This window comes from Bos javanicus, chromosome 8 (assembly GCF_032452875.1).
Source record: "Bos javanicus breed banteng chromosome 8, ARS-OSU_banteng_1.0, whole genome shotgun sequence".
Classification (NCBI taxonomy): Eukaryota; Metazoa; Chordata; class Mammalia; order Artiodactyla; family Bovidae; genus Bos; species Bos javanicus.
In genome coordinates this window covers 86,301,049-86,445,227 of record NC_083875.1, presented here as the reverse complement: position 1 = coordinate 86,445,227, position 144,179 = coordinate 86,301,049, and the positions used below count along the sequence as shown (strand labels likewise).

The window sequence follows — 144,179 nt, the reverse complement described above, 5'->3', positions numbered from 1 at the left end:
CACTCACCTAGAACCAGACATTTAACTTCTATGCAGAGTTTATCATGCAAACTGCTGGGCTGGATGAACCACAAGGTGAAATCAAGATTGTCAGGAGAAATATAAATAACCTCAGATATGCAGATGACACCACCCTTATGGCAGAAAGCGAAGAAGAGCTAAAGAGCCTCTTGATGAAAGTGAAAGAGGAAAGTGAATAAGTTGTCTTTAAAGCTCAACATTCAGAAAACTAAGATCATGGCATCTGGTCCCATCACTTCATGGCAAATAGATGGGGACACAATGGAGACAGTGAGAGACTTTATTTTCCTGGGCTCCACAATCACTGCAGATGGTGACTGCAGCCATGAAATTAAAAGATGTTTGCTCCTTGGAAGAAAAGTTATAACCAACCTAGACATCATATTAAAAAGCAGAGACAATACTTTACCAACAAAGGTCTGTATAGTCAAGGGTATGGTTTTTCCTGTGGTCATGTATGGATGTGAGAGTTGGACCATAAAGGCTGAGCGTTGAAGAATTGATGCTTTTGAACTGTGGTGTTGGAGAAGACTCTTGAGAGTCCCTTGGACTGCAAGGAGATCCAACCAGTCAATCCTAAAGGAAATCAGTCCTGAATATTCATTGGAAGGACTGATGCTGACTTCAAAGAGCTGACTCATTGGAAAAGACCCTGATGCTGGGAAAGATTGAAGGCAGGAGGAGAAGGGGACAAAAGAGGGCAAGATGGTTGGATGGCCTCATGAACTCAATGGACATGAGTTTGAGCAAGCTCTGGGAGATGGTGAAGGACAGGGAACCCTGGTGTGCTGCAGTACATAGAGTTGCAAAGTCAGATACAACTGAGCAACTGAATGACAATAACAACAAGTTTATTTGGTATGTTTAATTACATTGGAAGCACTGTCAAATGAGTAATGATAAGCTTTAGGTTGTATTATATGAAGGTTACTAATATAGATGTTGTAGAAATTATATAAAATTCTTAAAACTCAGATATGTCCTGGTATAATATTATCAATCACAATTCTAATAATTATTTTAAAAGGCAAAAGTTTTATTTTGAAGAAAAACATGAGTAAGAATCTAGTTATGATTTTAAAATATTGTATGTCACAGAAATAACCAAATTTCCTTGTCATTTGAATTAAAAGATATTTAACCATGCCATTTTAAGTATTTTGTCATTTATAGACAGTTTTACTGTCTTACTCTGATGCTTTCTCAAAAATGCTTCATCTTCACGAAGATTTACAGAAAGGATTTTTCTGAGAAATGCAGATTTCCCAATAACTTTCAAATCATACACTTAATTGAATAAGGAATTAACAAATAAAAATCCCCTACAGTAGGACTTCCCTGGTGGCTCAGGTGGTAACGAACCTGCCTGCAATGCAGGAGACCCAGGTTCCATCTGTGTGTGGGGAGGATATCCTGGAGAAGGAAATGGCTACCCACTCCAGTATTCTTGCCTGAAAAATTCCACAGACAGAGGAGCCCAGTGGGCTATTATCCATGGAGTGGCAAAGAGTTGGACATGGTTGAGCACCACACAAGTAAGTATCCTGTTTGCAGATTTCCCAGCAACCTTACCAGCTGACTGAAGCAGGCACAAGAATCTTAGGATATTTGGGGGACCTCAAGAAGAGAAGAATTCACCCAAATATATAGGTATTACAGGGAAACCTGATGGCAAGTCCTTGATATGGCTTCATGACTTTGTGGCCTCCATAGGCAAATAAAAATTTAACTTGGAATTCCATGTGAAAAATTCCAGCAAAGCAAATTTTAAAAAGCCTTTATGGTCAATCATCATTTTTTTTGGACATATTTAAATATTCAGGCCAGGTTTAATGAAACTAAGCTTGTTTCAAAAACTAGTCTTTATTCAGATATCTTTGTTAGAAATGAAGGTGATATTAGAGAAAAATGTTTTTCAGTAGAACTTTAATACACAGTTATAGATATTAGATTCTAGTTCTGTTAGTTATCTTCAAGGTTTTGCTTTTCCACTTATTAGCTGAACTGGATCCTGAATTCTAGTTTCCTCAAAAGTTTTACTATAACATTCAAACTAATGTTTCAATATTTCTCCCACTTTTGACTTGAAATCACTGAGAACTAAAACTTCCCTTTTCCTAAATCTCTGTAAACTGAAAATGAATAACTCGATATAAATTTAAGAGAGATGACCACAATAGCCCATGTTTAGACAATCTTTGTGCTTATTGCTATGTAAGCCAACAGAGAAGTTACCTAAACACCCAAAGACATCCTCAGAGACATTCCAAACTGCAAAAGATGCTTCAGACCTGACACTGAGGAATCTGGACTGGCAGCACTCAGGACTGAAGACAGTGGGTTTACAACGTGCTCCAATCATTAAGCATTGTTTTTCTTTCATCTCCATAGAAATGCCTCTTATAAAATACCTGACTGCCCATGCCCTATAGACCTAACTTTGAGAGCCCACCTGCATCTCCGCTTCCTGAAATAAGTAACTAAACTGATCTGTTATCAGGACTAAGAGACTGATTCAAAGAGATATAAAACAATCTATCAATTTAACTTCTGGACCGTGAAACTTCAAGTTTCAAAAATGGGACTGCAAAGGAGCAAAATTTACCCCCTCCAAAATGTTTCTTTGGCATGCAGATGATTTTGAGCTGAAAAAAGTCAAAGCCCAAAAGACTCAGAAAGAACCTTTGACCTTCCTCCTAACTGCTTAAAGACTGTAGATAAAAGAGCAGTTACCATAGATAACTATGGTATGAACTGGGCATGTAGCAGGAACCTAGAAAAGTGCTTGTTAGAATTCCTCTCTGTCCCACTCTGCATGACCCAGCAGACATTTATTTATCAAACATTTGCTTTTCCATATCCATGTAAATTGCTTTCCTCCTCTTTGAAGTCCCAAACCACTACCCACAACATCCTATTTTGTCTCCAGCCAAAGATGATATGTAAGGTGAGGGTTTCTGCCATTTTGCTGAGTTACCCAGTTTTCCTGGGTCTCTACAATGTACACATTGTTATTAAATTTTTGCGTGATTTTCTCCTGTTAATCTGTTCAATGTCAATTTAATTCTTAGACTAGCCAGAAGCATCTACAAGGTTGAAGGAAAAATTTCTTCCTGGACAGAGTGAACCTGCAAAACCCTAAGCACCCCAACCTTGGACCCTAACAAAGGCAGAGCCCCAGATTCTCTCCAAGTTCTCTTTTTCTCTCCCCCTCTCCCACCCCATGGCTTTACAGTATGGCCCTGAAGCATGCTGTGGACTCTCCAAAACCTGTGAGTAATAATCTTGTTCTTTAAAGTTCTCTGATGGTTTCTGCTGAAGTGCATACTGCAGTCATAATAAGATTCACAAGGGCTGGACCAGGGACGTTGGCTCAGTTCAAGAAAATGCCTGTGGAGGCTGCCACAGTAATACAGGCCCTGGGCAAATGTCTCAGGCATTGTTAACCAACAGTATCTCTATCAGTAGGCTGAGACTAACACAACATACACATACAAGTATAATTTTTAGTAATGTTAAACATTTTTTGTTTATTTTGCTGGGTACCAGGTGGTTTATTTCAGGCTGAAGCATCATGTCTTTCTTCAGTTCTAGAACAATTTTTTTTTTTACTATTTCTATTTCATTTATGTGATTTTTTTTAAAAATTATTTATGGGAGAAATTATTTGCAAACTACATAACTGGTAAGAAATTAACATTCAGAATAAAGAACCTCTACAACTGAACAACAACAAAAAACAAGCTACTGAGTCAAAAAAAGGACAAGAGATTTGAGCTGACATTTCACCAAAGAAGATATACAAATAGTCACTTAGCACATAAAAGAATTCTTAATGGTATTGAATTACACACTTAAAAGTGGATAAAATTGTAAAATTTGTTATGTATGCATGTTGTGCCACAGTTAAGAACTGCTTTTTCTTTATATGTATATATTTATATTTTATATAAATTAACTTTTTCTTCAAATTTCCAATTTTTGTCCTTTTAAGCTTCATTTTGGTAAACTTCCTGGTGTCAACTTTCTAATCCACTTTATTTATTTTTAGTTGTTCTTATTCAGCGCATCTGATCATTGATTTAAAATCTAATTTCAGTGATCATTTTTAATTTCTAGAAATGCTAATTGTTTAAAATTCTAGATGTGGAATTCATTCCACATCTATTTGTTGAGCATTTACTTCCTAAGGCACTGGAGCATAGAAATGCACAAAATACTCACATCCCTGCCCTCCTGGAGCTTACACTCTAACTAATAGATAATAAACAGATAACATGGCTTAGTGTTATGAACTGCTATGAAGAAAAGGAAAGTATGTACAGAAAGAAAGAATTACAGAGAGTGCACAGGGAAGGCTCTCTGAAGAGATTTTGTTTGGACAGAACTCTTAATAAAGACATGAAATGTATGAATCTTTGGTGAAAGAGTGATCTAGGTAGAGGAAAGACCAAGTGATGAGATGTTTTGGGAATTCAAGCAACACCAAAGATGTGAGGTAATTGTATGGTAACGGTCAGTTCAGTTAATTCAGTTGCTCAGTCATGTCTGACTCTTTGCAACCCCATGGACTGCAGTACGCCAGGCTTCCCTGTTCATCACCAACTCTCAGAGCCTACTCAAACTCATGTCCATTGCGTCAGTGATGCCATCCAACCATCTCATCTTCTGTAGTCCCCTTCTCCTCCCACCTTCAATCTTTCCCAGCATCAGGGTCTTTTCCAGTGAGTCAGTTCTTCGCATCAGGTGGCCAAAGTATTGGAGTTTCAGCTTCAGCATCAGTCCTTCCAATGAATATTTAGTACTGATTTCCTCTAGGATGGGCTGGTTGGATCTCCTTGCAGTCCAAGGGACTGTCAAGAGTCTTATCCAACACCACAGTTTAAAAGCATTAATTCTTCAACTCTCAGCTTTCTGAGAGTTGAACTCACATCCATACAGGACTACCATGGCAGAAAGCAAAGGAGAACTAAAGAGCTTCTTGATAAAAGTGAAAGAGAAGAGTGAAAAAGTTGTCTTAAAACTCAACATTCAGAAAGATAAGGGAAGTTCCTGCAAAACTCCTGACTTAGATGCAGTTGGTAAAGTTGGATGAGGTGAGAAGCCATTATTCCAGAGACATCATCTGAAGGTAGAGCTGATAGGATTTGCTTTGGGGGGTTGGGAGAGAAAGGAGGGTCAGGATGCTCCAAGGTCTTTATCCTGAATCAATGAGTAAATGGCAGTACCATTTCCTGAGATGGTAAAGATAAGGTGAGCAAGTTGGAAAGCACATGGTAGATATATATGTGGAGATGTCCTGAAGACATGTGGATGTTTGGATCTGAATTTCAGAGGCGAGATCAGGAATAGAAATGAAAACAAATGTAGATACAGAAGAAAAGAGGTATAAAGGCTATGCCTTAAAGCACTCCTTTCTGGGTGTATTAACTGCATTTACTTTAAAATTGTCTTCTGTTTTCTCCATTATCATATTTCCTCAGATATTACTTCTATTTGATCATATTAGGTATTAGTACATTTGAAAAATATTTCTAAACTTAAAATTTCTTTCTAAAATTTTAATTTTTTCCTACCTTGGACTGCTGCCACTCAGAGATTGAATAAAATGAATATTAATATAGTGAGAGACTTTACTGTAGCCTCTGAAAAGACTTTTTAACTAAAGCCCAGTAAAATCCCATTTACTTTATGTATCAGGATTTCCCTAACTTTTCAGTATGAATGGCCATCCAAGATTCACCACAAAGTTGAAAAAACCTTTAACATGAAAGAAAAACACTAAAACAAGGAATAAAAAGGACTTGACCCAAATGACTTTTTAGCTGTGACAAATGTACCGTACAAGTGTAAGCTGTTTAATAATAGGGGAACTGGTTGTGAGTTATGTATGCCTTTTACTACCTTCACGTTTTTTTTCTGTAAATCTAAAACTATTGTAAAATTACAAAGCTTATTTAATAAAAGAACTTGGGGGAACACAGTTATTATGAAATGAAGAAGGAAAAAATATATTTTTAGGGAAAAAAAGAAGAATATAATGCAACCACAAGGCAAGAGCCATATGTCATAAAAATGAACATCTAGCTAATAAGGAAGAACTCTTCAGAATTAAAGCATGGAAGCAGAAATGAAAGAATGTACTAAAAGTCTTGAAAGATAAAGTTGAAGCAATGTTCCAGAAAGCAAAACAAAAGCGCAGAGATTTTTAAAATTAGGGACAAAAGACAGAGAGATGAGAGAATAAGTTTAGGAATGGAAAGATTTAAAAACTTGAGTTCCAGAAAGGTAGTGCATGAGAAAAGGTAGAGAGGAAGCAAGCTAAGACATAATATAAGAAAATTCCCCAAAGGACATGAGTTTTCCAGACTGAAAAACTTCCTCAAGTGCCCAACCCGCTGAATACTAGAAGTCCCACAACTACTTATACTTTGTAAAGGTTAAGAAAAATGAGAATATAGAAAGCTCCTAAATCTCCTAAAAGAGGAGATAAAACAGTCACACAAAAAGGATCAAGTGTAAAATGGCATCAGGCTTCTCATTAATATTATTAGAAACTAGACAGTGGAGCAGGGCCTTCAGACTTCTGAAGGAAATGATTTCCAACAAAGGATTCTATCATTAACTGTCTATAATGAATAGAAGTAGAATGAAGATACACAGTGTGTATAAATTAGGATCACCTAGGTGATGCTGCAGTAACAACCATCCGCCAAATCTTTGTGGCTTATTAAAACCAGTTTATTTCTTATGTATGCTACATGGAACAACAGACTGGTTCCAAATCAGGAAAGGAGTACCTTAAGGCTGTATATAGTGGCCCTGCTTATTTGATTCATATGCAGAGTACATCATGAGAAATGCTGGGCTGGATGAAGCACAAGCAGGAATCAAGATTGCCGGGAGAAATATCAATAACCTCAGATATGCAGATGACACCACCCTTATGGCAGAAAGTGAAGAGGAACTAAAGAGCCTCCTGATGAAAGTGAAAGAGGAAAGTGAAAAAGTTGTCTTAAAGCTCAACATTCAGAAAACTAAGATCATGGCATCCAGTCCCATCACTTCATGGCAAATAGATGGGGAAACAACGGGAACAGTGAGAGACTTTATTTTGAGGGGCTCCAAAATCACTGCAGATGGTGATTACAGCCATGAAATTAAAAGACACTTGCTCCTTGGAAGAAAAGCTATGACCAACATAGACAGCATATTAAAAAGCAGAGACATTACTTTATCAACAAACGTCCATCTAGTCAAAGCTATGGTTTTTTGAGTAGTCATGTATGGATGTGAGAGTTGGACTATAAAGAAAGCTGAGCACTGAAGAATTGGTGCTTTTGAACTGTGGTGTTGAAGAAGACTCTTGAGAGTCCCTTGGACTGTAAGGAGATCCAACCAGTCAACCCTAAAGGAAATCAGTCCTGAGTATTCATTGGAAGGACTGATGCTGAAGCTGAAACTCCAATACTTTGGCCACCTGATGCGAAGAAGTGACTCATTAGAAAAGACCCTGATGCTGGGAAAGATTGAAGGTGCAAGGAGAAGTGAACGACAGAGGATGAGATGGTTGGATGGCATCACCAACTCAATGGCCATGAGTTTGAGTAGGCTCCAGGAGTTGGTGATGGACAGGGAAGCCTGCAGTGCTGTAGTCCATGGGGTCACAAAGAGTCGGACACACTGAGTGACTGAACTGAACCGAACTGAACTGATGCTACCTCCCTTCATAAATTTGAGATTAGAGGAGATTCTGCAATGTCTCTCTTCTTCATGTTCCAGGCCAACACAAAAGCCACCATCCTGGACATCACCTGAACTTGTGTCACTGCCAGGATCACACTAGCAATTAGTGTTCTGGCATTAGGTGACATGCCCTTTTTATTCATATGGCAAGAAGGTGTGTTGTTAGCCCATGTTTGGAAAACAGAGCCAGAAATATTGGTGAGTAGCACTAATGCCTGGCAAACAAGTTCTTAATAACTGATATACTTTGGTACTCTTTCTCAGGAAACTCCTGAGTGATATGCCACACCCAAATGAGTAAGCAGAACAAGAAAGCAGATGGCATGGGGCACCTCAGGGAGAAAACAAGGGAAGAAAATTCCAAGATGACAGCTGTGGGCAGGGCTAAGTGTGACTAGGCCAAATTGGATTAAAATGATGAAGGGCAGAAGGAATGGACCAAAGTAGGTCCAACATCAAGGAAAGAAAAAAAAACTGAAAAAAGAAAAATGTTGTAGAGATGAATCACTGTTTGGCTTGACAGTGAACAGTGTATAAAGTCATTTTGTAATAGAAACACTATGAATGAACTTCATTGAAAAATGGAAAGATTGGAGTTGGTGAAATGTGTATGAGAGAGAATATAAGACACATTACCTGGAGGTAAGGTAAGCTCTTAACAAACAACAGCAAAATGAAAACATCATAGCAGAATAGCATGAATAAATAGCAGAACAGTATGCTGTTTAAAACCAGAAAGCAATTTTTAGAAATAACTTTGTCTTTTGGAAATGGGAATCTGGGGTGAGGAAGGGTGAACCAGGACTGATTTTTTTAAAAAATAAATCTTGTTCTTTTATCTGAATTCTCAAGATATAATGTACATGCTACTGCTGATGCTGCTAAGTCACTTCAGTCGTGTCCAACTCTGTGCGACCCCATACATGGCAGCCCACTAGACTCCTCTGTCCCTGGGATTCTCCAGGCAAGAATACTGGAGTGGGTTGCCATTTCCTTCTCCAATGCATGAAAGTGAAAAGTGAAGTGCAGTTGCTCAGTCGTGCCCGACTCTTAGCGACCCCATGGACTGCAGCCCACCAGGCTCCTCCGTCCATGGAATTTTCCAGGCAAGAGTACTGGAGTGAGGTGCCATTGCCTTCTCCGATAATATACATAAGCATGTATATATAAGTATAGAAGATTATCTGGAGAGGGAATGGCAACCCACTCCAGTATTCTTACCTTGGAAATCCCATGGACAGAGGAGCCTGGTGGGCTACAGTCCATTGGGTCGGAAAGAGTTGAACACAACCAAACAACTGAGCACACACATACACACACGTATATATGAATATGTACTAAATTGGAAAAAGCAAAAAAGTTGTATCCTTAACTGTCCTTTACAATATTTTACCTAACATTTAGCATTATGTGTCAGTTGGTGTTTTTGGTAATTTCTGTGAAATGCACAGTGGAATATCTTATTTTGGGATGTAGAAAGATTGCTGTTTGTATCTAAAATCAAATAGATTTGTTGGCATAATGAAATTAACTCTGAAAATTCCTTAAATCTCATCATTCAAATAATTTGTGAGAAATTTAAAAAGTGAAGTTCAGGTCATCCCTGAATAGCTCTCGTCCTGTAACTCAATAAAGCCATTGAGGACTCTGATTTTTCTGAGACCCGTGTTCCACTATCCAGAGCAGAAATTCTTTGTAAGACCAGTATCAAGGTAATTTTAAGACCAGTATTCCTCACTGGTTATAAGACAGCAGCTGATGGTAATCAGTTCTGCATGATTCCACATTCACATCCAGGCAAAGAAAGACTGGCTTCCTGAGGTTCTTTTTTCTTACGGGCAAGGAACCAACTTTTTCAGAGATCCTGAGAGCTCTGCTTGGCCCACACTGGCTTGGATCTGCCCACTCTTGAATCACTAAGTGTAAAGGAGCAAAGAGGTGATTCACTGGTACACAGTGGGAAGAACAGAATGGATATTGGAGTCAATCACAGTCCCTTTCACTGGTCTCCTCATTTTATCTTCTTTTTCATCAATCTATTCAATATAGTAGCTATCTGACTATGCCACTTATCACTTAAAATACATAAACAGTATGGAAACTAGTCTTCAAAGATTACCTTCCTATTGAATTACACCTCCTGGTATTCACATCTTGAATCTGAGCTGGCTTTGCAATTTGACTTTGACCAATGATTCCATGTAACATCTGAAGGTGGGTCATAAAGAGCTTTACTTTTTCAGCCTAAACCTCTAGGAACAGTCTTTTTTGAGAATACTCCCTGTAGGAAACCACTCTACTGTGAGTTTTTTAAGACCAGTATTCCTCACTGGTTATAAGACAGCAGCTGATGGTCATCAGTTCTGCATGATTCCATGTTCATATCCAGGCAAAGAAAGACTGGTTTCCTGAGGTTTTTTTCTTAAGAGCAGGGAAACAACTTTGATTCCATGATGCTGAAGCCACATGTAGAGGTCATGGATGCTAAAGGTTCCGTGATGGTAAAGCCACATATAGAGGCATGATGGTTGACAGCCCCAGTTGAGCTCCCAGGCAACAGCACACCATTGAACCACTTGGGGCAGCTGGCCCAGCTGAGCCTTCACATGACTGCAAGTCCCAGCTTCTAAACTTATGCAACCTCCTCTAAGGCCGCAAGTGATAACAGCCCAGCTGGGCACAATCAACCTACAAACTGTGAGATAATAATAAATTGGTGCTTTTTGCCGTTAAGTTCTGAGGTGATTGATGACTTAACAACTGATCACTGAAACAAATGCCTTCCCAAACATATCAGTTTTGGTTGCATTTGGCTGTAAGTAAGAGGACCGACCAACAGTGACTTAAACGATGGCCTTAAATGATCCTACATATCATAAAGCCTGGGGGAGGCAGTTCCAGGATTTGCTCAGAGGCTCAGCAAAGTCAAAGACCCAGATGCTACTTTTCCATTCGGCCATCTTCAGCCTGGTGGCTTTGTGTTGTTAAGATTGTTATGGGTTCCAGATGACCAGTGTCACCCTGTCACATAGAGTCAGGACAAGAGGGGCAAGGTGAAAAGGACATCTTCTCTTGACCTCTGAAGTTTTGCTTGAAAATCTGATTTTTCCCAGTGACCCTCCAGCATTCTTCCATTTTTTTCTTTATTGATTAGAACTGGTCACTTGCCAGCTCCTCACTGGTCACTGGGAAAGGAGGCATAGAATTAGCCAACCAATTATAACAAATATTTTGAACCTTGGACCTGGGCCTACCTTCACTGAGATCAAGGGGTCTCTCCCCATTGCCTCAATAAAATGGGGTTCTCTTTTTAGGAAATAAGGTATAGAATTGGATGTGCCATGGTACCTGCCACATCATTACATAAAGCCCAGTCCTCAACCATCCTTTGTTCTGTGCCCTATTCCCCACTAACCTTTTCCTTCTTCTTGTCCATATATCTTGGCAGGATGTAGCTAGAATGCTGTCTTCTCCCAGCAAGACATATATCCTTCAGATCTCAGCTCAAACACTACTTTCTCAGGGAGTTCCCCCCTCCCCCAGTTATATGGTCTCTACTTCTTTTTTATTTTTTCTTTTTAGAACTCTGCACTTCTTGATTCCTTGTAATAAAACCTAAGTATGTAGTTGTGTATGTTTGAATTAATGCCTGCCTTCTCCATTGACTAAAGAGCTGTGAAAATATTTTTGTCCCTGTTTTCCCAAGAATCTAGTGGATATTCAACACATAATTAAGAAATATGTGAAAGACTGTGTTTTACTCCCTCACCTGCACCCATACCTCCCTACACTGTTATTGTATAAACACTGAGTCATTTAAAAAATTATTCTGGATCCTAAATCCTGTAAAGCTTCAACAGGGTGATCTTAGATTGTCCCAATGGTAAGTTCCATTTTACTTAAACAAGAGTTTATTTTATGCTTGGTGAAATTATTGTTTCAGTTCAGGATACTATAAATAAACAATTCTTAATGTCATAGAATCCTATTTATCTTTCAAGTCTTAGATAACTATTACACATTTTTCTAAAAGTCCAGATTAACATAATTAGGAGAGTCCTCTTAAAGAAGGATAAATTAATTTTTTAGAAACTAATGTATTTTATCACGTACTCAACCTAAGCATCCTGAGATGACCCTGTAACTTGAGTTTCTTAGGGAACAGAATCTTAGAGGAAGTCTTCAAGGGTAGATGATTTGGTAGTGGACAGTCTTCTGTGCCAATAGTCTACAGAGATACATGTGAAAAAACAGTATTTCCATACTGTATTTTAAAGGAGAAACCCTGTTTTAAGCTATTGTCTGTGCTTATGAATTTCCCTCCTATATATACCAACTCTTTAACCTTGGGTTGCTTAACTTCTCTGTGCCCTAGTTTCCCCAGTTGTGAAATGGGATGAGACTGTTGTGAGGATTAGGTGAGTTAGCATGTGTAAAGTGCTTTGAACAGTGGGCTGGCCTGTGGTAACTGCCGTGCAACTGGGTTATTACTCCAGTGTCTAGCATAGTGGCAGGATCTCACTGCGGAGCCACCAAAAGCATACGTTTTCAAAGTTTGACCCAAGCTCTACCACTTAACCAGCTCTAGGACCCTTGGTAAATCATTTATTCTCTTTAAACCTCTGTATTCTCATCTGTGTAATAGGAAGAATATCTAGCTTATGAGATACAGGTTAAGTTAAATTAAATCAAGTTGTGGCTGCAAGTACCTGGTAGACAATACTGCTCTATTTGATGTCTCAGCCACCAAGAAGCCATCATACCTGCGTAACAGGCCAGAGTGCCTAGGACTGCAGGGCACAAAGGGAATTAAGAAACCATTAAGCTCAAGTTTGATCATTTTTCAGAGGGAAAAAAATCCAGGCCGGAAGGAGAGGAGATAAAGTGACTTGTTCAAAGTCATCCAGGTAGTTAGAGACAGAGACCTGTTGTAAAAGAAAAACAATTGTGCACCTCTCTGTTTTATGATGACATACTTTTGTTTTATTATATTTACATTGGGTTAATTTGTAATCACCTTCTTTTCTAGGAGTTGCAAATATCATTACTTCCTGTAGTCCAGCTGTTACCCATCAAGGTAAGAGAAGCAGGGATAAGTTAGTTGCATACGCTGGGACCCCTTAACCCTTCACTGTCTTTTAGGAGACCTGTTACAGACAGGTCTTCTGAATAGGTGGAGTCGATGGATTAAAGCTAGTCTGGGGAACCCTGGGGCAGAGGCTGTCCTGGTTCGGAGGCCAGTGTAAGGGCCCAGGGTCAAGAGTTAAATTCTATCTCTGTTCCCTATAATGAGCAAAACATAAACATTTTTTCAAATGACTGTATTAGTTTTTAATGAGAATCAGCCTTCTCTTGGGCTTCCCAGGTGGCCCCAGTGGTAAAGAATCGTTTGCTAAAGCAGGAGATGTAAGAGGTGCCAGTTTGATTCCTGGGTCAGGAAGATCCCCTAGAGAAAGGAATGGCAATCCACTCCAGTATTCTTGCCTGGAAAATCCCATGGACAGAGGACCCTGGTGGGCTACAGTCCATGGGATCACAAAGAGTCAGACATGACTGAGCACCCCTGTACACACACACACACACATGTAAGGTCTTATCTTAATGGGTGATCTTTAATACTACCACTATGTACCTCTCAAAGGTCATATCAGATAAATATCCGGAAGGCAGAAAGTGATCCTATTGGCCTAATTTCTTGAAGGTTCATTGAGCCAAATGGGAGAGCCCTGAGTGGCCCCTCAGTGACTCCTGAGTGAGCTTGCTGTGTCTGAACTGGAAGCAGCTCCAGCACCCATTGCAGGGCAGTGTGTGGAGCTGCCAGGAGTGAACACTGGGCCAGACATGCATCTGGGCCATCAGGGGAGACTCACCCCAGCAGCAGTTGTGGGATTTTCATCTCTCAGACAGACAGTTGCTCAGCGTATTTGTCCCTGTGTCAGGCACCAAGGGTGACCCAGTGCCAACCTAGAATTAGCCCAGATCTATGCTGGCTTCTACTGATGAACTTTTGTCCACTTCCTCTGAAGAATAGAATTTTACCCACTTAAAAGTGGTTTGGGAGAGAATGGATACAAGTATATGTGTGGCTGAATCCCTTCACTGTTCACCTGAAACTACCACAACATTGTTAATAGGTATGTGCTGTGCTATGCTTGGTCACTCAGTCGTGTCTGACTCTTTGCGACCCCATGGGCTGTAGCTTGCCAGGCTCCTCTATGGGGATTCTCCAGGCCAGAATACTGGAGTGGGTTGTCATGCCCTCCTCCAGGGGATCTTCCCAACCCAGGGATCAAAGCCAGGTCTCCCGCATTGCAGGCAGATTCTTTACCATCTGAGCCACCAGGGAAGCCAAAGAATAGTTGAGTGGGTAGCCTAGCCCTTTTCCAGGGGATCTTTGTGACTCAGGAATCAAACTGGGGACCTCTGCATTGCAGGCGACTTCTTGACCAGCTGAGCTACCAGAGAAGCCCCATTAATAGGCTATATCCCAATACAAAATAAAAAGTTTAAAGCTTGGGGAAAAAAGGAAAAAATAAAAGAAAGTGTTTATTCTTTCACAGGAAACAAAATTTAACCAAAAACCTATTTCCAGAACAAAACAAAATAGAACATCAGTTCAGTCGCTCGGTCGTGTTCAACTCTGTGACCCAATGAATCTCAGCACGCCAGGCCTCCCTGTACATCACCAACTCCTGGAGTTTACTCAAACTCATGTCCATTGAGTCAGTGATGCCATCCAGCCATCTCATCCTCTGTTGTCCCCTTCTCCTCCTGCCCCCAATCCCTCCCAGCATCAGGGTCTTTTCCAATGAGTCAACTCTTCGCATGAGGTGGCCAAAGTATTGGAGATTCAGCTTTAGCATAATTCCTCCCAATGAACACCCAGGACTGATCTCCCTTATAATGGAGTGGTTGGATCTCCTTGCAGTCCAAGGCACTCTCAAGAGTCTTCTCCAACACCACAGTTCAAAAGCATCAATTCTTCAGTGCTAGGGTTTCTTTACAGTCCAACTCTCACATCCATACATGACCACAGGAAAAACCATAGCCTTGACTAGACGGACCTTTGTTGGCAAAGTAATGTCTCTACTTATTAATATGCTATCTAGGTTGGTCATAACTTTCCTTCCAAGGAGTAAGCGTCTTTTAATTTCATGGCTGCAGTCACCATCTGTAGTGATTTTGGAGCCCCCCCGAAAATAAAATCTGACACTGTTTCCACTGTTTCCCCACTCTATTTGCCATGAAGTGATGGGACCAGATGCCATGATCTTCGTTTTCTGGATGTTGAGCTTTAGGCCAACTTTTTCACTCTCCTCTTTCACTTTCATCAAGAGGCTTTTGAGTTCCTCTTCACTTTCTGCCATAAGGGTGGTGTCATCTGCATATCTGAGGTTATTGATATTTCTCCCGGCAATCTTGATTCCTGCTTGTGCTTCTTCCAGCCCAGCGTTTCCATGATGTACTCTGCATATAAGTTAAATAAAGCAGGGTGACAATATACAGCCTTGACGTACTCCTTTCCCTATTTGGAACCAGTCTGTTGTTCCATGTCCAGTTCTAACTGTTGCTTCCTGACCTGCATATAGGTTTCTCAAGAGGCAGGTCAGGTGGTCTAGTATTCCCATCCCTTTCAGAATTTTCCACAGTTTATTGTGATCCACACAGTCAAAGGCTTTGGCATAGTCAATAAGGCAGAAATAAATGTTTTTCTGGAACTCTCTTGCTTTTTCAATGATCCAGAGGACGTTGGCAATTTGATCTCTGGTTCCTCTGCCTTTTCTAAAACCAGCTTGAACATCTGGAAGTTCGTGGTTCACGTGTTGCTAAAGCCTGGCTTGGAGAATTTTGAGCATTACTTTACTAGCGTGTGAGATGAGTGCAATTGTGCAGTAGTTTGAGCATTCTTTGGCATTGCCTTTCTTTGGGATTGGAATGAAAACTGACCTTTTCCAGTCCTGTGGCCACTGCTGAGGTTTACAAATTTGCTGGCATATTGAGTGCAGCACTTCCACAGCATCATCTTCCAGGATTTGAAATAGCTCAACTGGAATGCCATAACCTCCACTAGCTTTGTTCGTAGCAATGCTTTCTAAGGCCCACTGGACTTCACATTCCAAGATGTCTGGCTCTAGGTGAGTGATCACACCATCGTGATTATCTGGATCATGAAGATCTTTTTTGTACAGTTCTTCTGTGTATTCTTGCCATCTCTTCTTAATATCTTCTGCTTCTGTTAGGTCCATGCCATTTCTGTCCTTTATCGAGCCCATCTTTGCATGAAATGTTCCCTTGGTATCTCTAATTTTCTTGAAGAGATCTCTAGTCTTTCCCATTCTGTTGTTTTCCTCTATTTCTTTGCATTGATCGCTGAGGAAGGCTTTTTTATCTCTCCTTGCTATTCTTTGGAACTCTGCATTCAGATGCTTATATCTTTCCTTTTCTCCTTTGCTTTTCACTTCTCTTCTTTTCACAGCTATTTGTAAGGCTTCCTCAGACAGCCATTTTGCTTTTTTCCATTTGTTTTCCATGGGGATGGTCTTGATCCCTGTCTTCTGTATAATGTCACGAACCTCCATCTAGCAAATCTAATTTACTAGGGAAGAAAAAAAGAGTGAAGAGTTCATGTGAGGTCTGAGGAGTCAAATTTAACATAGAAGCTGCTTGTAGGAAACTTGAAAATGAATATGAACCATAAAATGAATATGCTCAAGAGAAAAAACCCTGTTGATAGTATTTGTTGCACTCTGGTGTTGTGTCTTTGTGTTGGGTGGTGGGAAGTGTGTTGTTTAGAGAGAAGTCCCAGGAACACTGCACTTCTCAGCTCTGCTGCTCATAAAAACAGAACCCTGAGCTTAAAACCACCAGGGGCCTTGGGCTTGGACAAAAGGAAGTTCTATTTTAGATGCAAACTATGGTGACTACAACCATGAAATGAAAAGACGCTTACTCCTTGGAAGGAAAGTTATGACCAACCTAGATAGCATATTGAAAAGCAGAGACATTACTTTGCCAACAAAGGTCCGTCTAGTCAAGGCTATGGTTTTTCCACTGGTCATGTATGGATGCGAGAGTTGGACTGTGAAGAAAGCTGAGCGTTGAAGAATTGATACTTTTGAACTGTGTTGTTGGAGAAGACTCTTGAGAGTGCCTTGGACTGCAAGGAGATCCAACCAGTCCATTCTAAAGGAGATCAGCTCTGGGTGTTCATTGGAAGAAATGATGCTAAAGCTGAAACTCCAGTACTTTGGCCACCTCATGTGAAGAGTTGACTCATTGGAAAAGACTCTGATGCTGGGAGGAATTGGGGGCAGGAGGAGAAGGGGACGACAGAGGATGAGATGGCTGGATGCCATCACCAACTCGATGGATGTGAGTTTGCGTGAACTCCGGGAGTTGGTGATGGACAGGGAGGCCTGGTACGTTGTGATTCATGGGATTGCAAAGAGTCGGACACGACTGAGCAACTGAACTGAACTGAACTTATTATATCTAGGATGGATAAACAACAAGATCCTACTTTTAGCACAGGGAATGGGTTGACCAGAAAAGTTCGTCTGAGTTTTCTATGTTACAGGAAAATCCGAACAAACTTTTTGGCCAACCCAGTATAGTTACTGTCCTATGATAAACTATAATGGAAAAGAATATGAAAAATAATATTTATATGTATAACTGAGTCACTTTGCTGTACAGCAGAAATTAAAGTTTGGGGGGAAAAGGAAGTTTACCCAACACTGTAAATCAACAAAATTTGTAAAAATGTTTTTAAAAAGAAGAGGCTATTTTGCAAGTGAGGCTTCTGACCTTTTAAGATCTATGCTTAGTGTTGGGGAGATAAAGAGGGTGCAGGGTGGTTAGGAGGATGAGTTAAGCCCCACATACACCCTTCCTAGCTGTGTGCCTCATTTCCTTATCTGTCAAGCTGGGATGATGGTGGAAATCATTTCCATGGGTGACTGTGGAATAATAACTGGACAGAACAAGACAGAACATGCTAAGTGCTCAGAACTGTGCCTGGCACATAACCTAAATTCACTTAGACCCTGTTTTTGAGTACCTGTCATGTTTTAGACTTAGTGCTGGGAGCTTACCTCCAAACTCCTCATAGCAACCTCAACATAGTAACAGTAGAGAAGAGCTTATTGTATAGAGTTTCAGACAAGAGAAGAATTGTGAGCTTGTGTTGATCAGGGAAAATATTCCTGGAGTAGGAAGACTTAAGCTGGGCCACTTAAGGAGAAAGAGAATGAACTGAGGGGTTGAGTAGGCAGTTGGTGATGAGGTTTTCAGGAAATGGGAACATCACGGGCAGCGGCACAGGGGCAGGGATAGGGCACTTCCCACCCAGCACAGTTAGAGACATTCCTTGATGACAGGAAAGAAGAGAAGTCAGAGCTACTCAGATCCCACCAGGTAGTCACAGGATGCACAAGCATCCTCTCTTCCAGTTCTACTGGTTGAGATGGATGACTTGCATTTGTCATTCAGGAAGCATCTTTTCACATGCATTTAGTTTCAGTGACTCACAATCATGTACAACCAATCCTTATCAGTTTTATACATTAGAGTCATATATGTACATTACCTATATATTTATGTCTGCACACTCCTGCATATATACATGCATTTGTGTGTATGTGTGTGTGTATACATGTATATATCTATACACTACTTTGCATTATTTTGAATACCCCCAGGGTAGTGAGATAAGCAGTATAGTTTCTTTTTTTCTCTCCCTTCCTCACTTCTCCTTTCTTCTGTTTTTCATCTATTACATTCTTTTATTAGATGAAGACTTGGAACCAAGTAATCATATCAGTCCTCTCTATTAGACAGTCAAGGATCCCTAGGCTGTGAATCCAGCTTGGGTTCCATGTGTGATGCATTCATGGAATAAAAAAAGATTTAAGTTTGATTCTTTGGGAGGGCTGCAGGCACATGTCTGAGAACTGGAATGGGGGCAGGAAGTGACAGTCCACAGAATGGGGGAATGACTGTAGTCCAAGCCCAGTTGAATGGATCTGGTCTCCTGTCTTAGCTTTCACACTCTCAGCACATTAAAACGAATCCCTCTGCTTTCTTAGTTTTCTTATCTGTACCATGGGAATAGTAATTTCCTCTTAGATTGTCATGAAGATAAGATGATTTCATAAATATGAAGCATCTAGCATAGTAATAGACAGTAATAACTGACATTTGCTATCATCATTGGGGAAGTTCCAGTTTCAGTGGGGACAAAGGGCAGGGACCCTTTACCAGGAAGTTGAAGTCTGCATTCAGAGGCAATGTAGAGGGCGACGAGATGACTCGCCAGGATTCCCAGCTGAGATGGACCAAACACATATACCTATAGCTTCATCTGGGTCATCTAGGGTGAAAAAAGCATTCATATGTACCCTAAACAAAAATATAATCAGGGCATAAGGCAAAAAGACTCTCCAAGCCATACTTATGATTTCACCTCCTTTCTTCCTCCCACGTCAACCACCAAAGTGAAAGGAAGGAGTTAGAGAATTGACACAATTCATCTTGGCACAGTGAACAAGGGTGACCTATTGGTGACTGACCTCCCTTCTGTTCAGTTCAGTTCAGTCACTCAGTCGTGTCCTACTCTGTGACTCCGTGGACTGCAGCACGCCAGGCTTCCCTGTCCATCACCAGCTCCTGAAGCTTGCTCAAACTCATGTCCATCAAAGTCAGTGATGCCCTCCAACCATCTCATCCTCTGTCGTCCCCTTCTCCTCCTGCCTTCAATCTTTCCCAGCATAGGGTCTTTTCCAGTGAGTCAGTTCTTTGCATCAGGTGGCCAAAGTATTGGAGTTTCAGCTTCAACATCAGTCCTTCCAATGAATACTCAGGACTGATTTCCTTTAGGATGGACTGGTTGGATCTCCTTGCAGTCCAAGGGACTCTCAAGAGTCTTCTACAACACCTTTTCCAACAATACTCCCTTCTGTACTTGTTACTTATTCAGTTGATGTCCTCAGGTGAGTCATTCGGCCTTTCCTGACCTCAGTTTCCTGATATGTATGCAAAAGGGTTTGACAAGGTGCTTACTATGATTGCTGGGATCATTGGAAATAATAAGTAAACACATTTATGATAAGAATAGAGGAGAGTTTTATTCTACTCAAACTGGGGATAATAGCTCAGAAGACATCTTCTCAAATTGCTCTGAGCAAATCCTCCAGGGAAACGTAGTTTTCAGGACAGTTTTATATTTTGTCAGAACAAAACATCAGGCATGATGGGGGTATATTTCTTCAAGGTTTCAAAAAAGGCTGGCACATGCACAGTGAGTCAGTATGACCTCAGCGTCTGGGAAGGGAGAGCCCATCATGAGCTGCCATTGGTCCAAGTGCTAGGGACTCAGAGAGGAGCTCACAAAGGTGGTGAAATCAGGGCAGTGCCAAGTGGAGGCCAACAGGGGTGCTAAACTCCTTAGAGTCCCTATTCTCCTCACTTCTCATCATTACTTGATTTGAAAGTCAGCTTGTTCTCCACCTTGTACAAAGTGCCCTCCAAATGCACAGTCCAGGACCTCCTCGGTGGAACCACGAAACCCTTCCTTCACCCAAATTCTGGACCAAGTTAGGTTTAGTTAGATTCTTAAGATGAAATCCTACTTTGCTTTTTGTCTGCAACCTCAAGCTCTCAAACTGAGTTTGTTTGTTTTTTAATGTCACAGACTGGAGATCATTAATAACCACTCTTTCTTTATTTTAAACATGGAAGAGTTTAGGTGTGTGGTAATGCTAGTCCTGAGCCCAGAGTGCATCTTGTTTTGGTGGAAAATGGTGACAGAGCCAAGGAAAGTAGGCATGTTCTGTATCTTCTTGAAAATCTTGATTAAAATTAAGTGCCAGGTTTCTGGAGTCAAGCATTCAGGATCCACAAGAAGTAGGACAAGTTTGACAACATGTTGATCTCCTTTGCTGGATTTCTCTTAGCTGGATTTCTCAATGATAGGCTTGCACAATAGCATATCAGAGGTTTACCAGGCTACCCACTTTAATGCTGTGTTCCTTTTTATTTCTGTGATTAAATGTGGATTTAAGTCCTAAAACTGTATTTTGATGAAGAGTAAGTAGGTTTCCCAATGAGTTATAAAATCCCAAGGGAATGAGCAGGTGGTTAGAAATTTATTAACATATCTAAAATACGTCTTCACTCTCTATAAGGAAAACCAGCAATGTAATCACCATACAGATAACAGCAGAACACTGTTGTTCATGTCTTTGCTACTTGTGGTTGTTTTTGTTTGTTTTTTCAAGGAATATGCTATTTTTTAGAGTAGTTTTAGGTTCACAGCAAAACTGAGCAGAAAGTACAGAAATTTCACATTTACTCTCTGTTCATACAAGGCACAGTCTACTCCACTGTAAAAATCAATTATTAACACCCACCACCAGATAGGTATGTTTGTTGCAATTGATGAACCTACATGGATGCATCATTATCACACAAAGCCAACAGGATATATTAGAGTTCATTTTTGATGTAGATTCTGTGGGTTTTGATGAATTTATAATAACATGTATACAGCATTATAGTATCATATAGAATAGCTTTACTGCTCTAAAAGTCTCTTGTGCTCGAAACTGTTCATCCATTGCTCTTTTCTAAACTTGGGCAGTTCCAGTTCATTTGCTCAGTCATGTCTGACTCTTTGTGATCCCATGAACTGCAGCACGCCAGGCTTCCCTGTCCATCACCAACTCCCAGAGTCCACCCAAACCCATGTCCATTGAGTCGGTGATGCCATCCAACCATCTCATCCTTTGTTGTCCCCTTCTCCCCCTGCCCTCAATCTTTCCCAGCATCAGGGTCTTTTCAAATGAGTCAGCTCTTTGCATCAAGTGGCCAAAGTATTGGAGTTTCAGCTCCATAGTCTTGCATTTCCAGAATGTCATAAAGTTGGAATCGTAGGGTTTGTGGCCTTTTCAGATTGCCTCCTTTCATTCAGTGTTATGCATTTAGGGTTCCTCAACATCTTTTCATAGCTTCATAGGTCATTTACCTTTAGTGCTGAATAATATTCCATTATCTGGAAGTATCACAGTTTATTAATCTGTTCTCCTTCTTGAGGATGTCTTGATTGCTTCCAAGTTTTGGCAATTATGAATGATGGCCTTAGAAAGCATCACTATGAACAAAGCTAGTGGAGGCGATGGAATTCCAGTTGAGCTATTTCAAATCCTGAAAGATGATGCTATGAAAGTGCTGCACTCAATATGCCAGCAAATTTGGAAAACTCAGCAATGGCCACAGGACTGGAAAAGGTCAGTTTTCATTTCAATCCCAAAGAAAGGCAATGCCAAAGAATGCTCAAACTACTGCACAATTGCACTCATCTCATACGCTAGTAAAGTAATGCTCAAAATTCTCCAAGCCAGGCTTCAGCAATACGTGAACTGTGAAATTCCAGATGTTCAAGCTGGTTTTAGAAAAGGCAGAGGAACCAGAGATCAAATTGCCAACATCCTCTGGATCATCGAAAAAGCAAGAGAGTTCCAGAAAAACATTTATTTCTGCTTTATTGATTATGCCAAAGCCTTTGACTGTGTGGATCACATAAACTGTGGAAAATTCTGGAAGAGATGCGAATACCAGACCACCTGACCTGCCTCTTGAGAAACCTATATGCAGGTCAGGAAGCAACAGTTAGAACTGGACATGGAACAACAAACTTGTTCCAAATAGGGAAAGGAGTACGTCAAAGCTGCATATTGTCACCCTGTTTATTTAACTTATATGCAGAGTACATCATGGAAATGCTGGGCTGGATGAAGCTCAAGCTGGAATCAAGATTGCTGGGAGAAATGTCAATAACCTCAGATATGCAGATGACACCACCCTTATGGCAGAAAGTGTAGAGGAACTAAAGAGCCTCTTGATGAAAGTGAAAGAGGAGAGTGAAAAAGTTGGCTTCAAGCTCAACATTCAGAAAACTAAGATCTTGGCATCTGGTCCCATCACTTTATGGCAAATAAATGGGGAAACAGTGGAAACAGTGTCAGACTTTATTTTTTGGGGCTCCAAATTCACTGCAGATGGTGACTTCAGCCATGAAATTAAAAGATGCTTACTCCTTGGAAGAAAAGCTACGACCAACCTAGATAGGATATTAAAAAGCAGAGAGATTACTTTACCAACAAAGGTCCTTGTTGTCAAGGCTATAGTTTTCCCAGTAGTCATATATGAATGTGAGAGTTGGACTACAAAGAAAGCTGAGCACCAAAGAATTGATGCTTTTGAACTGTGGTGTTGGAGAAGACTCTTGAGAGTCCCTTGGACTGCAAGGAGATCCAACCAGTCCATCCTAAAGGAAATAAGTCCTGAGTGTTCATTGGAAGGACTGATGTTGAAGTTGAAACTCCAATACTTTGGCCACTTGATGTGAAGAAGTGACTCATTAGAAAAGACCCTGATGCTGGGAAAGATTGAAGGTGCGAGGAGAAGTGGACGACAGAGGATGAGATGGTTGGATGGCATTACTGACTCGATGGACATGAGTTTGAGTAAACTCTGGGAGTTGGTGATGGATAGGGAGACCTGGCATGCTGCAGTCCATTGGGTCGCAGAGAGTCGGACACAACTGAGAGGCTGAACTGAACTGAGATGATATGTGGTAGGAAAAAGCTAAGGTCTGTCTAAAGGGGAATGATTGTGAGTGATGCTGTAGCAGAGGCTGTTTGTACCTCCCCCCCACTCCACAACACCCCGCACTTACCATTTCTCCGCCAGTGCCTGTGGGACTTCATCTGGTTTGCTTTGCCTGTTTTCAGGGCAGGCCAGAAGTGCCACGGAAGGAGCTGATTTGGCAACATGCCCTTTACCAACTTCCTTCTCTCTCTTGCCCACTTCCCCACTGCGATCAGGGGTTTATAGGGGTCATCTCCTAAATCAGCCACTTGAACCCTCATTCTGAGATGCACTCACATCTCAGGGTCTTCCTTGCAGGGATCTTCAATAAGACAGATGCATACTAGAATCTCACTTGGTTGCTAAAATATCCCCCCTCCACACACACTCAACATGGATATAACTTTAAAATTAAGTACTAGATGATAAAAGTAGGACATAAAACAAACTTTTAAAGCACATGCCATTTGTATAAACAAAAAAAATCTTACAAATAAAACTAGAAAACAGGATATACTTTTTGAGACTACATATATAACCAACTGCAAAGAGTCGGACATGACTGAGCAACTTCACTTTCACTTTTCACTTTCATGCGTTGGAGAAGGAAATGGCAACCCACTCCAGTGTTCTTGCCTGGAGAATTCCAGGGATGGGGGAACCCGGTGGGCTGCCGTCTATGGGGTCGCACAGAGTCGGACACAACTGAAGCGACTTAGCAGCAGCAGTAGCAGCATATAACCAAAGACTTATACTAAACACGTTATAGAAAGAAACAGGAGTAAGCTATCAGGAATGAAATGTAAACACCATGCTGTGAACTGAAATTTACATTTATATATATATTTATTTCTATAAATATATGTTTTATATAGGGCTTCCTGGTGGTACAGTGGTAAAGAATCCACATGCCAATGAGGAGACACAAGAGACACAGGTTCGATCCCTGGGTCGGGAAGATCTCCTGGAGAAGAAAATGGCAATCCACTCCAATATTCTTGCCTGGAAAATTCCAGGGACAGAGGAGCCTAGCGGGCTACAGTCCATGGGATCACAAAGAGTTGGACACAACTGAGCTACACACACACACGTTTTATATAATACATATATTTATTTTTTGTATTAATATGCACTTATATACCATATTAATATAAAATATAAATATATATATTATATAAAACGTGTGTGTGTGTAGCTCAGTTGTGCATTTATATACCATATTGGAGAAGGAAATGGCAACCCACTCCAGTACTTCTTGCCTTGAAAATCCCATGGACGGAGGAGCTTGGTGCAGGCTACTATTCATGTGGTCGCAAAGAGTCGGGCACGACTGAGCGACTTCACTTCACTTCACTTCACTTATATACCATATTATATTTATATGGGCTACAAACTATTGTACATTTATATATAGTATATAATATACATGTATTTGTGGCTTCATTGATAGCTCAGTTGGTAAAGAATCCGCCTGCAATGCAGGAGATTCCGGTTCAATTCCTGGGTTGGGAAGATCCGCTAGAGAAGGGATAGGCTACCCACTCCAGTATTCTTGGATTTCCCTTGTTGGCTCAGCTGGTAAAGAATCTGCCTGCAATGCAGGAGACCCTGGTTCAATTCCTAGGTTGGGAAGATCCCCTGGACAAGGGAAAGGCTACCCACTCTAGTATTCTGGCCTGGAGAATTCCAGGGACTGTATAGTCCATGGGGTCGCAGAGTCAGACATGACTGAGTGACTTTCACTTTCATAAATTTATTCATATAAAACATATTTTATATAAGTTATGGATTTGTATATTATATACATTTGCATTTATGTATATTATGTATTTCCACATAAATAAACTTTTAATTTTTCAAGGGCTAAAGAAAAGATAAAAAGGGAAACATATATCCTTTTTCTTATTTCATGGTCTTTTTGATGATCAGCCTACTCTGCTGCTCTGACCCTTAATGCCCATGTCTCAGACACATATTCCAAACATGCAGCTTGGCACACAGCATAATTGCTTTAGTTCTGACTTAGGAGCCTGAGGGCTTCCCTGGTGGCTTGGATGGTAAAGAATCTGCCTGCAATGCAGGAGGCCCAGCTTTGGTCCCTGGGTCAGGAAGATCCCCTGGAGAAGGGAATGGCTACCCACTCCAGTATTCTTGCCTGGAGAATTCCATGGACAGAAGAGCCTGGCGGGCTACAATTCATGGGGTCACAAAAGAGTCAGACACAACTGAGCGACTTGCACTTTCACTTTGGGAGCCTGTGGGTGTGTTGTTTCACCATCCCTCTTCCTTGGCTCCTTGGATCTGCTTTACATGGCAGCTCACACTAACACTTTAGGGCTCCAGGGATCTAGTCCTCCAGCTCATCCTGCCATGTTATGCATGGCAAAATTGGGGTTCTGGTCTCCCCCATGTTGCCAACTCTGGGCAAACGCAGTGTGGGGGGAGACTGAAAGGTTGTTGTTGAATCACGCGAATACACCGGGATTCTTGGCCCCCGGGGGAGAAGAATTCAATCCGGGGCCAGAGACGAGGCTTGATCGCTCAGAGCTTTTGTGTAATAAAGTTTTATTTTTATTAAAGTATAAAGGAGATAGAGTAAGCTTCTGACATAGGCATCAGAAGGGGGTAGAAAGAGTACCCGCCTGCTAGTCTTCAGCTGGATGTTATATAGTCACTAGTAGTCTGTTAATAAAAGAAAGGAATGTCTTAAAATTCAGAATGGCACCAGGCCCCTCACCCATAAGATGCATTTTGGGATAATCTTAGCACCAAATGGTTTATCCTGGGCCATAAAATGATTAACTTGAATCTTGAAGAAGGGCAGACTACTATACAAATAGTTTCATTTACATAGATTAGGGGAACAATATCCATACTGGTTTGTCAAGTAGGTTCTGGGCCAAGAGGCGGAACCGACTTGGAGACAGAGTTTGGGGTAAAGGCATAGTACATTAGCATAGCTTAAGATGAACATTTCCATAAGAAAAAGGCATTGGTTATCTCTCCGCGAAACCAGGTGTCATTATGGCAACACTGTATTTTAAGAGAAACCTCCCTTTAAATTTGTATAGAGAAGGAAAAAATATTGCTAGTTTGTTTCCTCCTGCCGCTTAAGAGAGATAAAAATGTCTGACACTTGCAGGCTATTTCCTTCATTTGGAGACCCCTGGCCTTCCTGCCTGTTACCCTCTCAAGACTATGGATGCAGTTTCCCGAGTTGCCTGTGTAAGTTCAAGTCCTGATTCCATCTCTTTCTAGTTGAACAGATGTGGTGAGCTAATTAACCCTGTGTCCCTTAGAAGAACTGGGGAGTCTGTATGTTCTACTACCCAGGGTAGCTGTGGGGATAGAACAAAACTAGCCTTGTAAAGTGTTTTCCTGGTGCATGATACATGCTCAATAATACTCACCTCTTAGCCCAGGGCTTCTGAGATGTTCGCAGTGCTCTAGCCAATGCTTGGCCTGGACCCTGATCTGTTCTTGTCCTAACAAAGGTTTGCCTCAGTTTCTGTTATGCACTCTGTAAGGAAAGGCTGAAAATGCTAACAGTGCCATAAACCGGTTAGGCCAGTGGGTACAGAACATTCTTTCGTCCATTTTGGCTTCAGTTTGAAAAATCACAGTGGAAGTCCCAGGTTTTGTTTTGTTTTGTTTTGTTTTGTTTTGTTTTCAGGTTCCTAATGTTTAAAATGGAGAATTAAGGATCTACCTTCTTCACAGAGTGACTGTGAGGTCCAAGCAAAATCATCCACATGCAAGCACACAGAAGACTACACTCCAGAGTGCATACTTCTGAGCTCTGAAGGCTTGAGCAGTCCCATCACCCACACACCTATTTTCAGCAACTCAGCTACTCCCCTGCCCCTTTTTTATTATGGTAAAATACACATTATATAATTTTTGCCATCTCAGCCATTTTTGAAGTGTTCCGTAGTCCAAAACTCTTTTCATCTTGCAAAATCAAAACTCTGTACCTACTAAACAATAAGTCCTCATTCCTCCTTTCTCTCAGGCCCCCAGGAACCCCAAACTACTTTCTGTTTTTGTGAATTTGACTGCTCTAGATACTTCATGAGTGGAATCACACAGAATTTGTCTTTCTGTGGCTGGCTTATTTCACTTAGAATAATGTCCTCTAGGTTCATCTATGTTGGAGCCTGTGTCAATACTTCCTTTTTAAGGCTGAAGAATTCCATTGTATGCATACACCGTGTTTTGTTTATCCATTCATCTTTCAGTGATCACAGTCGTGTTTCTTTCATGTTCTGTTTTCTTTGTGATTACCATGGTGATTACATTTAAAACCCTCACATTAAATCGCTCTAATTTGAATTTGCCTGTGTGCCTGCCAAGTCGCTTCAGTTGTGTCCAACTCTTTGTGACTCTGTGGACCTTAGCCCACCAGGCTCCTCTGTCTATAGTATTCTCCAAGAAGACTGGAGTAGGTTGCCGTGCCCTCCTCCAGGGGATCTTCTCCACTCAGGGATCAAATGGTTCTTTACCATTTGCACCACCCAGGAAGGCTTAATTTGAATTTATGTCAGCTTTAATTCAATAGCATAAAATAACTCTGCTCCTTTACAGCTCTGTCCCCACTATTTTCAGTTACTAATGTGAAAAAAAATGTGTTAAAATACTTGTGATGTAAGATTTACCATCTTGACTACTTTTAAGTGTACAGTGAAGTGGTATTAAATCACCTTCACACTGATGTGTAACCACCACATCATCCATTCCCACAAATCTTACAAATCTGAAACTCTGTGCCTACTAAATAACAGCTCCCTCTTTTCCCTTCCCTCTAGCCCCTGCCAACCGCTATTCTACTTTCTCCATGATTTTGGCAACTTTTAAGTACTTCATATGGGCTTCCCTGGTAGCTCAGCAGTAAAGAATCCACCTGCCAATGCAGGAGACCCAGACTGGGATTTTCATAAATCCCAGTTGTCTGCTATTACTTTTGTCGCCTGTGCCTTTGGATCCCTAGGTCAGGAAGATCCCCTGGAGAAGGCAATGGCAACCCACTCCGGTATTCTTGCGTGGGAAATCCCATGGACAGAGGAGCCTGGTGGGCTGCAGTCCATGGGGTTGCATAAGAGTTGGACCTGACTTTAGTGACTAAATAACAACAAGTACCTTATATAGGTGGGATCCTATGTTTATTTTTTTGTGACTGGCTTATTTTACTTAGCATAATATCCTTAACGCTCATCCATGTTGTAGCATATTGCAGAAGTTCCTTCCTTTTTAAGGCTGAAAAATATTTCACTGCATGTAAATACCACATTTTGCTTATCCATTCATTGGTAATGGACATTTGAATTTCTTCCATATTTTAGCTATTGTGAATGGTGCTGCTGTGTACATGGATGTAAAAATATTCCTTTGAGACTCTGCTTTCATTTCTTTTGGGTATATACCCAAATGTGATACTACCAGATCATATGCTAATTCTATTTTTCATTTTTTGAAGTACCCCCATAGTGTTTTCCTCAGTAACTTTCCCATTTGGCCCTCCCAGCAACACCGCCGTTCAGTTCAGTTGCTCAGTCGTGTCCAACTCTTTGCAACCCCATAAATCGCAGCACACCAGGCCTCCATGTCCATCACCAACTCCCAGAATTCACCCAGACTCACGTCCATCGAGTCAGTGATGCCATCCAGCCATCTCATCCTCTGTCGTCCCCTTCTCCTCCTGCCCCCAATCCCTCCCAACATCAGAGTCTTTTCCAATGAGTCAACTCTTCGCATGAGGTGGCCAAAGTACTGGAGTTTCAGCTTTAGCATCATTCCTTCCAAAGAAATCCCAGGGCTGATCTCCTTCAGAATGGACTGGTTGGATCTCCTTGCAGTCCAAGGCACTCTCAAGAGTCTTCTCCAATACCACAGTTCAAAGCATCAATTCTTTGGCGCTCAGCTTTCTTCACAGTCCAACTCTCACATCCATACATGACCACAGGAAAAACGATAGCCTTGACTAGATGGACCTTTGTTGGCAAAGTAATGTCTCTGCTTTTCAATATGCTATCTAGGTTGATCATAACTTTTCTTCCAAGGAGTAAGCGTCTTTTAATTTCATGGCTGCAGTCACCATCTGCAGTGATTTTGGAGCCCCAAAAAATAAAGTCTGACACTGTTTCCACTGTTTCCCCATCTATTTGCCATGAAGTGATGGGACCAGATGCCATGATCTTCGTTTTCTGAATGTTGAGTTTTAAGCCAACTTTTTCACTCTCCTCTTTCACCTTCATCAAGAGGCTTTTTAGTTCCTCTTCACTTTCTGCCATAAGGGTGGTGTCATCTGCATATCTGAGGTGATTGATATTTCTCCCGGCAATCTTGATTCCAGCTTGTGCTTCTTCCAGCCCAGCATTTCTCATGATGTACTCTGCACATAAGTTAAATAAGCAGGGTGACAATATACAGCCTTGATGTACTCCTTTTCCTATTTGGAACCAGTCTGTTGTTCCATGTCCAGTTCTAACTGTTGCTTCCTCACCTGCATACAGGTTTCTCAAGAGGCAGGTCAGGTGGTCTGGTATTCCCATCTCTTTCAGAATTTTCCACAGTTTATTGTGATCCACACAGTCAAAGGCTTTGGCATAGTCAATAAAGCAGAAATAAATTTTTTTTTAGAACTCTCTTGCTTTTTCGATGATCCAACGGATATTGGCAATTTGATCTCTGGTTCCTCTGACTTTTCTAAAACCAGCTTGAACATCTGGAAGTTCATGGTTCACGTATTGCTGAAGCCTGGCTTGGAGAATTTTGAGCATTACTTTACTAGCGTGTGAGATGAGTGCAATTGTATGGTAGTTTGAGCATTTTTTGGCATTGCCTTTCTTTGGGATTGGAATAAAAATTGACCTTTTCCAGTCCTGTGGCCACTGCTGAGGTTTACAAATGTGCTGGCATATTGAGTGTAGCACTGTCACAGCATCGTCTTTCAGGATTTGAAATAGCTCAACTGGAATTCCATCACCTCCACTAGCTTTGTTCGTAGTGATGCTTCCTAAGGCCCACTTGACTTCACATTCCAGGATGTCTGGCTCCAGGTGAGTGATCACATCATCGTGATTATCTGGGTCGTGAAGATCTTTTTTGTACAGTTCTTCTGTGTATTATTGCCACCTCTTCTTAATATCTTCTGCTTCTGTTAGGTCCATACCATTTCTGTCCTTTTTTGAGCCCATCTTTGCATGAAATGTTCCCTTGGTAGCTCTAATTTTCTTGAAGAGATCTCTGCTCTTTCCCATTCTGTTGTTTTCCTCTATTTCTTTGCATTGATCACTGAGGAAGGCTTTCTTATCTCTCCTTGCTATTCTTTGGAATTCTGCATTCAGATGCTTATATCTTTCCTTTTCTCCTTTGCTTTTCGTTTCTCTTCTTTTCACAGCTATTTGTAAGGTCTCCCCAGACAGCCATTTTCCTTTTTTGCATTTCTTTTCCATGGGGATGGTCTTGATCCCTGTCTCCTGTACAGTGTCACGAACCTCAGTCCATAGTTCATCAGGCACTCTATGTATCAGATCTGCTGTAATTTGTCTACTTCACCACGAAAACGTTGTCATTGTTGTTTTAGAATGTAGCCATGTTAATGAGTGTGGGGTGGCATCTCATTGCAGTTTTTATTTGCGTTTCCTGAATGATTAGTGAAACTGATCACCTTTTCAGATGCTGATTGACCTTTTGTATAGTTTTTTTTCAGAGATATACCTGTTAAAGTCCTTTGCCCATTTTTAAAGCACATTGTTTGTTTTTAGTTGTTGAGTTTTAGGAGTTATAGATGTATTCTGGATAATTATCCCTTATCAGATATATAATTTGCAAATAATTTTTCTGAATCTGTAGGCTGACTTTTTACTCTGTGAATAGTGTCTCTTGATATACAAATAAAAATAATTTAACATTTTCATAAATCCCAGTTGTCTGTTATTAACTTTTGTTGCCTGTGCCTTTGGTGTCATATCCAAGAAATCATTGACAAATATAACATTGTGAAGATTTTATTCTGTATATTTTTTCAGAGTTTCATTGTTTTGGGTCTTATATTAAATGTTTGATCCATTTGGAGCTAATTTTTATATATGGTGTTGAGTAAGGATCCAACTTTCCAACTTTATTCTTTTGCACATGGATATCCAGTTTTCCCAGGACTTTTAGTTGAAAAGACTTTTCTTTATTGAATGATTGGCACCATGGTCAAAAATCATTTGGCCAAATATAGAAGAGCTTATTTCTGGATCGTTATTCTGTTACACTGACCTGTGTGTCTGTGTTTATCCCTGTGACACACTGTTTGATTACCACGGCTTTGTCGTAAGTATTGAAATTAGGACATGTGAGTTCTCTAGTTTTGTTGTTGTTTTCAATATTGTTTTTGGTTATTTGGGCTCTGTTGAAACTCAATATGAATTTTAGGGTGAGTTTATCTAATTCTACAAACAATATCTTTGGGATTTAAATAGGGATTGCATTGAATTTGGGGAATACTGACATTTTAAAAATATTAAGTCTTCTAATCCATGAACATGGAATGTGTTTCCATTTATTTTTGTCATCTTCATTTCTATTAGCAATATTTTGCAGTTTTTCTCATATAAGTTTTTCACTTCCTTGGTGAAGATAGTTCCTAAGTATTTAATACTTTTTGATGTCAGTATAAATTTGCCTTTGTAATTTCCTTTTCATATTATTCCTTATTTGTATGTAGAGATGCAGTTAATTTTGTGTGTTGTCTTTGTATCACTTTATTGAATTCATTTATTCTAACAGCTTTTTGGGAGAATCTTTAGGATTTTCTACATAAGATCATATCATCTGCAAACAGAGATAATTTTAATTTTCCCATTCCAATTTAGATGTTTTTTCCTTCTTTTTCTTGTCTATTTGCTCTAGCTAGAACTTCTAGTACTCTGTTGAATAGAAGTGGTGAAAGGGGGTGTCTTTGTCTTGTTTCTGATCTTGGAGAGAAAGCTTTCAGTCTTTAACCACATGTTTGCTGTGAGTTTTTCATATGTGGCTTTTATCATGTGGAGGTAGTTTCCTTATTTTGTTGAAGGTTATTTATCACAAAAGAATGTTCAATTACTTCCAAATAAATTTTCTGCATCAAATTAAATGATCATGTTTTTTCCTTCATTTTGTAATGTGACATATTACATTGATTTTCACATTTTGAGCCATCCTTGTGTGAGTGAAGTGAAGTTGCTCAGTCGTGTCTGACTCTTTGCGACCCCATGGACTGTAGCCTACCAGGCTTCTCCGTCCATGGGATTTTCCAGGTGAGAGTACCAGAGTGGGTTGCCTTTTCCTTCTCCAGGGGATCTTCCCGACCCAAGAATCGAACCGAGGTCTCCCGCATTGCGGGCAGACGCTTTACCCTCTGAACCACCAGGGAAGCCCTGAGCCATCCTTGTATTCCAAGGATAAATTTTGCCTGGTTAAGGTGTATAATCCATTTAGTGTGCTGCTGAATTGTGTTTGGTAGTATTTTGTTGATGATTTTGCATCAAGTTTCATAAGGGATATTGATCTATAGTTTTCTCTTCTGGTAGTATGCTTGTCTTGCTTTTGTGTCAAAGTTATGTTGTCCTCATAGAATGAGTTAGGAGCTGTTCCCTCCTCTTTAATATTCTGATAAATTTGAGAAGGATTGGTATTAGTGCTTTCTTAAATGTTTGGCAGAATTCACAGTGGAGCCGTAAGATCCAGGGCTTTTATTTATTGGGAGATTTTTGATGCAGTCTCCTTACTAGTTACAGGTCTAATCTATTTCTATTACTTTGTGATTCAGTCTTGGTAGATTTTGTGTTTCTAGGAATTTTTATTTTAGGTTATTTAGTATTTTGGGGTATAATCATTCACAATACAATCTTTTTTATTTCTATAGAATTGGTAGTGATGTCTATACTTTCACTTCTGATTTTAGTAATTTGAGTTTTTTCTCTTTTTTAGTGGCCCATCTAGTTAGATCTTGCCAATTTTGTTGCTCTTGTCAAAGAATCAACTTTTGGTTTTATTAATTTTCTCCATTGTTTATATGTACTGTATTTCATTTATCTCACCTAATCTTTATTATTTCCTTCCTTCTGTTAGCTTTAATTTTAGCTTGTTCTGTTGATCTTAGATCTTTCTTGTTTTTTAATGTAAGAACTTATAGCTATACATTTCCCCCTTAATACCACTTTTGTTGGGAACTATAAGTTTAAGTATGTTATGTTTCTGTTTTCATCTACCTCTAATTATTTTTGAATATCCCTTGTGATTTCTTATTTTATCCACTGATTGTTTAAAAGATTGTTGTTTAATTTCCACAGTTTTGTGAATTTTCCAACTTTGTTATTGATTTCTAACTTCATCCTTTTGCATTAGTCTCTAAATGTATAGAAAACAAAAAGTAAAGTTACAAACCAATGTTACAATAATACTAGCTTTTATATTTGTCCTTGTATTTTATATTTATTCATACAGCTTTGTGTTATGGTCTTTGTCCTTTCATTTTACCTCACAGGACTCCCTTGACCATTTCTTGCAGGGCAGGTCCTGTGGTCACAAACTTGCTAAGCTTTACTTTCTCTGGGAAGGTCTTGATTTTCACCTCGTTTATGAAGAACACTGTGCTTGAGAGATTTTTGGGGTTTTTTTTTTCCCCCTTTTAACCCACTTTCTTCTGGCCTCCAGAGTTTCTGATGGGAAATCTGCTTATAAACTTATTGAGGATCACTTGGAACTGATGCTTCATTTCTCTCACTGCTTTCAAGATTTGCTTTTTATTTTTAGCTCTTGAAAGTTTGATTATAATATATCTTGGTGCGGGTCTCTTTGTGTTCATATTAGTTGTAGTATAGCATAGTCTTGCCTTTCTTCAAATTTGAGATCTCAATCATTATTTCTCTGTTCATTTCTCTCTATTCTACTTCTTCCTCTAAGACTTCCCTGATGTTAATGTTTGTTATTTTGATGATGTTCCTATTTCTCCCAGGCTCTGTTTAATCTTTTTTTCTTTTTCTCCTCAGTCTTGATAATTTCCATTGTCCTGTTTTTAAGTTTACAGATTCTTTTTTCTGCCTGCTCAAAACTGTCTTTGAATCCTTCTAGTAAATTTTTAAATTTTAATTTTTGTACTGTTCATTTCCAGAATTTCTTTTTGGTTTCTTTTAGGTTTTCTCTTTATTAATATTTTTATTTTGTTCATACTTTGTTTTCTTGACTCTCTCCACATTTTCCTTTAGTTTCCTGTATGTACACTAGTTTTTGAATGTTTTAGTCTTTAATGTCTGACTTCTGAATGAAGAAAAGCAAAATATGTAGGGGTAGTAAAATGGCACCTGCCTTTGAAATCTCCCGGAAATCACATTAGTCAAAGGAGGGTTTTGCAACAATGGGAAGAGGTACAACAATGATGACTTGTGCCTATTCATCTGTGCCTATGTGATCAGAAGCAGCAATTAATAATCAAAGCACAAATTATCCTGTAATTGGAGAATATAAACCTTTTTGCACATCCCATATCCCACAAGTTGTGTTCAGGTTGCTCAAAGAATACCTGCACAGCTGCCTGCCACATGGCTGGAGTTGGGGGGATGGGTAACTGCTACTGTGTTAAGAGCTGAAATTGGCCCAAATTGACTGCAATTTACTGTCCAAGACTTTCCATGGAAGTTGCAAGCCTTCAATAGGCTCCAGATTTCCAAAATAGTTACATCAGACAGATTCTGTCAGTGCAATTTTTGTCTAGATAGAGAGACAGATTCCTGGCACATCCTAATTCTCTGTGTTCCCTGAAATCCCTCCTGCCAGAATTTTTTCTCCAGCTGCACCATTGCATATTCCCACTGGCAATGTATGAAGGTTCCAGTTTCTTCACATCCTTGCCAACACTTGTTATTATCTCTCTCAACAAGTGTCTTTTGATCAATGACCAAGTGATGGGAGGGAACTAAAGAAACAGAAAAGAACTGTTGAGAAGAAAAAGGCTTGAGTGAAAATTCTGAAAAAATTGAGTAGGGGAAATAGGGAGAAGTGCTAGAGACTGGGTAGGAAGAAGGTTGGAGGAAACCTAGTATGAATAGTGGGTTCAAACATAGTATGAACCCACTCCCACAAATATGAAGTAAGGAGAAAGACAAAAGCAAATATGTGGGCTGGGAAAGGCCACAAAAGTGGGAATCACTGGCCAGATGTGAGTGTATGGGGTGCCAGCTGGGGGACCATGAGGACAGAAGCCTTGGCTGTAGCTACACTGGCAATGGTTTGGGATTTTATTAAGGAAACTCAAACCTGCTCTGTGTTCAGTTCCTTGGAAAATAACTCTTTACAGGACAAGATTTTTGGCCATTTGTGATGTAACAATTCTTTTATTACTGAAAAGATAGCTCTGCTAAGCTGTCACTTGAGAATTCCATGAGGCTGGACCATTGTTTTCCCCAAAGGGAATTTACATGAGTTATAAGAGGGAATAAAACCATAAGAGGCCTGATGAAATCCATATATCTGTTCTATGCTCTGTAAACTTTTATATGCTTCATTCAGTTCAGTTCACTTCAGTCACTCAGCCATGTCCGACTCTTTGCAATCCAATGGACTGCAGCACGCCAGGCTTCCCTGTTAATCACCAAAACACAGAGCTTACTCAAACTCATGTCCATAGCGTCGGTGATGCCATCCAACCATCTCATCCTCTGTCATCCACTTCTCCTCCAGCCTTCAATTTTTCTCAGCATCAGGGTCTTTTCCAATGAGTCTGTTCTTCACATCAGGTGGCCAAAATATTGGAGTTTCAGCTTCAGCATCAGTCCTTCCAATGAATATTCAGGACTGATTTCCTTTAGGATGGGCTGGTTGGGTCATGAAGATCTTTTTTGTATAGTTCTTCTGTGTATTCTTGCCACCTCTTCTTAATATCTTCTGCTTCTGTTAGGCCCATACCATTTCTGTCTTTTATTGTGCTCTTTTCTGCATGAAATGTACCCTTGATATCTCTAACTTTCTTGAAGAGATCTCTAGTCTTTCCCATTCTGTTGTTTTCCTCTATTTCTTTGCACTGATCACCGAGGAAGGCTTTCTTATCTCTCCTTTCTATTCTTTGGAACTCTGCACTCAAATGGGTTTATCTTTCCTTTTCTCCTTTGCCTTTCACTTCTCTTCTTTTCTCAGCTATTTGTAAGGCCTCCTCAGACAACCATTTTGCCTTTTTGCATTTCTTTTTCTTGGGGATGGTCTTGATCTCTGCCTCCTGTGCAATGTCACGAACCTCCATCCATAGTTCTTCAGGCACTCTGTCTATCAGATCTAATCTCTTGAGTCTATTTGTCACTTCCACTGTATAATCGTAAGGGATTTGGTTTAGGTCATACCTGAATGGTCAAGTGGCTTTCCCTACTTTCTTCAATTTAAGTCTGAATTTGGTAATAAGGAATTCATGATCTGAGCCCCAGTCAGCTCCCAATCTTGTTTTTGCTGACTGTATAGAGCTTCTCCATCTTTAGCTGGAAAGAATATAATCAATCTGATTTTAGTATTGACCATCTGGTGATGCTTCCTACTTGGTGATATTTCTTTAATAGATGGCCCACTTCCCTGAGTGCCAAATGAGAAAGGAGTTAGAATCAGATGTCATTACTGTTTGTCATCTCAGACATGAATGAGTGAGGCAGGAGCCTGGTCTCCTCATCATGCTTACAGAGTTGTGTCAACACAGTCTGCGTCTTTGCCTGTCTCAGGATAGGTGAGTAGTGACTTTTACCATAAACCATTCAAGGGAGGAAATATCACCAATAGACTATCTGATGATTACTAATGTTGAGTTGAAAATTAAAGAAAGTTTTCCTGAAAAATTCTTGTGACACTGCCTGTCCTTTGCTGTACTTCATCTTTCACTCCTTACCTTACCAGGAGAAATGAACCTCTCTTACATATAGTCAGTTGATCTCAAACCTTCTGGTACCGTTGGGCTGCAGCAAAAGGCTCTGAGAGACCTTAGCACCTTAGCTGTGGGACTGGCCCTTCTATAAGTTGATGTTAGTGTGTAAAATATGGTGGGTGCACAGGTTAGTATGTTTCTCTTTTCTCCTTTCTTGTATTTAGTTTTCTTTTAGCACAGTAAAAATGTAAGACATTGGACAAGGTGAAAAGGAAAGTTCAATGAGAATTTCCATTTTCTAGTGGTCAATTATGAGATTGGTTCACTGAACGAGAAATGAGCCAAAAGGAGAATGATTCCTAGTTTACTCACAAGTGTAGGGAATTTTTTTTAAAGAATTCAGAGAAGGACCAGGACAAAACACACACTATCAATTGAAAAGTCTTCAAAGAATCCTTTTACTTCTTGGCTACAACTGCATTTGCATTATTTATTTTAATTTATGTTATTTTAAAAATTTACATATAGTAAGTTAACTTTCTTTTGTGTACAGTTGTATGAGTTTGAATACTTGTAGAGTACTGTAAAAATGGAATCATATAGTGATTTTTTGAGGTTGGATTTTTGCACTCAGTGTAACGTCCTTATGCTTTATCAAAGTTCTTTTTTTAATATAAATTTATTTATTTTAATTGGAGGCTAATTACTTTACAATATTGTATTGCTTTTGCCATACATTGACATGAATCCACCACGGGTGTACACGTGTTCCCCATCCTGAACCACCCTCCCACCTCCCTCCCCATACCATCCCTCTGGGTCATCCCAGTGCACCAGCCCCGAGCATCCTGTATCATGCATTGAACCTGGACTGGCGATTCATTTCACATATGATAATATACATGTTTCAATGCCATTCTCCCAATCATCCCACCCTCGCCCTCTCCCACAGAGTCCATAAGACTGTTCTATATATCTATGTCTCTTTTGCTGTCTCGCATACAGGGTTATTGTTACCATCTTTCTAAATTCCATATATATGCGTTAGTATAATGTATTGGTGTTTTTCTTTCTGGCTTACTTCACTCCGTATAATAGGTTTCAGTTTCATCCACCTCATTAGAACTGATTCAAATGTATTCTTTTTAATAGCTGAGTAATACTCCATTGTGTATATGTACCACAGCTTTCTTATCCATTCGTCTGCTGATGGACATCTAGGTTGCTTCCATGTCCTGGCTATTATAAACAGTGCTGCGATGAACATTGGGGTACATGTGTCTCTTTCAATTCTGGTTTCCTCGGTGTGTATGCCCAGCAGTGGGATTGCTGGGTTGTGTGACAGCTCTATTTCCAGATTTTTAAGGAATCTCCACACTGTTGTCCATAGTGGCTCTACTAGTTTGCATTCCCACCAACAGTGTAAAAGGGTTCCTTTTTTTCCACACCCTCTCCAGCATTTATTGCTTGTAGACTTTTGGATAGCAGCCATTCTGACTGGTGTGAAATTGTACCTCATTGTGGTTTTGATTTGCATTTCTCTGATAATGAGTGATGTTGAGCATCTTTTCATGTGTTTGTTAGCCATCTGTATGTCTTCTTTGGAGAAATATCTGTTTAGTTCTTTGGCCCATTTTTTGATTGGGTCATTTATTTTTCTGGAATTGAGCTGCAGGAGTTGCTTGTATATTTTTGAGATTAGTTGTTTGTCAGTTGCTTCATTTGCTATTATTTTCTCCCATTCTGAAGGCTGTCTTTTCACCTTGTTTATAGTTTCCTTTGTTGTGCAGAAGCTTTTAATTTTAATTAGGTCCCATTTGTTTATTTTTGCTTTTATTTCCAATATTCTGGGAGGTGGGTCATAGAGGATCCTGCTGTGATTTATGTCAGAGAGTGTTTTGCCTATGTTCTCCTCTAGGAGTTTTATAGTTTCTGGTCTTACATTTAGATCTTTAATCCATTTTGAGTTTATTTTTGTGTATGGTGTTAGAAAGTGTTCTAGTTTCATTCTTTTACAAGTGGTTGACCAATTTTCCCATTCTTCTGTGATTTGTTGGTTATTCAGCAGCGTGTTGTTCAGCCTCCATATGTTGGAATTTTTAATAGTTTTTCTCCTGTAATTGAGATCTAATCTTACTGCATTGTGGTCAGAAAAGATGCTTGGAATGATTTCTATTTTTCTGAATTTACCAAGGCTAGATTTATGGCCCAGGATGTGATCTATCCTGGAGAAGGTTCCGTGTGCGCTTGAGAAAAAGGTGAATTTCATTGTTTTGGGGTGAAATGTTCTATAGATATCAATTAGGTCTAACTGGTCTGTTGTATCATTTAAAGTTTGTGTTTCCTTGTTAATTTTTTGTTTAGTTGATCTATCCATAAATGTGAGTGGGGTATTAAAGTCTCCCACTATTATTGTGTTATTGTTAATTTCCCCTTTTGTACTTATTAGCATTTGTCTTACATATTGCAGTGCTCTTATGTTGGGTGCATATATATTTATAATTGTTATATCTTCTTGGATTGATCCTTTGATCATTATGTAGTGTCCTTCTTTGTCTCTTTTCACAGCCTTTGTTTTAAAGTCTATTTTATCTGATATTAGTATTGCTACCCCTGCTTTCTTTTGGTCTCTATTTGCATGGAATCTTTTCCCAGCCCTTCACTTTCAGTCTGTATGTGTCCCTTGTTTTGATGTGGGTCTCTTGTAGACAACATATATAGGGGTCTTGTTTTTGTATCCATTCATCCAGTCTTTGTCTTTTGGTTGGGGCATTCAACCCATTTATGTTTAAGGTAATTATTTATAAGTATGATCCCATTGCCATGTACTTTATTATTTTGGATCCAAGTTTATACTTCCTTTTTGTATTTCCTGTCTAGAGAAGATCCTTTAGCATTTGTTTGAGAGCTGGTTTGGTGGTGCTGAATTCTCTCAGCTTTTGCTTGTCTGTAAAGCTTTTGATTTCTCCTTCATATTTGAATGTGATCCTTGCTGGGTACAGTAATCTGGGCTGTAGGTTATTTTCTTTCATCACTTTAAGTATGTCCTGCCATTCCCTCCTGGCCTGAAGAATTTATATTGAAAGATCAGCTGTTATCCTTATGGGAATCCCCTTGTGTGTTATTTGTTGTTTTTCCCTTGGTGCTTTTAATATTTGTTCTTTGTGTTTGCTTTGTTAATTTGATTAATATGTGTCTTGGGGTGTTTTGTCTTGGGTTGATCCTGTTTGGGACTCTCTGGGTTTCTTGGACTTGGGTGATTATTTCCTTCCCCATTTTAGGGAAGTTTTCAACTATTATTTCCTTAAGTCTTTTCTCATAGTCTTTCTTTTTGTCTTCTTCTTCTGGGACTCCTATGATTCTGATGTTGGGGCATTTAACATTGTTCCAGAGGTCTCTGAAATTGTCCTCATTTCTTTTATTTGTTTTTTTTTTTTTCCTCTCTGCTTCATTTATTTCTACTATTCTGTCTTCTACCTCACTAATTTTATCTTCTGCCTCCATTATTCTACTATTTGTTCCCTCCAGAGTGTTTTTGATCTCATTTATTGCATTATTCATTATATATTGACTCTTTTTTTATTTCTTCTAGGTCTTTGTTAAACCTTTCTTGCATCTTAAAATCCTTGTCTCCAGGCTATTTAATCTGTGATTCCATTTTGTTTTCAAGATTTTGGATCATTTTCACTATCATTATTCAGAATTCTTTATCAGGTAGATTCCCTGTCTCTTCTTTTCATTGGTTTGGTGGGCATTTATCCTGTTCCTTTACCTGCTGGGTATTCCTCTGTCTCTTCATCTTGTTTATATTGCTGTGTTTGGGGTGGCCTTTCTGTATTCTGGCAGTTTGTGGAGTTCTCTTTATTGTGGAGTTTCCTTGCTGTAGGTGGAGTTGTATGGGTGGCTTGTCAAGGTTTCCTGGTTAGGGAAGCTTGTGTTGGTGTTCTGGTGGGTGGATCTGGATTTCTTCTCTCTGGAATGCAATTAAGTGTCCAGTAATGAGTTATGAGGTGTCAATGGGTTTGGAGTGACTTTGGGCAGCCTGTATATTGAAGTTCAGGGCTGTGTTCCTGTGTTGCTGGAGAATTTTCATGGTATGTCTTGCTCTGGAACTTGTTGGCCCTTGGGTGGTGCTTGGTTTCAGTGTAGGTATGGAGGCTTTTGATGAGCTCCTATCGGTTAATGTTCCCTGGAGTCAGGAGTTCTCTGGTGTTCTCAGGATTTGAACTTAAGCCTCCTGCTTCTGGTTTTCAGTCTTATTTTTACAGTAGTCTGAAGACTTCTCCATCTATACAGCACCGTTGATAAAACATCTAGGTTAAAGATGAAAAGTTTCTCCACAGTGAGGGACACCCAGAGAGGTTCACAGAGTTACATGGAGATGAGAAGAGGGAGGAGGGAGATAGATGTGACCAGGATGAGATGAGGTGGAATCAAAAGAGGAGAGAGCAAGCTAGCCAGTTATCACTTCCTTATGTGCACTCCACAGTCTCGACCACTCAGAGATGTTCACAGAGAAGAGAAGAAGGAGGAAGGAAACTGAGGTGGCCAGGAGGATAAAGTGGGGAATCAAAAGGAGAGAGACAGATCTAGCCAGTAATCAGTTCCCTAAGTATTCTCCATCATATGGTACACACAAAGAGCTTCACAGAGTTGGGTAGAGAAGAGAAGGGGGAGGGAGGAGATAGAGGCGACCTGGTGGAGAAAAAGGAGAGTCCAAAGAGGAAGAAAGCAATCAGGCCAGTAATCTCGCTCCCAAGTAAAAGTGGGTACTGAAGATTGGGTTCTTAAAGGTACAAAATTGATAACAAATACCGAAAAGCAAAGACTGAAAATCTAGAGTGGAGGTTGGATTTTCAAAAATTCAATATTAAAGAAAAAAAGTCACAAAATTAGAAAAAAAATATACATATGAAGTTTGCTTTAAAAAAATAGGGTGTCTCTCTCTCTTTTTTTTTTTTTGCAAAGTAATAGTAGGTTATAAAAATGAAAATTAAAGGAGTAATAGAGGACTTAAATTTTTTTTTAAAGATTTAGAAAAAAGAATGATAGTAAAAATAGTAAAAATATATCTAGGACTTTCTCTGGTGGTGTTGTGGACAGTGTGGGGTCAGTTCATTTTCAGATAGTTCCTTGATCCGGCTTATATTTCTCAAGATCTATAGGCCCCTTCCTATGTAGTCAGCACTAACTACAGGGTTTTAATCTATTGCACCTGTCATTTCCAAGGCGGTTCCCTCTGTTTTAGCTGCTTCTGTTTGCTGGTCTCTTCAGTGTCTAATTTCTGTCCTGACACAAGGGGGAGGTGGTGGACACTTTTTCAGGCTCACTTGTTCAGTCGTGTTATGGGGATGGAGGGACACAGCAAACAAATAACACTGGCGTGTGCTCGCAGTGTCTCGGCCACACTGGGTTTGCCCCCGCTCACGGCATGTGTGCTTTTCCTGTCTACACTGCTTTGCCAGGAACTGTCTGAGGCCGGCCCTGAGTTGTATGCACTTCCCAGGTCTAAGCTGCTCAGGTTCAGGTACTCAGGTACTCCTCAAGGGCGCAGACTTGGTTGGACCTGCGTTTTGTGCCCTTCCCAGGTCCGAGCAGCTCAGGTGACCAGGTGTTTGGCGAGCGCGGTCGCTGCGACTTATCGTGTCCCCGGTCCCTGCTGCTCGGTTTTCTGAGTGTACAACCGGCGCACCTTCTCAGGTGGATGTTGACTGTCCAGAATCCCAAGAAGTCTTTGTTATCAATGAAGCCTGCCTGCAGTTTGGTAAATAATGCCTCTCTGGGGCCGTGATTGCCCCCTTCTGGCTCTGGCTGCCCTCGCCTGCCTGTCACTGGAGGGGGATGGGCCGGCCTGTAGCCATCTTGCTTGCTTACTTGCTAAGTCGCTTCAGTCGTGTCCAACTCTGTGCGACCCCATAGACGGCAGCCCACCAGGCTTCCCCATCCCTAGGATTCTCCAGGCAAGAACACTGGAGTGGGTTGCCATTTCCTTCTCCAGTGCATGAAAGTGAAAAGTGAAAGTGAAGTCTCTCAGTCGTGTCCGACTCTAGCAACCCCATGGACTGCAGCCTACCAAGCTCCTCCATCCTTGGGATTTTCTAGGCAAAAGTACTGGAGTGGGGTGCCATTGCCTTCTCCGTCTACCTCTGCTCAATCCTTTGTTCTGTGAGCAGGCCTGGCGGTGTCTTAGGTCAACGCTTTTTACGTGGTAGCTATCCCACAGTCTGGTTTGCTATCCCAAGTTAGTTCCCTCAGATTGCCCTCGGGGCATTTAGGCCCATCCTTACTCTAAGCAATGCAGCCCACACCTGCCTGCCCAGCCCCGCTTGCTAGTGGTGGATGCAGGCATCTGTGCTGCTTCTCCGCTAGGGGAGTTACTGTTGGGCACATAATCTGTGGGTTTTAATTATTTATTTATTTTTCCTCCCAGTTACCCTCTGTGGTTCCAAGGCTCATCACAGACTCAGCAGTGAGAGTGTTTCCTGGTGTTTGGAAACATCTCTCTTTTGTAAGACTCCTTTCCTGGGACAGAGCTCCGTCCCTATCTCTTTTGTCTCTCTTTTTATCTTTTATATTTTTTCCTACCTCCTTTTGAAGACAATGGGCTGCTTTTCTGGGTGCCTAATGTTCTGTGCCGGCATTCAGAAGTTGTTTTGTGGAATTTACTCAGCATTCAAATGTTCTTTTGATGAATTTGTGGGGGAGAAAGTGGTCTCCCTGTCCTATTCCTCTGCTATCTTAGGACCGCCTCTATCAAAATTCTATATTTTATAGCTTGTTTTCTTATTGCTATGCAATATTATATTATATGAATGTACCAGAATTTACTGAATAACCCATTAAAGGATATTTGACTAGTTGACAGCTTTTGATGATTTATAAAGAGTCCTGTTATAGACAATTGTGTGTAGATTTTCTGTCAACATGAATTTATTTATCAAAAGCGAATACATAGGAGTAGGATTATCAGATCATATAGTGTGTGTATATTTAATTTCATGAACTTGCCCAGCGATTTTCCACTGTGGTTGCATTATTTTTCATTCTTACTAATGCATGAGAGTTCCAGTTACTCAGTGTTCTTGCCAGACAAGGTATTGACTATTAAAAATATTTAAGCTATTATAATGTGTGAAATTGTATCTCATTAGAGGAGCCTGGTAGGCTGCAGTCCATGGGGTCACTAAGAGTTGGGCACGACTGAGCAACTTCGCTTTCACGTTTCACTCTCATGCATTGGAGAAGGAAATGGCAACCCACTCCAGTATTCTTGCCTGGAGAATCCTGGGGACAGAGGAGCCTAGTGGGCTGCCATCTATGGGGTCACACAGAGTCGGACACGACTGAAGAGACTTAGCAGCAGCAGCAGCATGGTTTTAATTTGCATTTCCCAAATAGCTAATGGCTAATGCATTGAGCATGTTTTCATGAGCTTATTTGACAACAATACATCTTCTTTGATGAAATGTCTGTTCAAATGTTTTTCCATTTTAACAAGTTCTTTTGTTTTTTTATTGTTGAGATTTGGGAATTCTGGATACAAGTTCATTGTCAGATAAGTGTTTTGCAAATGTTTATCCCAGCCTGTACCTTGTTTCTTCATTCTCTTAATAGTGTCTTTAACAGGTTTTAATTTTGATGAAGTCCAGTTTATTATTTTTCTTTTGAAACATGCCAAGTATACTTTGCTCAACCAAGGTAATTAAATTTTCTCCTGTTTTCTTCTGTATGTTTTATAGTTTTATACCTTACAGTTAAATCTGTGATGCATTTTTGAGTTAATTTTGTATAAGGTGTGAAGTTTAGTTTGAGTCTTTTTTCTTTTGCATACCAATAAGGAATTGCTCTGGAACCATTTATAAAGATTTATTTCTTCATTAACGATTTGATAGAATCTTCGTGAAATTATTGGGACCTGCAGTTTTCTTTTGGATTAAATTTTAAATATTTAAATATTCTTAAAGTATACTTTTAATTTCCTTGCTAGATATAGTACTCTTTGACTTGTTTATTTTTTCTTGGGTGATCTTTGGTATAGTTTATGGCTTTCAGGGAAGTGGTCCATTTTATCTAAGTCTAATTTATGTGCCTAGAATGGTTATAGTTCTCTTATTATCCTTTTAATGTCTGTGAGGTCTGGGGTGATATCTTTTTTTTTCCATTTCTGATATTGGTAATTTATATATTTGTTTTTCTGGCTAGAGGTTTTATGAAGTTATTAATTTGAGATTTTACTTCTTTTCTTATATAAGCAGTTAAATCTATAAATTTCTCTCTACTGCTTTAGATCACAAATATTGATGAGCTATATTTTCATCTTCATTCAGTTCAAAATATTTTCTAATTTCCCTTGAGAGACTTCCTTTTCGGCACGTATCTATTTAAAAGTATGGCTTTTGTTTCTAAGTATTTAAGAATTTTTAATTTATCTTTTTGTAAGTGATTTCTAGTTTACTTTCACTATGGTCAGAGAACACATTCTGTTTTAATTTATTTTTTTTTAATTTGTCAAGGCTTGTTTTGTGACCTAGGATATGATCTCTCTTGACAAATTATTCCATGTGTATTTGAAAACTATGAATTCTGCTTCTCTTGAATGAAGTGTTTTATAAATACTAGATGAAGTTGGTAGATGATGTTGTTCAGTTCTTTTGTATTCACACTGATTTTCTACCTGCCCATTGTATTGAGTATTGAGAAAAGAATATTGAGGTTTTCATCTATAACTGTAGATCTGCCCATTCTTTCAGTTTCACTTCATGTAGTTTGAATCTCTGTTGTTTGGTGCATATACATTTAGAACTGTAATGTATCCTTGTTATTTGACACTTTCATCATTGTGTAATGTTCTTCTCTATCCACACTATTTTTTATTGCTCAGAGATCTAATTTGTCTGATGTCAGTGCAATGACTTCTGCTTTCACCAGTGTTGGCAAGGCTTATATTTTTCCATCCTTTTCTATTTAACCTGTGTGTATCATTCATTTAAAGTGCACTTCTCACTAGCAGCATAAAGTCATTTGAAAATCCATTCTGACTATCTGTCTTTTAATATGTGTGTTTATACTATTAACATTTAACATAATATTGATAAGTGTGTATTTAGGCCTACAATCCTATTACTTGTTTTCTGTTTATTCACTCTGTTTTCTGTTCCTGCTTACTCTTTCTTAACTTCTTTTGGAGTATTTGAATTGTTTTTAGATTTCCATTTTTAATTATTTATTGATTTAAAAAATACTTAAATTGGTTGCTCTAGGTATCATGATGGGCTTCCCTAGTGGCCCACATGGTAAAGAATCTGCCTACAATACAGGAGACCTGGGTTCGATCCCTGGGTTGGGAAGATCCCCTGGAGAAGGGAATGGCTACTCACTCCAGTATTATGATATACATATTTACCTTTTCATATTATGCTAAAACTTTAATATTTCAACACTTCAAATTGAATGTAGAAACTCTTTACCACCATATAAGCCCATTAACTCTCCCTCTTTATATTACTGACATCATCAAAATTCTTTAAGACAATGTTTTAATTTCTGATTAGAGTTGTCACACATATTTAAAAGAACTTGAGAGAAAATTTAAAAATATTTAAATAGATACTATTTCTTTTTCTCTTTTTTGTATTCCTGAAATTCTACCCTTTTTGTCAGTTATTCTTTCGTAAAAATTTCTTTTAGCATTTATTTTAGAGCAATTTGCTAGAATGGATTCTCTTAGTTTTCCTTCATCTCCGAATATGTCTATGTTGCCTTTATTCCTGAATAACATTTTAAATGCACATAGATTTCTTTTCTCCCAGTTTAACATATGTTCCACCGTCTTCTGACCTCCATGGTTTTTGATGAAAAGCATCTCCTGATCCTGATTCAAATCACTATTCCTCTCCATGTAATGCCTGCTTTTTTTTTTTTTTTTTTTGGCATTTTGCTTATGGTGTATTGGGGCATGGATTTATTTGGATTCACTGAGATTCTTGAATGTGGAAGTTTATGTTTTTGCCAATGTTGGGAAGGTTTTAGTATTTAAAATTTTTTTCCTCACATAGTCTCTTCTATGAATAAAGTGACACAAACATTTAACATTAAAGGTTTTGATGTATCCAATAAGTCTGAAACTCTGTTCCTTTTTTGTTTTCAAATCTATTTTTTCTCTGTTGTACAGTGCACTTCATTCCACTATGTTCAGTTTTCTATTTCTGCACAACCAATGGCCTTAAGTTTAGGGGCTAAAATACGACGTACATTTATTATCTCAGAGGTCATGTGAGTCAGAGGAATCTGGACACAATTTAGATGGGTCTTTGGCTTAGTGTCTTGCACATTTAATTTGTCTTGGCTTCTATTTTTTTAGTAGGCCACAGTAACACTAAATATTTTTAAAATCCCAGTTTACTTTTATCTACCTTTCATATTTTATATATCTTCTTGAGCATGTGATGTGTACCCAGATTCCCTGTTCACTGAAAGGTTTGTTGGCTCCACTGCTGGGAATTCTGTCAGCAGACAACATTCAGCTCTCAGCAACTCCAGGGATTACCTCAGCTCCAGAAAGTCACTTTGTCAAGGTCTCGGCCCTTTTAAGGTAGCCCACATCTATTGACTGATGAAGAGCATAAAAGCCTACCCTTCTTTGCCCAAGGTGACATACGTTGGAAAGCTCATTCTTGCTCTAGAGTTCTTCATGTTGTCAGTTTAGACTATCATCAGGGATTCTTGCTGACTCAGCCTCTCTCTCTTCCCAGTCCTGCCTCTGTACCCTTCCTTCCGTAAGTATTGCTCACAAGTGCATCTGAGTAAACTCTGACTCACAGTTGGCTTCTGGGAGATCCAGGGCATGACAGGGTATGGTTTACCTGTGGGTTTTTGCTCTTGTCTGTTTTTACTTTTGTATTTTCGATTACCTGACCATGTTTCCTAAATTTTTAGTTTACTAAATTTTCATTAAATGGCAGAACATTTGATAAGCAATTATATAGGCTCAGGATGAAGTTGTTTTTCTTTAGATAGGTTTCTCTACTGGTAGGCAGATAGAGAGTGAGTAATTCCCCTGAATCTTGTTCAGATAGTATTTCCACATGGTTAAAACTGGTCTTTCTGGTTTGTTCTGAGTTCCATGGTGAAGACTTTCTGAAGTCTCAAATGAAAGCTTATAATGTTAACCAGGATTTCTGCTCTTTGATAGGCTCTGAACTCCAGCTTCTATTACTCCAGCAATATTAGATAGCTGAAACTCTGCTTTTGTTTTATTAATCTCTTAAAAGTGCTTTTCTGCTTGTCTTATGCAAGACAGCAAAAGAGACACAGGTGTATAAAACAGTCTTTTGGACTCTGTGGGAGAGGGTGAGGGTGGGATGATTTGGGAGAATGGCATTGAAACATGTATATTATTATATGTGAAACAAATTGCCAGTCCAGGTTCGATGCATGATACAGGATGCTCAGGGTTGGTGCACTGGGATGACCCAGAGGGATGGTATGGGGAGGGAGGCAGGAGGGGGCTTCAGGATGGGGAACGCATGTACACCCGTGGTGGATTCATGTCAATGTATGGCAAAACCAATACAATATTGTAAAGTAATTAGCCTCCAATTAAAATAAATAAATTTATTCTAAAAAAAAGAAAGAAAGAAAGAAACCTGCTTTTCTGCTGTTCTTTTCATATGTATGCATCCAGCCTGTTTTTGTTCAGTTGCCAACTCTTAGTGACCTCATGGACTGCAGCATGCCAGGCTTCCCTATCCCTCACCATCTACCGGAGTTTGCCCAAGTTCATGTCCGTTGAATCGGTGATGCTATCCAGTCATCTCATACTCTGTTGCCCTATTCTCCTTCTGCCTTCAATCTTTCACAGCGTCAGGGTCTTTTCCAATGAGTTGGCTCTTCACATCAGGTGGACAAAGTATTGGAGCTTCAGCATCAGACTTTCCAAAGAGTATTCAGGGTTGATTTCTTTAAGATTGACTGGTTTGATCTTCTTGCTTTCCAAGGGACTCTCAAGAGTCTTTTCCAGCACCACAGTCTAAAAGCATTAATTATTCAGCTTCTGCCTTCTTTATTGTCCAGTTTTCACATCATACATGACTACTGGAGAGACAGTAGCCTTGGCTATATGAACCTTTGTTGGCAAAGTGATATCTTTGCTTTTTAACACACTATTGTTGCTCAGATGGTAAAGAGTATGCCTGCAATGCAGGAGACCTGGGTTCAATCCCTGGGTCGGAAAGATCTCCTGGAGAAGATTCGGTAACCTACTCTAGCATTCTTGCCTAGAGAAGTCCGTGGACAGAGGAGTCTGGTGGGCTACAGTCCATGGGGTCACAAAGAGTCAAACATGACTCAGTAACTTTCACTTTCAGATTTATTATAGCTGTCCTGCCAAGAGCAATCATCTTCTAATTTCATGGCTGCAGTCACCATCTGCAGTGATTTTAGAGTCCAAGAAGAGGAAATGGGTCACTGGTTCTATCTTTTCCCCTTCTGTTTGCCATGAAGTGATGGGACGAGATGCCATGATCTTAGTATTTTTAATATTTAGTTTTAAGCCAGCTTTTTCACTCTCCTCTTTCACCCTCATCAGGAGGCTCTTTAGTTCCTCTTCACTTTCTCCCATTAGGGTGGTATCATTCACATACCTGAAGTTGTTGATACTTCTCCTGGCAATCTTGATTCCAGTTTGTAACTCATCCAGCCTGGAATTTCACATGATGTGCTCTGCGTATAAGTTAAACACAGTGACAGTAACAGCCTTGTCATACTCCTTTCTCAATTCTAAACCAGTCAGTTGTTCCATTCAGGATTCTAACTCTTGCTTCTTGACCCGCATATAGGTTTCCCTGGACACAGATAAGATGGTCTGGTATTCCCATCTCTTTAAGAGTTTTCCACAGTTTGTTATGATCCACACAGTCAAAGGCTTTAGCATAGTCAATGAAACAGAGGTAGATGTTATTCTGGAATTCCCTTGCTTTCTTTATGATCCAGCAAATGTTGGCAATTTGATCTCTGGTTCCTCTGACTTTTCCTAATTCCCAAGAAGGGAAATACTAAAGAATGTTCAAACTATTGGACAATTGCACTCATCTCCCATGCTAGTAAGGTTATGCTCAAAATCCTCCAAGCTAGGCTTCAGCATTACGTGAACTGAGAACTTCCAGATACTCAACCTGGGTTTAGATAAGGCATCCAGCTTAGGAATTAACAAGTGCCCTTGTACCTCAGTTGGTAAGGAATCTGCCTGCAATGTAGGAGACCTGGGTTCAATTCCTGGTTTGGGAAGATCTCCTGGAGAACGAAATGGCAACCCACTCCCGTATTCTAGCCTGGGAAATCCCATGGACAGAGGAGCCTGGCGGGCTACAGTCCATGGGGTCTCAAGAGTTGGACACAACTTAGCTACTAAACTAACTAGCTAACTAACTATGAAGAAGGAAGTTGCAATGCAGAATGTCAGGTCCTTTTTGGCTCCCTTTCTTCTCAAATTTTGGCCATCATCTCCTTCAGTCCAGTGAGATTGCTATAAGCTCTGGGCTGCTAACTTTTTGTTCTGTGTGTGTCCAGCATGGCAAACTAACAAATTCTCTGAAGGGAAATGTTGCGGTGAACGTAAGCCCCACTCTATGTATTTCCCTTTACTCTGGAATCTTGGTGGCCTTGGTTGACCTTCAAAGATGTAGGTTTTTGTTTTAGGTTATTTTAGTCTTATTTTATAGTCACTCTGGGTAAACTTACCTGATAACTGAAGTCTTATCATTTTTCCTTTTGGTTTAAGATGGGAAGAAGCTTGAGTTTGTTGGAAGAGTTTAAAGGAATTTGTATAGGATTTCTATACAGGTCCTCTTATCCAGATGTGTTAGTGAAGACAGGATTCTGAAAAGAAGGATTTTTAAATTTTTTTCAATAGTATTTTGTATGTGTGTGTGTATGTGTGTGTGATCCTTCATTAATAACAAAAGTTCACATGGAGATACACAATCAGTTATCTTCCTTGAATTAAAGTAAACTTTCCTAAAACAGTTTGGTGTGTATAGAATATTTTCCAATTACACTTTCAAATTAACTGATCCTTATTTACCCTTGTCCTGGAAAACATCATCTGAAATGTCCCTGATCATCCAGTGCCCACATTGGATGACCCCATTGATGACATCCATCATTCAGCAAGCCTTGATACAGTATTCCGCCAAACTGCCTTCTAGTCTTCTCTTGGCATATTTCAGGAAATCCAATAAAAATTTATGAGTGTATCTATCCTGCTCTCAAAGGTTACATTGTAAAAAAGAGTTATAATACAGAATACTTCCTATTAATTTAATATAGCTAGAAGAATTGAATGAACTGATATAATTTTCATATAGCTGAGAATTTCTACATGGTCCAGAGTTGAGATTAAGAGACTTGTTTGTGCCTTGTGGAGCCTTGCCTCCCCTTTGCCCCCTACTTGCTCTTTTCTGCATTGTTCTGTATGTTGTTGTTTAGTAGCTGTAGTGTCTGACCATTTGCCACCCCATGGACTGCAGCATGCCAGGCTTCCCTGTTCTTCTCTATCTCCCAGAGTTTGCTCAAACTCATGTCCATTGAGTTAGTGATTGTTCAGTATAAGCCCAACAAAATGAGGGCCCTGCAGCCTCTTTAATGAATGGTGTTGGGAACACTGGACAGCTACATGTAAAAGAATGAAATTAGAACACTTCTTAACATCATACCCAAAGATAACTCAAAATGGATTAAAGACCTAAATGTAAGACCAGAAACTATAAAACTCTTAGAGGAAAACATAGGCAGAACACTCGATGACATAAATCAAAGCAAGATCCTCTATGACCCACCTCCTAGAGTAATGGAAATAAAAGTGAAAGTAAACATGTGGGATCTGATTAAACTTAAAAACTTTTGCACAGAAAAGGAAACTATAAACAAGGTGAAAAGACAACCCTCAGAATGGAAGAAAATTTTAGCAAATGAAACAACTGACAAAGGATTAATTTCCAAAATATACAAGCAGCTCTACAACTCAATACCAGAAAAACAAACAACCCAATCAAAAAGTGAGCAAAAGACCTAAACAGACATTTCTCCAAAGAAGACATACCGATTGCTAACAAACACATGAAAAGATGCTCAACATTGCTCATTAGTAGAGAAATGCAAATCAAAACTACAATGAGATATCACTTCACAGCAGTCAGAATGGCCATCATCAAAATGTCTATAAACAATAAATGCTAAAAAAAAAAAAAACAATAAATGCTGGAGAGGGTGTGGAGAAAAGGGAACACCCTTGCAATATTGATGGGAATGTAAACTGATACAGGCACTATGTAAGATGGTATGGAAAGTCCTTTAAAAAATCAGAATAAAACCACCATATGACCCAGCAGTCCCACTCATAGGCACATATCCCAAGGAAACCAAAATTGAAAAAGACACATGTATCTCATTGTTCATTGTGGCACTATTTACAACAGCTAGAACAGGAAAGCAACCTAGATGTCCATCGACAGATGAATGGATAAAGAAGTTGTGATACATATACACAATGGAATATTTCTCAGCCATAAAAAGGAACACATTTGAGTCAGTTCTAATGAAGTGGATGAACCTAGAACCTATTATACAGAGTGAAGTAAGTCAGAAAGATAAATATTGTATTCTAACACATATATACGGAATCTAGAAAAATGGTACTGAAGAATTTATTTACAGGGCAGCAATGGAGAAACAGACCTAGAGAATAGACTTATCGGCATGAAGAGAGGGGAAAGGGTGAGATGTATGGGAAGAGTAACAGGGAAACTTACATTGCCATATGTATAATAGATAGCCAGCGGGAATTTGCTGTATGGCTCAGGAAACTCAAACAGGGGCTCTGTACCAATCTAAAGGGATGGGGTGGGGAGGGAGATGGGAGGGAGGTTCAAAAGGGAGGGGATGTATGTATACCTATGGCTGATTCATGTTGAGGTTTGACAGAAAACAACAAAATTCTGTAAAGCAATTATCCTTCACTTAATAAATTAAAACATAGTGGAAAAAAAAAATGAGGGCCCTGAATAGCAAAGTCCTCATGGAAAGCAGGTATTCATCTCTGTTTTACAAACTAAGAATTGTTATTATATTTATTTATATTTATTCCAACATTAGAGTAAATGTGTATGACCTTTGTGACTTTAGGAATAGAGATTTTGAACACAGCACATTTAGGACTCAAGCTATTACTCAGAGATACAGCAGTCACTCAGTGTAGCATGCCCCATGGCTGTTTCTCAGGTGAACAGGTATGTAACGGACTGTAACTCCTGATTTTAAGAGCTTTGTGGGCCATGTTCCTTGACTCTTATTCCGTTTCCTAAGAGGTAAGGTTCTGTGATGGTGTCAGGCACAAAAATATTAAAAATGTCTATTTTGTGTATTTTATTATTTTTACAAAGCTTATATACATGTATATATGTTTGTGCCTCTGTGTATGGATGTATGTGTGTGTTCATGTGTAGCATGTTTATAGGCATGTGTGTGAAGCATATGTGTATTTGTGTGGCATATGGATGTGTATATGTATGTATGTGTATATGTATGTATGTGTCTGTATGTTCATTTAGTTCTTTCTGCCGAGAGGTCCTAGAAGCACTTATAAGCCAGTAGTAACGAGCACATAGTACCATGCTGTTTTCTAAATACCACTCCCCATAAAATAAAAACAAAAGTCCTTGGAAAATTCTTGATTCCATGTTTCAGACAGTGAAAGAACAAGATGACCTTGGTACATCTTATTCCAGAAAGCAAAAAAGTCTTCAAATAATATTGGAGCTTGTGAAAAGGACTTAAGAGTTGTTTTGAAGTCTTTCACTTTGGCCAATAGGAGATGATTGTCTAGATGGAATGAACATTTTATCCCCTCCTAAATTCATATGAGGAAATTCTAACCACCAACGAGATGGGCCTGGAGGTGGGGCTTTTGAGAGGTAACTAGGTTTGATGAGATCGTGAGGGTGAAACACTTGCAAGAGACATCAGAACACCCCTCCTTTTTCCAAGTGCACATTAAGAAGAGCCCATATGAGCACACAGTGAGACAGCAGTAACCTACAAGCCCAGAGAAGCCCCAGGATGAAACCTGCCTTTACAATGCCTTGTTCCTGAACTTGTAACTTCCAGAACTGTGAGAAATACATTTGTGTCATCCAAGTCAACCAACCTATGGTGTTTTGTTATAGTACCCTGCATGGACTAATAAAGGAGACAACTGAGCTTCAAAATAAGTAAGGAATAAAATTAAATAGGAGCCCATGAGTATATACTGATGTAAATAAATTAATGAATACATAATAAATGAGAGAAAAGGAAAAGCTGTTTCTTACAGTGAATGCTAATTAACAAATGTAGAAGAAATGATGGCATTGGAGATGTGCATTCAGAGCATTGTTCCCAGGTGGCACTAGTGGTAAAGAACCTTCCTGCAAATGCAGGAGTTCTAAGAGACTCAAGTTCGATCCTTGGGTCAGAAAGATCCCCTGGAGGAGAGCATCGAAACCACTCCAGTATTCTTACCTGGAGAATCCCTTGGACAGAGGAGCCTGGCGGGCTACAGTCCGTAGCATCTCACAGAGTCAGACACAACTGAAGCAACTTAGCATGTACACTTACTTCAGAGCATATTAAGGATGACCAATGAGTGAAAGTTTTATGAGGAACAGGATAACTGCTTAGTTTTGAAATATTTTCCCTACCAAACAGCTTATTAGTTAGAAATGGAGACAAGAAAATTTATAGTCAAGAAACAATCTGCTTACCCAAACAATGTTAATATCACCAACAATGAGGCAAATGGCCATCAAGTGTCCCTGGGGTTCTTGGTGTTGGAGTATGTGCCATCCTACAGGGTACTATAGGACATAACATCAGTTTTATGGAATTCTTCCCCAAGCTGCTAACATGTATCTAATCATGTGGAAACTAAACTAAAAATAATCGGTTCATCTTTTTCAAAGTTTTCAGGTCATGAAAGACAAAGACAGACTGAGGAAAGTCTCCAGACTAAATATATATGACTTAAATGAAATGAGCAGTCCCAGATTCTATCCTGAACCTAGAGAAACATAATTATGAAGGACATTATTAGGACAAATAACAAAATTTGAATATAGGATATGTTTTAGTTAAAAGTGTTGTGATGATGATGAATGTCCAGGTTTTTAATTCTGTGGTTATGTAATAAGTGTATTCTTAAGTGTTTCAGTTCAGTTCAGTCGCTCAGTTGTGTCCGACTCTTTGCAACCCCATGGATTGCAGCACACCAGGCCTCCCTGTCCATCATCAACTCCCAGAGTCCACCCAAACCCATGTCCATTGAGTTGGTGATGCCATCCAACCATCTTATCCCCTTCTCCTGTCCCCAATCCCTCCCAGCATCAGAGTCTTTTCCAATGAGTCAACTCTGCATGAGGTGGCCAAAGTATTGGAGTTTCAGCTTTAGCATCAGTCCTTCCAATGAATACCTAGGACTGATCTCCTTTAGAATGGACTGGTTGGATCTCCTTGCAGTCCAAGGGACTCTCAAGAGTCTTCTCCAGCACCACAGTTCAAAAGCATCAATTCTTTAGCACTCAGCTTTCTTTATAGTCCAACTCTCAATGACCACTGGAAAAACCATAGCCTTGACTAGATGGACCTTTGTTGACAAAGTAATGTCTCTGCTTTTTAATATGCTGTCTAGGTTGGTCATAACTTTCCTTCCAAGGAGTAAGCATCTTTTAATAAAGTCTAGTGTCTTTGACTTATTTTCAGATGATTCAGGAAAAAAAATGGAGAAAAAGAGAGTGAAAGAGAGATAAAGTATGTGGGACAAAATGTTTAAAATGTTGAATTTGATAAAACAATTTACAGGACCTCTTTGTCTAGTCTTATGATTTTCTACAAGTTTCAAATTTTATCAAAATTGACAGTTACCAAAAGGAAGTATCTCAACAAAACAAAACAGAATAAAAAATTATAAAACAACTTATAACAATTCCTTCTTGTTTTATATATATATATATTTGTGGGCTTCCCAGGTAGTGCTAGTGGTAAAGAACTCACCTGCCAATGCAGGAGACATGAGACTCGTGTTTGACCCCTGGGTCAGGAAGATCCCCTGGAGGAAGGGCATGGCAACCCGCTCCAGTATTCTTGCCTGGAGAATCCCATGGACAGAGCAGCCTGGTGGGCTACAGTCCATAGGGTCACACAGAGTTGGACACAACTGAAGTGACTTAGCACGCATACATATATATATTCATATATATATAAGGGCAGGAGGAGAACGGGGCAACAGAGTATGAAATGGTTGGATAACATCACTGATTCAATGGACATGAGTTTGAGCAGATTCTGGGAGATAGTGAAGGACAGGGCAGCCTGGAGTGTTGCAGTCCATGAGGTCACAAAGAATCAGACACAACTTAGTGACTGAACAACAACAATATAAATTCATATCTATTTCATATATGTGTGTTATATATGAAAGTTCAAGTCATAGATAATGTCTAATGATCTAATATCACAGTGTCATCACCAGAATACCCTCCTGGATGACTCTCATTCTGTGTTCCAGGGAATGATTTCCTCCTTTCTCACAGGCTGGACCATTACACATGGATGCCCATCAAGCCTGCACAGTTGAGTCTTCTCACTTAACTGCCACTGAAGTCAGAACTGACCTTGGAACCCTGGGGCAGCCCCAGGGAGCAGCAGTTGGCCTCACACTGGCAGATCCTTTGGACAATTGGATGACTTAGAGCTAGACTTTCCGGCCTTCCTTCTCCATCAAGATTTCCAGGAGGGGAAACCCTGGGACTTTTCATGTCACTATGAGCAAAGACAGAGCTTCCTTATTCTATAGGTTGAATGATTATAAGCCTTTAAAGAACGCATCAGAAAGGTATGTCAGGCCCATCTACAGTTTTTTTCCTGTTAATTTACCAGTTGTTGCTGAATCACTAAGTCGTGTCCAACTCTTTGCAACCACATGGATAGTAGCACGCCAGACTCCATGGGGTTATCAAGGCAAGAATACTGGAGTGGGTTGCCATTTCCTTCTCCAAATTTACCAGTAATAACTCAATTATACTTTTTAAAAATATACACTATATAGCATTTATACTTAGAGCTGGATCTCTGGACTTCTGCTTTCAAAATGTTTTTTAAGCTAAATTTCTAATTTCTTTTCTCACTAATTATAACAAGAAATGGTGCTTAGAAATACAGGTCACACTATTTTTAAATACATCATGAAATTAATGAACTAGGAAACTAACTGTGTTTATCAAACATCCTTCAATTTATTTTCTTGATTTATCAAGTTTAAGGTTTTGAATGAGACTTAGAATTATGACACTTTCTGTGAACTCTTTTTTGGTGTATGTTTAAAAATAACAACAAAAAAGTTGTGTGTCCACAATACGCAAATATAAATATGTATACACAAACATACATACATATGTGTGTATATACAAACATACGTAAATATATTTTAGGGCAATTTTTTAAAATTTGAATATAGTCTATATTTTAGTTAATAGTGTGTCAATGTTGAATTTCTAGTTTTTTATTTTTGTACTGTGATTATATAAGAACTGTTCTTATATTTAAGTATTTAAGGGTAATAAATCCTTGTGTCTGCAACTTAATAATTTAGAAAAAAATATGGAGAGTGAGTGATAGACAAAGTAAATGAGGCAAAATTTTATATATATATATATACACACACACACACACACATGTATATATGTATCTATATATCTTTTGAGGTTTGGGTATATTGTTCAGTTGCCAAGTCATGTCTGACTCTTTGCAACTCCATGAACTGCAGCATGCCAGGCTTCCCTGTCCTTCACTATCTCCTGGAGTTTGCTTAAATTCATGTCTATTGAGTCACTGATGCCATCCAACCATCTCATCCCTGTCTTCCCCTTCTCTTCTTGCCCTTAATCTTTCCCAGCATCAGGGTCTTTTCTAATGAGTCGGCTCTTCACATCAGGTGGCCAAAGTATTGGTGTTTTAGTTTCAGCATCAGTCCTTCCAGTGAATATTCAGGGTTGATTTCCCATAGGATTGACTGGTTTGATCTCCTTGCTGTCCAAGGGACTCTCAAGAGTCTTCTCCAGCACCACAATCTGAAAGCATCAATTTGGCACTCGGCCTTCTTTATGATCCAGCTCTCACATCCATTCATCACTACTGGCAAAAGCCATAGCTCAGACGATAAAGTGTCTGTCTACAATGCGGGAGACCCGGGTTCAATCCCTGGGTTGGGAAGATCCCCTGGAGAAGGAAATGGCAATCCACTCCAGTACTACTGCCTGGAAAAATCCCATGGACAGAGGAGCCTGGTAGGCTACAGTCCATGGGGTCGAAAAGAGTCGGACACGACTGAGGCACTTCACTATTGGCAAAATAATATGTTTTTTAATATGCTATCTGAGTTTGTCATAGCTTTTCTTCCAAGGAGCAAATGTCTTTTCATTTCGTGGCTACAGTCACTGTTCTCAGTGATTTTGGAGCCCAAGAAAATAAAACCTGTTACTGTTTCCACTTTCCCCCCATTTATTTGTCATGATTTTTTGAATGTATATATTTCAGATGCTTCTAACTCCTCTGCCAGCTAAATAAATAATCATTTTCCATTTGTGTCTTAATTCTCAGATGCTTTTAATACATTTAGACTCACATTAGTCCTAGGAGGTAGAACCTAATTGGTTCCCAGGAATATGTAACCAGTGCCTACACTAGTCTCACTGTTATGTTTCTTCCTTGCACGTACTTTGGTTTGTGTGTTCTGTCTAAACTCTTTTCATTATGATTTGTTCGTTGGCAATTATTTCCTTTTAATTTCCCTAAGAATTTGTTCAAACACTGCATCCTGTTTGCTTCTTTGATTATTAACATGCAGGAAAGCCACACTAGAAAAAATTTTTTTCTCTTAAAAGCCCTTCATATATATCATGCATCACATGTAAGTATATATGAGATGTATGCTTGTTTCAAAAAGTTCCACTATAAGTAAGTCAGAAAGAAAAACACCAATACAATATATTAATGCATATATATGGAATTTAGAAAAAATGGTAATGATGACCCTATATGTGAGACAGCAAAAGAAACACAGATAGAAAAAACAGACTTTTGGACTCTATGGGAGAAGGCGAAGGTGGGATGATTTGAGAGAATAGAAGTAAAACATGTATATTACCATAAGTGAAATAGGTCACCAGTCCAAGTTTGATGCATGGAACAGGGCACTGAAAGCCAGTGCACTGGGACAACCCTGAGGGATGGGATGAGGAGAGAGCGGGGAGGAGGGTTCAGGATGGGGGACAACCATGTACACCTATGGCTGATTCATGTCAATGTATGGCAAAACCCACCATAATATTGTAAAGTAATTAGCCTCCAATTAAAATAAATAAATTAATTTTTAAAAAAGAATTCTGATAGTTCCACTCCAGTTCTAACTCTGGCATCATATGGGAGTTTAGATCCAGTTTATTATTTACTGACAATACTTTAGATGTAATCATAAGTTACTAATTATGTTTCTGTGTTCTTGTGTTTCCTGTCTTCCCTCTCTCTTGAATTCAGTGTTTGTTTTGCACTAGAGAACATCCTGGAAGACTTCTTTCAGAAAAGTCTGTGTTGTACACTTCCTACCTCTTTGTATGTCCAAAATTTTCTTTCATTTGCTTTTATACTTGCATTTTTTATTTGCCAGCCTCAGCATTTCCTAGAGAGTGATAGGACTAACTATCCCATTAACTGAGTGATCCTCTGGGAATGGAGGTTTAATGCTGTTATATTAATAAAGTAGTGTAGACTGTATGTAATACTCGTGTGTGTGTGTGCATGTTCAGTCGTGTCTGACTCTTAGGAATTTTCCAGTCAAGAATACTGGAGCAGGTTGCCATTTCTTTCTCCAAGTTATCTTTTTGACCCAGGGATCAAATCTGTCTTTTGTGTCTCCTGCATTAGCTGGCAGGTTCTTTACCAGCTTAGCCACCAAGGGACTCATACACTATGCTTTCCAGTAAGCTATTTTACATATGGGCGTAGTGTGGATTTTCAATGATTACATTAATATTTTAATTAGTCTCTAAGAAGAAACAGTTTGGAATAGTGACCTTCCTTAACTAAGTCAGTAAAACTATAAGCTGAGCACCAAAGAACTGATGCTTTTGAACTGTGGTGTTGAAGACTCTTGAAAGTCCGTGGGACTGCAAAGAGAACAAACCAGTCCATCCTAAAAGAAATCAGTCCTGAATATTCACTGGAAGGACTGATGCTAAAGCTGAAACTCCAATACTTTGGTCACTTTGGCAAAGAACTGATTCATTTGAAAAGACCCTGATGCTGGGAAAGATTGAAGGTGGGAGGAGAAGGGGACGACAGAGGATGAGATGGTTGGATGGCATCACCGACTCAATCGACATGAGTTTGAGAAAACTCTGGGAGTTGGTGATGGACAGGGAGCCTTGGCGTGCTGCAGTCCATGGGGTCACAAAGAGTCAGACACGACTGAGCGACTGAACTGAACTGACTGAAAACTATCTTTGCCTTGAATTAATTGTTTCTCCAACAACATGATCTGAACCTGGAAGAAGTCTACTGTTGTCCAGTGTGCCCTAAATCTGGTCAACCATTTCACATTTTTTAATGAGCATTATAAAAATCCAGGATAACATATATTTTAGAGGTATCTCTAGATTTTTACCCTTTTCTGTTAGTCAGAAATTATTTGTTATGACTCCTTAAATACTTTGTGCTAAGATTCACTGTCCTGTATCTTTCTTTATTCTCATTAGGTTGGTTAATTTTTTTCCATGTTTGCCTTTATCTGTCTTTTACTTTCTATATTATAGCATCAAGGATGAAAAAGAGGCTCAGGACTTGGTGTTAGAAAAAACCGAAGAAGAGGAGTCTTTAAGAAATTCCAGCTTGGTTTTAGGAGCAAGAGTGAGTGTCAATCACAGCCCAGAAAGGCTCATAAAATGGAAAAAAGGAAAGCTAAAATGATGATAATAAACTTGCTGAATAATCTCAGTTCATTGGATTTCAGCCTGAAAAATGCCTTTTCATATGAGATCAGTCCTACTTTTTTTGGAAAGGGAGGCAGTTACCAGAATTATAAGAATAAAAATGAGACTGTTCACATGAATTTTTAATACTATCCCCAAATTTATTGAAAAATAATACATTTTAACAATCAGTTTTCTGTTTACTATTCAAGAAAACTAATAGTCCCCAGCACCTCCTAACTTTTTCTAGAGGTGATTTAAAATTTTGTAAACTTAAGATGGAACTCAAACCTACTTACCTGATTTTGTAGAAAATGCCAGGGGCAATGGAGCGATGTGATAAACTGGATATGTCAGCTATGATTATGTTGGAGTCAGCTTTGGACAGAGAGAAAATTTCCAGAAAGATCCTCCCAGAGGCTGTGCCAGTCACTCTAAACTGGTGAGACCAACTGATACCATTTTTTAAATTATTGTTTTATAATCTGGTTGCAAAGTGTTGTGTTTAGTTTCTTCCTAAGACAAGTCGGAGAAGGCAATGGCACCCCACTCCAGTACTCTTGCCTGGAAAATCCCATGGATGGAGGAGCCTGGTAGGCTGCAGTCCATGGGGTCGCTAAGGGTCGGACATGACTGATCGACTTCACTTTCACTTTTCACTTTCCTGCATTGGAGAAGGCAGTGGCACCCCACTCCGTGTTCTTGCCTGGAGAATCCCAGGGACGGGGGAGCCTCGTGGGCTGCTGTCTATGGGGTCGCACAGAGTCGGACACGACTGAGGCGACTTAGTAGTAGTAGTAGTAAGACATAAAGTATGGGTTTTTTTAAAGAATAGATTTATTTCTATGAAAAATGATGAAAGTTTGAAACCAATTAGTTACTTTTAACATATGTACTTTCAACAGGCTTTAATTGATTCCAGTATCTCTACAAAATGATACCAATAATACTAAAAACTAAATCATCTGTGAATGAAATTTCTGTTGTTCTCTCCTTATTTGCAAAATTTCCTTGATTCACAGGTTCCCCAAATCCTCTAGTAAGAAATACCTTGTATACGTAGAAAAAAATCTTTTGAATAGTAATAGAATGAGGTAAACTCAAAATGAGGCATATTTCCCATGGACCTTTAACTATTAAATGACCTTTAACTTCTACTGAGGTTAGTTTCCATATATTTTTAATTATAGCTGTAACTTGGCAATATGTGTATTTTTTAAAGGCTGCCTCTCTCCATTCTGTTTGCTGGTCAGTAAAGCAGTTTGTTTTATTCTTACCACAAACATAGAGCAAATTAAACCCCAATAATGTGTATGCTGCTGCTGCTGCTAAGTCGCTTCAGTCGTGTCTGACTCTCTGCGACTCCATAGATGGTAGCCCACCAGGCTCCCCCGTCCCTGGGATTCTCCAGGCAAGAACAATGTGTATGACAATATGATAATCATACAAATAGACAGTAAACATAACTAATAAATACATCAGTGTATTTGAAGTGGTATAGTGTCAGAGAGTGGAGAGGCAATGGCACCCCACTCCAGTACTCTTGCCTGGAAAATCCCATGGATGGAGGAGCCTGGTAGGCTGTAGTCCATGGGGTCGCTAAGAGTCGGGTACGACTGAGCGACTTCACTTTCACTTTTCACTTTCCTGCATTGGAGAAGGAAATGGCAACCCGCTCCAGTGTTCTTGCCTGGAGAATCCCAGTGATGGGGGAGCCTGGTGGGTTGCCGTCTATAGGGTCGCACAGAGTCGGACAAAACTGAAGCGACTTAGCAGCAGCAGCAGCAGTATCAGAGAGTAAAAGGAAAAAAAGCAAGAAAATTCAAAACCAGTGTGAAAATATAAACATGACAGCTGTTTCCTACATCAATGTGCTCAAAAAGAGTCATTTTAATGAGTCAAGAAGAAATATAAGCCTCTGAGGGCCTCTGAGGGCTTAAAGACTAATTCATTTAACTGTAGTTATTAACATTTGAATCAGCTTCAATGTAAAAGTTGAAATACTTAAAGCCAAAAGCTTCATATGTTACAAATGATCCAGTTATACAGTATACTTCATTTAAACATGAAAAAGACATTCCTCAGTATGTGGATGATACAATGTAAACAGCTATCTGTATAATCTTCCAGAAAAAAACACATTATTTCATCTTATGCACAGAGCATCTCAGTTCACACATTTGCTTAAAAGTAGGCATGTAAATCAGACAGAAAATAGTATATGTATATACATTTATTTGCTCCACTATTTCAATTCCCTATGAAATAAATCCGGATACATTTTATCTGGAATGTTATAAGTAATAAATTCAGCTTGACTGAAGTCTCTAATTGCATTAGCCCTACATTCCAGTTAAGTGAGATCCACTTATAGGTCAGTCTCCTGCACTTTGCATTTAATGGTGTCTTCCCTTTTCTCTGCCTCTTTTAGTAAAATGAAAGCCAGAGAGAAGTACCAGTCTGATCTGTGGTTAGAAATTGAACACCCGAATAAAGGTGAGACACTCAGATCTAAAGGGTATGGGGCTAACTGTTGCCTAAATCAGTACCTATTGCACTCCATGTCCATGAGTCCAGTTAACTAGGGAACCAGTTTACTATGCAGGTGGAAGATTAGCTCTCATAAGCCAGCTTGGAGCCAAGGTTAAGGTTTGTGTGTATGTCTACTCTTGTTTGATAAAATGTTCAAAGAGTCATTTTGTTTGGTTTTATTTTATACAACTTAAGAGATTTTTCTGTCACAGTGGAAGCAAAGTATTTTACTTTAAGTGGAATTACCTTTTATAAAGACCTTTTGTAATACAAGTTTTTCATTTTGTACCAGTCACATTCCAGTTTTGGGAAGCTTCCATGTGTCACAGCATAAGGCAAAGCCACTCTGGCAATGGGAAAATCTGCTATTCAAATTAAACAGAGTCAAGGCAGCGCATGTCTGTGTGTTCAGAGCTGTAGGAGTCAAAGTGGGGAGATGGCGAAGTGCAGCTGAGAAGACATCATCATGGGAGATGCCTAAGATTTGCATCAGGATGCTCCTGATCCTCCTCCACTTTTTTCCCATGGTGCATTTTTAAAAATCTTTTAATTGGAGGATAATTGTTATGTTGATTTCTGCCATACAACAATGTGAATCAGCCATAAGTATCTCTGGTTCCTCTGCCTTTTTTAAAACCAGCTTGAACATCTGGAAGTTCACAGTTCATGTGTTGCTGAAGCCTGGCTTGGAGAATTTTGAGCATTACTTTGCTAGCGTGTGAGATGAGTGCAATTGTGCAGTAGTTTGAGCATTCTTTGGCATTGCCTTTCTTTGGGACTGAAATGAAAACTGACCTTTTCCAGTCCTGTGGCCACTGCTGACTTTTCCAAATTTGGTGGCATATTGAGGGCAGCACTTTCACAGCATCATCTTTTAGGATTTGAAATAGCTCAACTGGAATTCCATCACCTCCACTAGCTTTGTTCATAGTGATACTTCCTAAGGCCCACTTGACTTCACATTCCAGGATGTCTGGCTCTACGTGAGCACAGAAGAATTGATGCTTTTGATCTGTGGTCTTGGAGAAGATTCTTGAGAGTCCCTTGGATTGTAAGGAGATCCAACCAGTCCATCCTAAAGAAAATCAGTGCTGGGTGTTCATTAGAAGGACTGATGTTGAAGCTGAAACTCCAGTATTTTGGCTACCTGATGTGAAGAGCTGACTCATTTGAAAAGACCCTGGTGCTGGGAAAGATTGAGGGCAGGAGGAGAAGGGGACAACAGAGGATGAGATGAATGATAGATGGCATCACCAACTCAATGGACATGAGTTTGGGTAAACTCCGGGAGTTGGTGATGGATAGGGAGGCCTAGCGTACTGCGGTTCATGGGGTTGAAAGAGTCGGACACGACTGAGCGACTGAACTGAACTGAACTGATACATAAGGGCCTTCCCTCTTAAACCTCCCTCCCACTCCCCACCCCTCTAGGTTATTACAGACCATCAGGTTGAGCTCCTGTGTTATACAGCGACTTCCTACTAGCTACCTATTTTATACATAGAAGTGTATATATATCAATGCTACTCTCTTAGTTCATCCCACCCTCTTCTTCCTCTACTGTGTCATCAAGTCCATTCTCTATGTCTACATCTCTATTCCTGCCCTGAAACTAGATTCATCAGTACCATTTTTCTAGATTCCATATATATGCATGAATATATATTTGCTTTTCTCTTTCTGACTTACTTCACTCTGTATGACAGACTCTGGATTCATCCACATCACTACAAATGACCCAATTTCATTCTTTTTTATGCCTGAGTAATACTCCATTTTATATAGAATTTATTTTAAAAAATAAACTGTGGTGGTTACCTTTAATCCTTTGAAGGGATATTTCATTTTCTCAACAGAAGCTGCTTCTTATGCAAATATGTTAGTGGAGCTTCCGCCTGTCTGAGTTCACCATTCCTTTCATTCCACAGTTTTTTGGTTCACATTGGATTGTATCAGAGTGGGATGAACCTGCAAGAGCTGATCAACATTCTGGAGGGGAAGGAATAGGTGAATCAGGAATTCAAGATAGGCAAACTCTGGAAGTAAATATTTGTCTAATAAATATTTGTGGGTTGACTTTTTATGGACAGTAGAAGAAACAATTAAAAAGAACTTGAGTATCCTTACAAAGACAAGAACCAAGATAGGTCCTAATTCAAGAGAGAGGTAGAATAAGTGATGCACTGAATACAGAATAAGTGATATAGCAAGTTCAGATGGTGGTGGCCTCAGGGCAGATGCTCCAGCAAAGGAATCAAGGCCAGGGTATTGCTCACTACAGAGAACCAGTAGATGGGGTCCTTCAGGACCCCAAAACCTTGATAAGTGGGAGTAGTGCTAAGCTTGACATTTTTTTGAAGGAACCTAAAAACAAAGACTATATATTATCACAATACTTTATCAAGTTAACATTTTAAGCTTTTCACATGAAGTTTTATTTTTCAGTTCAGTTCAGTTCAGTCACTCAGTCGTGTCCGACTCTTTGCAACCCCATGGACTGCAGCACACCAGGTCTCCCTGTCCATCACCAACTCCCAGAGTTTACTCAAGCTCATGTCCATTGAGTCAGTGATGCTATCCCACCATCTCATCCTCTGTCGTCCGCTTCTTCTCCCACCTTCAATCTTTCCCAGCATCAGAGTCTTTCCCAATGAGTCAGTTCTTTGTACCAGGTGGCCAAAGTATTGGTTTCAGCTTCAACATCAGTCCTTCTAATGAATATTCAGGACTGATTTCCTTTAGGATGGACTGGTTGGATCTTCTTGCAGTCCCAGGGACTCTCAAGAGTCTTCTTCAGCACCACAGTTCAAAAGCATCAATTCTTCAGCACTCAGCTTTCTTCACAGTCCAACTCTCACATCCGTACATAACTACTGGAAAAACCATAGCCTTGACTAGACAGATCTTTGTTGGCAAAGTAATGTCTCTGCTTTTCAATATGCTGTCTAGATTTGTTATAACTTTTCTTCCAAGGAGCAAGCGTTTTTTAATTTTATGGCTGTAGTCACCATCTGCAGTGATTTTGAAGCCCAAAAAAATGAAGTCTGTCATTATTTCATTTTTATTTGTCACAGTTTTATTTTTACCATTATTTTTTCCCTGAATGCTGTAGAGCAGTACAATCCTTATGCAGTATTATGTGACATTTCTGAACACATTTCCTTATTTGACTATTAAGTAATTGTGTTAGCAATTTAGAGCTGGAAAATTCACACTCATGGCAATATCAGTTGTTAAATGTATGCTTATTGGAGAAGGTCTAAATTCCTACTTTTTCTTCTCTTGTATTTAAATAAAATTATACTCATACCATAAGGTTTTATTTTTTAGTTTATTTAAAGTTCATACAATTGCTAAATGACAATGTATGGAATTTCTTTAAAATTCCTTTAAGGGAAAAAAGAAACTTGTAGTTGGCTATTTTATTTTGTCTAAATAAATAAAGCCTTGATACTATCATAAAAGTTTTAAGTATAATTAATATTTGTTTTATATCTGCCTGTGTTCTTCTTATAGATAACTTAAGCTAAGAAATGCATACATTTGACCCTCCATATCTGTGAGTTCCATGTCTGTGGATTTACCCAAACTCAGATAAAAAATACAAAACAAAAGATTTATGGAAAGTCACAAAAAAGGAAAACTTGACTTTGCTGTGCACCATTCTATTTACATAGAAATTATATTGAATTTGCCAGCTTCCAGCAACTATTAACATAGCATTTACATTTTATTCAGTACTATAACTAACCTAGAGATGATTTAAAGCATAGAGGATGTGGGTAGGTTATTACATGCAAATACTACATTACTTCATGTAAAGAACTCGAGCATCGGAGGACTTTGGTATCTGCAAGGGGTACTGGAAGCCATATCCTATGGATACTAACAGATAATTGTACTAGGTACCTGGGTTAGGAGGTTAGGAAATTGATTCCTGCTGTGGGGAGAAGCTAACATAGAAAAAGCATCTATCATTGGCATGACTATATTGCTAAAATCCCCTTGAGGCTTCTAAAAATGTTTCAAAATTTATTTAAATATAATACTATTAAGGAAAAGAAAGCAATGACTTGACACGCAGGAGTTAATTCATGAAAACTTACATAATTTATTTATATAGTTTCATTATAAGTTTGCATAAATTTGCTAAAATTATTTCATTTGAGATGCATAATTCTCAGATATATTTAATATATAAAAATACATATAAACCTATTTTGATTTAAATATGTACACAAGGACTTCCCAGGTGGCACTAGTTTTAAAGAACCTGCCTGCCAATGCAGGAGATGTAAGAGACGTGGTTTCCATTCCTGGGTCAGGAGGATCCCCTGGAGGAGGGCCTGGCAACCCACTCCAGTATTCTTGCCTGGAGAATTCCTGGGACAGAGAAACCTTGTGGGCTACAGCTCATAGGGTCGCACAGAGTCAGACACAACTGAAGCAACTTAGCACACACACACATAGGAAGTCAGGTTATCTCCAAAAATATGGTCTGAAAACAATTTTAAAGAGATTAAGGTTGAAAAAGGCATGAATGTTGGTTTCAGTTTTCTCATTTATAAACTGCTTGCTGTTGTCTTCCAGGTTTAGTGCTACAAGACCCAAGTTCGTCTTCCTTGGCACTTTTTAATACAACTTCTAATGCTGTGGCTCAGTGTGAAGTAAGTACTAAAATTCTTGGATATGTGCTGCTGCCACTTCAGAAGTCACTGGTGCTTTCAGAGTAGCACTTCCGTTTGCAATAAAACTCTTTTTTTTTTTTTTACTATAAATTTATTTATTTTAATTGGAGGTTAATTACAATATTGTATTGGTTTTGCCATACTTCAGCATGAATCCTCCACAGGTATACACGTGTTCCCCATCCTGAACCCCCCTCCCTTCTCCCTCCCCGTACCATCCCTCTGGGTCGTCCCAGTGCACCAGCCCCAAGCATCCAGTATCATGCATCGAAAACTCTTTTAATATTCCGTGGGAGAGAACTGGAGGCTTGACATAAGCACATAACAAAGAAACAGTTTTCATGGAAATAAGGCTGCAAGGTTATGTAGGCTGTAAAGTCATCTATATTAGAATTAAAATAAAATATTTTACATCGTGAATTCTGACACACATAGAGAAAAGTACGTACCTCTGTTACCTGCTCTCAGGTGAAAATCGGAAACATGACTGATGCCCCACAAGTGTGCCCGTCCTCAGAAACAGCAAGCCCTCTCTTTCTGCTGGGGGCAATTGCTACTCTGCTGCTCACCTTGCATTTTGTTATGTTTTTACACTCAGTGAATGTATGCATCCCTAAACAAGAGGATTTAATTTTAGTATGTAAGTAGAATCACCCTGTACACGTTCTTTCGTATCACAGCTTTGAGTGGGTGAGTCTCATTTATGTGTAGTAATAATATGTTCAACTGTATTTCAATGTATGTGATCATCCATTATGTGAATATACAGTAGTTTATTTACCCATTCCGTTTTTGGGGAATCCTTGGATATGTGTCTGGTTCCAGTCAGGAAACTAAGAACTGTAACAGTTAATAGAGATGTTTCACTTTATCTATTTATTTTTAAAAACTTTATTTAGGTGCAATTGATGTATAAGTGATGTACATATTTAATGTACGTACAATTTGATGACTTTGTAGATACTCATACACCCATGAAACTATCACCACAATCAAAGTAATACATACATCCATTACCTCAAAAAATTCCCTTGTGCTTCTTTTTATTGTTGTTGTAGAAACACTTTTGTCCCCACATTGCTTGCTGGATCTTAGTTCTCTGACCAGGGATTGAACCGAGGCCCTCAGCAGTGGAAGCAGGGAGTCCTAACTACTGGACTGCCATCCCTGGCAGAAATATGGTCTCTTACTGCCATTCCTGTAAGAACACTTAACATAAACCCTCTTAACAAGTTTTCAAGTACACAATGCAATACGGCTAGCTATTGGCACAACTTTGTACAGCAGATCTCCAGAATTTATTCATCTTGCATAAGTGAAACTTTGTACTCGTTGACAGACGTTTCCCCACTTTTCCTCTCCTCTAGTTATTGGCAACCAGCATTCCACTCTCTACTTCTATGAGTTTGACTTTAGAATTTTCCCATAAGTGGAATCATGTAGTATTTGTCTTCTGTAACTGGCTTATTTCACTTACCATAATGTCCTATGGGTTCATTCATGTGAAAGTGGAAGTGTTAGTCACTCAGTCATGTCTGACTCTTTGTGACCCCACGGACTATGAAGGTCCAGGATTTGTTTCCTTTAGAGTTGACTGGTTTGATCTCCTTGCAGTCCACGGGCCTCTCAAGAGTCTTCTCCAAGTCCACAGTTCAAAAGCATCAATTCTTTGGTGCTCAGCCTTCTTTATGGTCCAACTCTCACATCTATACATGACTACTGGAAAAACTATAGCTTTGACTATACGGACCATTGTTGGCAATGTCTCTGCTTTTTAATGTTGTCTAGGTTTGTCATAGCTTTCCTTCTGAAGAGCAATTGTCTTTTAATTTCATGGCTGCAGTCACCATCTGCAGTGATTTTGGAGCCCCCCAAAATAAAATCTCTCACTGTTTCCATTGTTTCCCCATCTATTTGCCATGAAGTGATGGGTCTGGATGCCATGATCTTAGTTTTTTGAATGTTGAGTTTTAAGCCAGTTTTTTCACTCTCCTCTTTCACTTTCATCAAGAAGCTCTTTAGTTCCTCTTCACTTTCTGCCATAAGGGTGGTGTCATCTGCATATCTGAGGTTATTGATATTTCTCCTGGCAATCTTGATTCCAGCTTGTGCTTCATCCAGACGAGCATTTCGCATAATGTACTCTGCATATAAGTTAAATAAGCAGGGTAACAATATACAGCCTTGACATAATCCTTTCCCAATTTGGAACCAGTCTCTTCTCAGCACCAAAATCTGGTTTAAGGTTCTCCAGAGGAACAAAACCAACAGGAATTTATATCACTATCTATTTGTGTATCAATATCTCCTTCTGGTTATATTCCATAATCATGTGAGCCAATTCCTTATATCTGTATCTTTTTATATGTCCTTATGTTTATATATATATATGTGTGTATATGTTTTAATCTTTTATTTATTTAAGGAAATTATTTATGATCTATTTATGTGAGACAATTTCTTATAATGTCTGTATCTTTTTATCTATCCTTATGTATACTTATGGGCTTCCCAGGTGATGCTAGTGGTAAAGAACCCACTCATCAATGCAGGAACCATTAAGAGATGAGGGTTCAATCCCTGGGTCACAAAGATCCCCTGGAGGAGGGCATGGCAACCCACTCCAGTATTCTTGCCAGGACAATCCCATAGACAGAGGAGCCTGGCAGGCTATAGTCCATAGGGTCAGAAAGAATTGAACATGACTAGCGACTAAACAGTTAAATGAGATTGTAAGAGTGAGACCCTTGTCTGATAGTATTGGTGGCCTCTTCCATATGAGGGCACAGTGAGGAGCTGGCTGTCTGCAAGCTAGAAAGAAAATTCTTACCAGAAGCCAACCACACTGGCACCTTGATCTAAAACATCCAGCCTCTAGAACTATGAGAAATATATGCCTGCTGTTTAGTCACCTAATCCATGTATTTTGTTTTGGCAGCTGTAGTTGACTAAGACACCCCTCAAATTATTTTATGTGGTTAGTGTAACCTGATACCTAAACCTGATAAGGAATATTTTAGAAGGAAGAAGTCTAATCTTACTGGTGAACATACAGAATTCTACTTTTGACATTAATGAGTATTTTGTTGGTTCTATACCTGTTATGAAAAATATAGGTTTTGTCTTAACTGAACACACAGCTTTAAATTTTAGCCACTCATTAAAAGATTATCGAGGGTAAGGCTAAGATAATGATGCTCATGTGTTTGTTAAAGACAAAGGTATACAATCCACTATTTTGGCTGAAGTTACAGAAGCATTCTTTGAACTTTAGTTTGAAATTTAACAAGAACATCCATGGCTTCAGCTGTGCTGATTGCCATGTCCTTGGAACAGTTCAAAGATTATATACACTGTTTTCATTATACTTCATCACTTTTGTCCAGGGGTAAAACATCTGCACCATACACATAGCAAATCTGACCTTTTGTATACTCTTAGCTGTACAGTGGGAATTCTCATGAAATCCTGCAATTGTTGAAAAAATTTTTAAGTCTTTAAAAAAAGTTGCTAAACAGAATAAAAAGAATAACTCAGCATGACCAATTTGGTATAAGACCCTGATGCTGGAAAAGATTGAAGGCAGGAGGAGAAGGGGACAACAAAGGATGAGACAGTTGGATGGCATCACCAACTCGGACATGAGTTTGAGCTATCTCCGGGAGTGGATGTTGGACAGGGAAGCCTGGCAGGCTGCAGTCCATGGGGTTGCAAAGAGTCAGACACAACAGAGTGACTGAACTGAACTGAACAGATACACAAAGTTTCACTTTCAGTTCAGTTCAGTTCAGTCCAGTCGTTCAGTTGTGTCCGACTCTTCGTGACCCCATGAATTGCAGCACACCAGGCCTCCCTGTCCATCACCAACTCCCAGAGTTCACTCAAACTCATGTCCATCGAGTCGGTGATGCCATCCAGTACCGGGGTCCAGCCCCGGTGGATCCAGGGAATTCGAAGCGGGGACAGCGTCGGTGAGGATCAGGAAACAACTGCTTAATTAAATGTTAATTAAGGATATAAAGAGTAATAGAATAAGGATAGCTCAGTGAGGAAATTCAGTGGAGAAAAGAGGCTGAAATAAGGATAGCTCAGTGAGGAAATTCAGGGGAGAAAAGAGGCTGAATAATTCAGCCAGAAGGTGAGAGAAAGAACGACATGGGGAGACCAAGTTTCTGTGAACAAGGCCCACACTTTATTTTCCAAAGTAGTTTTTAATACCTTAAGTTATGCATAGAGGATAATGGGGGAAGGGATAGAGTCATGCAGTAAGCCAGGCTTTCTTCCTGCAAACTTATCATATGCAAAAGTTTAGGTGATTTGCATCATCTTCTGGCCCAGAGGCCTGTTAACATTTTAAGACCCTTTCTTCAGAAAACTTATTTTTCTCTAAAGGTGACTAGTCAGGCGCCACCCTCCAAAAGCATTAAAGTTGCATTCCTATAGGGCAAAGGTGTGGTGGGCTGTAACAAGAAAAAGAATTAATTCAAGGTTACAAGATTTCAAAAATTAAAGCTACTACTTACACCAATTATATTAATCAATACACTGCCAGGGACACAGCAGGTAAGGGATATGGAAACTTAGCAGCAAACGTTGTCCCAACAAGTGAAAATCCCTTCACCAATACAATTTCTAATCAATCTTTTAACTGCTCAAAGGAATCTGTATTCAGACAGTTTAGAACATCTCATGCCTCTCACAGTTGGAAGGCTCTGAACAATCACATGTGGCCGGAAAAACCTATTCAGGCAGGCTAGAGGACTTCCAAAGGAGTTTGTAGGTTGAAACACTGTCACACCCAGGAATTATTAACTGGAGCTGTAAGTTAACTTTTTTCAGAGAGAGGTAATGGGGGACAGCCCCCCGTAAAGTCAGAGGTGTAGGTGAGAGCACAAAGCAGAAAGTAGGCAGACTCTGGTTTTGGGGGTAGATGCTCGAGAATTTCCAGAGGGACTCCTGGGGCTCGATCCCGCCTTTGCGTATGCCGAGCCTCCTTCCTCATGACCTTTGTCATGGGTGGAGTTCCTCACGCTGGCTCCCGGCAGTGATAGAATTCCAGTTGAGCTATTCCAGATCCTGAAAGATGATGCTGTGGAAAGTGCTGCACTCAATATGCAATATGCACTCAATATGCAATATGCCGGCTCCCGGCAATCCAGCCGTCTCATCCTCTGTCATCCCCTTTTCCTTCTGGAAAATGAATCAACATAACACAGTAACACATTAAAAATATAACATAGTAACAGATTAAAAATATTAAAAGTCTGGCTCAGTCTCTTGTGGGGTCACTGCTCCTTTCTCCTGGGTCCTGGTGCGCACAAAGTTTTGTTTGGCCCTCCAAGAGTCTGTTTCCCCAGTCCTATGGAAGTTCTGTAATCAAATCCCACTGCCCTTCAAAGTCAAATTCTCAGAGGGTTCTCAGATCCCCAGGTTGGAAACTCTGTTTTGGGCCCTAGAACTTTTGCAACAGTGCAAGAAGGCAATGGCACCCCACTCCAGTACTCTTGCCTGGAAAATCCCATGGATGGAGGAGCCTGGTAGGCTGGAGTCCACAGGATCGCTAAGAGTCGGACACGACTGAGCGACTTCACTTTCACTTTTCACTTGCATGCATTGGAGAAGGAAATGGCAACCCACTCCAGTGTTCTTGCCTGGAGAATCCCAGGGACGGGGGAGCCTGGTGGGCTGCCATCTATGGGGTCATGCAGAGTCGGACACGACTGAAGTGACTTAGCAGCAGCAGCAAGAACTTCTTTGGTATAATTGTTCTCCAGTTTGTAGGCTCAGTGGCTCTATGGTGGGGCTAATGGCAACCTCCTCCAAGACGACTTATGCCACACAACTGTGCCTCCCAGGTCTGCGGCACCCAGAACCCCTGTCCCCACAGCAGGCCATTGCTGACCTGTGCCTCCACAGGAGACCCTCAAACACTCAAAGGCAGGTCTGGTTCAGTCTCTTGTGGGGGTCACTGCACCTTTCCCTGGGTCCTGGTGAGCATGAGGTTTTGTTTGTACCCTCTGAGCATCTCTAGCAGTTATGAGATTTGATTCTAAATGTGGTTACACCACTCATACCATCTTGTTGGGACTTCTTTGCCCTTGGACATGGGGTATCTTTCTTTTGTGGGATCCAACATTATCCTGTTGATGGTTGTTCAGCAGCTAGTTGCAATTTCGGTGTTCTTGCAAGAGAAGATGAGCATACATCCCTCTAGTCCACCATCTTGATTTTCATGGATTAAAAATATAAATCATATCATTTCAATAAAAGCATAAGAACATCTGAAAAATTTCAACAGCCTTTTATGATAGAAAAGCAAAACCCTTCTTCCCAATCTAGAAATAGAAAACAACTTTCTTTATCTGATCAAAGATATCAGCACCAGCAACAAAAGTCATATATAATAATAATATTTAATATTATATAATTATCATTATATGTTGTACAATATTATTATCCTCCATCCTAAGTCACTTCAGTCATGTCTGACTCTGCAACCCTATGGACCAAAGTCCACCAGGCTCCTCTGTCCATGGGATTCTCCAGGCAAGAATACTGAAGTGGGTTGCCATGCCCTCCTCCAGGGGCTTTTCCCAACCCAGGGATCAAACCCATGTCTCGTACCTTCTCCTGCATTGGCAGTTAGGTTCTTTACCACTAGCACCACCTGGGAAGCCCTCTTTACCAGTAGTGCCGCCATTATATATAATAATAATTATATACTCCAGTAATTTGGCCACGTCATGCGAAGAGTTGACTCATTGGAAAAGATTCTGATGCTGGAAGGGCTTGGGGGCAGGAGAAGGGGACGACAGAGGATGAGATGGCTGGATGGCATCACTGACTCGATGGACCTGAGTCTGAGTGAACTCCGGGAGTTGGTGATGGACAGGGAGGCCTGGCGTGCTGAGATTCATGGGGTCGCAAAGAGTCGGACACGACTGAGCAACTGATCTGATCTGATGTATATAACTGTATAATGGTGAAATACTGAAGCTTTTCTATTTTTATATTTATGAACAAAGTATAAAAATGAAAAGTATGAAGTGCAAAAAAGTATAAAAATGAAAAAATAAAAAAATTTATGTTTATGAACATAAAATTCATTATGAAATTGAGGATCTTTTCAATAAATTATTAGAATTATTAATAGTTTAGCAAGGTGGTTGACTACCATATCAGTATATAAAAATCAATATACAGAGTATATTATATGTACAGAATATGTTGACTGCAATGTCAATATACAGAAACAAATATATGTCACATCAATATACTCAAATCAAATGCATCTCTCTATATGAATATTAAATAATATGAAGTAATTATATTAGAATATTAAATAATTATCTTTTGAAACATACACCATTTACAATAGCATAAGGAATCAAATATTTAGAAGCAAATCTAACAATAGCTAGAAGGCTTCTAGGAAGAAATATTATAAAATTTAAAGAGGGATATTTGAAAAGGCCTAAGTTAAATAGTCTATAACACTAGATTGAAAGACACAATATTATAAAGATATTAATTCATTTTTTTATTAATTTATTTTTTAATTGAAGGATAATTGCTTTACAGAATTTTGTTGTTTTCTGTCAAGCCTCAACATGAATCAGCCATAGATATACATATATCCCCCTCCCTTTTGAACCTCCCTCCCATCTCCCTCCCCACCCCACCCATCTAGGTTGATACAGAGCCCCTGTTTGAGTTTACTGATAATACATCAATTCAATCAAGATTCCATCAAGATTAAAGATCTAATATAAAATATCAAGATTAAATATAATCCTGATTAAATTCTATTCTCTTCATGAAATTTGCAATGTGGTCACACATCTCTTCTCTACGTCTGCATGTCCATTCCTTCCCTGCAAATAGGTTCATCAGTACTGTTTTTCTAGATTCCATATATATGCATTAACATACTATATTTGTTTTTCTCTTTCTGACTTACTTCACACTGTATAACAAGCTCTGGGTTCATCTACCTCACTACAATTGAGGTGTAGTTGTACAAACATAAAAATGTGTTCCTTTTTATGGCTGAGTAATAGTCCATTATATATATATATAATATATATATGTATGCATATATGTATATGTATCACATGTTCTTTATCCATTCATCTGTCAATGGACATCTAGGTTGCTTCCATGTCCTGGCTAGTATGAATAGTGTTGCAGTAAACACTGGGGTACATGTGTCTTTTTGAATTGTGATTTTCTCAGGGTATATGCCCATAGTGGGATTGCTGGGTGATATGGTAGTTTTATTTCTACTTTGTTAAGGAATCTCCATGTTGTTCTCTGATGTTTTTGATGTGGACCATTTTTAAAGTCTTCATTGAATTTGTTACAATATTGCTTCTGTTTTATGTTTTTGGTGTTTTGGCCACAAGCCTTGTGGGTTCTTAGCTGCTCAGCCAGAGATGGAATAGGCAAGTCTTGCACTAGAAGGTGAAGTCTTAACCACTGGACTGCCAGAGAAGTCCCAGAAATTCAGGATTTATTATAAAACTACAATCTGTAAATTAAAACAGTATGGTATTTGCAAAAACATAGATACATAGACCAGTGGTGTATGACAGTGCCCAGAAAAATTTGTATTAGAAATGCTTAATTTATTATAAAACTGGGACTATAGAACAGTGAAAAATGATCATCCAAACACAAGCCTTAGAGTAGAAATAGATGTTTACAACACTACAAATAACAAAAGCTCATATCTAGAATATATAAGGAATTTATAAGGCAATAATAAAAAGACAGTGAACCTGATGGGAAAGTGGCAAGAAATTTAACAGGCTATTCATAAAAGAGGAAATCCAAATAGACAATGAACATATTAAAAGTTCTAAACCTCATGAGATGCCACTAGAGAAAATAAATAGCTAACACAGAATGATTACAAAAGCAAGTGTTGGTGAGTATTTGAAGAAATATGAATCTGCATATTGTATAATTCCATTTCTAGAAATATATCCTGTAGGAATGCTTGCATATTTTATGCCGGGAGGTATGTAGAAGAATGATTGTAATAGCTAAAACACAAATGTCCATCAAAATGAATGAATAAAGAAATTAGGCTATATTAATGTAATGAAATACACTATATCAATAACAATGAATAAATTACAGCTATACACAACACCATGAATGAATCTCATTAGCATAATGTTGAGTGAAAAAGTCAAGCACAAAAGACAACACACTATGAGCAAAATTAAACTCTGTGTTTTGTAGTCTCAGCTGGTTGGTAGTGATGTTCTTGGATAGGAATGCCCAGAGCATTCACCTGAGCCATAGTACTGGTAGTGAGTGCCACACACAATCCTCTCCATCACCACAGGGACCACTGTGTGTCTGGCCCGAGCCTAGTGATTCTTATTATGATAGCAGGATGCACTTAAGTAAAAACTATAAGGGAAATCTGAGGAACATGATTGATCACTCACAGGCCCTGGAGGGTACATGGCACACCCAAGGGCCACACAACAAGGTGGCAGATCGAGAGAATGGGAGAGAAAGGAGACTGAGAGCTCTGATTTTACTGGCATAGAGGGTGGGGTGTCTTGAGTTTCAAGGTTTCACTCTATGTTGCCTAATTTAAAGCTTAAAAGTGCGATTCAGGGGATGGGAGAGGACAGATGGGTCTCTCCAGTAGGCAGTTACCTAGGTTACTGAGAAGTTTCCGAAGGGAATCTTCATTGGTAGGAGTAAATTAACTCCTTATCTACTTGTTTTGCTGATAGCTGTGTCGTATAGCTAGCTTGCTTATGCCCACCGTAATGGTCATGGCCCTCCAGGGAACAGGTCTATTAGCCATGTTGTTCAGTCACACAGTCATATCCAACTCTTTGCGACCCAATGGACTGTAGCACACCAGGCTTCCCTGCCCCTCACCATCTCCCAAAGTTTGCCCAAGTTCACACCCATTGTGTCGGTGATGCCATCCAGCCATCTCATCCTCTGATGCCCTCTTCTCTTTCTGCCTTCAATCTTTCCCAGCATCAGGGACTCTTCCAATGAGCCAACTCTTCACATCAGATGACCAAAATACTGGAACTTCCGCTTCAGCAAAAGTCCTTCCAAAGAGTATTCAGGATTGATTTCCTTTAAGATTGACTGGTTTGAGGTCCCTGCTGTCCAAAGGACTCTCAGGAGTCTTCTCCAGCACCGCAGTTCGAAGGTGTCAATTCTCTAGCACTCTGCCTTCTTTATGGTCCAACTCTCACAACCATATGTGACCACTGGGAAGACCATAGCCTTGATTATATTATTAGCAATAAGTGACAGCCAATCTTGCCGGTTTTAAATTTCCAGCCTGGTGCCTCAGATGGTAAAGAATCTGCCTGCAGTGCAGGATACCTGAGGTTTGATCCCCAGGTCAGGAAGATCCCCTGGAGACGGGAATGGCTGCCCACTCCAGTATTCTTGCCTGGAGAATCCCATGGACAGAGTTGCCTGGTGAGCTACAGTCCATGGGGTTGCAAAGAGTTGGACAGGAGTGAGCGACTAACACTTAGAGTGTTAGGCTCAAGTATTTTGTTGGGAGCCTTGTTGATCTCTAAAATATTAACCACATAGAAAACTGTGTGTGCATGCTCTGTTGCTCAATCATGGCCAACTCTTTGTGACCCCATGGTCTGTAACTGACAGGCTCCTCTGTACATGGAATTTTGCAGGCAAGAATACTGGAGTAGGTTGCCATTTCCTAATCCAGGGCATCTTCCTGATCCAGGGATCAAACTCACATCTCTTGGGTCTTCTGCACTGACAAGTGGATTCTTTACCACTGTGCCACATAGAAAATTGTACCTAGAATCAATCCAAAAGACAGACTTTTAAATTCTCCACACCAAAAAAAAAAAAAATCAATAAAATATACAAACAATAAGTCATATTTCACAGCAGTGGTCACATGAATTAACAATGGAAGATACTGTATCCAACCTGAGAAAATGAACAGGGCATTTGGGGATTTAAGCCACGTGTCTGAATTTGCCTTGAACTGAAAACAAGCTTAAGATATAATTTACTAAGTAAAGCTCTTTGCTTTGCACATTGTCAATTATTTCTGCTTTTTATTATTTGGCTTTATTTTCTGAAAAGAGTTTGTTCTGTTAGCCCCAAAACATGCTCATACAAATGCACAGGACATTTTGACAATTGTGGCTCTTGAGACTAAGGGGGGTGCTCAGGCAGGTTGGCCTTTCAATAATCTCTACCAGCTCCCCTACCCCTAAACCCCAGTTACTGCTGCTATCACCACCACAACCACCACCACCATCATCTCATGCATATTAAACATTATGTGTAGAGAAAACAGCAAAACGCTCTCTAGTACCATGTGAAACACTCACTGTGTGTATGCAACCCCAGGAAGGCTGACCTATAGCTTCACCTCATCTTCTGATTGCGCCTCACTTATATAAAAATCCTGGAGCTGCCTCTGCATTTTAAGAAACTTGATAACTTTGGAAATCACTAAATTATGCACTACATGATCTTCCAAAGTAAAGTCACAAAAATTCTGACAATAATAGATGTTGACCTTTAGGTGCCAGTATTTCTATGCTATTAAATAAGCAGGGGTTTATATTGGTGCCATTAGTCATACAACCATGATCAGTTTCATTTACTTTCATTTAATGTCTAATTCATTGTGGGTGGGAAAAATTCTTGTCTTCCTTCTATTGGTCATAAGACAGAATAACAGGAGAAAAGCATATACATTTTATTAAATTTTTACATGTACATGGGAGCCTTCCCAAGAGAAGACCTTAAGTGACCAGAGTAAGGAAGATTTTATACTTTTTTAGGCAAAGGTACAATATATTTGTGAAGAAATGATAAAACAAAGAGGTTTGGGTTGAGTCACAAATGGTGAAGTAACAAGGAAAATATGGGTAGTTTAACAATCATATCTTTGTTTATGCAGCCTTCCTAGTCTTGAATTCCGTTTCTGGTGATAAAGTTTTTCCCTCCTCCTGGCACAGGGAGGGTTATTTTCACAGAGAAGATTTGTATTCTTCTTCCTTCAGGAGAACAAAGGAGGGCCAGATATACTTGCATGGCTGTTTCTCAAGTACTTTAATTCAAGTAATCAATATGCCAAAGTGACATACCTGGGGGTGACATATTCTGAACCTCTTCACCAGGTGCCCTCAGTGACAGAGTTCTTATCTGTAGTTTCTGATTCATTTCTCTATAACCCACTGTGAATGGAGTCCACCTGCTTTTTTTTTTTTATGTCATGGTACTTCCACATGGAATGGAATGATGGATGTGAAACAGCACATTCTGAAGAGAAGTGCTCAGAGGTGCAGGTGGGAACAGCTGTGTCCACCACTGAAGGATTATGGCTGCAGTTTTGTGTGTTGACATAATTCTTACAAAAATACTAAAGTTACAGTTTTATCACCCATTATTGGAAAGTAGTGTTATGTTCATGACTTATGTTAAGAGTGCTGAATTCTATACAGTGATCTCTTGAATTTTTGTTTTCCCTAACTTGTTTTTCTAGGGCGATCCAGTTGACAATATATTCGAACAGAATCTAAAGATCAAGTTTTACATCAGTTCCAGGTCCACATCTCCATCTTCATATAGCGAAGACGAAGCAGACACAGTGAAGGTACCTCTCTGGGGTGGATTTGCTTCAGAACTTTTCACTTGTACCAAACAAAAGGAGACTGAATCCTGTTCAGAAACAGTGCCCTTTCTTTCTAATCAGAAGCATTGCTTAGATAGGAACAGTCTATAGAGAATATTAAGTTTATCAGGTGATAGTTAATATTAAGTTTAACTGATAACCATGTCCATGAGGGGACATAGTCTGGCAGGGAGAGAGCTCTCATTATTTTCATTGCTTTAATTAACATCAAGGAATTAAGCTGTAACAGGAATATTTTACATAATCTTACCACAACATAAAGTCTGGTATTAGGTAAGGCATAAAAATACATTTGCTGAACAGACTCACAAACTTTGAAAACAAACTTATGGTTACCAAAGGGGAAACTTGGGCAGGGCAGAGAAGGATAAACTAGGAGTTTGGGATTAACAAATACACGTGCTGTGCTGTGCTTAGTCGCTCAGTTTTGTCCGACCCTTTGGAATGACATGAACTGTAGCCCACAAGGCTCCTCTGTCCATGGGGATTCTCCAGGCAGGAATACTGGAGTGGGTTGCCATGCCCTCCTCTAGGGGATCTTCCCAGCCCGGGGATCCAACCCAGGTCTCCTGCATTTCAGGCAGATTCTTTAACATCTGAGGCACCATGGAAGCCCCAAAATACTGGAGTGGGTAGCCTATCCCTTCTCCAGGGGATCTTCCCAACCCGGGAGTCAAGCTGGGGTCTCCTGCACTGCAGGCAGATTCTACATCAGCTAAGTTACAGGGAAGCCCATAAATCACTATATTCTAACATTAAATTAAAACAAAACTGCAAATAGTCCTCCTGAGGCCATCCATCATGCAACAACAACAAAAAAACCCCACAAACAAAACAAGACAAAAAATACTTTGCTCCTGTTCTTACTAAAATGTAGGATAATTTTATGTCTCACATAATGGTACACAAAATAGCTCTTTGTGGCCCTTTATGATAATCAGAGAACATGACTCTTCTGCAAATGTTTCCTCCCGAAATCAAAGGGTTTGGTGTCTCCCAGCTCATATTTTCCATCTTCAGAAATGCTATTTCCCTCCTCTGCATTCCACTCACTCTGATTAATCTGGGTAGGGTTTCTTGCTACCCACTCTGGAATCCTGGGGACTAGGTGGTGAGTTCTCCCGGAGATCCCTGGTTTAGTTTGGAAAATTTTCAGTGTGGTTTATAGCCAGGTCAGACATTGTCTTCAAATTCTGCTCAGAACATTTAAATTTTTGATAACTATTTTATTTTATTGTTTTAAAATTTTAATAATATCTCTCTCATGGAGGAAGAAGGTACAAGGAATAATCTATCACAAGCCCATATACCTATTACCCACAAATTAAGAAAACAGTTTGCCATTTTTGTTCAGATAAAAAGAAAAATTGGGATGATACTGAACAGTTGAGCCCATCTAACTGCATTCTTTTGTCCTGGGAAGTGATCAGATATTTTGAAATGGTTTGCATTCTTCTGTCCACCCTCTTATATTTTATATCCTAGGCATGTGCTCTTCAATTTCAAAGGATTGCTTGGTCTGCTCAAAATACACAAATAATATCCCTATTGTGAAAATAATCTACTATTTTCACAGTATTTATTCATGTTAAGACAGTTCATCTTTAACTACTGTGTAGTATTCTAGATAATAAATATACTTATTTATACATAACCATGATATATAATTATGTTACTTTTTATGTATTGATGTCTTTTTTCCTTATTACAATTTCTCTGTTACAAAGAGCCTGTTGGGACCTGTTTGGCTATATACATATGGGAGAATTTGTTAGTTACTAGCTAGTAGAACACCTGATCTGCCTCTTGAGAAATTTGTATGCAGGTCAGGAAGCAACAGTTAGAACTGGACATGGAACAACAGACTGGTTCCAAATAGGGAAAGGAGTTCGTCAAGGCTGTATATTGTCACCCTGTTTATTTAACTTATATGCAGAGTACATCATGAGAAATGCTGGACTGGAAGAAGCACAAGCTGGAATCAAGATTGCCGGGAGAAATATCAATCACCTCAGATATGCAGATGACACCCCCTTATGGCAGAAAGTGAAGAGGAACTCAAAAGCCTCTTGATGAAAGTGAAAGTGGAGAGTGAAAAAGTTGGCTTAAAGCTCAACATTCAGAAAACGAAGATCATGGCATCTGGTCCCACCACTTCATGGGAAATAGATGGGGAAACAGGGGAAACAGTGGAAACAGTGTCAGACTTTATTTTTCTGGGCTCCAAAATCACTACAGATGGTGAATGCAGCCATGAAATTAAAAGACGCTTACTCCTTGGAAGGAAAGTTATGACCAACCTAGATAGCATATTGAAAAGCAGAGACATTACTTTGCCAACAAAGGTTCGTCTAGTCAAGGCTATGGTTTTTCCTGTGGTCATGTATGGATGTGAGAGTTGGCCTGTGAAGAAGGCTGAGCGCCGAAGAATTGATGCTTTTGAACTGTGGTGTTGGAGAAGACTCTTGAGAGTCCCTTGGACTGCAAGGAGATCCAACCAGTCCTGAAGGAGATCAGCCCTGGGATTTCTTTGGAAGGAATGATGCTAAAGCTGAAAATCCAGTACTTTGGCCACCTCATGTGAAGAGTTGACTCATTGGAAAAGACTCTGATGCTGGGAGGGATTGAGGGCAGGAGGAGAAGGGGATGACAGAGGATGAGATGGCTGGATGGCATCACTGACTCAATGGACGTGAGTCTGAGTGAACTCCGGGAGTTGGTGATGGACAGGGAGGCCTGGCGTGCTGCGATTCACGGGGTCACAAAGAGTTGGACATGACTGAGCGACTGATCTGATCTGATCTGATCTGAGCTAGTAGAAATGCATATTTCCAATGCATAATTTTGCCAACTGTTTTAATTTTTTGAGACAGTCAAACACTTTACAGAAATACTATAAGTGCAGTATATATTAATTTTTCCTAGACTATTTTAAAGTTGTCATTTGATTTTCCATCACCTTGAATACTTAATCTTGTACTTCTTACAAATAAGAATGTTCTCCTACATCTTATACATATACAGTACAACCATCATCACTAACATTGATGCATCACTACCGACTATCTAATCGTCAGACCCCTTCAGGTGTCACCAACTGTCCCCTCGTGTCCATTATTGCAAAAAAAAAAAAAAAAGCAGTTCAAAATTGTACTTTGCTCTTGGTTGTCGTCTCTCAATAGTTTCTTGCCATATGGAAGTCTCTTGCCATATTAGTCTCTTGCTAAAGTCTTTCTTTGACTTCATTACCTTGATACTCTCAAAAATCACGCTGGTTTAGAATAGAATATCCCTCATTTTACAAATGCTTTCTCGTGACTTGATTCAAGTTATGCATGTTTGTCAAAAATATCACAGAAGTGATGCTGTGGTCTTCTCCTTACATGCTATCAGGTGGTTCATGATTTTAATGTTTTCCATTGCTGATCATGCTTACTTGACCTCTGCACTAAGGTGGGAATTTCCAGGCCTGTCCACTGTGAAATTACTTTTTTCCCTTTGTAATTAATAAGTATTTTGTATAGAGGTACTTTGAAGCAGTAAGTACCACATTTCTTAACAGTTTGCAATTTACTTGTATCTGTATGGACACATAGTTTTTCATTTTACTTCATTGTTTACAATCCATTATAGTCATAATTTATTCTAGTATTCAAATGATTGTATAGCTCATCTTGTATTTTGCCAGCCATGGATTTAGCCATCTCTCCAAGCAGTACTGATTGCTTTCAGTGGAAAATGGTATTTAGAAGACAAGATCTGGGTGTTAGGTATGTTCATTGCTATGGGATGCCACTATTTCAGAATGCTTGTTGGATAGAGATAGAGAAAAATATATTTATATATCAGTCTCTAGGTAGAAATCTATGTATCTGTGTATCTGTCATCTATCTCTTCATCTATCATCTCTACTGTCCTACTCACCTACCTACTTATCTAACTACTTACCTGTAAAAACTATGAGTTCATACACACATTTATACCTCTAATTCCAAACCAACATTATAGGTTTCATTCTAGTTTTCTCCTTTTCTATGTTGGTAACTTCCTTGTGTGACAGTGAGAAACTTGCCTCTTTATACTCTCAGTGAAGTGAAGTCGCTCAGTCGTGTCCGACTCTTTGCAACTTCATGGACTGTAGCCTGTCAGCCTCCTCCATCCATGGGATTTTCCAGGCAAGAGTTCTGGAGTGCATTGCTATTTCCTTCTCCAGGGGATCTTCCCGACCCAGGAATCGAACCCGGGTCTCCCACATTGCAGGCAGACACTTTACCGTCTGAGCCACCAGGGAAGCTATTCTGTCACCTCTGTTCTCTGTGAGCAGTCTGCCATCTCCGCAGCTACCTCATCACTTCTCACACGGGATGGACTCTGTGTCGCTATCTTAGATTGCCCTCCTTGTGCACACTCATCTCACCTTGCTGGGAATAGAGTTTTTAAAAACCAATTTCTACTCTCACTTAGCAGCACATAAGAGTTCTCATTTCCTTATACCTATGTTGACACTTGCCAATACTAGACCGTTGAAATTTTGTAATTCTGATGGGTATGAAGTGGTATCTAATTATTGCTTTCATTTTGTCATGTAGAGGTTTTTCATTCTATTAGTAAAATATATCTCCTTTTACTGCTTGAGGTTTTTTATGGTTTTCTAAGAATTCCATTTCTACCGTATTCTTCTGTCCTCAAAGTGCCAAAAAGATTTAAAGTTTTGCTTTTTGCATTTAGGTCCTTAAATCAACAGGAAATTATATCTTTGTTTGTTCTGAAGTAGGAATCTGACTTTTGCCACCATGACACCATGATACCATGATAGTTACTTGTCCCAGGCTGAATTCATTGACTAATCTATCAACTCCTAATAATTTGTAATGTCACTTCTATCACTTATCAGCTTTATTTAGTTATTTACTTACTTATTTGGTTGTAAAATATACATGCTTTTGAACTGTGGTGTTCAAGAAGACTCTTGCAAGTCCCTTAGACTGCAAGGAGATCAAACCAGTCAAGCTTAAAGTAAATCAGTCCTGAATATTCATTGGAAGGACTGATGCTGAAGCTGAAGCTCCAATACTTTGGCCACCTGATGCAAAGACCTGACTCATTGGAAAAGAACCTGATGCTGGGAAAGATTGAAGGCAGGAAGAGAAAGGGGCTACAGATGATGAGATGGTTGGATGGCATCACTGACTCAATGGACGTGAGCTTGAGCAAGCTCTGGGAGTTGGTGATGGACAGGGAAGCCTGGCGGGCTGCAGTCCATGGGGTTGCAGAGTTGGACACGACTGAGCAACTGAACTGAAAATATACATAAGGGCTTCCCAGGTGGCTCAGTGGTAAATAATTTGCCTGCCAATTCAGGAGACATGAGTTCAATCTCTGGGTCTAAAAGATCTCCTGGAGAAGGAAATGGCAACCCGCTCTGGTATTTTTGCCTGGGAAGTCCCATGGATAGAGGAGCTTGGCAGGCTACAGTCCATGGGGTCACAAATGAGTTGGACACAACTTAGTGAGCAACAACAACAAAATTGGCATAACATAAAATATTCCATTTATTCATTTTTAAGTGTAGAGTTCAGTGGAATAAATTACTTTCACAGTGTTCTGCAAATGTAACTATTACATTATTTATTTCTCAAAATTTTCCATCTCCACAAACAGAAGTTTTATCTTCATTAAACCATAACTTGACATTTCCTTTCCCCTCCATCCCTGGTAAACTCTCATCTACTTTGCATCTCTATGAATTTGCCTATTCTATATATTTTATATAAGTAGAGTCATATAATATTTTCCCCTTTTTGTCTGGCTAATTTCACTTGGCATAGTATCTTCATATTTCATCCATGTTATAGTGTGTGTCAGAATTTCAATTGTTTTTAAGGCAAAAGAATGGACAAATAGACCAATGAAATATAATAAAATCCCCAGAACCATACAGAGGAACAAAGATAGTCTCTTCAACAAATGCTGCTTGAAGAACTGAACTTTCACATGCAAAAAATATAAACCTTAGACACAGACCTCACACTCTTCAAAAAATTAATTCAAAATGGATCATAAGCCTACATTTAAAATGCAAAACTACAACATAGGTGAAAGTCTCAGCAACCTTGCATTAGATAATGACTTCTTAAATATAAAATCAAAAGCAAGAGCCACAAAATAAATTTTTGATAAGTTGCACTTCATTAAAATTAAAAACTTTTGCTCTGTAAAAGAGACTAAGAAGACTAGCCACAGACAGGGAGAAAATATTTGCAAAAGATAAATATGATAAAAAAAAAAAAACCTGTCATCCAAAATATACAAAAACTGTTAAAACTCAAGAAAAAACTCATAAGAAAACAAAAAACTTGATTAAAAATGGGTCAAAGACTAAACAGAGACCTCGATAAAAAGAAGATACATAGATTGCAAATAAGTACAGGAAAAGATGTCCATATATATGTCATCAGAAAATGCAAGTTAAAATGATGCAATACCTCTACACATCAAAATCTGGGACACGGACAACATCAAGTGCTGGCAAAATGTAGAGCAATAGGAACTCTCACTCATTGCTGGTGCAAATGCAAAATGGTTCAGCTACTTTGGAAGACAGTTTAGCCATTTCTTACAAAATTAAACACTTTCAATACAGTCCTGGAATCATGTACCTCGATATTATTCAAATGAAATGAAAACTTATCTCCACACAAAATGCTGTACATGGATATATTTAGAAACTTTATTTATAACTGCCCAAGCTTGGAAGCAACCTTCTTCAGTTCAGTTCAGATCAGTCGCTCAGTCTTGTCCGACTCTTTGCGACCCCATGGACTTGCAGCACGCCTGGCCCCCCGGTCCATCGCCAACTCCTGGAGTTTACTCAAACTCATGTCCATTGAGTTGGTAATGCCATCCAACCATCTCATCCTCTGTTGTCCGCTTCTCCTCCTGCCCTCAGTCTTTCCCTAGCATCAGGGTCCTTTCAAACGAGTCAGCTCTTCATATTAGGTGGCCAAAGTATTGGAGTTTCAGCTTCAGCATCAGTCCTTCCAGTGAATATTCAGGACTGATTTCTTTTAGGATGGACTGGTTGGATTTCCTTGCAGTAAAGAGACTCTTAAGAGTCTTCTCCAACACCACAGTTCAAAAGCATCAATTCTTCAATGCTCAGCCTTTATGGTCCAACTCTCACATCCATACATGACTACTGGAAAATCATAGCTTTGACTAGAGGGACCTCTGTTGGCAAAGTAATGTCTCTGCTTTTTAATATGGTGTCAAGTTTGGTCATAACTTTTCTTCCAAGGAGCAAGCGTCTTTTAATTTCATTGCTGCAGTCACCATCTGCAGTGATTTTGGAGCCCCCCAAAATAAAGTCAGCAACTGTTTCCACTGTTTCCCCATCTATTTGCCGTGAAGTGACAGGACCAGTTCATCAGGCACTCTATCTATCAGATCTAGTCCCTTAAATCTATTTCTCACTTCCTCTGTATAATCTTAAGGGATTTGATTTAGATCATACCTGAATGGTCTAGTGGTTTTCCCCACTTTCTTCAATTTAAGTCTGAATTTGGCAATAAGGAGTTCATGATCTGAGCCACAGTCAGCTCCTGGTCTTGTTTTTGCTGACTGTATAGAGCTTCTCCATCTTTGGCTGCAAAGAATATAATCAATATGATTTCAGTGTTGACCATCTGGTGATGTCCATGTGTAGAGTCTTCTCTTCTGTTGTTGGAAGAGGGTGTTTGCTATGACCAGTGTGTTCTCTTAGCAAAATTCTATTAGCCTTTGCCCTTCTTCATGCCGTACTCCATGGCCAAATTTGCCTGTTACTCCAGGTGTTTCTTGACTTCCTACTTTTGCATTCCAGTCCCCTTTAATGAAAAGGACATCTTTTGGGGGTATTAGTTCTGAAAGGTCTGGTAGGTCTTCATAGAACCATTCAACTTCAGCTTCTTCAGCGTTACTGGTTGAGGCATAGGCTTGGATTACTGTGATATTGAGTGGTTTGCCTTGGAAATGAACAGATATCATTCTGTTGTTTTTGAGATTGCATCCAAGTACTGCATTTCGGACTCTTTTCTTGACCATGATGGCCCTTATGATTATACAGTGGAAATGAGAAATAGATTTAAGGGACTAGATCTGATAGACAGAGTGCCTGATGAACTATGGACAGAGGTTTGTGACATTGTACAGGAGACAGGGATCAAGACCATCCCCATGGAAAAGAAATGAAAAAAGCAAAATGGCTGTCTGGTGAAGCCTTACAAATAGCTGTGAATAAAAGAGAAGCAAAAAGCAAAGAAGAAAAGGGAAGATATAAGCATCTGAATGCAGAGTTCCAAAGAATAGCAAGGAGAGATAATAAAGCCTTCCTCAGTGATCAATGCAAAGAAATAGAGGAAAACAACAGAAAGGGAAAGACAAGAGATCTCTTCAAGAAAATTAGAGATACCAAGGGAACATTTCATACAAAGATGGGCTCGATAAAGGACAGAAATGGTATGGACCTAACAGAAGCAGAAGATATTAAGAAAAAGTGGCAAGAATACACAGAAGAACTGTACAAAAAGATCTTCACAACCAAGATAATCACGATGGTGTGATCACTCACCTAGAGCCAGACATCCTGGAATGTGAAGTCAAGTGAGTCTTAGAAAGCATCACTATGAACAAATCTAGTGGAGGTGGTGGAATTCCAGTTGAGCTATTTCAAATCCTGGAAGGTGATGCTGTAAAAGTGCTGCACTCAATATGCCACCAAATTTGGAAAAGTCAGCAGTGGCCACAGGACTGGAAAAGGTCAGTTTTCATTCCAATCCCAAAGAAAGGCAATCTCAAAGAATATTCAAACTATCACACAATTGCACTCATCTCACACGCTAGTAAAGTAATGCTCAAAATTCTCCAAGCCAGGCCTCATCAATACGTGAACCATGAACTTCCAGATGTTCAAGCTGGTTTTAGAAAAGGCAGAGGAATCAGAGATCAAATTGCCAACATCCTCTGGATCATCGAAAAAGCAAGAGAATTCCAGAAAAACATCTATTTCTGCATTATTGACTATGCCAAAGCCTTTGACTGCGTGGATCACAATAAACTGTGGAAAATTCTGAAAGAGATGCAAATACCAGACCACCTGACCTGCCTCTTGAGAAACCTATATGCAGGTTAGAAAGCAACAGTTAGAACTGGACATGGAACAAAAGGTTGGTTCCAAATAAGAAAAGGAGTATGTCAAGGCTGTATATTGTCATCCTGCTTATTTAACTTATATGCAGAGTACATCATGAGAAACGCTGGACTGGAAGAAGCTCAAGCTGGAATCAAGATTGCTGGGAGAAATATCAATAACCTCAGATATGCAGATGACACCACCCTTATGGCAGAAAGTGAAGAGGAATTAAAAAGCCTCTTGATGAAAGTGAAAGAGGAGAGTGCACAAGTTGGCTTAAAGCTCAACATTCAGAAAATGAAGATCATGGCATCTGGTCCCATCACTTCATGGGAAATAGATGGGGAAACTGTGGGAACAGTGTCAAACTTTATTTTTTTGAGCTCCAAAATCACTGCAGATGGTGATTGCAGCCATGAAATTAAAAGATGCTTACTCCTTGGAAGGAAAGTTATGACCAACCTAGATAGCATATTGAAAAGCAGAGACATTAATTTGCCAACAAAAGGTCCGTCTAGTCAAGGCTATGGTTTTTCCAGTAGTCATATATGGATGTGAGAGTTGGACTGTGAAGAAAGCTGAGCACTGAAGAATTGATGCTTTTGAACTGTGGTGTTGGAGTAGACTCTTGAGAGTCCCTTGAACTGCAAGGAAATGCAACTAGTCCATCGTAAAGGAGATCAGTCCTGGGTGTTCATTGGAAGGACTGATGCTGAAGCTGAAACTCCAGTACTTTGGCCACCTCATGCAAAGAGTGGACTCATTGGAAAACACCCTGATGCTGGGAGGGATTGGGGGCAGGAGGAGAAGCGGACAACAAAGGATGAAATGGCTGGATGGCATCACTGACTCGATGGACGTGAGTCTGAATGAACTCCGGGAGTTGGTGATGGACAGGGAGGTCTGGCGTGCTGTGATTCATGGGGTCACAAAGAGTCAGACATGACTGAGCGACTGAACTGAACTGACAGCACCAGATGCCATGATCTTACTTTTCTGAATGTTGAGTTTTAAGCCAATTTTTTCACTCTCCTCTTTCACCTTCATCAAGAAGTTCTTTAGTTCAGCTTCACTTTCTCCCATAAGAGTGGTGTCTTCTGCATATCTGAGGTTATTGATATTTTTCCCGGCAATCTTGATTCCAGCTTGTGCTTCATCCAGCCCAGCATTTCTCATGATGTACTCTGCATATAAGTTAAATAAGAAGGGTGACAATATACAGCCTTGATATACTCCTTTCCCTATTTGGAACTAATCGCTGTCCATGTCCAGTTCAAACTGTTGCTTCCTGACCAGCATATAGATTTCTCAAGAGGCAGATCAGGTGGTCTGGTTTTCCCATCTCTTTAAGAATTTTCCACAGTTTGTTGTGACCCACACAGTCAAAGGCTGTGGCATAGTCAATAATGCAGAAGTAGATATTTTTCTAGAACTCTCTTGTTGTTGTTGTTTTTTTAATAATACAACGGATGTTTGCAATTTGATCTCTGGTTCCTCTGCCTTTTCTAAAACCAGCTGGAACATCTGGAAGTTTATGGTTCATGTACTGTTGAAGCCTAGCTTGGAAATTTTGAGCATTACTTTGCTAGCATGTGCTGCTGCTGCAGCTGCTAAGTCTCTTCAGTCGTGTCTGACTCTTTGCGACCCTGTAGACGGCAGCTCACCAGGCTCCCCCGTCCCTGGGATTCTCCAGGCAAGAACACTGGAGTGGCTGCCATTTCCTTCTCCAATGCATGAAAGTGAAAAGTGAAAGTGAAGTCTCAGTCGTGTCTGACTCTTAGCGACCCCACTGACTGTAGCCCACCAGGCTCTTCTGTCCATGGGATTTTCCAGGCAAGGGTACTGCTGTGGGGTGCCATTGCCTTCTCCGTGCTAGCGTGTGAGATGAGTGCAATTGTGTGGTAGTTGTGCATTTTGTGGCATTACTTTTCTTTGGGATTGGAATGAAAACTGACATTTTCCAGTCCTGTGACCACTGCTGAGTTTTCCAAATTTGCTGGCATATTGAGTGTAGCACTTTCACAGCATCATCTTTTAGGATTTGAAATAGCTCAGCTGGAATTCCATCACCTCCATTAGCTTTGTTCATAGTGATGCTTCCTAAGGCCCACTTGACTTTGCATTCCAGGATGTCTGGCTCTAGGTTGGTGATCACACCATCATGATTATCTGGTTCATGTCGGTGTCTGGATAAATAAACTGTGGTACATGAAGACAATGGAACATTCAGTTCAGTTCAGTCACTCAGTTGTGTCCGACTCTTTGCAAGCCCATGAATCCCAGCACGCCAGGCCTCCCTGTCCATCACCATCTCCCGGAGTTCACTCTAACTCACATCCGTCGAGTCAGTGATGCCATCCAGGCATTTCATCCTCTGTCGTCCCCTTTTCCTTTTGCCCCCAATCCCTCTGAGCATCAGAGTCTTTTCCAATGAGTCAGCTCTTCATATCAGGTGGCCAAAGTATTGAAATTTCAGCTTCAGCCTCAGTCCTTCCAATGAATATTCAGGACTGATTTCCTTTAGGATGGACTGGTTGGATCTCCTTGCTGTCCAAGAGACTCTTAAGAGTCTTCTCCAACACCACAGTTGCAAAGCATCAGTTCTTCGGTGCTCAGCTTTCTTCACAGTCCAACTCTCACATCCATACATGACTACTGGAAAAACAATAGCCTTGACTAGATGGACCTTTGTTGGCAAAGTAATGTTTCTGCTTTTTAATATGGTGTCAAGGTTGGTCATAACTTTCCTTCCAAGGAGTAAGTGTCTTTTTAGTTCATCGCTGCAGTCACCATCTGCAGTGATTTTGGAGGCCAAAAAAGTCTCTCACTTTTTCCACTGTTTCCCCATCTATTTGCCATGAAGTGATGGGACCAGATGCCATGATCTTAGTTTTCTGAATGTTGAGCTTTAAGCCAACTTGTGCACTCTCCTCTTTCACTTTCATCAAGAGGCTCTTTAGTTCCTCTACACTTTCTGCCATAAGGGTGGTGTCATCTGCATATCTGAGGTTATTGATATTTCTCCCGGCAATCTTGATTCCAGCTTGTGCTTCCTCCAGCCCAGCGTTTCTCATGATGTACTCTGCATATAAGTTAAATAAGCAAGGCGACAATATACAGCCTTGACGTACTCCTTTTCCTATTTGGAACCAGCCTGTTGTTCCATGTCCAGTTCTAACTGTTGCTTCCTGACCTGCATACAGGTTTCTCAGGAGGAAGATCAGGTGGTCTGGTATTTGCATCTCTTTCAGAATTTTCCACAGTTTATTGTGATCCACACAGTCAAAGGCTTTGGCATAGTCAATAAAGCAGAAATAGATGTTTTTCTGGAACTCTCTTGCTTTTTCAATGATCCAGAGGATGTTGGCAATTTGATCTCTGGTTCCTCTTCCTTTTCTAAAACCAGCTTGAACATCTGGAAGTTCACAGTTCACGTATTGCTGAAGCCTGGCTTGTAGAATTTTGAGCGTTACTTTACTAGTGTTTGAGATGAGTGCAATTGTGCAGTAGTTTGAGCATTCCTTGGCTTTACCTTTCTTTGGGATTGGAATGAAAACTTACCTTTTCCAATCACATAGATAGCTGTATTTTATATGACTTTGAAGTCTGTTTAAGATACGTAATCTAAATTATCTGAACCTATTTTTAGATTATTAGTATTCACATAATCTTGCTGAACCCTCTATAATTGTTTTAGTATATTTCTACAGAATTTAAATAATAAATTACTTCTACATTTAAAAAATTAGTAGTTCAAAAATCTTTTGAAGATTCTGATCATATATCTACTTGCTAAAATTATCTTTCAAATATTTTTAGGATTACTATTTTTCTTTTGGACTTCCCAGATGGCCCAGTGGTTAAGACTCCATGCTTCCACTGCAGTTGTCATATGTTCAGTACCTGCTAGAGGGAGTTCCACATGCTGCAGGGCTCAGCCAAAAAATAAAATTCTTCTTTAGTATAGTCTACATGTTATGACACACATTTTAAAATAGCCAAATTGAAATAAAGTATATGAAATAAGTATATTTTTATAGAAACTAAAAGCATAGATTTAAATTACTTAAAATATATATATTGCCCTGTGAGAATTTTATTTTTACTGTCTTTTTGTATAGCAAATATAATTCTTTTACTTTACTTGAGAAATAATTTAATTCTTATAATTTTGGTGATGTGGGTGACTTACCTATCTTTATTTTTGTCTCTTTGTCTCAGATCACAGATTCTGCTCACCTTCCCGTCCACACACCAACAATAAAGAGAAAGGAATGTCATAGCAGAATCTTCTTTCCAACTAAGGTACTTGATTTAGTTATAAATTTAGCAAGTCTTTGAAAAATGACAAGTTGGTTTTGGTCTCTAACCTACCCCTTCCCTTACCTTCTTTTCCCTTCCTTCCTTCCTTCTTATTTTCCTTGGAAACTTCTGGTTAAACATAGCAGATTTAAAAATGCATACTTTTCTTTTCTTTTTCTTTTTTTGCTTTCTAATGAAACTTACTAACCCAACCAAAGAGAGAGAAAAAGTAGAAAAATAAGCCAATGTAATTTTGGAAGATGGAAGAACCTGAGTGAGAGGTTAGGATGACTGAAAAATCTGAATGTCAAGGGTTTAGAAAGGTCTTACTAAGTCACAAGATAATTAAGATTTTGCACACCTAGAAAGATTCAGGAACTAGAGACACCAGATTCTTCAGGAGGCAGGGGTGACTTGCAGTGCTGAAGAGAGGAATAAATTAATCATCTGAGAAAGAGCAAGTAGCCCCTATACACACACTACCCATTGCACATGGTAGGGAGTGCAAGTCTGTCCCCTCACAGATTGGGAAATATACACAAGGAAGGTGAGAAAACTGGCCAACTAGTGTTTAGGAAGGCCAGCTTTGGTTATAATTTTGTTATACATATTGCTATTTTATGACGATAATTTCAGGTCAAAAAGATATGATACAGAAATGGAAAATCTATAGTGGGTTGTCAACTTGATAATTCTGTGAAAACATCTACAGTTTTAGGTATTGAGGTTTCAGTGAGAAATTTCAGGGTGCCTTCTGTCTTGAAGGTATAATAGGTCTTGCTTAACTTAATAGAAGTGTTCCATTTCCTGGAGCACATTCTTTTTTATTGATAGTAGAAAATGAAACACATAATTTGCTATAGAGATAAAATTTTGAGATTATTCTTTCTTCTAAAGAAGGTTTTAAAAACCATATTATTTTTGCTACCCCTCCCCGATAAAAATATGTGTACATAGGCAATTTGACTCCATTTGTTATAAAGGAATGATTTGAAGAATTTGTCAATCTAGAATTTTTTAAATGTTCAGAGCATATCAGCTCAAATAGAAGTCAGGCTTTATTGCTACTACTTCCAAGTAGTAACAATGTACATTTGGTCACCACTTAAATAGTTCTCTTTCTTCTTCTCCTCCTCCTACACACCCCCTTTCTCTTCTTGGTATTTTTTTAAATCAGAATTTTCCAATTATGAAGTACTTAGGGGCAAGAATCTTAAATGCTGGTGAAAAGGGGAAAGCTGCTTTTCTTTGGGGCAGGAGGGGTTGAAGGAATCACCAGAATCACCTATTCAAAGTTACTTAACCATCAGTGTGCATTTGGTCTCTTTGTTTTACAGCATAAGGCCCACCGGTTTTTCCTCACATCCTTTACTGCTCCCACCAAATGTCACCAGTGCACGTCTCTGATGGTGGGTTTGATAAGACAAGGCTGCACCTGTGACGGTGAGATCTGAGGAAGGGATACATGGAGTCAGACTCATAATCCTTGTATCTAAGTGTTTTAGCCAACTCAGCGCCATAACAAAGTACAGAGACTGGGTGACTTCCAAACACAGTCATATGTTCCTCACTGGCTGGAAGTCTCAAATCAGAATGTCAGTATGGCCCAGTTCTGGGGAGGCCTTCTTGCAGGCTGCAGACAGCTGCCTGCTTGCTGTGTCTTCAACGGGTGGAGGAGCCAAGGAGCTCTGTGCAGTCTTTTTTGTAACGGCGCTGATCCCATTCTCGAGGGCTCCACTCCCATGTCCTCTCACGGACCCCATCTCCAAATACCATCACGAGGGGATTACGATTTTGATATATCATTTATGAAGGAATGCAAGCATTCAATCAGAAATTTCGTTCTCTTTGAATTGTGGAAGCATGACAGTGAACTGATCGCTTTACTAAAAATCCCTCTGAATCTATTTCATATGGGGGCTTCTGAAGAGACATCTGCACTGTGCAGCTCCAAAGAGCCTCATACCCTCACAGCCCACGTGAAAGCACCCCAGGGAGGTGTGCTATGTAGTCTTCAGACAGGGCCACAGTTATTAGGAAAATGTGTTTAGATAAATTTTGTTCTTTATAGCAATAGTAGAGTGTGAGGACCACATTCACCAGCTTATGTGACAGGAAAATAGAATGCTAGCCTTGAGTTGTAATCCTTTTATTTTACTCATTGAATTTATTATGACATCATTGAAAGAAAGAAATATAGTTTTGGAAATATCAAACAGTATATCACAGTGGAAAAATCCCATGGATGGAGGAGCCTGGTAGGCTGCAGTCCATGGGGTCGCTAAGAGTCAGACATGACTGAGCGACTTCACTTTCACTTTTCACTTTCCTGCATTGGAGAAGGAAATGGCAACCCACTCCAGTGTTCTTGCCTGGAGAATCGCAGGGACAGGGGAGCCTGGTGGGCTGCCGTCTATGGGGTCGCATAGAGTTGGACACGACTGAAGCGACTTAGCAGCAGCAGCAGCAGCATATCACAATGCCGCACAGACACTTCATACCTCATCCTAGGGAAAAGACTCTATTAATAGCCAGTCTCTCGAGTGCCCACTCAGGAACACATGGTGTGGAGTAGGACAGCTTTCTTGTCCTCAGCACTATGACAATCAGAGATGCCTTAACCATAAATACATCCCAGCATATTAAACAAAGTAGGACTTTACAGGGGGAATTATGTGCCCATGCAATCCTCCTAGGGCAGCAGAGGCAGCTTCTGAGCTGAGCTCCCAGAGCATTTCCTGCTGCCAGCATCACTCAGTCTCTGCTGAGCCTGGAACAGCTCCCACCAGTGTCATAAGAAGATGGTGAGTCCAGAAGCTGCCACTACTGCTGCAGCCCTTAAAACCTGCAACTTCTGCCAGTAGCAAGAAACACCCTGCTGCTGCGGAGTTAAGAGAGCTTCCATCAAATCAGAAGCCATTCCTGCAGCTGTCACTCCCTGTCACTATCCAAGCCAGTAAATTGATGTGCTGAGTTTTGTAGCTCTCCTGGCTTGACTCAATTCAAAGTCTCACAGAAGGTTATCTTACCCGCAGAATTTACGTCAGGTCCAAAACTTAGTTCCAAGGGAGTCTGGGGCAGGTAGTTTTTAGCATTTTGATCTCTAGGATAGAGTAGGCAGAATTGCAGTGGGGGTTGAGGGAGTCAACCCATTTTACCCCCTACAATCACATCTCTCTATTTCCTTCAAAAAGCATGTGGGTTCTCATGTCACACAGCCTGTGTAGAAAAAGCTCCAAGAGCTTGTCCCGTGCCTTTTCATCAGAAGAAAGGTGCCTTCTGTCTAGACCCACAGAAAGGCTTGGGAACAGTCTATGAAGGCCATGTCTGGGTAAGTGGCAATGTTCTGGGTTCCCATGAACTCTTAAAGAGTTTATTAATCACTTTTCAAAATGCATGTACAGTATTTGTCAGAAGTATTTACGATATGTTATACAATATTAATTATATTAAATTGAAAATATTTTGTGCATCTTAAGAATATGGTTTCAAAACTAAGTGTAGCTGCCCCCAATACGGTATTTTCAAATTTCCCAAAGTTTTCTGTTTAGACATTACCTTACAATGAACAAATGCTAAAATCTGTCCTGATGATGTAACTTTGACTTCCAGTCAGCAATAATAACTTATGAGATTAAAAGTGAAAAAAATCTTCCTGAGAAATATTTAAAATCTGAGGTGATTTTGGAGTTACCAAATTTGAATTTAATGTTACCTTAGAGGCAAAGCTGTGACTGTTATTTGAATGAATTGCTTGTGCTAATTGAAATAGTATTAATATATTTTTCACATGCATGAATTATTCAGTAATTAAAAGAATTGCCTTGCTTTTAAATCTCAATCATGTTATGTCGTTGGGTTCCAATCTTTTAACAAGAAACATGATAGGTTTATAACACATTTGTATTGTTTTAATTTTATATGTAATAATTGTGTAGTGTTTGATGTTTCAGCTTGGATTGCTTTTATTTGTTTCTTGAAAAATAAAAACTAAAGATTCCAAAGAAAGCAGGCATGAAAAAAGGATGGCAGAGGGCATTGGCCATAGTTTGTGACTTCAAACTCTTCCTATTTGATATGAATGAAGAAGACTCAAAACCCAATGTTGTAGTGAGTCAAGTAATTGACATGAGGTAAGCTTTGAAAGGGAGAATTTTTTTTATCAAAACAAGATCTTGAATAAAAATGGTTTCTGATATTCTTTTAAGTAGTGTTGTCACAACTTAAGTTCCCAATTTTCACCATTTCCATGAGGACTTTAAAAATGATTTTCCTAAAGTTTGCATCATTACCTCTTAGATGTGGATTATAACTGTGTAATATTTGTAAGAGTTTTTTGGGGTTTTTTTTTAGTCAGAAGTTTATTTTCTTATTATGTTTGCATGTGTTTATAGCGGGGCTTCCCTGTTAGCTCGGCAGTAAAGAATCTGCCTGCAATGCAGGAGCTGCGAGTTCGATCCCTGGGTCAGGAAGATCCCCTGGAGGAGGGCATGGCAACCCACTCCAGTATTCTTACCTGGGGAATCCCATGAACAGAGGAGCCTGGTGGGCTATAGTCCACGGGGTCACAAAGAGTCAGACATGACTGAAGTGATTTAGCACAGAACAGCACATGTGTATAGCAGGAAAGGAAATACAACCTCAAAACCAAAAGTTCTTTACATTGAGATATTATTTATGTATTATAAAATTCACTATTTAAAAATGTGGAATCCACTGGTTTTTAGTATATCACAAGCTTGTAAACCATCACCATAACCTAATTTCAGATTTTCATCACATCAAAAAAAAAAAAAAAAAAAAAACCCTTATTAATTAGCAGTCACTCTACATTCACCACTGCCCCCAGCCCCTGACAACCATTAACCTGTTTCTGTCTCTATGGATTTGCCTATTTTAAATTTTTATATAGATGAAATCATAAAATATGTGGAATTTTGTAACTGGCTTCTTTCACTAAGCATAATTTTTCAAGACTCACCCATGGAGCATGTATCAGTACTTCATTTTTCATGGCTGATGCTCTTTGTCAGATCGAGAAACTGGTCTTCTCTTCCTGGTTTGTTGAGTCTTTTTATCTGGAAAGGTGTTGTTGGATATTGGCAGATGGTTTTTTGGGTCTCTTGAGATCATTGTTGTTTTTCCCTTAACTCCCATGATTTATTACATTATTTTTTAATTTATTTTTTAATTGGAGGAAAATTACTTAACAAAGTTGTGTTGCTGTATGACGACATAAATCAACCATAATTATACATATATACCTTCCCTCTTGAGCCTCCTTCTTCCCTGCCCCCGCCAATCCCACCCCTCTAGGTTGTCATAGAGCTCCAGACTGGGCTTCCTGTGTTACATAGCAACTTCTCACCGGTTACCTATGTTACACACAATAGTGTATATATGTTGACACTACTTCTCCATTCATCCCACTCTGTCCCCACTGTGTCCACAAGTCCATTTTCTACACCTGTGTCTCCATTCAGTTCAGTTCAGCTCAGTGGCTCAGTCATGTCCGACTCTTTGAGACCCCATGAATTACAGCACGCCAGGCCTCCCTGTCCATCACCAACTCCCGGCGTTCACCCAAACTCATGAAGTGATGAGACCAGATGCCATGATCTTAGTTTTCTGAATATTGAGCTTTAAGCCAACATTTTCACTCTCCTCTTTCACTTTCATCAAGAGGCCTTTTAGTTCTTCTTCACTTTCTGCCATAAGGGTGGTGTCATCTGCGTATCTGATGTTATTGATATTTCTCCTGGCAATCTTGATTCCAGCGTGAGCTTCTTCCAGCCCAGCGTGTCTCTATTAGTTCAAATCAGTCACTCAGTCATGTCCGACTCTTTGCGACCCCATGAATCACAGCACGCCAAGCCTCCCTGTCCATCACCAACTCCCGGAGTTCACTCAGACTCACGTCCATCAAGTCAGTGATGCCATCCAGCCATCTCATCCTCTGTCGTCCCCTTCTCCTCCTGCCCCCAATCCCTCCCAGCATCAGAGTCTTTTCCAGTGAGTCAACTTTTCACATGAGGTGGCCAAAGTACTGGAGTTTCAGCTTTAGCATCATTCCTTCCAAAGAAATCCCAGGCTGATCTCCTTCAGAATGGACTGGTTGGATCTCCTTGCAGTCTAAGGGACTGTCAAGAGTCTTCTCCAACATCACAGTTCAAAAGCATCAATTCTTCGGCACTCAGCCTTCTTCACAGTCCAACTCTCACATCCATACATGACACAGGAAAAACCATAGCCTTGACTAGATGGACCTTTGTTGGCAAAGTAATGTCTCTGCTTTTGAATATGCTATCTAGGTTGGTCATAACTTTCCTTCCAAGGAGTAAGTGTCTTTTAATTTCATGGCTGCAGTCACCATCTGCAGCGATTTTGAAGCCCCCAAAAATAAAGTCTGATACTGTTTCCACTGTTTCCCATCACCATGAAGTGATGGGACCAGATGCCATGATCTTCATTTTCTGAATGTTGAGCTTTAAGCCAGCTTTCTCACTCTCCTCTTTCACTCTCATCAAGAGGCTTTTTAGTTCCTCTTCACTTTCTGCCATAAGGGTGGTTTCATCTGCATATCTGAGGTTGTTGATATTTCTCCCGGCAATCTTGATCCAGCTTGTGCTTCATCCAGCCCAGCGTTTCTCATGATGTACTCTGCATATAAGTTAAATAAGAAGGATGATAAAATACAGCCTTGATGTACTCCTTCTCCTATTTTGAACTAGTCTGTTGTTCCATGTCCAGTTCTAACTGTTGCTTCCTGACCTGCATACAGGTTTCTCAAGAGGCATGTCAGGTGGTCTGGTATTCCCATCTCTTTCAGAATTTTCCACAGTTTATTGTGATCCACACAGTCAAAGGCTTTGGCATAGTCAATAAAGCAGAAATAGATGTTTTTCTGGAACTCTCTTGCTTTCTCAATGATCCAGCAGATGTTGGCAATTTGATCCCTGGTTCCTCTGCCTTTTCTAAAACCAGCTTGAACATCTGAAAGTTCACGGTTCACATAATGCTGAAGCCTGGCTTGGAGAATTTTGAGCATTACTTTACTAGCGTGTGAAATGAGTGCAATTGTGCGGTAGTTTGAGCATTCTTTGGCATTGCCTTTCTTTGGGATTGGAATGAAAACTGACCTTTTCCAGTCCTGTAGCCACTGCTGACTTTTCCAAATGTGTTGGCATATTGAGTGCAGCACTTTCACAGCATCATCTTTCAGGATTTGAAAGAGCTCAACTGGAATTGCATCACCTCCACTAGCTTTGTTCATAGTAATGCTTTCTAAGGCCCACTCGACTTCACATTCCATGATGTCTGGCTCTAGGTCAGTGATCACACCATCGTGATTATCTTGGTCGTGAAGATCTTTTTTGTACAGTTCTTCTGTGTATTCTTGCCACCTCTTCTTAATATCTTCTGCTTCTGTTAGGTCCATACCATTTCTGTCCTTTATTGAGCCCATCTTTGCATGAAATGTTCCCCTGGTATCTCTAACTTTCTTGAAGAGATCTCTAGTCTTTCCCATTCTGTTGTTCTCCTCTATTTCTTTGCATTAATTGCTAAGGAAGTCTTTCTTATCTCTCCTTGCTATTCTTTGGAACTCTGCATTCAGATGCTTGTATCTTTCCTTTTCTCCTTTGCTTTTCACTTCTCTTCTTTTCACAGCTATTTGTAAGGCCTCCCCAGACAGCCATTTTGCTTTTTTGCATTTCTTTTCCATGGGAATGGTCTTGATTCCTGTCTCCTGTACAATGTCACAAACCTCAGTCCATAGTTCATCAGGCACTCTATCTATCAGATCTAGTCCCTTAAATCTATTTGCCACTTCCACGGTATAATCATAAGGGATTTGATTAGGTCATACCTGAATGGTCTAGTGGTTTTCCCTACTTTCTTCAAATATATGTAAATATATTTCTATATTTTCTATTCTGCTACTTTAATATGTACAGTATTTTCAACATCTTACAATAGCTACCAACAAATGGTATGGAACTTTCAGTTCAGTTCAGTTCAGTTGCTCAGTCATGTCCGACTCTTTGAGACCCCATGAATTGCAGCACACCAGGCTTCCCTGTCCATCACCAACTCCTGGAATTCACTCAGACTCACATCCATCAAGTCAGTGATGCCATCCAGCCATCTCATCCTCTGTCGTCCCCTTCTCCTCCTGCCCCCAATCCCTCCCAACATCAGAGTCTTTTCCAGTGAGTCAACTCTTCGCATGAGGTGGCCAAAGTACTGGAGTTTCAGCTTTACCATCATTCCTTCCAAAGAAATCCCAGGCTGATATCCTTCACAATGGACTGGTTGGATCTCCTTGCAGTCCAAGGCACTCTCAAGAGTCTTCTCCAATACCACAGTTCAAAAGCATCAGTTTTCAGGGTTCAGCCTTCTTCACAGTCCAACTCTCACATCCATACATGACTACTGGAAAAACAATAGCCTTGACTAGATGGACCTTTGTTGGCAAAGTAATGTTTCTGCTTTTTAATATGGTGTCAAGGTTGGTCATAACTTTCCTTCTGAGGAGTAAGCCTCTTTTTAGTTCATTGCTGCAGTCACCATCTGCAGTGATTTTGGAGGCCAAAAAAATAAACTTTGACACTGTTTCCACTGTTTCCTCATCTATTTCCCATGAAGTGATGAGACCGGATGCCATGATCTTAGTTTTCTGAATGTTGAGCTTTAAGCCAACTTGTGCACTCTCCTCTTTCACTTTCATCAAGAGGCTTTTTAGTTCCTCTTCACTTTCTGCCATAAGGGTGGTGTCATCTGCATATCTGAGGTTATTGATATTTCTCCCGGCAATCTTGATTCCAGCTTGTGTTTCTTCCAGTCCAGCGTTTCTCATGAGGTAATGGAACTTTAGATATCCATATATTTAAAAATCAACTTTGATCTATACTTTTTGCAATGTATAAAAATTAACTCAAAATATACCATAGAACTAAATGTAAAACCTAAAGCTGTAATGTACCTAGAAGTAAACTTAGGAGAAAGCCTGATCTTGTATAAGACAAGTAATTTTTAGATATAACATCAAAGCACAATAGGTACAATTTAAAAATTGATAAATTGAACTTCATCAAAATTTAGAACTTCTGCTCTTTGAAATACTCTGTTAAGAGAATTAATAGAAACTGTGGACTGGTGGCAAATCAAATATCTGAAAAAGAACTTACATACCAATATATAAAAATGTTTTTTAAACTCAATAATAAGAAAATAGCTCAATTTAAAAAAAGGGCAACGAATTTGGAAAGATACTTCAATAGAGAAGATGATACATATGTCAAATAAGCACATTAACAGATGTTCAATGTCGTTAATTATTCAGTTCAGTTCAGTTTAGTTGCTCAGTTGTGTCCAACTCTTTGTGACCCCATGAATCACAGCACGCCAGGCCTCCCTGTCCATCACCACCTCCCAGAGTTCACCCAAACTCATGTGCATCAAGTCGGTGATGCCATTCAGCCATCTCATCCTCTATCATCCTCTTCTCCTCCGCCCCCAATCCTTCCCAGCATTAGGGTTTTTTCCAGTGGGAATTCAAATAAAACAACCATGAGATATCACTCTACATCCATAAGAAAAGCTAAAATTAAAGACTATTTCAAGTATTGGAGGACCTAGATGTGGAAGACCTAAATCTCTCATACATTGCTTTGTAAATCATATAATCACTTTGAAAAATATTTAAAAAGTTAAACGCATGCTTAATATATAAAAGAGGAGAGTGAAAAAGTTGGCTTAAAGCTCAACATTTAGAAAACAAAGATCATGGTGTCTGGTCCCATCACTTCATGGCAAATAGATGGAGAAATACTGGAAACAGTGACAGACTTTATTTTGGGGGGCTCCAAAATCACTGCAGATGGTGACTTCAGCCATGAAATAAAAAGACACCTACTCCTTGGAAGAAAAATTATGACCAACCTAGACAGCATATTAAAAAGCAGAAACGTTACTTTGCCAACAAAGGTCCGTCTAATCAAGGCTATGGTTTTTCCAGTAGTCATGTATGGATGTGAGAGTTGGACTATAAAGAAAGCTGAGCGCCAAAGAATTGATGCTTTTGAACTGTGGTGTTGGAGAAGACTCTTGAGAGTCCCTCGGACTGCAAGAAAACCCAACCAGTCCATCCTAAAGGAAATCAGTCCTGAATATTCATTGAAAGGACTGATGTTGAAGCTGAAACTCTGATACTTTGGCAACCTAATGCAAAGAACTGACTCATTTGAAAAGACCTTGATACTAGGAAAGATTGAAGGCGAGAGGAGAAGGGGATGACAGAGGATGAGATGGTTGGATGGCATCACTGACTCAATCAACATGAGTTCGAATAAACTCTGGGAGTTGGTGATGGACAGGAGGCCTGGCGTGCTGCAGTCCATGGGGTCGCAAAGAATTGGACACATGAGCGACTAAACTGAACTGAATATATAGTCATTCTACTCCTAGGTATTTCCCTAAGAGAACACATATGTCCACAAAGACAGACATGAACATTCATAACACCTTTATTTAAAACACCCCAAACTTGAAATAAGCCAAATGTTCATTAATGGGTGAATGGATACACTGTGGCATATCCATACAATGAAATATTATTCATCAATAAATAGAAATGAAGTATTCATCCATGCAGCAACACTAATGCATCTCAAAATTATTATGCTAAGAAAAAGTCAGACAAAAAGAATATATAGTGTACCTTTCCATTTCTATAAGGTGCTAGAAAATGCAAATTAATCTAGAGTGACAGGAAGCAGATCAGTGGGGGAGTGAGGAAGAGTTCTAAGGAGGGAGAGGGGTAAGGGTTACACAGCTGTTCCAAGAAACTTGCGGGTGGTGGGCACATTCATTATCTCCACTGTGGTGATGGTCTCACATAAATCAAAACTTATCTAACTGTCCACTTTAAATATGTGCAGTTGATTACATGCCAAGTGTATCTCAGTAACACTGACAAAATACACAAGCAAGCTGATCTGTGGGCATATGGCCCTTACTGTAGGGCCAGTGGCTTTGCAGTCAGACATGTGCTCCTTTCTTAGTTCCCTGTGAACAGGGAGTCACAGGGGGTTGGCTCCTCCATGAACAGCCCAGAGTTAACTTGGGTTTTCTGATAATATGTAACTGGCTGAGAACTGCTGTTATAATATTTTGATCACTGTCAGTTCCTACAAAAAAGAATGTTAAAAGTTAGGGAAATTAAGTTTGAGGATTATGTTTATGTATCATTTTACTCACTTTCAGGCGATTCTACTCACTGCCAGAGTCTTGCTTTTCCTTCAGGGATGGAGCGTTTTCTGTCAGTTCAGTCTGGCCCTCTGATTTTGTTCCTGCGAAGAGAAAGGAAATGCCTCGTATGTTTAAGGTAAGTGTCCGTGCTGCTGTTGGATCCCTTATACATTTTGCTTCATCCCTTTCTTGTATGGTCATAGGGGTCAAGCCTCCTTGGGCTGGTAAAGGTATTCGTACCTAAAGGTTAAGATTTTAGAAGGGCTGTGGAATTGTTCCCCGCTCCATCCCACTTGCCACAAGAAATCTAGCCCCCTTATTCTTATTCAAACATACCATAAATAGGTTTTTGCAAGTATCACTGTCTTTCATCCTACAGTTAAACTTAAGATTTAAAATACAAATATTCCGTAGGGTGTCCATTCACTCTACACTAAGGTAATCAGACAGATATGATTCATAGCTGAAAACAGGGAAAGCTTACAAAACAGAACAGTGCTGGGGCAGAAGATGTGAAAGAAGAGGGGGAAACGATGACAGAGGAAGAGTGATAATATTCTTCCAGGTCAGATGTACAGGGAGGTCAGTTCATGGACCTGCAGTAACTTGAGTATGCAGCTTCTAAAACTATAGTCACTTTGTAAAATAAGTCTTCTCTGAGGCAACATATTGAAGCCATAATTCAGGTTCAAACCAAGAGTACAAAATGGAAAAATTGGGGGAAGATGTTATTTTGCAATCTAAAAAATAGACACTTTGCTCTTCAAAACTCATGTAAAAATTAAAGTGATTCTGGAATGGGTATAAGGTGACAGAAAGAGCAAAGGTTTGTTATCCCCTTGAGACCCTTGTGGTTAGTCAGCCTAGAAATCTTGGCCTTAACAAAGGCCACACAGGAGTATTCTTAGTTCCTTAACCCAAAGATAGACATTTATTTAGATATTACTCAATTCCCAAGCGGGGAAGGCAATGGCAACCCACTCCAGTACTCTTGCCTGGAAAATCCCATGGACGGAAGAGTCTGGTAGGCTGCAGTCCATGGGCTCCTGAAGAGTCGGACACGACTGAGTGACTTCACTTTCACTTTTCACTTTCATGCATTGGAGAAGGAAATGGCAACCCACTCCAGTGTTCTTGACTGGAGAATCCCAGGGACGGGGGAGCCTGGTGGGCTGCCGTCTATGGGGTCACATAGAGTTGAACACGACTGAAGTGACTTAGCAGCAGCAGCAGCAGCAACTGCCAAGAGCCCCTACAAAGTTCTGGCTATTTGGAACTGACTTAGAGTGGTAGCTTATTATATCACTGATGCTTACTTGATGATCACAAAAGAAAGTTTTATATAGAAATGTAGACTTAAAGATTAATTATACATCTTAAAATTTAAATTTGATTTGCCATTTACTAGTAATAATATAAATTATAGACATGTAGCAGACAGGAAATCATGAGTGTTTCTGAACACTTCTAATGTAACAACAAAAACTACTGAGCATTCTGTAGCATCACAATTGATTGTGATGATTGCAATTACACAAAGCATTGCCATTGCAGAGATAATCTACAGTGCAAAGGTGTGTCTTAGAACTGAAGGAATAGAGACTCAGAGTGGAGGGTCTAGCATCAGATTGCCTGCATTCTACCCAGCTGTGCTCTTGTCCTCATACCCATAAAATGGAGAGAAGAGTCCTAACTACCCACCGAGTTTTCTGTGAGAATTCATTCAATTAGCACATGTAAATTTCTTAGAGCAGTTCCTGGTACAGCGACAGCATACAATGAAAGTGAAGATGTTAGTCACTCAGGCATGCTTGACTTTTTGCCATGACCCCATGGCCTGTAGCCAGTGCGTGGAATTCTCCAGGCAAGAATACCAGAGTGGGTTGCCATTTCCTCCTGCAGGGAATCTTCCCAACCCAGGAATCGAACCCACGTCTCCTGCATTGCAGGCAGATTCTTCACAGTCTGAGCCACCAGGGAATAAATAGTAGTTATTTTCATTTGATGAAGTAAAAGATCTTAGGTAGTCAGATAACACTGGTGGTTTTATGAGGATCGAAATAGAAGTGATTCTGACACTTTCCTTCTGGCCTGGCTCTGAGGGCTCACATCACCTATTTTACTACTAGGAAGAGGGTAATATTATTAGAAGTGTCATTTACCAGTTGTGAGTGTAATGGAAAAATGTTAGACAGGCTGGCATAGAGAATGTCTGCTTTCTTATAACCTAGATATTCCTTACATTGTTCTAGGTCACAGCTTCCCAGCTCTCAGCACCTAGTAATAGATATTCAATCCCAATCTTAGCAGATAGCGAGAATAAGAAGAGTGAGTGGGTGGGCGTGCTGAGTGAATTGCACAAGATACTGAGAAAAAGTCATTCCAGAGACCGGTCAATCTATGTTCTGAAAGAGGCTTATGACAGCGATCTACCCCTGATCAAAACCACCCAGACAGCTGCAATCATAGGTATGGATTTACAACATTATCCTGCTAGGTTCACACCCCTCACCACAGTCCCAGTGTCGAAATCTGAAAACGTTAACTTTATCCACAACTCATTTGTCAGCAAAACCTGATTGAATGAGGCTCTATGGGTGGCAGGGGGTGGGAGTGAGGGAAAAGGTCCTTCTTCCTCCATCCCATGGCTATTCATCAGATTCTCTGCAAAAATATATTTGATTATATTATGGTTCTCTGCCTAAAGCGGTGTTTCTTTAATCTACAGCTATACCTTTTCAAGCCTGAAAAATTCTTAGTTTCCAAACACATCTGGCCACAAACACACAAGGAGTGTTACCCTGTGTGTAACTGTGAACTACTTATCTTGAGGGCAGGGACTGTCCTTCAAATCCCAACACCCAATACTCAATAAATAAGTGAAAGGCAAAGGAATCAATGAATGAATTGCCAAGATTGATACTGAAAGTTTTATCAGTAAACAAGAATACTTGCCTTTCTTAAACAGTATATTTCTGCATTAGATAATGGTGACAATAAGAGCCACTTAGCTATTGCCTCCTTGGTGACATGGAGCTAGTTACTAAGCTTTTATGTGTACATGAAGATAATTCCAGCTTTTCAGTTATGGAGAGGATTAAATGAACTTGTATATGTTAAGTTCTGTGCTCTGTATTCAAAGCCTTCACTTAATGTGGTATCTGCATTTTTTAGTTCTCACTGTGTTCTGACACACACCCCCATGCTGTTGTAGCTCAAATTATGGTCACTGACAAATTATTTTATAAAATTTTTTCATTTGTGAAACATCACTTACAGCAAATCTGAAAGCATATCATTACTTGACTATTATGCTTTCTTCAAGTATTCATAAAGATTACCTTATAAAATGAAATTTCTATTGAGAAAAACCATGTTTTATTGTGCTTACTTGTGTAATCTGGATCATAGTATAAATTATTAGTTCTTATTATGTTTCTTTTCATTGAATATTTCTAATTATATATTTAATTTGACTTCTAAAATTTTTCAACATTAATAAATTGGTTCACTTAGCTTGCCCCCAAATTCCTTGATGTTTTTATTTATGTGTCAAATATAGATCACAAAAGAATTGCTCTGGGAAATGAAGAAGGGTTATTTGTTGTCCACGTTATCATAGATGGTAAGGAGAGTCTTTAATGTTCTAAAATAACTTTAAAGTTTAATAATAATATTATCAAATTTGTTCTCTTTTGTCCACATCTGGTTTGATGTGTTTTCAAGTCACAGGATGACTTGCCTGCTTTCAGAGATCCATAATCCTCCAGAGTTCAAACATGTTTTTAAAAAATTTCTTATTGGAGTATAACTGACTTACAATGTTGTGTTAGTTTCAGGGGTACTGTGAAGTGATTCAATTATACCTATTCATTCTTTTCCAGATTATTTACCCATGTAATTATTACAGAATACTGAATAGAGTTCCCTGTGCTATACAGTAGGCCCTTGTTAATTATTTTATATACAGTAGGGTGTCCATATATATTCACAAGGGATTTTACCTAGTAAGTGTGCTGTAAGAACTTAATGTACCATCTTCCAGTTGATGCATGGAGGAGAACACTTCTGCTTGAATGCCCCTGCCCTCACTAGTACATTGGCACCATGAAGAGTAACCACATAAATTTAATCTTTCCCAAATAAGACAGCAGAATTCTCTGTTTGTTTTGTTTGGTTCTCAGTTGCTTGAGGGAGAAGTGGGTGAATAGCTGACGTGAAGAAGAGCCGTTCTCATACAGCTGTTCCAGTGAATGTCTTGCATTCAAATAAGTTAGATAAACGAGAATCTCTATTTGAAGGCCATTAGCTATTCTCCAGGAAAGGTTTCCCAGTCCTGGTGAGGAGACCCAGGAAAGGTCAGCAGGTGCCAGCATGAGAGCAGGGCCTTGTGTCTTTTTGTTCAGCACTGTATCCCATGCACTTAAAAGTGCCTGGCACGTAGTGGCCACTCGACAAATATTTGTGCAATAAAGGAATAAAATTAGTGCCAGGAAAAAAGAGGACAGTTTTGTTTTTCTTTTTTTCCCCTGGCTGTCCAGTGGTTAGGACTTGGCGCTTTCATTGCCAAGACCCTAAGTTCTATCCCTGGTGATATCTAGATCCCTCAAGCCTCGCAGCAAGGCAAAAAAAAGAAAGAAAGAAAAGCAGCATATTTCTTTCTATTCGTCAGACACTGAGGGATGTTTGTGTTGCCATCTGAAATATCAGGATTAAGTTGAGTGCTTTATTTATGCTAATTTTATGATTAAGGTAATTACATTATCTCTGGAATAATTATCTGTTTTTAACATATAATTGTTGATCTCTTCTCTTCTTATCCTTTTTTTGCCATAAAATGTATCCTCTAAGTTTATGTCTGTGATTTTATTAGAAAATGACTTAAACCCAATGGAGTAATAATTAGAAAGAATTTAAAAATACAAAAACATTCTTTTTCACAGCAAAGGAAACCATCAATAAAAGGTAAAAGCAGCCTAACAATGGGAGAAAATATTTGCAGATCGTAGCTTATAAGGGGTTAATATCCAAAATACATAAAGAACTTGTGCAACTCAATAGCAAAAAAAGCTAAGCAATCTGATTTAAAAATGGGCAGAAGATCTGAATAGACATTTTCCCAAAGAAGACATACAGATGGCCAACAGGTACAAGAAAGGTGCTCAAGATCACTAGGAGAATGCAAATCAGAGCCACAGTAAGATATCACCCCACACCTGTTAACACGGCTATTATTCAAAAGCCAAGAAATAATAAATATTGGTGAGGATGTGGAGAAAAGAGAAACTTTGTACTCTGTTCTTGGGAATGTATATTGCTACAGGCACATAGAAAACAGTATTGAAGTTCCTCAAAAATTAAAAATAAAACCACTGTATGATCCAATAGCTTCACTTCTGGATATTTTATCAAAGAAAACAAAAGTACTAACTCAAAAATGTATCTGTACCTCCATGTTCACTGCAGCTTTATTTGTACCAGTCAAGATATAAAAACAACCTAATGTTTACCAACAGATAAACAAATAAAGATGTGAGATAGATATACATATAAATAGATTCAAGGGATTAAATCTGATAGACAGCCCTGAAGAACTATGGACAGAGGTTTGAAACATTGTACAAGAGGCGATGATCAAACCATCCCCAAGAAAATGAAAAGCAAAAAGGCAAAATGGCTGTCTGAGGAGGCCTTACAAATAGCTGCGAAAAGAAGAGAAGGGAAAGGCAAAGGAGAAAAGGAAAGATATACCTATCTGAATGCTGAGTTCCAAAAAATAGCAAGGAGAGATAAGAAAGCCTCAGTGATCAATTCAAAGAAATAGAGGAAAACAATAGAATGGGAAAGACTAGAGATCTCTTCAAGAAAATTAGAGATACCAAGGGTAGATTTCATGCAAAGATGGGCACAATAAAGGACAGAAATGGTATGGACCTAACAGAAGCAGAAGATATTAAGAAGAGGTGGCAAGAATACACAGAAGAACTGTACAAAAAAGATCTTCACGACCCAGATAACCATGATGGTGTGATCACTCACTTAGAGCCGGACATCCTGGAGTGCGAAGTTAAGTGGGCTTTAGGAAGCATCACTATGAACAAAGCTAGTGGAGGTGATGGCATTCCAGTGGAGCTATTTCAAATACTAAAAGATGATGCTGTGAAAGTGCTTCACTCAATATGCCAGAAAATTTGGAAAAGTCAGCAGTGGCCACAGGACTGGAAAAGGTCAGCTTTCATTCCAAAGAAAGGTAATGCCAAAGAATGCTCAAACTACCCCACAATTGCACTCATTTCACACGCTAGTAAAGTAATGCTCAAAATTCTCCAAGCCAGGCTTCAATAGTAGGTGAGCCATGGACTCCCAGATATTCAAGTTGGTTTTAGAAAACACAGAGGAACTAGAGGACAAATTGTCGACATCTGTTGGATCATAGAAAAAGCAACAGAATTCCAGAAAAAAAAAAAAAACTGCTTCATTGGCTACACTAAAGCTTTTGACTGTGTGGATCACAACATAATGTGGAAAATTCTTAAAGAGATGGGAATACCAGGCCACCTTACCTGCCTCCTGAGAAGTCTGTATCCAGGTCAAGAAGCAGCAGTTATAACCGGACATGAAACAATGGACTGGTTCCATATTGGAAAAGGAGTACATCAAGGCTGTATATTGTCAGCCTGATTATTTAACTTATATGCAGAGTACATCATGAAAAATGCTGGACTGGATGAAGCACAAGCTGGAATCAAGATTGCTGAGAGAAATATCAATAACTTCACATATGCAGATGACACCACCCTTATGGCAGAAAGTGAAGAGAAACTAAAGAGCCTGTTGATGAAGGTGAAAGAGTAGAGTGAAAAATCTGGCTTAAAACTCAACATTCAAAAAACAAAGGTCATGGCATGTAGTCCCATCACTTCATGGCAAATAGATGGGAAAACAATGGAACAGTGACAGACTTTATTTTCTTGGGCCCAAGATCACTGCAGAGGGTGACTGCAGCCTTGAAATGAAAAGACATTTGCTCCTTGGAAGAAAAGCTATGACCAACCTAGACAGCATATTAAAAAGCAAAGACATTATTTTGCCAACAAAATCTGTATAAGCTATGGTTTTTCCAGTAGTCATGTATGGATGTGAGAGTTGGACTGTGAAGAAAGCTGAGCACTGAAGAATTGATGCTTTTGAACTGTGGTGTTGAAGAAGACTCTTGAGAATCCTTTGGACTGCAAGGAGATTAAATCAGTGAATCCTAAAGGAAATCAGTCCTGAATATTCATTGGAAGGACTGATGCTGAAGCTGAAGCTCCAGTACTTTGGGCACCTGATGCGAAGAGCTGACTCACTAGAAAAGACTCTGATGCTGGAAAAGATAGAAGGCAGGAGGAGAAGGGGATGACAGAGGACGAGATGGTTGGATGGCATCACCAACTCAATGGACATGAGTTTGAGCAAGGTCTGGGAGTTGGTGAAGGACAGGGAAGCCTGGTGTGCTGAAGTCCATGGGATCACAAAGCATTGGACATGACTGAGCAACTGAACAATAACAATTATATATATTTAACAGGCAAAGTTGGCCTTGGAATACGGAATGAAACAGGGCAAAGACTAATAGAGTTTTGCCAAGAAAATGCACTGGTCATAACAAACACCCTCTTCCAACAACACAAGAGAAGACTGTATACATGGACATCACCAGATGGTCAACACCGAAATCAGATTGATTATATTCTTTGCAGCCAAAGATGGAGAAGCTCTATACAGTCAGCAAAAACAAGACCAGGAGCTGACTGTGGCTCAGACCATGAACTCCTTATTGCCAAATTCAGACTTAAATTGAAGAAAGTGGGGAAAACCACTAGACCATTCAGGTATGACCTAAATCAAATCCCTTATGATTATACAGTGGAAGTGAGAAACAGATTTAAGGGCCTAGATCTGATAGATAGAGTGAGTGCCTGATGAACTATGGAATGAGGTTCGTGACATTGTACAGGAGACAGGGATCAAGACCATTCCCATGGAAAAGAAATGCAAAAAAGCAAAATGGCTGTCTGGGGAGGCCTTGCAAATAGCTGTGAAAAGAAGAGAAGCGAAAAGCAAAGAAGAAAAGGAAAGATACAAACATCTGAATGCAAAGTTCCAAAGAATAGCAAGAAGAGATAAGAAAGCCTTCTTCAGCGATCAATGCAAAGAAATAGAGGAAAACAACACAATGGGAAAGACTAGGGATCTCTTCAAGAAAATCAGAAATACCAAAGGAACATTTCATACAAAGATGAGCTCGATAAAGGACAGAAATGGTATGGACCTAACAGAAGCAGAAGATATTAAGAAGAGGTGGCAAGAATACACAGAAGAACTGTACAAAAAAGATCTTCACGACCCAGATAATCACGATGGTGTGATCACTCACCTAGAGCCAGACATCCTGGAATGTGAAGTCAAGTGGGCCTTAGGAAGCATCACTACGAACAAAGCTAGTGGAGGTGATGGAATTCCAGTTGAGCTATTCCAAATCCTAAAAGATGATGCTGTGAAAGTGCTTCACTCAATATGCCAGAAAATTTGGAAGAGTCAGCAGTGGCCACAGGACTGGAAAAGGTCAGTTTTCATTCCAATCCCAAAAAAAGGCAATGCCAAAGAATGCTCAAACTACTGCACAATTGCACTCATCTCACACGCTAGTAAAGTAATGCTCAAAATTCTCCAAGCCAGGCTTCAGTAATATGTGAACCGTGAACTTCCTGATGTTCAAGCTGGTTTTAGAAAAGGCAGAGGAACCAGAGATCAAATTGCCAACATTTGCTGGATCATGGAAAAAGCAAGAGAGTTCCAGAAAAACATCTATTTCTGCTTTATTGACTATGCCAAAGCCTTTGAGTGGATCACAATAAACTATGGACAATTCTGAAAGAGATGGGAATATCAGAACACCTGATCTGCCTCTTGAGAAATTTGTATGCAGGTCAGGAAGCAACAGTTAGAACTGGACATGGAACAACAGACTGGTTCCAAATAGGAAAAGGAGTATGTCAAGGCTGTATATTGTCACCCTGCTTATTTAACTTATATGCAGAGTACATCATGAGAAACACTGGACTGGAAGAAACACAAGCTGGAATCAAGATTGCCAGGAGAAAAATCAATAACCTCAGATATGCAGATGATACCACCCTTATGGCAGAAAGTGAAGAGGAACTCAAAAGCCTCTTGATGAAAGTGAAAGAGGAGAGTGAAAAAGTTGGCTTAAAGCTCAACATTCAGAAAATGAAGATCATGGCATCCGGTCCCACCACTTCATGGGAAATAGATGGGGAAACAGTGGGAACAGTGTCAGACTTTATTTTTCTGGGCTCCAAAATTACTACAGATGGTGACTGCAGCCATGAAATTAAAAGACGCTTACTCCTTGGAAGGAAAGTTATGACCAACCTAGATAGCACATTCAAAAGCAGAGCCATTACTTTGCCAACAAAGGTCCGTCTAGTCAAGGCTATGATTTTTCCTGTGGTCATGTATGGATGTGAGAGTTAGACTGTGAAGAAGGCTGAGCACTGAAGAATTGATGCTTTTGAACTGTGGTGTTGGAGAAGACTCTTGAGAGTCCCTTGGACTGCAAGGAGATCCATCCAGTCCATTCTGAAGGAGATCAGCCCTGGGATTTCTTTGGAAGGAATGATGCTAAAGCTGAAACTCCAGTACTTTGGCCACCTCATGCGAAGAGCTGACTCATTGGAAAAGACTCTGATGCTGGGAGGAATTGGGGACAGGAGGAGAAGGGGGTGACAGAGGATGAGATGGCTGGATGGCATCACTGACTCGATGGACGTGAGTCTGAGTGAACTTCGGGAGTTGGTGATGGACGGGGAGGCCTGGCGTGCTGTGATTCATGGGGTCGCAAAGAGTAGGACACGACTGAGCGACTGATCTGATCTCTGATCTGAATTCAGCCATAAGAAAGAAAGAACTCTTCCTATTTTCAACAGTATGAATGACCCTCGAGGGTGTTACTCCAAGTGAAAAATGTCAAAGAAAGATAAATAGCATATGGTCTCACTTATGTGGAATCCAAACACAAACACATTCACAGATATGGAGAACAACTGAGGTTGTTGAAGGTGGGGATAATGGGCAAAATGGATGAAGGGGGTTTAAAGGTGTAAACTGCCCATCATCAGTAAGTCTTGGGTATGTCATGTACAGGCAAGTGGCTATGGTTAATAATAAGCATATTTGAGAATTGCTAACAAAGTTTATTGCAAAAAGTTTTTTTAATTAGTTTATTTATTTTAATTGGAGGCTAATTACTTTACAATATTGTGGTGGGTTTTGCCATACATTGACATGAATCAGCCACAGGTGTACAAGTCTCCCCCTGTTCTGAACTCCCCTCCCACCTCCTTCCCCATCTCATCCCTCTGGGTTGTCCCAGTGCACCGGCTTTGAGTGCCCTGCTTCATACATCAAACTTGGACCGGTGATCTATTTCACATATGGTAATATACATGTTTCAATGCTATTCTCTCAAATCATCCCACCCTCGCCTCCTGTTCTTTATATCTGTGTCTCTTTTGCTGTCTCACATATAGGGTCATCATTACTGTTCTTTCTAAATTCCATATATATGCATTAATATACTGTATTGATGTTTTTCTTTCTGACTTACTTCACTCTGTGTAATAGGCTCCAGTTTCATCCACCTCATTAGAACTGATTTAACTGTGTTCTTTTTAATACCTGAGTAATATTCCATTGTGTATACGTACCAGTTTTCTTATCCACTCATCTGCCGATAGACATCTAGGTTGCTTCCATGTCCTAGCTATTGTAAACAGTGCTGCAGTGTACACTGGAGTACACGTATGTCTTTCAATTCTGGTTTCCTCGGTGTGTATGCCCAGCAATGGGATTGCTGGGTCATATGGTTTTTCTAGTTTTTAAGGAATCTCCACACTGTTCTCCACAGTGGCTGTGCTAGTTTGCATTCCCACCAACAGTGTAAGAGGGTTCCCTTTTCTCCACACCCTCTTCAGTATTTATTGTTTGTAGACTGCAAAAGTTTTTATTACAAGAAAAAAATTATAATTATATATGGTGTTGGCTATTGACTAGATTTATTTTGGTGACCATTTCTCAATACATACAAATATTGAATCATTATGTTGTACACCTGAAACTAATATATTGTTATATATCCATTATACCTCAATAAAGAGATTTTTAAAAAATAAGAAAACATTTCTAATTTGAAGGAGACTTGACATTTTATTTGTATAGAAAATAGTTAAGTCAATGACATTAAGAAGATTTATTAGATCATTTTTATTAGGACCTTTCTTAATTGTTTCGGGTGAAATTTGGAGACTTTTGAAATAAGTAAATACAAATTATTTTGAATTTGAAAATGACTTACAAATATGTTTAAATGTGTAGAAATTATTCGCGTTGGTGACATAAAGAAGATTCACCAGATTGAGCTTATCCCCCACGGCCAGATGGTTGCAGTGATCTCAGGGCGGAGTCACCAGGTGCAGCTATTTCCCATGTCAGTTTTGGATGGAGAAAAGACTGATAGTCACAGGCTGGCAGAAACCAAAGGGTGCCACACCATGACTTCTGGAACAGTGTGCCAAGGGGCCCATACATGCCTCTGTGTGGCTAGGAAAAGCCAAGTCTTCTGTTACGAGCTGTTTCAGAGCAATACAATCTCTCACAAAAAATTTAAACAACTCCAAATCCCAACCACTGTCCAGTGGATGGGCATCTTCAGTGAACAGCTCTGTGTAGGATTTCAGTCGGGATTCCTCAGATACCCCTTGAAGAGAGAAGGAGTTCCATACAGGATGCTGCACTTCCATGACCCTACACTGTCATTTATCACTCATCAACCAGTGGATGCTCTCTGTGCAGTTGAGATCTCTAGTATTGAGTATCTGTTGTGTTTCAAGAGCATTGGAATTTACACTGACAGCAGGGGCCTCAGATCTAGGCCAGTTGAACTAATGTGGCCAGCACCTCCAACTTATTGCTGTAAGGCTATCTTACAATTTATTTTCTTGTCTTTCTGTACCTTTCTGTCCTTGTTGTTACAGTTTTATATCCTATGACTAAATATTGTTCATGACAGCTTTAATTTTTGAAAGCATCACTGAAGATTTTTCCTGAGTTGTCTATGTCTCTTCAAGTAGAAGAGCTCTAAAGAAGTTATATTTAAGTCAAACACGTGAAATAACTTAGCCTTTAATGTTTACTATATTCATTAGATAACTTACCTTGAATATATTCTTAACCCAAGTTGTTGCTTTTTGTAAGATCCTAAATAGATGTCTTCAAGATCACTGAAAATCACATAAGCATTAACTGTAAGAAATAGTTACTAAATAAATTACTTTTTGCCTTTTGGGTTTAGCTTATGTAAAGTCTAACCCCGCCATCCCTGGGATTCTCCAGGCAAGAACACTGGAGTGGGTTGCCATTTCCTTCTCCAATGCATGAAAGTGAAAAGTGAAAGTGAAGTCGCTCAGTCGTGTCCGACTCTTAGCAAACCCATGGACTGCAGCCTACCAGGCTCCTCCGTCCATGGGATTTTCCAGGCAAGAGTACTGGAGTGGGGTGCCATTGCCTTCACCCTATGTAAAGTCTACATAGAATGTTCAAATAATTTTATATTAAATAATTTTAAATTATTTAAATTAAAATAAAATGATTTTAGTTTATTTGATATTTTATTGATGCAGGCTATCATTTTATAATTTTAATACAGCTCTTTTTTATTCACTTAGAGCGTACTAATTGAGCACTTAATATGACCAACTTGCTATGCTAAAGGTTAAGGGCACAATATTAAACCTGGTAAAACAGACAGAGTGAATCCTTATGGAGATTATAATCATGGTATGAGATCAATAATTAAGCAAGTGCTGTGACAAGGAGTATAGTATTCTATATGAGCATGAAGGAGGAAAGCTTAATGTAAACTAGTGAGTCTGGGAAGGTCAGCTAAAAAACTGAGTCATTTTTTTTCTTTCAACACTTTAAAAATGTCATTCTACTGCTTTCTAACATCCATCATTTCTGATGAGAAATCAACTGTTTTTATTATTCATTGATTTCACTCCCCACATATACTTTTCTAATCTTATGCCATACTCTTTCAGTGAGCTGACATGGTTTAGGATTCATAGATTTTGAAAAGTTATGAAATTACTTAATGACGCTGCTATTATCTAATAGCATTAGAAAGATCATGGTCAGATTTTACATATGTGTTTTAATCTACAATTTGACACATGTGCATCATTTATTTGCCATTTTAATTTGTTAATCATGTTTATTAAAAAAGATTTTAAGGCAGCTACTATATAATAATTAAAATATTATTGAGGGATTCTCTTTGGTTTCCAATCTGAAGTTTTTCTTAAAATGTATTTGGGCTTAGCAGATATAATTAATCATGAATACGGTATGATTCCATTTACATAACGTTTTTGAAATGACAAAATTTTAGAAATGGAGTAAGAGATTAAGGAAGGAGAGGAAGATGGAAAGGAAGTGAGTGGGATTATAAAAGGGCATCATGGGAGATCTTTGGAACTATTCTGTATCTTGTGGTGGTGGACACATAAACCTATACAAGTGGCACAATTGTATAGACCTTGACAGACACACACATGTGCACGAGTGTTAGTAAAATGGGAAATCTGCTTAAGATGGATAGGCCAGCTCTATCAATGTCAATATGCTAGTTCTGCAAAATGTTACATTGGGGAAAACTGGGCAGAATGTGCAAGAGATCTTTCTGTGTTAATTACAATTGCATGTGAATTTATAATTATCCTAATAAAAAATTCTAATTGAATAATGAATCCTGAAGCCCACACTTGCTGTTACCTCCTCCCCTTCTCCCAGGTTACAATGCCCCATATCTCTCAGTGTACAGTGAAAATGCAGTGGACATCTTTGATGTGAACACCATGGACTGGATCCAGACCATCCCCCTCAAGAAGGTGACTCGACACTGAGATCATGTGACTGATGGATTACTGACTGAATATGGAAACTCAGTTGTGCATTTGCTAGACTTTCTAATGTGTACTTGGTAATTTAGAGGCTTAGCTAAGACTAAAAATAACCAACAGAAACCAAATTGGTTAATTTTGCTACAAGAACTCTCTTGTGATATTTAGTTGCATTATATAAAGTAGGATTTTCATGATATAAATGTGTGCTGTTTATTTATATAGATAAAATATGCATATTGGGGGCTTCCCAGGTGACTCAGTGGGTAAAGAATCCACGTGCCATACAGGAGATGCAGGCAGATGCAAGTTCGATCCCCAGGTCTAAAAGATCCTCTGGAGAAGGGCATAGCAGCCCACTCCAGTATTCTTGCCTGGAGAATCCCATGGACAGAGAAGCCTGGTGGGCAACTGTTCATAGGGTTGCAAAGAGTCAAACACGACTGAAGCGACTGAGCACACACACGCATATTTATATCATACAATACAGATATTAACTTCCCTCTTTCACTTTAGTCACTTGTATTTATCACTAATTTTCACTTAGTATAATTTTTCATCCTGTGAAGGAAAATTTTAGTGGCAAAAAAAGGAACAGTATATAACCAAAGCTGTGCTTCAGCTCTGATTTTCAATTAGAATTTCAGATTCATAATAAAATAAAAATTTTGTATCTATACTGTAAATAATTTGAAATATACATTAAAATTTTAAAGTGAAAATACTGCTATTTTGTTAAGAGAAGCCCATGCTTGAAGATTTAAGAACAATTAATTCTTACATATGTGGAGTATACATAGCTTGAGCCATCAAAAAGGAATTTTATATAGGAAAGGATGAAGGAAGTATTCACAATTATATGTGAGATTTTGCCCCACTTTAAACAATATCAGCAGCAACACAAAAACTTTTTTAAGTACTGTTCCACTACATAAAATATACTTTTCCAGCATTCTGAATGTGAACAAGTCACACTTAGTTTGATAAAATGAATCCACAAGACAGATGCATCTTCTCAGGAAAATCTTTTAGTTACTAATAACTGTCAAAAAGTTAATAGAAGAATGAAATATATATATCTATTTAAGTTAGTAATATTCAGATTTTTTTAATCTGTAATATTCATGTTTCTGAAATTTTATCAATATGAGTTTGTAACACCATTTATTTCCTGTAATTGGTTTTTTTTGAGACTACGTTACTCTAAGGGGGCAATTTAAATAGAATATATTTATTCTTAATTCTTTATATGTAACTTAATTTTTAAAAGCATTCATTGAAATGGTAATCTTTTTTTATTATTATTTTAGGTTCGACCCTTGAATAGTGAAGGATCCCTAAATATTTTTCTTTTGGAGACAATTAGATTAATATATTTCAAAAATAAGAAGACAAGTAAGAAATAACTTCTTCTTACTAAAACTTCTTCTAAGAAACCATGTCTTTAGCTGAATGCCCCAAGTCGCAGAGCCAGTGAGTGGAGAGGGTCTGACGTGAATGTCTGTGCCCTTTACACACAGTCTTGGAATGTGCTCCTGACAAAGTATTTCTCTTTCATCCTCACATAGCAGTAGAGATAAAAACATTTACTTGTGGCACACTCCAGCTATTTTTAAAGCAGGACTGCTGGTTGGACATAAACACCTGGAAACACTAATCAACCATTTGAACGCTCACTGTGAAAAGCCATTCATTTCCCAGCAGGCTCTGCGACCAGACGTGCGTCAAGCTTTAGTGCACAGGTGGGAAGCAGAGGTAGTCCGCTGCATCACCCTGCTCCAACTTCTTCCGCCCACGTTATAAACAGTAGCAGATATGAAGTGTGAGACAAGTCATAGGGATTCATTTCTCTCTCTTTTTTTTCTTGTTTAATTTATAGGATGGAATATCTAGCACAGCAGAGAATTAGTTTGTTGTGACTTCCATACACTGGGTGGCTTAAACCACAGAAATGTATTGTCTCAGTCCTGGCGACCAGAATCGGAGATCAGGGTGTCAGCAGGGCTGGCTCCTTTTCAGGGCTGTGAGAAAAAACCTTTTCCCTGTCTCTCTGCTAACTTCTGGTGACTTGCTGGAAATCTGTGTTCCTTGGCTTTCAGATACATCACCCTTGATATGGGCCTTCACCTTCATGTGGTGTACTCCCTGTGCTTGTCTGTGTCCAAATATCCTCTTTTTATAAGGACACAATCAGATTAGGGCCCACCCCAATGATTTCATCTTAACTTAATCATCTGCAAAGGGTAGGGGGGTGGTTAGGATAACATCTTCTAGGGGGACACCATTTAATCCATAGAAGAACTCATATTTTCTTTTTGGAGTCTAATAAGACAGTTTTGAGGGTTTCTGGGTGACAGTTTATTGACTGCTAGATATGAAGAGCTGAAACAGAGTTAAGTCCTAGATTCTTAGGATGCATCCTTCCCCAAAGATCAGAAGCAGCATCAAGTAGAGATTGACTCTCACCTCCAGGAGAAGGGAAGTGGGGTCCCCTTACTCCACCTCAGTACCTTTTCCTCCTGCAGGGAGCCTCAGATATGCTTTGCTCAGTTACAATCATTAGAATTGTTTTCAACATAAACAACTATTTTGATACCCTTTAGCCACAGAAATCTGGTAGGAGAAAAACAGCAAAGTGAAAAGACACCAATATGATTGCCCTCTCCTTCCAGTGAAATGATGTCATTTTGTAGATAAAAGTCACAATAGATCTCTTTTTAAGTATTGCTTACATTGAACATTAAATTCTCTTCATTAATGCTCTGTTACTATTCTTGAGAAATTTGCCATGTTCATCCACTATGAACTTTAAGAAATCAGAGCAATATGATATTTGTGCAGTTCATTAACAGTTGTGAAATTAACAAGAGGAAATGTGACATTAATGGATGGGATCTCTTAACATTTTAAAAAATGATGTTGTTTTGTTTTAAAATATGTGTAGATGGAGAGGAGCTGGTATCTTCTGAAACACCAGATAATCAAGAGAAGCAAATGGTTCAGCACCTTAGCAGCAAGCGGCGTTATTCCTTCAGGGTTCCCAGAGCAAAAGCAGTGCTACCAAAGGGGCTGTGACGACCATCTCTTCACACATGGTCCAGAGAGACTACTCAAGGACCATGTGATATTTGATGTGGTTTGGAAGAAAAGGAAATAAATCGGTGAAACTCGGGCAGAGACATCTGTTTGCAGTGGTGTTATGCTTATTTTTCTGTGCAACTTTATTTTGAAAATTTTCCCCAGTTTTATTGAAATATAATTGACATGTAACAATGTGTAACTTCAAGGTGTATAGCATAATGGTTTAAACATTTATTGTGAAATGATTACTACAAATAGTTGAATTAGCCTCCATCATCTCATATATATATACAATAAAGAGAAAACATTTTTTCTTTGTGAGAACTCTTAGATTTACTCTTTTAACAACTTTCATATATACCATACAGCAGTGTTAACTATTTCATAAAGTTGTACATTACAACCCAAGGACTTATAACTGGAAGTTTATACCTTCCCACCACCTTCCTCCTGTATGCAACTTTAAAGAATACCTTCATGTAATGAGTATGAATAGACATGTAATACATCGATACATTTCTCTGTGAAGGTGAAATAATTGAAAATCAGTATGTAAGCCTTCTACATAATGCATTTAAATATAGAACAAACATGTATACACATCATAATGTGGATCACTGAGGCATTTTGCAAAGGAATAAATAATACTGAGCTGTATGTGGATTGATTTCTCTCTGATGCAGGAGATGCCTTTCTTTGACTTGAAGAGAATCTTCACTACCTTACTTGGCTATTTTTTGGTGGTAATTTCTATACTGAATAAGCAGAAAAATAAGCTGATCATCTTTGAATTACAAACAAAAATATATCTAGAGTAGTGCTGATCATTTTAAAAGAGCTATAAGTATATGGCATCACTGACGCAATGGACATGAGTTTGAGCAAGCTCCAGGAATTGGTGATGGACAGGGAAGCCTGGCGTTCTGCAGTCCATGGGATCGCAAAGAGTCAGACACGACTGAGTGACTGAACTAAACTGAATTTTATGGAAAATACATCATAGGGCTGAGCTTCTTTGATGTCTGGGGCTGTTAAGGGCCATGTGATTTCTACCAAAAACATTTAAGATACTTAAGTTTAAGGAGTATCTAGAAAGCACAGAATAACTGAGTATTCATTCTTCACCAAATTTTTATTTGGACATGTTTATCAGCTGCCCATGAAAAAGTCATCAATACAATTTTGTCTTTGTCTTTTAAAGTCGATTGCAGTAGCATCTTTGTTGATTAATAATTTTTAATAAAGTAAGATTTTCCAAAATGAAGTTGAAAATCTTCTGATTTAAACATGGGAATTCATGAAGTATTCATCTAATTTGACTGCCATCTGTTCTTTGCCTTTTCCATCACCAAAGAGAAGAGGCTCTGGGGAGGGCAGCCCCGCCCTAGCCTGTTCGCATGCCCAAGGACTGAAATATGCCTTTGTTTCCAGGCATGTATTTTATATAGTTATTTCTTTAAAATTTCTTAAAATTAATTTTTACTGGTATATATTTGATTTCAGTTCACTTCAGTTGCGTGTCCGACTTTGCGACCTCATGAACCACAGCACGCCAGGCTTCCCTGTCCATCACCAACTCCCGGAGTTTATAACCAAACTCATGTCCACCAAGTCAGTGATGCCATCCAACCATCTCATCCTCTGTCATCCCCTTCTCCTCCTGCCCTCAATCTTTCCCAGCATCAGGAAATTATTTGATTTACAGTGTTGTATTACTTTCTGCAACATGTTTCTGCTTTGGCTTAGCTTCTTCATAACTTCATTCCTTCTGGAGCTCTTTCTTCACTCTTCTCCAGCAGCATATTGGATACCTACTAATCTGGGGAGTTCACCTTTCAGTGTCATATATTTTTGCCTTTTCATACTGTTCGTGGGGTTCTCAAGGCAAGAATGCCAAGTGGTTTGCCATTCCCTTCTCCAGTGGACCACTTAGCTACTAAACAGCTTTTTAGGGTTGCTGTGTGATGAAGCATTCAGACACTAGGGGGCGGTGTTATACAATGCAGACCTGGTCCAGAGTCTGGTAACACTGAAATCAAATTGGGATGCTATGAAAGTGACCACTTTTGAATATGTCCATGTTAAAGCTCTGCAGCAGTAAATATGATCAAAACACTCAAGATATAAAATAAAAATAAATTACTCCAATAGGAGTTATTCACTGTTCTTTGTTAATGTTTAATATTTTTAGTTTTAAATTCCATGTATTTGTACAATATATTAAAAATATTAAAAGATTTCATAACTATCCAGAATCAAAGGACATACATATATGTATACACCCATAACTAGATAAATTTTACTGTTGTAGTTCCAGCAGGAAAAAATGACCTCTGTTATAAAACAGCGCTTGACTTTTCCACACATATTTCTCTCTTTTCCTCAGATACCAAAAAAGTATCAATGAAGTTTATTTACTTATTTATTTTGTCTACAGAGTTGCTAATTACAAAATTGATAACTTGGACTGTCAAGAAAGATTAAATTGCCGGTCAAAATGGCTTTTGAAAGTTCTGTCTTAATATAACTCTTTTGTCATGCAAGACTTAAAAAGCCTTTGCTCTCAATAGATTTTATTGGTATCTATTTTCTTGTATATTTATTTTAAATATAATCCACCAAATCAAACACTTTTTATGTGTTTATTTTAAAGGACAATGCTACCTATGATATGTCTGTGGGAATTCAGAGCAGTTATTAGTCAGTGAAAATCAGGTTCGTAGGTGCCATTTCCCTGAATAGGGAATGAATGATGGGTGCTGTCCTTCTCTGGCTGTGGCAACCACTGATAACATTGCTCTGATAGCATCTGGGGCCAGCATGGAGAGCTCCAATACTTATGTGGGAAGGAATGAGATGGCTTCATTTCTCAAACAAAGTTATTCTATCTCTGCCAGTGGGTCGAAAGAGGAAGAATGGTTCTCTGCAAGTACCCGGGAAGCACACGAGACGGGAATGAATTTTTCTTCACCAACCACTCTGCGATGATGTGCAGATTCAGAAAAACTTTGGGAACTGGTTTCCCAGGCCCAGAGGGACAATGCTATGCCCAGCAGAGCTGGGGTGGGGTCTCCTGAGTGGTCCTGCAGAGGTCAATGCCCATCAGGCTTGGAAGAGCTGCCCAGAGTCCTGGAGTGCTTAGAACCTTGGTCATCCGTTCCTTATCCATTCGTCCAGCTGTCCCTCCGACTCACATTTACAGAGTGCCTGTGTGTTCTGTGTCTTCTGCTTACAGAGGAGGAGACCAAGCAAGGGTGTGGATGGAGGGTGAGCCCAGGACTGAACTCTGGAGGGAACTTAGGCTCCGTGGTCTGTGGGAGGTGAAATATTCCTGCCTTAAGAATGAGTGAGCCATCACAAGTGTTCCTGCTGCTGAGATGTCAAGCACGAGGTGCCTGGAATCTACCTACTAGGAATGGCATATGAGGCTAGGGCACCGTCATAAGGGCTGTTCAGTGGAGGGGGTATATATGCATTGTGAGTGGGTGGAGTGGTGAGTGGAAGATGGGGAAGACTTTTTGACTGTGCATAGTGGGAGAGAGATGGGTGCTGCAGCAAGAAGGTGACTCAGGTTGGAAAAGGAAAGTAACTGCAGGTACCTTATGACATCTGCAAAGTCAAAGAGCTTACACACTCGGAAAAAAAGAAGGCCATCTTCCCTCACTCTAATGGAAAACTCCACATAACACCTGGAGCTAGGATCCTGTTGTCCAAATCCACATTCACTTCCAGGAATTTTCACCTGGGCTCAGGAGAGAGATGCTAGTTCCCAGTCATGGCGCTCCCCATGTTCTTGTCTACAAAATGAATATGTACTATGAAATACCAACACAAAGAAAATAAGAGTCATTGCAAAAAAAAAAGATGAAAATGAACCCAACTCAAGGAAGGCAGGGATAGAGAAGGTAAGACCTGATACGAGCTATTGTTTTTCCCCTGGATACAGCTGTACCTGAAGCTAAATACTGAGCATATTGGTTACCCGAGGTGAGATGCCCCTCCTGCTAAAGCAGGTTTGAATTGCATCTGTCATCCATATTCAAAATAGTCCATGTTCACTGATGTATCTATTCTTTGGAAATTCAGGAACATCCCTACAGTTGCCAGGCCTGTAATATATCAATTTCAGGAAAAGAAATATTGAATTCCAATGGCATTGTTTTTCTGAAAATTATCTGTGACACCAAGAAATAAAGGAACTAAATAGAATCAGGGAATTAGTTTATGCAGAATCAAACATAATCTTCAGGAAGGAAAAACACAATTACTTTGTTATCCATTTAATAAGCTATTGTCATCAATGATGACCTGCAGCTTTTCATAATTTTCTCCAAACAAAATCAGTCCACTATAACTCTGTTACTAGATATTGTGGCATTTATTTCATTATCCCCTATTTTACTTTTGCCATTCCTTAATCCTGACTCATTAATAAAAACATTTTTGTATTTGTTTTTTGCATTTTTTGCATTTGTTTGCCAACACCCTGCATACAACAGCTGGCTTTCTTCCCACTTCCGTTTTTAATAACTCAGAAAATGTGGTGAAGATCAGAGGTCCCATAGTCTTAACAATGAAAGTGTTACAAGAATGACTGTCTTCTGCTCTCATCTTTGTGAACACAAAATGCCAGATCTCTATTTTGTATCCGTTTTCAAGCTCGAGTTCCTGACATATTGTTTCCATTGTTAGGTCTGAGATTCAAAACTCAACAAGGTTAGGGATGATAAGAGCAGAAAGCCCTGTAGAGAACAAACCTTGTCCCAAGATCCGTGGTTATCAGGAATCTTTGTTTTCTCTTTCACAGCACACACTCTCTCATTTCTTTAGAAATGGTTGTATTTTTCCCTTCAAGGGAAATAATATTATGGTTCACTTTTCAGGTATAAATCATCTGGCTGATGCAGATTGTGAATTTAGTGTTGAATTTCAAAAGATGCGGTTTCTATCTAGGCTTTAAATTTGAGTCTTTTTCACTAATTTTGGAAACCCTTAAGTCTTAACTCTCTCCATCAAACTGAGGAAGAGACAGGGGGTCCTGAGTCAAAGAAAAGACTGAGGATGGGAAAAGGAAGAGCAGAAAAATTTTACCTTCAAGAAGCGAGTGTGTTGGGACCCCTGACTAGATGGGGGGAGGTCTAGGGACTAGCTTGGTAGTGATCCTGCCCACTTATTCCCTCCCCTGCTTTGGCAGATGGATCATTAACTGTTTGTACACTATTCCTAGACACATTTACTTATTTAATTCTAAAGTTCATGAAAAGATGAACTTTTTAATTAACTTAAAAGGAAGGACTGTGAGGACCACAGACGTGAGACGATGGTTAATTTTCCTTCCCTGGGTCTAAGAGATATGAGCTTTTTACATTTTTCAGTGAGTTGATCTTACTACAAACCAGCCCCTCCCTCCCAAAAAAGGGCTGTAGTGGAATGAGATAACTGTAGTAAATACTTCTGGTGTGTCTAAAAGTAAGAAAGTGAAAGTGGTTTAGTCCTGTTCGACTCTTTGTGATCCCATGTACTGTAGCCCACCAGGATCCTCTGTTCATGGAATTCTTCAGGCCAGAATACTGGGGTGAGTAGCCATTCTCCTCTCCAGTGGATCTTCCCAACCCAGGGATCGAACCCAGGTCTTCCTCATTGCAGGCATGTTCTTCACTGTTTGAGCCACTAGGGAAGCCTGCTCTGTTCCAATTCTCTAACTCTGAAGCCTGCTCCACCCCCACCTCCAGGTTGCCTACATTTGTATGGCTTGATCCTGTGTCAGCCAGAGGTGGGGTCAAAGAGGAACTGTCTCTAACTGGGGCAACCATGTTCTCTCTCCAGAACTTGGGAATTGGGATTGGGAGATGCTGGTCTGTCCTTGTAGATTATTTTAGAATATTTAAATTGGGGACCTCTCAGTTGCCATATTGGCCAAATACATAGAAAAACAGATAGATTGAGTCTATAAAGAAAAGAAAAGCCACATTGGGAGAGGACCTGGGAGGATAGGGCAGAGGCCCCAGGGGAGAATTACTTAGAGCAGCTGGGTCAGATCCTGAGCTCTTCCAGCTTCTGGTTCTGGTTCTTCTGGAAGCTTCCATGCCATTACAATGATGCCATCAGAAAAATCTCTCCCTTTTTGGATTAAATCACTGTGAGTAAATGTTCATTGCTCTCAAACAAAAGAACATTAGTTAGGATAGTAATATGGGTAGAACATTGTATTAAACAGAAAAAGAATGGAAAAGTACTTCTGGGCAGAGATGACTTTTACCCATCTCCTCTACCTTCCTCTGTGAAAAATCACTTAAATAGCCCCTTAATATTAAGTCTTAATAATAAGAGGTAGTCAGCCATTTCAAAGTTAAACTAGTTATTGTTTATTAGATAGTGTGGTTAAAATAACCAAAAGTTAAATCTGGGGGATTGCAAGACAAGACGTGGTGAGATCACACTTGGGGATTTCATGACAAGATGTGGTAAGATCACAGGATCTTAGTGCTGAAAGATCCATGCACCTGTGCTCGAATCTGCCTGCCATGTCCCCTGAGTGCACCCCCCATGTGGAGTGAGTCCCACGCATTGTCCCCCTTATTTTCTCAGTGTCTCAGATGAGGAAGAATCAACCCAATCTCACTGCAAGCCACTGCTGTGGAGCTGCTTTTTGCCGTCTTTGGACCCAGTCACCTGTAAACACACATTCAGTAGTCGTGATGCTGAAACTGTCCCCAACATGATGCACGAGGCCAAGGTGAGCAAGTTCTGCTCTCAGGGAGCTTCAGTGTGGGCACCCAGACATTCAGCCGCTTAGTTGTGGCTCCATAGTTTTGAGCCGGTTTCAGTCCCTTAGGAATTCCTGAGATTTCAAGTGTCCCTGTAGTTACCCACACCTAGGTCAGCTCTAAATGGGGTTGACTTGGGTCAGATGTGACTTCAAATCAACTCAGAAAGCAAATTCTTGTAATTGTTTGCAAAAGCATCTCCATACTACAAATTCCTTCAATCCTGCCTCCATAGCAAACCACCAAAAGCCAGGTCTTGCTAAAGTACTTTTTTAACCCTTCTTGTCTTTCTTTATATTTTTAAAAAGATATGTGTGCCTTTCTGCAATTTGCATTTGTATAAGCCCCCAAATCTGAACTGGTCTACTTTTGCACATTTACAGTGATGCCAATTTTTTCAAACAGACAAATAAGCAAATGTTTAAATTGGGTTTTAAAATTCAGAAACTTTTTTTTAACTGAGATAGGAATGAAAATAAATTGTAGCAGGTGTAATAAAATGAATTTTGCTGGGCTTCCCTGGTGGTCCAGTGGCTAGGGCTCCACACTTCCAATGTAGGCTGCCCACACTTCCAATATAGGTCAGGGAACTATAACAAATCTCACCCGCCATAACTAAGAGTTCACATCCTGAAAAGATCCCACATACTCAAGGAGGATATGTCTTGCATGCCCACAATTAAGACCTGGGAGAGCTGAATAAATAAATATTATTAAAAAATCTTTTTCCAATCTTAGTGTCATTTTAAGCTTAGACACTTCAACAGTGACACCAATAATCAGTCATGCGTTGATATAGCTGTTTCCTTTACCAGAAAAATCAAAATAGTTCAGAAAAAGCGAAGTTTTGAGTCTTTGGAGGAAGATCTGAAACAAGTTGAACCTTTGAATGACATCAGAATAGAATTCCCTGTCATTGTCATTGGAGAGCTGTGTAAACCAGCTGGATCTATAAATGTACGAGATTTGGCAGAAGATGCTATCCTATAAGGAATGTGCTAGAATCCTGTTATTCCTACTAACTTGACAAATTGTACTAAGCATCCAGAAGGGAATTCTCCTGTCATATCCTGTTATGGACATGGATTATGTCCCTGCTGATATTAATATGTTGAAGTCATAACCCCCAGGAACTCAGAATGTGACCTCATAGGGAAGAAAGTTCTTTACAGAGATTACCAAGTTAAACTCAAGTCATTATAGTGGGCCTTACTCCGATATGACTGGTGTCTTTATAAAAAGGGGAAATTTGGACACTTGACACGTGCACACACACCTAGAGGGAAAAAAATATGAAGACCCAGGAAGAAGATGGCCATCTACAAGCCAAGAAGGGAAGCCTGAAACACATCCTTCTGTCACTGTCCCTGCTGCTGCTGCTAAGTCGCTTCAGTCGTGTCCGACTCTGTGCGACCCCATGGACTGCAGCCTACCAGGCTCCTCCATCCATGGGATTTTCCAGCCAAGAGTACTGGAGTGGGGTGCCATTGCCTTCTCCAGTCACTGTCCCTAGAAGGAATCAATTCTGTCTACACCTTGACTTTGGACTTCTGGCCTCCAGAACTGTGAGACAGTGAAATTTTGTTATTTAAGCCCCTCTGTCTGTGATGCTTTGTTATGGAGCCTCAGCAGACTGATACACGTCTTATCACAATAGCACAATAGAACCATAGGGTGGCAGAGCTGGGAGGGTTTGGGGTCTCCATTTAGACTAGAGTTGTGCAGAAAAACCACAGCACAAGCCTAGAATGTGAATACATACATAATTCTAAATTTCTTAGTGGGCATATTTTTAAAAAATAAACAAGTGAAATTAATTTTGATAATGTGTATATAATTTTGATAATACATTTTATTTAACCCAATATATTCAAATATTATTCTTACGAGTTATCTTATATACTAACAAGACATTTAATCTTCTGTTCAAAGTCTTATGTCTTTGACATACAGTATGTGTACTTTGGAGGTTTCTACAGTAGCTCTGTGGTAAAGAATCCAACTGCCAATCCAGGAGATATGGGTTTGATCCCCGGGAAGATCCCCTGGAGAAGGAAATGGCTCCTTGCCTGGAAAATCCCATGACAGAGGAGCCTGGCAGGCTACAGTACATGATGGAGCTGCAAAATAGTCAAACATAATTTAGTGACTAAAAACAACAAATGTGAAGTTTATGCTTATAAAGCATCTAAATGGTAGTAAAAGTTAGAGATATGTTGGCCAATCAAGTTTATTTTGAAAGAAAACTTGAGAATGAAATAGTTTCTCCCTGCACCATTCTTCCTAAAGTTTAGTTTTGTGTTTTCAATATTTGCTATGGATTCACGCTCTTTCTTTTTTGTGTGTGTGCTAATATCTCATCTTGGTAATATTATCCTTCCTGATATTAGGGGGACTGGTCACTAGATAATCAGAAGCACATGACAAGCCTATTATCTTTCATTTTCTCGTGAACAGTAAAGAGGTTTCTAAAAAGGTAATGCCAGGAAGAGGATCAGATCACAGCATTTGACACAGTGAGGATCTCAGCCCTGCTTCACACCTCACTGCCTGTATCATCCTGCTCACAGTGCCAATCCTCTTGCTGTTCGTTGAACCCAGGGTAAGCAAAGCACGAGCTAAGAGGCTGAAAGGAGGTTCAAGGAGGCAGAGAAACTCCAGACACATTTATTCTCTTCTGGCAACAGTCAACCTAACACAACACAACCTCTCTCCTGGCTGACGCAGCAGCCTCAACTGTAGACACGCTATATTCTCTGCTGGGGCCCAGCCCCAGCAGGATCCAGAGGTACCCTCAGGATGACGGCATAGGCAAAAGGATAGCAAAGCAAAGAGAACAGAGGTTTGATCTTCCTTGATTAACACAGAAAGCCAATAAAGCTCCTGTGTTCCAAGGAGTCATCCTGAAAGAAGAACAGAGAGAGAAAAGGAGAGAAAAGGAAAAAAGAATGACATGGGGAGACCAAGCTTCGGTGAGCGAGGCCCATAACTTTATCTTCAAAAGGAACTTTTATACCTTGACTTGTACATAGAGGGAAATGAAAGATGCAAAGTCATACAGAGTCAGCGCAAACATTACATCTGTTTTGTCTTTATCAAAACCAGGATTTTTTTCTGCATACCTTTCCCATAAACAATGTTGTGTACATTATCTTCTGGCCTTGGAGGCCTATGGACATTTTATGACCCTTTTTTTGATAAAGGTTTCTCAACCAGAAAACTTATTTTCCCTTGAAGTGTTTTTTCTTTATACTTCTAATCTATGTCGGCTTCAGAAAGTGCTAAACAGAGTTACATTCTCCTGGAGCAAAGGTGCAGTGAGTTACAACAAAGAAAGAACCAATCAGCTCAAAGGTCTGATGTGGTTAATTCCAAGGCTGCTGCTTGTTTTTCTTACATTCCAACTATGTTAACCAATGCACTCCCAGGTGCACAATGGATAAGGGATATGGGAACTCGGCAGCAAGCATTGGCCTAGTAATGAAGCCCTTTACCAGCCCTTTACCTTTATACTATCTATTCTAATAATTTTTCATCCCTTAAAGGACTCTATACTCATTAGGACTTTTAGAATGTTTTGGCTTCCCGTGCCTTTCAAGGTTAGGGAGTTGTGAACAATCATGTGTGTTAATTGCAAGAGTATGAATAAACCTGTCAGGCAAGCTAAAATGCCAACAGAGGGGTTAAAATAGAAATATTCCTTTCATGCCCAGGAGACTTATTAACTAAAGCCCTAAGTTGACTTTTTCCAGAGAAAGGTGGTGGGGGGTAGCCCCCTGTTAATGTCAGAAGAGTTGGTGAAAGGCACAAAATAGTAAGACAGACAGATTCTGGTTTTGGGGTAGATGCTCAAGCAGATTCAGGGGGTCCCTTGAGCCATGATCCACCTTGCTCGTCATGGCTCTTCCACATGACCTTGTCATGGGTGGGATCTCCCGTGGTGGCTCCAGGCAATTCTCCCCTCGCCTCTGGAGGCAGACGCAGCAGACACAGCCTGGTCACAGCAGCAGTAGTGCCCACGACTACATGGGTGGAATCCATACAGGTGTACTGCACACTGTAACCCAAGATCGAGTGAGCGCCTCCTGACGGGCATGCGCAGTGCTATAATGATCTCAGCTGTTACAAGGTTCAGTTCTGTTCAGTTCCTCGCTCAGTCATGTCTGACTCTTTGCGACCCCATGGACTGCAGCACGCCAGGCCTCCCTGTCCTTCACCAACTCCTGGAGTTTACTCAAACTCATGTCCATTGAGTGATGCCATCCAACCATCTCATCCTCTGTCCTCTCCTCCAGCCTTCAATCTTTCCCAGCATCAAGGTCTTTTCAAATGAGTCAGTTCTTCCCATTAGGTGGCCAAAGTATCGGAGTTTCAGCTTCAACATCAGTCCTTTCAATGAACACCCAAGGCTGATCTCCTTTAGGATGGACTGGTTGGATCTCCTTGCAGTCCAAGGGACTCTCAAGAGTCTTCTCAACACCACAGTTCAAAAGCATCAGTTCTTTGGTGCTCAGCTTTCTTTATAGTCCAACTCTCATATCCATACATGACCACTGGAAAAACCATAGCTTTGACTAGAAGGACCTTTGTCGTGTGTGTGAAGTCATTCAATCATGTCCAACTCTTTGTGACCCCATGAACTGTAGCCTACCAGGCTCCTCCGTCCATGGGATTTTCCAGACGAGAGAACTGGAGTGGGTTGCCATTTCCTTCTCCAGGGGATCTTTCCAATCCAGGGATCGAACCTGGGTCTCCACATTGTAGGCAGACACTTTACTGTCTGAGCCACCAGGGAGCCAGACCTTTGTTACAAGGTCCTTATTTACAAAACATGAACAGGCCACCTTGGCTAATTTGCTGTCTCTCCACAATGCCTGTTCCTCTTTCATTTTGAAGTGTATTCTTTCCACTTTGGTCCTAAAAGGGATGATGAGAATGCAAGCGTGGCCCTGAGTGGCCTAAGCAGCAAAAGATTTTGCAGGTCTACATGAGCTGAAACCTTTTGATTATTCTGTTCAGAGGCAATGGTTACAAAAGGACAGAAAAGCGTGGCCATTTCTACAAGCAGAGAACCCAGTCTGGGGCAATGCTGACAATATCTGGGTGCCGTGGCATTCTGGGGGTGTGGGGGTGGAGTGCTGTCACTGGTCTTTCCCCTGTGCTGCCAGTTTGTTAAGTGACATCAGACCCACCTTGAAGGACCTGTCAGTGGGTGGATACTCAGATCATAAAGAACACCTGTGAGGTGTGTGTGGGAAGGCCCAGAGAGAGGTCTCTGTGGGATGCCCTGAAAGGTCTCTGGGTGAGATTTCTCAGAGTGGGTGTATGGGAGGTCCCCATGTGGGGCCAGTGTGGGTCTGTGTGGGGACTCCTAGTGGGAGATACCCGATTACTGACTTTTCTGCCCATGAAAGCAGGAGAAGGGCTCAGAGACTTTCTCCTTCTGGTTTCTTGCTGCTCTGTAGGTGTCCCTCTGTGTCACTTCTCTGGACAGGTGTCTAGGGGGTCCAGATCCCCCCCACTTCAGCACTCAGCTCTCAATGCCTCTGAGAGGACCGGGCAGCAGCCAGGCTCAAGGTTCCTCCTCTGTGCCCCCCTCTCCTGAGCTCTGGAAATCACTCTGTGGCCTAGGTCTCCATCCCCCAACTCCACAGGCCCCAAATGGGGCCCAACTGTGTGTCTGCCCTGGAGAATTAGACACAGAGTCAGAGAAAAACCACAACATAAGCAGGCCTATCCTCGCTGCCCCACCCCACCCTGGTCCTGGTCCCACATGTTGGCATCCTGGCGAGCATGAGGGCAGAACCAGTCCTTCTGTATCCAGGACCAGGGGCACCTCCTGGAGCAGGATTCCCCACCATGGGAATGTCTGTGACACAGAGCCCTGAATTGCTCTAGGGAATTGCTCCCATCTGCCCACTTTCCCATGTCAGCAGGCCTGGGGAGGAAAGCTGACGGCACCTTCCACCGATAGGTCACTTCCCACCCACTGGGTGACACTATCTGCTAGCCTCTTCTACCCTGGGCTCTGGAGTGAGCAAGGCTGAAGGCAGGGGAGACTTGCTATGACCCCTGCACAGTTCCTGGACCTGTCGAGCCTCACCTTTTCCCTGGGAGCCTCCTTGGGCCACACACGTAGGGAGAGGTCACAGACTACAAGTCAGTCCAAAGCTCCCAGTTTTGTGAAAGCTGATTATTTACACTGTGGAGAAGTGAGGCTTCCCTTCTCGGAGGCTCCACTCCTCTGGGAGCCTGACCCTCTGGGGAGGAGCTCCAGGTGGCTTCACACAATCTGGACTCTGAGAGCTGGAGTAGGGGGGAGACTCTGAGATGAGGCCGCCAGGAGCCGCTGGGCCCCTAATTTCCTTCCTCTGGGCCTGTAGTTGTGGTGGGATGCCAGGGGCTCCTTGGTCACTGCACCATCTGTGGACATCTATGCCACCTGCCTCCTTCCCCTGCATCCCACCCTAGGGGCACAGTGTCCCACTCTCAGACAATGAGGTGACTGTGCACAGTCATGCCCCTGCTCTTACCCCAGGGGAGGTGGGCGCTGTGAGCAGGGCTGTCCTCTCCTCCAGGACAGAGATGTACTGGCCCTCGGGGGCCTCCATGCTCCACACTGCATACCCTCAGAGCTGAGACTGTGGTCCTCATCCTCGGCTCTGCTCCAGAGCATGAGAAAGACAAAGGGAGGGTGATGCTCCTGGCCCATCTCAATCCCAGCTCCTTCTAGGAGAGAGGGGGCTTCGAGGGCAGCGTCATGTAATCCCACCTTGACATGGGAAAAAGATTTCTCCGTCCTCTGGACTCAGGCCAGCACTACCCCCAAGCTCCCCTTCTTATTCCAACATGTGAACTTGTCTCTAATACTTTCTGAGCATGCAGGGAATTTCAGCCTCTGCAAAGCTCTTCCCCACAACCACACAAGTTCAAGGTAGACAGAGAGATGGAGAGGACTGAGCTGGATGCTGAGGAGGAGGAGGTCTTTAGGTTTCGTTCACCTTGGCATGTCCTGAATGCCGTTTCTTGTTTCTGTAACGCTGGTATTGTGGACACTGAAGGTGCAGTGAGAGAACCGGGGTGAGGGTGAGCATCCTACTGAGGTCCACCTCCCTCCATGGCCCTGTCCATCTGGAAATCACAGCAGGCACCTGGGAAGAAAGGCTCCTCATCACTTCCGCCCAGCAGGACACTACAGATCACCATTTCTCATGAGGGAAAACACTGATTGCAGAAGAGAATAAAACTTTTGGTAGGAAGAAGCCATTAGCACACAGAGGGCATGCTAACATGAGAGGAAAAAAAATGTTTTTTTTTCTTCAAGACATGCTTTTTCTCTTGGAGAAGAAGATTCCTACCAGGAATACTTTGACAAGCATGTCTGATTGACCAGAAGAGGTGGATTTCTGAAAGAGACATTTCCTTGGAGAGTGGAGGGGACAGCTTGGGAGACTTGTCACTCTGATCCATGCTGGCAGGCTCTGCCTGGTGGGGGAACCTGGCTCTCTGGGTGGGACGGCCACTTGCTGTCCCTGGGACTGGCCCACTTATTCCTTTTTGGACAGATGTGGCCAATGAGGGTAGCTTGGTGATCACCGGCTTGGTGATCACCGGCTGTATTTCTCACTATCCTTTGCTCCTGGAAGCAGAGCAACCTATGTTGGCAGCAATGTGGACTTAGTCAGTTCTGCTTTTCACCAATTCAACTCCAAGGCATGAGGTCCATGGTGAAACACTGTCTTCTTTAGGATTCGTCCAACAGCTGTCAGGAGAGTCTGAGCCTCAGCAGTCCTGCTGTCCATAATCAATCTACTTTTGCTGGTTCCTGGCTCTGGGCAGTGGCTGCTGCAGGCTTGCCTTTTTGCAGGGGCTCTTCTGATCCTTTGCATTTATTGGAGAAAATCCACTGCAGAAGCTGCTTAATTATTTTTTTAAGTGGCTTTCTGAAAGAACCTGTCCCTTCTTCTGGATTAACTGTCACAACTTGCTTCTTAGGGACTCAGCTGATTCCTGTTTCTGGCCAGGGTGGCTCATCCTATGGGTCTGGTAGGTGCTCCATTCTGCCAGTCCTTCTGTATGCTGTCCTAGTTTGTGCCTCCTCTAAATCTCTCGCCCATCAGTGGGGACAAACTTCTTGCTCAGGCTCTTATATTTGGGACTGCCATCTCAGGGCCACCTGCTTCCCTGGCTGCTCCCTCCACTCGATGCAACATCTTAGTCTTTCTGGGAATTGGACACGTCTCCACTGGACAAGGTCTGGGAACAGGACAGAGGAATGATGTTTGCGGCAAGGAACATATTCCAGTGACAGTCTTGGAGAAACGTATCAGTTGCACAGTCTGGAAGGAGCACAGCAATGGCACAGCCTTGAGCCTGTTTCTGCTGGTCTGTGAACCCTTGGAACGACACTGCCTCAAAGCGTAAGTCTTCTGGATTTGAGGCAATGGACTTTGTATTGAACTTGGAGACCGTGATCTCCTCAAATCCATATTAATGATTAGGGATTTGATCAGCACACTAGGTCCCAAAGTACCTTTCCAAGCACAGTCCCCCTCCACAACCTCTTGTTCTGTGGAAGGATGGGAACACTCATCAAGTCCCATGACTGTCACACTAGAGCAAGATTCTGGGGAGGCTCACCTCTCAGATTCTGCCTGTTGTTCATTCCTGACCTTTGCTGGATTTGAACTGGGCTCCAGGCTGCCTTTGTCAGTCCCCACAACAGATTCACATACCAAATTCTGCCCACAAAGTTGTATATGGAAGCCTACGAATGTGGCTTGTCTTCCCTTCCAGTTAGAGGGACCTCTGAGTGCTTACGCATGTCACCAGGTGGGGGTCCTCCCAGAGGCCCCTGGGTTTCCTCACTCACCTGTGAGTGAGCTCAGAGGGGACTCTCCGAATCGACGTGGGGGCACTCTTATCACTTTCTCTCCTGAATGGGGCTGAGCAGATTTCCCCAAGCCCTCAGTTAACTGGGCTTTTGAGTGGTCCCAGATTCACAGGTGGCCTTCAACATGGACCCTTGAGCCTTTTTTAACTTCCAGCTAAGTATGAACTGGAGGACCTTGGAGGATAGGTCCCGCCTGTGCCTCACCTAAAACGTTATTTTATGTGCTTCCAGCTCCTGTTGAACATAAGGACTGAGAACAGTAACTCATGGGAGGAGTTCACGGAGGCTTCCCCATCCTAGGAGGAGTCTGGGATTTTCTGTCTCCGTGGGAGCATATGTCTCTCCAAGAATGTCTAAACCAAGCTTGGCAGCAAGCCTCAATGGACATTCACAGGTATCTCACTCTCACAGATTTGCTCTGACATCCTCTCTATAAGGACTCCTGAGACTTCTGGATGCCTCGTGCCTGGGCTCAACTCTCTTCCTGACTCAGGTTTCACTCTTGAATCCTTCACTGGGGGTTGACTGAGATCATATACAGATCTCTTAGGATCCTCCCCCATGCTCTGCCCTACATCATGGCACAGTCTATCCCTGGTGGCATCTGTGCTGGGCACCTTCAACCTCATCTTCTGTATGTCTTGGCTACTTTTTCCTGGACCTGCCGAGGGCCTTGAGGGCTCCTTCTTGCCCTGTGCCTGCCAAGGTCTTGGGAATTGATCCTGAGGTGGTATCAGCTTCTGAGGTGCTTGGACTTTTCAGGGCACACCACTCTGTTCCTGTATGAACCTTTTGGAAAGATGGTGCTCCAGTTCCTCCAAAAAATTAGGGCTAGTCAAATCCTCAGGAAGGATGGAGACAGAACTGTGGGCCTGGGAAGACCTGTTCTCCTGGGAAAGGTTGGGAGTGACCTGGCTAAATGCCTGCTGAAATCTTTTGACCAAATCAGGTAAATTTCTTCCACTCTTTAGTTGCTTTTATAAAAAAGTGACATTCCAGGCTTTGAGCTGCATTTGAGATGAAAGATTGTGCCTTATTTTTTTGGACTGCAAAATATTTCACAGGTCCTAATCTGGTATTATAAAGAAGATAGTCGGACTGGGAGACAGGTGAGAGATGGGCAGTGCTCTCTAACTGAGCTTGAGGTCGTGGTTGACATCAGGGCATGGTGAGGAGCCAAGGGTACAGGTCAAACCTGAGTCTCCATCTGAGCCTAAGTTGGTGGTTGTTGACACTGAAGCATGGTTGGAGCCATGAGGTGTGGGTGGGCCTGGGTCTCCATGGAAGCCTCAGATGATGGCTGACATTGGGCATGGTTGGAGGCAAGGGTAGGGGTCAGCCCTGGGTATCCATATGACCTAGAGGTGATGGTTGCAATGGGGCGTGATTGGAGTCAAGGACTGAGTTTGAGCCTGGACCACAGGGTGACGAAAGGCTTGACCATTGATGAGTTTTGAAGGTAAATTTAGCTTGAATTTGAAATGGCTCAGCCTTAGAGCACTCATTAAATAGGATAGGGTATAACTCTAGAGGGGACCCAGGTACTGTGACAGTAGCCACCAGAAACTGTGCAGAAAAGGTAGACCCCAGAAGAGCTAGCTGCCTGTCTTCTGTAGATTGTCCCCCAAAATGTCAGAATATGGGGGCTTCTCAGGACCAAGCAACTGTTCAGGTTTGCCTTTTAGCTCCAGAAGTGTTGGCACCCAAGGTGTCCTTCATGTCATCTGGTGACTGAATCTTCTTTTCCAAAGTATTCAGGTAGTAGCCTGACTCCTCCTCTTTTTCATTCTCTTTCCAAATCTTCAGTTTTACTCTCTTGTGATTAGTATCTCCAGCAGTTTCTGGACATCCACGTTGACATGGTATCTGCCTGCCTGTTTGTGGGGTCTTCCCCAAATGAAGCATCTGATGGGTGGAGGGGAAGGTGTTCTTGCCTGAATTCAAAGTGTGTCAAGGTGGAGAAGCTCCAGGCACTGGGGGCTACCAGCAAGAGAGGGTTGAAAAGGGACAACTTGAATGGACATGTGCTGAGATGACTGGTCTCCAAGAGGAGAGTGATGACCTGTGTGGCATGGAGCTCAGTGGCAGTGCCACCGGGTCACCCTGAGTGAGATTCAGCATGGCACCTGATGGAGGTGAGGCAGAGAAGGCTGTCAGAGGTGGAGGGCAGGGCCCTACATGGGGTGGGGAGGGGAAAGAGCAAGTGACCATGGTGAAAGCTGTCCAGGAAGAAGAAACTCTCTAGTGTTGGAGAGGCACTAAGGGATGAATTTGAATGAATGGAAGAATGCAATCACTGAGCCTGGAGAAATGGTAGAAGCCCAAGGTAGTGGCCGCTTGGCCAGAGGAGTTGGGGACATGTTGGACGAGCCTCTTCCCTGCATTGTTGATGGGCTCCAGCAGATACTGCTTTGCACATCTAACCAAATGTCTTCACAGGACACCTGATGAAAGCTGTACGATCAGCAATCCTCTCCAGGTGGCTGAAGGAGACATAAGGAACAAGTTGTAGCCAGGAGCTGCCCGGGCCAGATGAGCCGGGCAGGCCAGGCAGGGGTGGGCACCTGCATCCCATGGCTCTCCACAGCCCCCAAGATGCCATCACAATATTACTGCTGTCCGTCACACCCGGGCTTTTACCATACCCAGCCCCCAAGACTCCCCCTCCCAGCTCAGCCCCAGGCTCCCGGCAGCCCTGTGCTCATAGCAGAAACTCTGGGAAGAAGAACCCAGGAGACAAGGGGAAGATTCTTTACATTTGCAGAAGTGAAATCAGGCCCTGGACTCATTCCAGTTCTTCCAGACCATTTTGGCAACCTGGAAATTGGCAGATTGGGGCATGGTTGTGAAGGCAGCAGCCTAGGGGTCTTATAGGAGGCTGAGTGCACTGTCCCTTTAAGTGGGGGGATACTGGAGCCCAAGCACCAGCATCTAAGGCCACAGGATCCCTAAGAGTAATGATGAAACTCATGAAAGCATGTATGATTTACGAAGTGCTTCCTCATCCTTCACCCCTTGCTGATCTCGCAACCCCTGCTGTGCAGGAGAATGGACCAGGGGCACTGCACAGACGAATCTGAGCAAAGTTGAACAACTTGTCCTGGTCGAACCCCGCAGTCTCACCTCCCAAACCAGGGTTACTGGTGCAATACGTTCCACATGCACCTGCTGGGCCACACCCTTTTCCAGCTCCCTCACAGCTTCATCCTACACATGGAATCTGGGAAGTATTTGGGTTCTGCTCTCCTACCCAGAAGCATCCCTGGCGGTTCTATTTCCTGAGTGGCAGGCCCTGCTACCTGTGTTCTCAGAGACCATGGACCTGGGCCCTCAGGGCCACAGTCAGTTCAGTTCAGTCGCTCAACTGTGTCTGACTTTTTGTGACCCCATGAACTGCAGCATGCCAGGCCTCCCTGTCCATCACCAACTCCCAGAGCTTGCTCAAACTCATGTCCATTGCATCGGTGCTGCCATCCAACCGTCTCATCCTCTGTTGTCCCCTTCTCATCCCGCCTTCAATCTTCCCCAGCATCAGGGTCTTTTCAAAGGAACTGGTTCTTCGCATAAGGTGGCCAAAGTATTGGAGTTTCAGCTTCAGCATCAGTCCTTCCAATGAATATTCAGGACTGGTTTCCATTAGGATTGACCAGTTGGATCTCCTTACAGTCCAAGGGTCTCTCAGAGTCTTCTCCAACACCACACTTCAAAAGCATCCATTCTTCAGTGCTCACCTTTCTTTATAGTGCAACTCTCACATCCATACATGACTCATGGAAAAACCATAGCTTTGACCAGACGAACCTTTGTTGGCAAAGTAATGTCTCTGCTTTTTAATATGCTATCTATGTTGGGCATAGTTTTTTTCCAAGGAGCAAGCGTCTTAATTTCATGGCAGCATTCATGATCTGCAGTGATTTTGGAGCCCCCCAAAATAAAGTCTCTGTTTCCACTCTTCCCCAATCTATTTGCCATGAAATGATGGGACTGTATGCCATGATCTTAGTTTTCTGAATGTTGAGTTTTAAGCCAACTTTTTTGCTCTCCTCTTTCACTTTCATCAAGAGGCTCTTTAGTTCTTCTTCACTTTTTGCCATAAGGGTGCTGTCATCTGCATATCTAAGGTTATTGATATTCCTTGCGGCAATCTTGATTCCAGCTTGTGCATCATCCAGCCCAGCATTTCTCATGATGTACTCTGCATATAAGTTAAATAAGCAGGGTGACAATACACAGCCTTGACGTACTCCTTTTGCTATTTGGTACCAGCCTGTTGTTTCATGTCCACTTCTGACTGTTGCTTCTTGACCTGTATATAGATTTCTCAGAAGGCAGGTCAGATGCTCTGGTATTCCCATCTCTTTCAGAATTTTTCACAGTTTCTTGTGAATCCCACAGTCAAAGGCTTTGGCATAGTCAATAATGCAGAAACAGATGTTTTTCTGGAACTCTCTCGCTTTTTCGATGATCCATCAATGTTGGCAATTTGATCTCTGGTTCCTCTGCCTTTTCTAAAACCAGCTTGAACATCTGGAAGTTCACGGTTCACATATTGCTGAAGCCTGGCTTGGAGAATTTTGAGCATTACTTTGCTGGCTCTGTCAGTAAAGAATTTGCCTGCAGTGCAGACCTGGGTTTTATCCATGGGTTGGGAAGATCCCCTGGAGAAGGGAAAGGCTACCAACTCCTGTATTCTGGCCTGGAGCATTCCATGGACTGTGTAGTTCATGGGGTCACAAAGAGTCAGACACAACTGATCAACTTTCACTTTGCTAGCGTGTGAGATGAGTGCAATTGTGCGGTAGTTGGAATATACTTTGGCAATGCCTTTCTTTGGGATTGGAATGAAAACTGATCTTTTCCAGGGCCAGAGAGGTGGAGAATAATGCTTAAAGCACACAGGGCCAAAGGTGAGAACTCACCTTTTAAAGCTTCATTTCTCTTCCTGCTCCTGCTTCTCTCCCTCAGCTCCATTTGATGCTGAGAGAAAAGAAAAAAAGGACAGGGGATCCATTTTCTCTCTCCCTTCTCTAGACAAGCATCAGACACTCAGTGGCCACTCATAATATGATTTTCTATGTTTAACAGAGCTCTGTCGGTTTTCTTTCCTTTCACTCATTTTTAAAGCAGATACAAATATTTTCTGTTTTCCTTCTGTGAAGAACATAAAGAAGGATTTTCAACATGAGATTCACGCTGAACTTCTTTCATCACTGTTCCTCAGCTTAAGAAATGCACACGTTCTCAGACCTAAGGGTGAGTGTGAGCGCTGTCAGTTAGGTCTCTGCTTCCTGAGACCAGGGCCCCTCCAATCCCTGCTCTGAGGCTCTCGGCACCTCAGCAGTGACCTCAGATTAGTCCTGGTCAGAGACACCTGTTCACATCTGGTGAACTGGTATCAAAGTCTGTCCTATGCTAAGGCTGAACTCAGTGTCCAGTCCTCAGACCCTGTATCTGGGGACTTG

At 40.3% G+C, this 144,179-nt stretch overlaps 1 protein-coding gene across 9 annotated transcripts; it reads left to right on the top strand.

Annotated features, from left to right (window-relative positions):
* The first annotated feature begins 56,801 nt into the window (after positions 1–56,801).
* LOC133253059 (serine/threonine-protein kinase MRCK alpha-like) lies at positions 56,802–123,155 on the top strand. 9 transcript variants are annotated; one of them, XM_061426264.1, is made up of 17 exons: positions 56,807–57,200; positions 61,174–61,267; positions 61,641–61,771; positions 63,761–63,825; positions 68,452–68,528; positions 81,082–81,192; positions 94,622–94,705; positions 96,040–96,145; positions 97,897–98,033; positions 98,699–98,835; positions 105,968–106,088; positions 108,205–108,421; positions 109,515–109,577; positions 117,392–117,988; positions 119,867–119,964; positions 121,287–121,371; positions 122,921–123,155. In XM_061426264.1, exons 1-17 carry the CDS (start codon positions 57,130–57,132, stop codon positions 123,049–123,051), a joined length of 2,325 nt encoding a protein of 774 aa, XP_061282248.1. In that variant the 5' UTR covers positions 56,807–57,129; the 3' UTR covers positions 123,052–123,155. The 9 variants fall into 9 exon arrangements, 8 of the variants coding, with proteins under 8 accessions (XP_061282249.1, XP_061282251.1, XP_061282256.1 ...); XM_061426266.1 differs by having other exon boundaries at positions 56,811–57,200; positions 106,007–106,088; XR_009738160.1 differs by lacking the exon at positions 119,867–119,964 and having other exon boundaries at positions 56,802–57,200; positions 122,921–123,009.
* The last annotated feature ends 21,024 nt before the right edge of the window (positions 123,156–144,179 follow it).

Coding starts and splice junctions, on each gene's coding strand:
- LOC133253059 (XM_061426264.1), top strand. CDS start 57,130: ATGAGCAAAGACAGAGCTTCCTTATTCTATAGGTTGAATGATTATAAG. Junction 61,268..61,640: donor GCTTGGTTTTAGGAGCAAGA/GTGAGTGTCAAT, acceptor CTGATTTTGTAG/AAAATGCCAGGGGCAATGGA. Junction 109,578..117,391: donor TGTCCACGTTATCATAGATG/GTAAGGAGAGTC, acceptor TTAAATGTGTAG/AAATTATTCGCGTTGGTGAC.